This window comes from Lates calcarifer, linkage group LG9, assembly GCF_001640805.2.
Source record: "Lates calcarifer isolate ASB-BC8 linkage group LG9, TLL_Latcal_v3, whole genome shotgun sequence".
NCBI lineage: Eukaryota > Metazoa > Chordata > Actinopteri > Centropomidae > Lates > Lates calcarifer.
In genome coordinates this window covers 20,120,580-20,264,758 of record NC_066841.1, presented here as the reverse complement: position 1 = coordinate 20,264,758, position 144,179 = coordinate 20,120,580, and the positions used below count along the sequence as shown (strand labels likewise).

Sequence of the window (144,179 nt, the reverse complement as noted above, 5' to 3'; positions counted from 1 at the left end):
TCTGATTAGTCTAAACAGGCTAAATTCTACCTTCAAAGCATGTGGGTTTGTTTTACCAGTGGAGGCATGTGTCCTCGGTGCATCTGTCCACTCGTGATGTGCTGCTTGGCCTGAGGCATGGAGCCCATCTGGAAGCTCTCTGGCCCTCCAGCGCCCGAGCGCATGATGGCTGGCAGAGCCACTGAGCCAGTCTCCACCTTGCCCACCTTGTTGAATTGCTGCTGCAGCACTGTGGACCTGGAGTGATGTTATAAAAGTAAAGGAAAAAGAACAGGGAAGTTACTTGGACAGCAGATAAGAAACTGGGTAGTGGACGCAGTCAGTGCCAATCCAGGTCCCTCAAGTACCCACTGCTGCTGACTGCAGTGAGGTCATTACAGTCATCAAACAATAGCCCGTCAGTGTATCAGCATTTTTACCAACTCTTCACATCTCTCTAGATTATATCAGATAAACAGTAGAGACACACTGTGATGAATATGTGTATAACTACTACTAGTTACTGGCTGACAAACGTAACAATATCTGTTAATGATACTATCATATCAATTAACTATCGCAGCACACTGTATCAGTAACACAGAAACACATGCGCACTTACTTTTTAGGTGACACAGAGTCTTCCAGCATGGTTGACTCTTCATCTCCTTCAAGGCCAAAGTGGTCTTTGCTCTTTTTCTGTAAAAAGGCAGTAAGGACATCAGTGTGAACACACTGTACTACACTGGACTATACTGAATGTAATTTTAAAGGATTCCTGATTTAAGAAGGGCTGGCCAACAAGGAGGCTAAAACACCTGTTTGGCACACTACAAACACTGCATAGGTTTTATCTCTTAAAACACAATGCATACTTTTAAGGGCAGTGGTCAGTAAACACTAAACACTAACAAGAAACTCTAAAAGGGCACTGAGGAAGAGTAAACTGAAAATAGCCATCCATGGATTAAAACATCAAGTTAGTAACCTGATACATTTTACCACAGTAGTGTATAATGTTGGTTCCATATCAGTGTTGACCGTTACCTTCTTGAGGATGATGTCGATGTAACCGGCAATAAGCTGAGCTATTTGCTCTCCCTCAGTGGTCTGTACAGAGTAGTAACCATCCTGGTAGTCTCCAAAGTCCTGAGGGCAAAACAAAGAACAACCTTACACATATAATGTGACGTAGCTACTGTCCTGATCATAAGAAGGATGCACAGTGATAACCTGTTGGAACAGTGGTGTGGTGATGAAAAAGGTGAATGTGAACTCACCAGTTTTAGAGCATTTACATGTTCATTAAAATGTGTATTTTGTATTTATACTGTGAACCGTGCCAAGTCTGTAAAGGAATATGCTGACACCAACACTTCATTTTACTGCTAAAAGACACATTAAAGCTGAACACAGCAAAGATTTTCAAATGGTATTTGCTCACTAGGCTCCTGCAAGACTACACACGTTGAGCCACTCAGTTTAAGACATGACAGGCATAACATGCAATCACAGCAAATCATGCCTCAACACCGCTGGGGTACAGAGTGTTGTGCTTAGATGATGGGCAAAAGGATGAGTCCAGACATGCTGGAAAGGAAGCGAGTTTCAGCTGTGTAAAGCCATCAAGTCATTTTTTCACACTACACAAACTTTGTTACTGTAAGTGAGGACTGGAAAGCAAAACTGAGAGGTAAACTGAGAGCCCTGATAAAGTCAACCTTCCCTGAGGGCAGCAGCTCAGGGTCAATGACATGTTCTTGAACTCACAAGGGTGAAGCTCTTGGGTGATGCAGCCCAGCGTTTGATGTTGGTCAGGTTCCACTCCTGGATCACCTCCTTGGTCTTCTCGTCCACCCTCATCACACTTTCTTTTGTGATACCCAGCAGACGAGGCACCAGTTTGTTCTTGCCCTTCATTTTCTCCTGCAGGAGGTTTAAGGAAACAGTCAAAATTATTGGAAATAAAGTAGCAATCTTCATACATCTTACTGAATGTCTACAATACACACCCACACCCTGCAAACTTCAAATGTGATTATCCACAAACTGAAACAATTCACTGTTACTTTTGTATTTGTAGATGTCAAGACTACTGAATGTAAAAGACTGTTGGATTCTTTCTTTCATCCTCTGCATCAACACATGGTGGTAATTCAATTTACAGGATGATTCTATTGCAGAATTCAATAGCTCCCAGCTGTAGTAACACATGCAGGAAGTGTCTCAGCATAGCAAACATAGCAGTGAACACACAAAATTGAGGAGACCAGGGTCTTGCACATAAGAATCCCATTGTATAGTCACAGTCCTATAACCAACATTATATAAAAAGGTGCTTCATCACCATTACGATTCTCTGCTAAGTAATAAGAGGAAGAATACAACTGCATGTTAATGACACTTCACAGACCATGTTGATGCTGTATGTAGGAAAGTCTGACAGAAACTGTCTCTTGTTAGGGAAGTTTTGAAGTCAGTCAGAAAGTTGTGGGATCTCTGTCTGGCATGGTGACCTAACTGTTTCTCACCCAGCTAGCTAGCTAGAGCTGTCAGAGCAGTCTGGGAAGCAGTAGGCTGGTAACAAAAATCATTAGATCCTCTGTATACTAATATGGTACAGAGGAAAGCATTACATGGACGGTGCTGTTAACATGCATTCTTATTCACAAGGCTTTACGTTTCCTTTGAACCTTTAGATGAAATAGCATCACTTTGTACGCATTCCTCTGAGGTGGCCGAAAACCAAGGGGAGTTGAGTCTCAAAGCAAATGAAAACTTCCCCATTTTATCGAGTCACGGTTCTGTAATCCACCCAACAGAAATGATGAGAGGTAACTTTCTCCTCACCTTGACCAGGAAGAATGACACTCCGTAGGTCTTCAGAGACCTGGCCAGCTTCACGTAGCTGACTTTGGCTTCAATCTCGGTCATGTTCTGACAGTTTTTGTGAGCCTGCGGTGAGAGAAGAGAAGCAATCAGAGGAGCAGATCAACTCAGTGACTCACTGAGTAAGCAAACCAAAATACCAATACCATATCTCTTAGACTTGCTGCATCGACATGTTTTATTAGCATTTGCCATCATACTTTTCTGTGGTATCCTGCAACAGTATATCCTGTTTTCAATAAGGCAGTGACATTTTTGCTGAAGTTTTACTAGAGCACCATCAATCTCAAAGCTCCCTTTCTGTTTTGAAAATCAGAGAGTGTTGTCAAATAAATAAACTAATTGGACATCATATGTACTCTTGTTCATCCAGCCAGGATTGATTAAGAATCAGGTTAACAAAAACCTGACAGGCTGCTGTGCCTCCACAGAGTCTTATTCTTACCTGGAAGATCTTTTTCTCTCCTTTGTTCTTGATGTACTCTTTGGGAAGAAACTCTTTTAAACTGCAGAGGAAAGAGTTCAAATAAAATCAGACAAGCCTGAGGACCATGTCAAGAAGTCAACTCACAACAGAAATGTCAAATAATAACAGATAGAACTAAAAGAGAACAGTGAGCATGAATGTGAAGGCAGCACTCACTCTAAGAATCCAGACTTGTGTTTGGACTCGTTGTGGTCACCAAACTGAATCTGACACTGATAGCCTGCAAACTCACAGGCCTTGTCAAAGGAGACAGGATGTGATCCGTTCAGAATGTCATCACGGGCCTGCACAGACACACATACACACAAAATCAATCAGGAGAACAACTGAAAGCTACTTTAATGATAACAGCATAATCAGCAACCTGAGTACAACCAAATGGCTGCTGCTGTCAGCTGTTACTTGGCTATGGCTTCAATTATTGGTAGTAGTAGTAAGGTAACATTCATTCCAAGGTTAACAGAAATAGTACCAGCATAAAAGTTCCATTGAAATCATACTGACCCTATGTAGGAATAAAAAAGCACTCAAGCAACATCCTGTACATGTGACTGTGCTTCCATACAGTATGTTTAGTAAACACTGTCACTATATGTAGAGTTTTTATATATATATATATATATATATATATATATATATATATATATATATATATCACTGTTTTCTAGATTTTGTTATGTTAGTCCTGTTTAGTTTGCAGTGGCTCTACCAGCCTGGTTATTCAACCTTGAACAGGCTCTAAATCTGTAAACCCACTCATATAGTCATGTTACAGGTGCATCCTGAGGTTACCTCTGACACAGATATTACATTTTAGTCTTATCTATTAACATCAGATTTTATTTGATGAAAAACTTCAGGAGGAAAAGAACTGCATGTCTATGTTCTACCACCAAATTAGACATTTCTAAAATGGTAGATTTGATAAAGTATTACCTGTGAATAAAGAATTGAACCTGGCAATAAGAAAACATCAAACACAAAATGAGGAAAACAGATGATTTTTTTTCTAATCTTTTGATGACTGGCCAAATTACAGGGCCTGTCCAGGAGAAAAAGGAAAAGAGGAAACTGAAACATGCCAGTAAACACAGTCAGGAAAACCAGAGAGAGTTGTTAGGTCTATGTGAATACCTGCACATAGAGCAAGTTGAGCTGGACGGGGTCTCTGGAGTCTACGTTCTGGTCTGAGTAAAAGAACTTTCTCCTCAGCAGCAACATCTCCGTCTCCTCCACACCCTGTTCCCTCAACGTCCTGCCATGGTCCAACCAGTTCACTGAGGAGAAACACCAACCAGATAAACAGAGTTAGACTAACTGGTCCCTGGACTCTCTGTAAAATGTGGAAAGTGACAGGAGTCTGGCTTTGGTCAATCAGGAATGTGTGTCTCCTGGCAATATGCCACATACAATATACATTAGACTGATGGTGTCAGCCACCAATCAATACATCTTTTATTTTAGATTTCTACTCATGTATTTTTTAAATGACCTCTCACCTGCCTAACAGCTCTTTCCTGTGTGCGTAACTTTTCCATGACAGAGACGACGACACACTTTTGGTTAAATGTAGCGCTAAGTATGCGAGTCACATTTGGTATCAGTATAATATTACCAACTCACAATGTCCAGATGCAAAGTGAAGGGGGAGAGATGTGTTAGCCAACTGTCTGTCACAGGTGATGACTAAGTTGTTGTATTCATAATACGGTACTCATCACCCTTAGTGAAACCATGACACACATCACTGATTGAGCTAAAGACAGTGAGGTGTGAAGGACTGTGTTGGTCATACACTCATCATCTGTGTGGAGCTTCTGCTTCAACTTCTCCATCTTCTTGTCATCTCTCAGCAGGGTCTTGTCTCTTTTCAGGGTGCCTGTGGTCTCCTCCTTCTTCTCTTCACCGATGTCTCGCACCAGCGAGTACTCGTCATAGTTTGTAATACCTGACACATGGACAGACTGAGGTTACTACATTTATATTCCACACTGTAGTACAAGTACAAGCTGAGGAGTACTTGGATCACACTGAAAACATTAGTTAGCATCATTAACAGTGTCCTGTTGTAGAAGTGATGCACAGACAGACAGACAAGCAGAGTGCGACAGAGCTGACCTATTCTCGCACAGATGGTCATCAGCATGTCACTGACAATCTTGGAGTCGTCCACCATGACGGTCTTCACTGTGCCATCCAGCATGCGGATCTTCAGAGGCCTCTGCTTCTTCTTGTACTCCAAAGTGTCCTGACAGACAGAGGAGGCATGTCTGTGTTAGGAGATGTAAAAACACCTGACGCATCTTTCAGGCCTGATTATCCATCATACTCTGAAAACCCCTGAACAAACCAGAACTCATTCTGATATTTCCAAAAGTGAATTTTGTCATAACGCCTCCAAAAGAGACATTGTATAAAGTTAAAGGGCAGTATGTTCATGGTAGCACAGCTCTGACTAATGTTTCCTTTGATACATCAGATTCCTGTCTATTTACTGAGTAAGCCCTGTAACTGTTTGACCACAGTTTTCCTCTATAGGACAGTGGTTTACACAAGACTCCTTTTATCACTTCAAGAGCTGGACACTGGCTTTAAACCACGCAGGACACGTTTTCCCATCCTCCCAGTCTGCCATCCTTCCATTTATTCGTTGTATCGAATGCTGTTCTGTGCTAAAAGTTAGGTATTTGTAGCATCTAGTGGTGTTTGTCTCTGAGAGAGTGACTCACCCCATTTCTCAACATGTAGTAATCTAGGGCTTTTCCTGCCTCCAGCCAGATGCCTTTCTTTGGGTCTTCATCAGACAGAAACAGCCCATAGTCATTGGCTGTGGACAGAAACAGGAATACTGAGTGAGTTACTGAGTGTTTCGTGGCACATATGTACATGTGGACAGTCATTCACTATGGAGCTGTTGTCTTAAGTAATTCCCCGACTGTTCCCTGTTCATGTTACCAGATCAGTGGTGGATCAGTGCCTGTTTAAACTTATATATCTACTCTGAACATATCAGGTTACACATTTTAAACTGTGAGCAGCTGTCTCAGGAAAACTGAACCATTTAATAAGTTGGAGAGTAGAAACAATCAGAGATATTGGTTTCAACCCTTTGTCTTTGTAAATGTAAGATGACTTACAAGTTGGAACAAGTAATGCACAGAGCTGCTGTGGAAACAGCTTACGTAATAAGACATAACTCTGCATGCATGCCAGCTGATGGATCTGTGGAGCAGAGCAGAGCCTGTAATCAACTAGACAAAGGTAGCAAGGCTACAATTCATCTCCTGCATTCTGGTCCCCAGTGTTGCTTTGTACTAATTCTTTAGGAAATTGAGTTTTGGTATCACACTCTTTGGACTGTAGACAATTTAAGAAGTTATATGCTGCTTAGCATGCTCCTGTATGACTACTGTATATGTGCTTGTTTACTTTAACCTCTGAGCCAAGTAAAACTAGTAAAACCCTTTAAAGCACATACTGTGCTAGATCAGGGCTCATTATTATCAGCAAGCAGCTGGAGCCTGGAACTGTGTTTTACGAGCTGAAGGTAAGTACCCAGCCTCCATGTCAGAGAATATCACAGTTGGATCCAAAACAACTAATGCATGTCTAAAAAATGATAATGATCAGACATGTCAAGACTATAAAAGTCTTGAATAGTGATATGTGTCTCATATGGTTTTTCCAATATTTTTCATTTCAGAAAGTTTAACCAACTGGATACAAAATGTCTCCTACATTACTGGAAGAGCATGCTTTAGGTTTCCACATCACACTTGCAACTTTGATCAGATAATTTTAAAAACAGCTTTCATTTGCCAGACATCATTCTATACAGTGAAGGTCAAACATGTGAGAGAAGTAATTATTTATTATTATATTTATTTTGAGTGGAGAAGGACTTTAATGATCTAAATCTAAGACATCGATGCTAAATAACGATAATTATTATATGTTAATTAACTTCTGACTTGTGCATCCAGTAAAGGCTGCCATCAGTTTTTATTAGCTCAACAGAATAAACACAATGGCCACAGCAATGGTGGGGAATGACAGGGACAAAAAAAGAAAAGAGAAGAAACAATCTCTAAAAAGAACACCAGAACTATTACTATAGGAAAGGAACCACTGATTTAAGGGGTTATAAAAACAGTACAGTATCCTACATTCAGGCAATAGCTAATGGCATCAGTGCTGCATTTATTCTTAATGTTAACATCACTATCATAAACAGTTTTCAGGCCCAGAGCGTGTGGAACCATCATTGTGAGAACATTTTATCCAGTCTTCACAACTTCAAAGGGCTGTCTGAGGGTTAAGACTTTATGATAGAAGGTTGGACAGCTATGTTTTCAACTGCAGCTCTTGTTTGGGGCAGCACGGTTTTAGAGTTTGCATGTTCTCCCTGTGCCTCCGTGGGTTCTTTCCGGGTATTCTGGCTTCCTCCCACAGTCCAAAGACATGTATGTTAGGTTAACTAGTGACTCTAAATTGCCTGTAGCTGTGAATGTGAGTGTGAATGGTTGTTTGTCTCTATGTGTTGGCCCTGTGATGGACTGGCGAACTGTACAGGGTGTACCCCGTCTCTCACCCAATGTCAGCTGGGACAGGCTTCAGCCCCCCGTGACCCTTAATGGATAGGCGGTATAGATAATGGATGGATGGGTTGCAGTTAGGGAAAGGGGTTTGGGAATGCAAAAGTGTGAATAAGTGTGTGTGGAGGGAGACAGAGGACTCACGCTGGCCGAGCTGTGCCTCAGGAACTCTCTCTCTGATGATGCGGCAGGCGTCGTACACCATGGTGGAGGGCTCAAACTGCATGGTCTTCACCACATTCCCCACGCCGATCTTTAATGACAGGGCCACCATGACTGCTGCTCTGCACCTCCACCCAACTCACACCTGTATAATACCCAGTCAAGTAGTTAGCCAAGTCACTTGTATGTGTCAACAACCTAAACAGTCCTGACAAAACCCAAACTCTTAAAAGACACTGTTAATCAACTCTGTGGACCAAACATTCAGTTGTGAGGTAATTACATTTTATTATCTCTGAACAGCTTAGCTATTTGCCCCATCTCCAGTGTTTGTGCTCAGCTATGCTGAACAGCTGCTTTCAAGAGCTTCATTTTACTATACAAACACAGGAGTGACATCGATCTGCTGTCATCTAACTAAATATAAGCTGACACACTATTCCTTCAACTTTAAAACTAACATGTACGATAAAGTCTAATATACTTGCAAGACAACAGATCTATCTCCTATGACCACTGAGCACATTCAAACTCAGCTGGTGAGGACTGTGCAATATGGTTGACAGCTCTGGCAAAAACTCTTAAAAGGACCTTTAAGTGGGACAGTGGTATTAATATTCATATGAATATTTTGGTTAAATAAACTCTTATAAACTTAATTTAACTCTGTTAAATAAAGTTCAGTAAAGGGAAGTGCATAACAGAAGATCCATCTTTCTGCAAACTCATCTTTACTGAGGGGATCTCTAAATTCTTTTTTTTAATTTCTCAGCACAGAGTGTGAAGGGGAGGTTTAAAATAAAAAGGAACACCAGTTATATTTACATGCACACAAGAAACCAGACAACTGTGAGAAACCCAGTTCAGACAGGAAACTGAGTTATAGAACATGCTAATGATTACAGTCAGTCAGTAAACAGATTCCCCCTCTAACCTCTATTCTCTGTTGCATTACTGTGATCGTGTAAGAGTACACTAATTAATACTGGGTGATATGGGAAAAAAATCATATCACTTTACAGTTCTACCACTGCCTCTAATGCCAAATATTACAAAGAGACACAATATACTACTTTTAATTGGCCTGTTTCTATATAACTAATTTGTCACTGCATGCAAAAGTCACTACGGCAGGGGGTTTCCTGCATTCGCTCTATTCTGAAATCTTGTTTTTTGGCCAATATATGGTGAAACCTGCTCAACAAAAGTATAATTGGGAAGGACAATAAGGTCTTTACTACATAGTGATAGACTGAGACTAATCAGTCTTGATGCAGCTGAACTGAAAGTGCAGGTCCTGTCTTACAGAATTGCTATATTATTCCTGGAGTTCCAACGGCTGAATTCACAAATATTATGCACAGGTATCCAAAACAACACATGGAACAACACATGCCTGTTAACCATGAAACATAACAGTCTGATCAATCACGTTTCACACAATATTGATAGGAAGTTAAAGTGAACTGCACTGAACTGCACATCTATAATGACCACTGACAGGACATTAGATGTGAACTGAAGTATGAATGCTGATAGCTTAATGGATTGCTGAAGCAATGCTGAAAAAATGGCAGAAAGAATTTTGAAATGCAGAAGAAAGTTGAAAGCTAGAATTAATATCTGAAGCAATGCTTAAAATTGAATAGCAATATAAATAAATAAATTATAAAACTGCCCATGAATAGTAGAAAAAAGTTGAATACAAGCATGCATGTCCTTCAAAAGCTGAATGTTTTGATACCTGAATTGTTTCTGTAGCACAAACTAGTTAGCAACCAAAAAAAGAAAAAAGTGGCCAAAGGTTTACGGATGTAGAAGAACATTCAGCATTCACACTATTAAATTAATGGAAATCAATTTCACCCCAGTGACAGAGCAAACAAACCACTACATCTGTGACACAGTCCTAAAAGAATTTGTCTTTATTAATGTAAATGTAAGTGACAATGAAAAGATGGGCGACCATATCAAGTCTTTCAAAGAGGAATTTAATTTCCTCTGTTCTGTTGGAAGATCAATTGTGGCTATATGATTCCTTTTCATTAGTCAGCTGCACCAAGATTTTACTGGTATTTATTATAATATTACACAAAAAATGCTTAAACTTTTATTACTAGATTTTAGAAAAGCAGGTGGACTCTGTCAGATCCTGGGGGGACTGATGAGTGAGGTAGTGTATTATGACTAGAGAGAGTAATCAGCTTGGAGATGACATGTTAGCTGCAGAGTGACAGCATGGAGAGAGAAAACAGCGTGGTATGTGTTGGCACAGCTCAGATGGATTGAATGTCACAACACAGACGCCCCGACACCGGCAGTCTCACATCCTGCTGACACTGTATCACTACCAGTTCCTCCTTCTTTTTCTAGCTCTCTCCTTGATGACAGGCGAATGTGACTGAGGCATGTAGCAGGGAGGGAATTAGATCTCAGGATACAACAGGATACATCAAGATCTCAGGATACATCAAAATGCATGGTGGGTAGTGTAGTAACAGATAAAGAGACTTATCTATAAAATAAGCAGGAAAGCTGCCTTCTCCTTGCAAATTCTGGATAAATCCAACCTTTAAAAACGGATGAAGACTGACACAAGATCCAAGATGATAACAGTCAACTCGCTCTGGGTCAAAATAAGCACAGCCACAATGACGAGTGAGATTTGTTGTTTTTTTTGTCAAACTGTTGAAAGTTCTGTTGGACAAAATGCATTTGCACTCCTGGCTTCCTGTTTGCTGCTCAACTTCGATTCACTAATATACAGCTTAGTGTAAGTAAACTAGAGAAGGTGAGTGCAGCAAATACCTGATGTAAACCAATGTCTGAGCGACAGCCCTCCTGCCGAGACAGATGATCAACTCTGGGTTTCTTCTCCCTGGCTGAAGAAAAAGAAAGACAAAGACAATACCAGGTTACAATCTTTTCTTCTTTAATCATCTCTTATATAGTTGTGACAGAACAACACAATACTCAAACCCTTCCACAATTTGTGATCTTGCAATTTCAAGACTTCAAGCTAATTTAACCAATCCCCATATAATTTGTGAGATTTATTATTTATTATCTATTCAAGAATTCAGTCAAGTTAAGAGAGAAGATCACTCATCCACAGTAAAATGAAGGAATTCTCTCCAACTTGTCCAATCACCATTCTTTTGTGTAGGACCTCTGTTGTAAGCCCAGATATTATTAAGTCACTTCTCACAAATATTTTACAGGCTGACTCTAGTCCTATACTCAGGCTGCAGCAACATGTCTGGAATGACTTTATAGCCTCTGGCTGTAACACTGCTTCTAGCTCTTCTCTGTTGGTTATTTTGTTTAGAGGGTTTCATCAGTCTGTCATAGATGAAATAACATCTTCATTCAGTTTGCTATTTTAGTTTGGAGAGGGGCAATGGAGAGATAGGGGGACAGGGGTGTGGTGAGTGGTTTCATCTCCAGACAAACTTGGATCTCCCTCTACTCTGGAATGACAGGGTTCTTGTGAGATCCCACTCAGATGTCCTGATGTCATTTCCTGTTTAAAAATGCACTTGGAAGCCATAAAAGGACATTTCAGACATTTATATCCTCCCAGCTGTGATTCAGCTAGGAGCACTGGATCCTGTCTGCAGCGAATGGAGGGTGTGCTTAAGGAGAGATACAAAGTGACTCATGTAAAGCTCATTCAGCTCTGTATGTTGCAGGTAATGTAAAATGGTCTTCTGCCTTCAGTGGCAGTCTATTATATATATATATATATATATAATATATATATATATATATATATAAGGTCCAAAGATCAAACAACCAAGGCTACTTCAACCTTCCACTCTGATTAGTATCAGGTCAGGGACTGACAGATAATCCTGTTTCAAAACAGACTCTGGAGACAGAAAATATACTATAAATGCTTCCCACTCCACCCTGACTGAAAGAGGAAGTGCCGAGTCACAACAGTAATTACTGCAGTTACTGAGAAATGAGGAAGAGAGCAAAAAAGTCCACAGCAGCCAATCACAATCAGTTTGGCAGGAACACACCACAGAACAACAGAAAAAAATGAGTTCATGTATTTTCCTGAATAATATCAAAATGTTTTTAAAAAAATGTAACTCATATTCTCTGGCATAAACGAGGACAATTAGAAGAGGTTAAGAAATGATTAGCACTTGAACTAAGAAGTTCAGTTGTGACATCAAATCAAGCAAGTCTCATTTCCAAAAACATCACTTGAGTTCTTCAGATGTGAAACCATGTTAAAACGTATGCAATGCATGTGTGCAACTCAATCTGTGGCTCATCAGGTCATTTTCTTAACTTCTACATTTTTACAGTGTAGTATATAACAATATTTCTGAGGTGAATATGAGTTCAAGTCATCTTGCGTAATATAAAATGGAATTTAGGAGGCCAGTACTGATATTGATATTTGAAACTGTCTCTAAATGCCCTCAAACAGATCTTTAACACCCTTTATACTGATATTTTGTGCTATTCAACATAACTAGAAACAAAAAAAAATTTTTTAAAAAATCCAAAATTTAAGAAAACTAAATATTTAATTTATGTTATTTACCTAATTTATGTGCACTCTTTTCATTTCAGCTTGGTGAGTCTATTGCATTTGTGTCACTTACAGTCACATTTCCCAACACTTCCCTATACGTCTCTGTAAAATGAGCATCCAAACAATACAAATCATTTCCACAAACCAAAAAGCCGCACTTCATCACTTCATGGATACTTCACCTCAATGTGACCTAACAAGTGACTATTCCTATTCAAATACAATATGAATGAACAACCACAAAACACAGACGGGTATCATTTATTGCATGAACAATGGCATTTCATTTGTGTTGCAGTGCCCTAGTACTGTACATAACATGTCACAGATATGACTCACTGCAACTACACTGCAACTTGGGTCTTGCAGTTGAGAGTCGAACCTGTCTGACCGCTCCTGTTTTCTTGACCCATGCCCAGAGCCCAGTGACTGTATGATGAAAAGACAAAAAGAAGACATAAATTGTAATAAACTCAAACTGTCTTGAAATGGAACTGAGCCATAATTAATGTTACTAAGTGCAACAAAGGTCTGCACACACATGAAGCATCAAATGTGGCTTCTAGCAGCGCCATCACATCATTAGTGCTTTAAGACCTCTTAACTGACTTCACTTATGTCAGTCCAGTCCATAAAGTGACAGCAGTTAATTGTCATCCTGAAGCCACATCCCCCCTGTCTGCAGCCATCAGATACTGTACATTTCAGTTCCTTCAGGCCACCACACTGGAACTGGAACTGTCCACCCAAGGAATATTAATAGCTTATCTCATCATTCCAGAACAACACATTTTACTTTCACAACTGCATTCCAGGGCTGATAAGTCCATTGTGTGAGACTGTAGCTCCTCTGCCTACAGTCTCTACTGTAAACATAAGCAAATTCTCCAAAGCTGTTACAAGTATATATTAAAAACACCATTGCAAAAAATGAATATATCAAGGAACTAAGATCTATTGATAAACAGGAATACTGAAGTTTTAAGTGGTAGAGGAGCCGATATGCTCATGTCAGGTACAGTGCACACATGAGTAAAGATATGAATCAACTGAAGCATAACGCAACATTTTTAACTGTGCCTGGTCCAAGTTGGTCTGACTGAGATATACAGCAAAGGCGCACTCAGGCACAATCAAAATATCCTGTATTATCAACACTGTCAAGCACTTCTTGTAACTGTGAATGTGACCGACTTATCAGTATTCCACAGACTAGATATATGTGGGACTAAAGCATTAATAATGACAGTCACATCCAGCTGGCAATCACATCGGCTCTGCCCTAGGCTCTGGGCAGGATGTACATACTAACCTAATGATGGTGAAACTTCTGAAAAACAAAAAGTAAAGTCTATATCAGAACTGCAACTATTAGTTCATTAAATGATCAGTCAATTGGCAGAATAAATACAACTATTTTGAAAACTGATTAATCATTTGAGTATTTTGTTCAAACAAAAACTGTTGATTTTAGGGTTTCATGTGATAATAAACTTTATATCCTCAGGTTGTGGACCATCAACATATTAATAAAATAATTAACAGTTGCAGGCCTTGCTTGAATTCTACCTGATACTTAATACTGTAGACGCCACTCCACAAGTCTGACTGATCAGGATGCCAGTGTCGATATGAGCCTGCGTGTTTCACTGCAGACAATGGGAGTGAAATATGTCATACTTGAGACGTAAACCATAGAATTACCTGCTGAACAATGTAGTAGTTCAGCGCAGTATTTATCATGTGTCTGTGACATGAATTATCCACAGCGATCTGAATCAGTGAGTTATACAGTGCAAGTGCATGCTTCACAGAAACTAAGGTATCTAAAAGTAGTCCCCAGTACAGGAGGAAGTGAATTACCAGAAGTGGAAGAAGTACTCTGGTCCTTAATACCCCAACAGCATAACATTCACATGCAAAAATCCTCCATTCAGCATTTTTCTTTTGTCTTCTACAATATGGAAAAATAAATGATATCAGGCAGATATTACATTCCATTAGCTGGATAAGATAAATGAATTCAGGCTTTGTATCTTCAGTATCTATTGGTTTGCAGTGACAAAAAGGCAAAAGAACACCTGTCCTCTCTTTTCACTTTAAGCATACAAGTGTTGACAGCAAAGCAGTGTAACACAAGTGAAAGAAGCTGTGGTAGAGAACAGTTCACAATAAGTTCACATTAGTGCAGGGTACATGCAGCTCTTTGCAACCAATGAGTTCCACTGTCTCTGTTCCCAGCCACACTCAAACTTCCTGTGTGATTGTGACCTTAACCAGTCTGCTGCAGCCCTGCTGCCTGCAGCCCTGCAAGCAGGCTCAGCTTTACTAATGCATTTTTTTAGCTCTCATATTTTACTGTCCAGTTAATACACTGACATCACAAGCAAGGAAAAGGAAGCGGACACTGGATGAATATATCAGGGTAAACATTAGTACTGTTGCTGCGGTGCTGATAACTGTACACACAGTTTTAATAGATGTAGCTGTAACACTACTAATATTTGAAAATAATATTTGGTTTGACATCACTCTGCTGCTGAAGCAAGTCTTTTCACAGATGTGTCAAAGCAGAGCAGACACAGCTGCAGCTCCAAGTAAATAAAGGCTACATTTCATGAAGATGAGACAAAGAGAAAGCACAGACAATTGTCCTTATTACAGTGCTCAGTACTTGGCACACCTGAATCAAACTGAGCCATCTGTCCATGCTGTTAAGTCCAGCTGTTACACTGTCAAAACAACCTGGTTTAAAACATGTGCAACATAACACCTCCACTTTGAACTGCATGTCATTATTTGTACAAGAAAAAGAATTTTAAAAAATAAAAAAGTAATCACAAGAGGCCTGGTCTGTTTATTAATGTCAGCTATATTTACTCTTGGTCTTTAAAAAGATACTTTATTCGTATACAGGTATCGGATTAACCATCAGAATCAGTTACAACTACATGCAGCCAACAGAACCAGTCAGATTTTGTAGCAGCTGTGATAAAACATATCACAACTTCATGTTTGAAAACTGTTCATCTATAACGTTTGTGTTCATCCCATCTCATTAACTTCTCTCACTCATCAACTGTGAACTATCAGCTTAATGGATTTTTTTTTTAAGGAAATGCAAGAGTATTTGCTCACTTTTTAATCTTCTATCGCAGTAAACTGGTTCTCTTTTGATTGCAGTATGTCAAATTGGCCTTTCCCCACTATTTTCTGACATTTTACAGGCTATATAATAAAATCTTTGGTAATCTACATGATAATGACAATAACTGTTAAGTCTCCACTCGTCTTGCAACAAGAGGCATATATTAATACTTTTTCTGTTGTATACCACTAAAAACAGGAACATGACCTACTGTATAGAAGCAGCATCAACTGAGGTTTAGGGTAGTTAAGTTACACCATGTTACAAAAAACACAAAGAAAAAATAAACTTCATCCAACTGTGGTAAATTAGCCTCTAATACACTAAACATGCCCAGAAGTGTGAATTACAAAAGTTATTATAGCTGCTTCAGTTTCAGGCTCCTCGTACTGTTTATATTTATATTTACACTGTCATGACTTACTGGAATAGTTGAATAGAACAGAACAGGGTTGCTGTTAATTTATTAGTAACACTTCTGTTTTTCCTGCTGTGACAAGTCAAAATGTCGACTGTAAAAAAGGACGATGGGGCACAACAGGACATAAACCAATGTTAACTGCAGCGTGTTATAGTGGAGATGCACTGCCTCCCTGCACCATTCTATTACTGAATGGAGCCTCCCTTTGCTCTCAAAACCCGCCTCAGTTCTTCGTGGCATGGATTCCACAAGATGTTGAAAACATTCCTGGTCCCTGTTGACATGGTTGCGTCACATCATTTCTGCACATTTGTCAGCTGCACAGTCACGCTGCCAGTCTCCCACTCTACCACATCCCAAACATGTTCTATTGGGTTCAGATCTGGTGACTGAGGAGGCTATGGACACATACTGAGCTCACTGTCATGATCAAACCAATTTGAGACGATTTTTGCTTTTTGACATTACCTCCAGCATTGGTCATGCTGGAAGTAGCTGTTAGAAGTTCATGCTGTTGACATAAAATGTCTGTTCTTGGCTGACAGGAGTCGAACTGGACATGGTCTTCTGTTGTTGTAACCACAAGGTCGGACATTTTGTTTATTCTGAGTTGCTTTTTGGCTCACCACAATAGTAAAGAGTTGTTATCTGAGTTACCATAGCCTTTCTATCAGCTCCAATCAATCTGATCATTTCTTTTGACCTCTCTCATTAACAAGGTATTTCTGTCTGCAGAGCATCCAGAACTGAAGGGTTTTTTTTGCACCATTCTGAGTAGTAAGACTATTGTGTGTAAAATCCCAGAAGATAAGCAGTTTTGGTGATACTCAAACCAGCCAGCCTGACTCCAACATTCATACCATATTGAAAGTCACTGAGATCCTGGAGGGCTGAGCATTCCACACCTAGGCCTTCACTGGTGTCCTAGCTGCATTAAGCCACCTCTTAATACCATCATTATGATGTTACGGCTATAGAAACCATCAACAATATACAGAAACACAGTATAACAGAACTTTGCACAGACAGGCATGTCATGTAGCCAGAATAAATGTCATTACTGAAACAATGCTATAAAAACCCAGTTAACACAATTCATTAGGTCTCCAAACACTGCAGCCACAGCTGAGCCACACACATCATCTCCAGCAGAAGCATCTGGAGATATTTTTTAAAATGAACTCATAAAATCCCAAAGATGTAAACAATAAAATATAGGTAAAATGCATTTTATTCACTGAAACTGCTGATTATTTGTTAAGTGGACATTCTCAGCCCTAAAGTGAATTAAAAAACGTGAATTAAAACGACTGAGCAAACTCGACTTTCAGCATTAGCCCCATAGCGATAGAAAAAGACACAAACTGGAGCTGTCTTTGTCCATATCACATAGCCTTGTTCATTAAGTTGCGTCCATTAAAGGGTCAAATTTAAATCTCAATTCTCACAATTAAACCCTGCTCATATAGAAGACACTGTAACCGTTCTTCCACTTTAACATAGCCAAAAAAAAAAAAAAAACAATAAGAGAAGAAGAAGAAGAAGATGATGATGATGATGATAATAATTATGTTTAAAATGCAGAAATCCATCACAGATATCATTTGCCACAACTGACAGTTGGGTATATTCTAAAAAAAGCAGGTGTGCACAGGAAACCAGAAAATGACCAAAAGCTGGTAGACCAATGAGCTCAAGTCTTGTGGATGACTGGAAAATCATTTTTATGCTAAGATAAAACACTGTTATGACAGCAAGTCAAGAATGCTCTCCAGGAAGTAGGCGGGCATGTTTCCTTGTCACTGATCAAGAGACTTCATGACCAAAACCTCGGAGGATTCACCACAATATGCAAACCACTGGTAAAAACAGAAAGGTCAGGCTGCAGTACCCATACAAAAGGAAACCAATGGAGTTCTGGAACAAAGTTTTCTGGACTGATTAAAAATTAACTACCATTAAAATGATAGGAAGAGGAAAGTGTGGAGGAAAATAAAAGGAACCGCTCATAATCCAAAGCCACTGCCTCATTCATCAAACATGGCCGTGCTTCTGATGCAGGATGATGCATGAAAACTCACTGAATGACATTTCATCAATCAGCAGTTCATTTAACAGTCCTGAACATATGGCCGAAGCAAACAAAGACCTTCTCAGGGTGAGGATCTGGAATATCATAAACTATCTGCGTCAATCACCTGTTCTCAATCCAACTGAACATGAAGACCAGGAAGATTTACTTACGAACCCTTAAACTTCATATACTATGTTTTTAGAGGGATATATCTCCTACACTGTTCTATTTCACAGAGCATATACCTACTTAAATTGAAGATGAGACTTTTTATTACATACTACATTTTAATGTAGCATCCATTATTTTTATTTCAAATTTAATGTCTGAATCACAGGGCCCAAAAAATGAAAAACGTCCAAATACTATGGTCTGTATCACCATTAGCCTCATATGTGTGGAAGCTACAGATGGGGAGTAATATTTAATGAAGACCTGAAATACAGTTAAAGGATTTTTAATTGTAACTGTTTTTTGCATTTTGCACAACTTTTTCTCATCACATATCAGCGTACGTACAGCTTTACAAATTAAAAAAAAAAAAAGAATGTGTGTGCATGTACAAATGCGTATTTCTGTCTTTGTGCGTACATCGTTTTATTCGGAAATCTACTTATTTTTATGCATCTGGCCCCTGGACCTCATGCATCCTTTAAATGAGGTACTAGTACGTATTTAGCAGGGCAACATGAGCCCCAGACTGTAGAGCTGCTCTGCTGCCTCCAGCCCTGCAGAGGAATTCAACTGTGCATTCCTCTGGAATACCAGCATCAGAACATGGAGACAGAGGGAGAGAAGAAAAAAAAGAAAAGGCTTTATTCAGCCTCATGTCACTGGCAGCCAGCACAAGAACTAAATGCAGCCAATCCCAGTGGAATACAGGAATGTGAAGACGGAGAGATTCTGTGGCAAAGGGAAGATAACATCTCATCTCCAATTTGAAACTGTTTTCAGCTTCAAGGAAGTCAACCAAGGCTGGCTGGAGTATAACATATATATGCCATTTCCTGTATTCATTTACATTTATTTAAATGTAACAATTCAAACACTGAAATTAAATGAGTTATTGCACTTTATATAACATTTATTAGTCAAACAAACTACCATTATAATGGAAAGTGGAAATTTCTTTATTATTAGAGCACTAACTAGTGACAAGGTCACAGAACTCATTTAGTTTGATGCACAGATGTTTGACACTTTGAGTGATAATGTTGTATTTTTGCATCTCAATATTTTATTGCAGTGTCTTTTCGAGATAATATAGTTATCACCTTCTTTAGCCCTGGGATGAGTAAACATAGTAGTGAAGTGTTTAAAAAAAAAAAAAAAAGTATATATATATATATATATATATATATGATATTGTGAATGTATATTAGAATTTTAAAATCAGACATTATACAGGATGCAAATCTCCAGAGCAGTGAGAAGATTTAGCTGAGGATATCAAGTTCATATTAAAAGGTACAGTGTTTCAACCCTAGCACAGAATGCAGGACTCGACGTCTAGCATTGTACCCCACCTCTTGCTCCCAAAAGAGTAGAGTATAAACAACAGTTCAGCTCAGGAAACACCATCCCCTCTGTAGGCCTTCTGAAGCACAGTCTGTACTGTACTTGTCTTGCATTGGCTCAAAGTGACTGCTCAGCAGTTCTGTGTCACTATAAAGTGGTCTGTAATGTTTTGTGTCCCACAAGACACAGTAAATAAGTCATTGCTGCAACACTAACACCTTGCTTGTGAACAGACAAGAAAACACTGTTTAAGTATCAGGTTTAAGACAATTTACAAGTCTCTATGCAAAGGGAAATGAAGTAGTTTCTTACAGCTACTCCCTACACCACAACCAGTCTCTGTGTGCATAAATAAACCAGAACACTCATGTCAGCAGTGCTGACAGGCCAAAATGGAAAAGGATCCATGTGGATCTCACAACAACAGTAAAACAGTCATATCAAGCATCAAGCTTCTTATAAATGTATCTAATTTCTCAAAAAAAAAAAAAACCTTACAGTCTCATATGATGTTTAAATACCTCTGGAGAGTCCTCATTGGTCTGACTGAACTCCCCAGGCATCTGACACAGGCTCAGGAATTGGCTCAAATCTAAAACAAATGATTTCTTGTACCGGAGGAGTGGCAGCACATGTTGTCTTGACCAAATATGGCTGAAGGAAAATACCACAGTCTGATCTCTGCAGCACACTGGAATGAAAAGCAGGTTTCCTTAACTGGTGTGAGAGTGGGCCATGACACAACTCACTGACACTTATCCAAGACAGCTTTTACTCTACAGGCTGGCTATGTGTGGCAGGTGGATTAGCAGTCAGGTTACTAAAACTACTCAGCCTCCAAGTCCAACTGAATGACATACTGTACTCATTGCAGGCTCCATTGGAATTTACATCCCATGTAGATTCATTTAAAAGCCAACCAAATACTGTAGCTGTTCAGGTATATAGGTTGAAACCTACATGTGAATACACTGACACAGCCTGACGGACTGTCTGATGATATCACGCAAGTCGTAATAGACACCCAATTTATGATTTGGTCAGGTGCCAACATGTAGTCTGTTATATCTCTCAGCCAAATCAGGGCAAGATTTTATGACACAAAAATTTACAAAATTAACACAATGACTGTCACAAAAATATTTTGCTGCCTGAACATGGGATAACATACACCACTATAACATTATGACCACTGGTGGATGAAGTGAATAACATTGATCATCTTGTTATTGTTATTAACATAATGTTCTGCTGAGGAACCTTTGGTCCTGACACTCATCTGGACGTGACTTTGTACGTACGACCCACCTAAATATTGTCACAAACCAAGCACACACCCCTCCAATGGCAACAACACTCCCCAATGTCAGGGGCCTTTCCCAGCAGGATAATGTTCCCACCACATAACAAAAACTGCTCAGAAATGTCTTGAGGAACACGACAAAGAGACCAAGGTGTTGACCTGGGCTCCAAACTCCCCCGATCCCAATCTGATTCAGTATGCAATACGTGCTGCAGGGGGCGGTGAAAGAAAAACCACTGAGGTCATTCAAATTTTAAAAAACTTCTTGTTGTATATCGTCACATTGCCATCCATCAAGTTGCTGTGTTAGCCAATCTCATACATGCATGTGTGCATGCAAGCCCATTTCACCAACTTCCAAGATCAAATTTCACTGTTTCACCCATATATGAGACAACAGTAAAAAATGTCTGGCTGGATGCAGCCTTAGTTTGTTAGTAACAGCAGGAAAAAGATCACTCCATCAGCAGTATTACAATAAGATGTCATTCTTTGGTGGACCATGGAAATCTGAACCTGGCAGTGTTAAGGATACCTTCATCCTGTCCTTTCCTAGCATTCAACACATGAAGTGCCAGACAGAGCAGAGACACAAAGCCAACCTACTCAAAAATAATAATACCTGATCGACATGGGGGGGGGGGCAGATATTAGATCACTATAAACATGAATTTAAATGTTTTTAAACTTCAGAGACTGTTCCTGTTGTGAATGAACAGAGGATGAACAGTAACATGCCAGTATTAACTTTCTTGTCAGTATTTGGTGTTATGTCATGTGATCAACATCAGGACCTGTGTTACATGTGTTTTTGTGACCACTTGCCCATCTGCACCCGCGCATCTCTGTCAAAAGGCCTGGGATTTTACACTTACAGAATGGGACTTCCAAACATGGCAGGAGGACTGGGAGCAGTGTATCACTGCACAAGGTGACTATTTTGACAGGGATAGCAACCAGATTTATCAGGTATGTTTTCTGCTTGTTACAGGCACAGTCTTGTGACTTTTTGATCACACCTGCTATGTTCATAAATCTCACCCTCTATCCTCCTCCCTTTGAACTGATCCACCCTATATCTTATATTTCCTTCCTGTTTGTCCTGAGAGTTTTTCCTGTTGTTTCTATGAGGGTCTTCATTTGATGATCTGGGTCTCACTTGACTTGTGCATGACTTTATTTCATGTTGAAATTCCTCTGTTGAACCTTTAATTTGGCTGCAGTGATGCAAAAGTATTCTCAGCATGTGTTCAGTACGCTCTTGGTGCGTTTGAATAATCAACTGACATGCCCTTCGGTACGACACGTTGGGTTTCACTCAAACAGAACTAATTTGTATACAGTGCTGTCCAATGTCAGAAATCACAAGGGTTTACAGAGCAACACAATGGAAGGTGGGGTGAAAGCCAGTCATCATGGAGAGAAGGGAGACACGTTTAAGTATGGAGAGAACCTCTCACATTTTCAGAAAGACACTCTCTCCTTGAAGACATACATATTGTTCACTTCTGCTGTTCACGTGAGAGGTTAATACCTTTCTCTCCTCTGCATGCCTGACCAATCACTGAGTGAAATGGGTGTGAATGTCAAACTATCTGTTTCACAGGATATAGCGATTATGGAACATATATACAAAACTAAGTTGTGCACTGCCTGCCTCAGATGCTGCGGTCAATCTGAAAGGAGTTCACTTGAAGTTTCAGAGTCACTGATGATGGTAGCTGAGATTCCCTCAAATGCTGATTATTTCTTTACACTCTTCAGCAGGTGCCCCTGCAAAGGAGGAGATGCAGATCTGGCTGCACTCTGCTGACACCAACAGTGGATCACAATGCAGGGAAAATTACTATGTCAACACTGGGAGAAAAAAACTCAACGACCAAACTACAGCCGTTTTCGTATATATATGCCATCACACATGCAACAAAGAACAACATTCCTCACCTACATTAAATATTTTGTTGGGTTTAGGTGAGGCAGTGGCACCTGCGTACAACGTGCAGAAGACTCTGCAGTAAGACAGCACTGCACGAGAGAGGATAGAAATGTCATCAACACACTGGAGTTGGGCCAATGTAAACGTTTTCATACCTGTCTGATAATAAGCCTAACATCAGACTTTTGGCACTAGCTGTCTTACTCAATTCAGCAGACGCTCCTGAGTGGAACATCATAGTATGTCTAGTCCTCCTGATGGCAGTAATGCACCTCTAAGCTGGTTTGCTGTAAACGAAGAAGCAGAGAATGAAGCAGCACCAGTCAGCAGGATGATTCTTACAACAACCATTTAACTTAACTTTTTGATAGCTGTGTTGAAATAGAAGGCCAAGAAGACTGTCCCCCTTTCACTATGGGTGCATCTGTGCAGCAATGGAGGCATGCAAATTAGGTCTATGTATTAGATGTCTTTTACCATGACTGCTTTTCCTGCAGGGTATAAATTATGCCTTGTCTATGTTTTTTAGATCACCTCTTTTGTCAGCTTCAGATCTGAAATGTTGCCTTGTTGGTGCAGTTTTAGTTTTATTTGAGGCCAAGTCTGCCATGTCTCCTGTGGTGATCACCCAAAAACACATGAACTTACTTGTAAACAGACACAACATGCACCATGTGCAACTTGCTGATGACGGCTACTATTTAATTTGCCAGAACTTATCATGATGACAAATGTTTGTGCAGCCAGTTTGTAAAATCAAACCAGTTCAGCTCCTACACTGGACCTGACCAACAAAACTGGAAATCAACCCAACTCTACTACACACCCACTTGCTCTCTGTGAATTCTCCAGACAATGAATGGCTCTATTCACACACTGGCTCAATTGGACATTACATGGATTTTATTTAAGGAAGCTGCCAGGGTAAAGTTCGTTTAATGTCCAGTTGAACTGACTGCATTTCTGCATTTGCGTTCGCAGAAAGACTACTTTCTTGTGCAACTGCAGCTTCAGATGGAACAATGAAGAAAGAAAATTACATTGTATGTCTACTTATGTTAGTGGTGAAACAACTAATCCATTCATCAACAGGAAAAACAGATCAACAACCATTTTGATCATCTCTTTTATCATTTAACTAATTTATTACACAAAAGAACCAAGTGTTCTATGGTTACAGCTACTCCAGTGTGAGGAATCTGATGTTTTTTTTTCTCCATTTGATCTCATTGTAAGGCTCTGGACAAATAATTAATCATTATCATTATTATTATTTCAATTATCACTCTATGCTTAAGAAATGTGTCACTATTTTCTTATATCTTATAGACCAAACAGTTAATCAAAATGTAAACATCATGAACTCTATCAATACCTTATGGCTGCAACTAACAGTTAATCTGTTGTTTATGTTCATGATAAATGATTTAAAGGTTTTGTTCACAAAATGTCAAAAAATAGTGAAAATGGCCCTCACATGCTCCTAGTGCCAGAGGTGATGGTGTTAAATTTGTCAGATCCAAAATATTAAAATATTCAATTTCTAATTATATAAAAACAGAGACAAGCAGGAAATCTTCAATTGTATTTGTCTTTTTGGATTATTGATTATCATAATTAATGATTGACAATTACTTTTTGATCGATCAACTAATCATTTCAGCACTAAAACGCTTACGTTATCTGCGCTTGTTTTTATAGCTATTTTTTAGTTCAGTTAGTTAATCTTTAAAAACATTTTCATTCAGACTTCCCACAGTGTATTTATCCAACTCTGAAGCAGCTTTTCTCTCCTGAGTACTAAAAACCCACAGCAGCATCATACACCAGCTTTAAACTGAACAGCTGAACATTTAAATGTCACAGAAAGTCACAAGGGAATTTAATGAGTTTCCATCAGTTGGACTGAAGTGACTACATGATGGTGAAAAACAAGTGCACCTGAAGATACTCTCATAGTTATACAACATTCATGAACATGTTAGATATTAACATGCATGATGGCCTCAAGTAATAATATTAGCTACACATTTGCAGCTGAGCAAACACAGTGAACAGAGAGCGAAGAGATGTAGTGCAGCATGTAGTAATATGCAATAAGAATCTGTAAGTGATGTGCCATGCTTCCTGCAAATGTTGTCACTTAGTCTAAATATGGTTTACTGGGTCACACCCGTGAAAAATAAAAAAAACCCTCAAACAGTTGAATAATGAATAACATAATGAAAATGTTATGTCTCGGCAGGAGGGCTGGGAGGGGTGTATCGCTGCACAAGGTGACTATAATGGAGATGGCAACCAAATGTATCAGTTACGTTGTATGTTGTGTTGTATGCATACCTGGTAAACAGGTGTACAGGAAAATTCAAAGAGTGCTGGATTCCTGTAAACTATCAGCACAAAGTTTAGACTATTAGAAATATAATGAAATAGAAATGACTGGATAACAAAATGTTGCAACAAAATAGACCTGGTTGTCATGTCATTAATAACCACTGCTCAAATCCACATCACAAGATACATGCAAGTCCAGGACTTGACTTTGACCTTATCTAAAGAACTTGAGACACTGCTCAGACAGACCTGAGACTTGACTCAGCCCCAAACATTTAGAAGAGATAAGGCCTCCTGATCATCCCAATCCACTATACACTGTAAAAACACTGTTATACTGTTTGATTTTTGGGGTGTATGTGAGAGTGTCCATACATTTGGAGGCACCCACATTATATGGACGACATGTAGTATGCCCTGCAGCACGGAGTACACTCTGTTATTAGGCCTCAGAGTCCTTCCATACCAGGCTCACTGCGCTTTCTGGCAGGTTTTCAAATACTACTCTTCCTGCCGCTAAAAGTAAACGTGTCTCCATGTAAATTCCCCATCACAGTGGTGAAAGAATTTACACCCGGAGGCTAGATTTTCTTGCTTGCTTGTCTGGTTGCTGGATAACACGCCCAAAACTCCGCTTTGTTACCGGAGGTGCTGAGCACAGTTAGGCTACTTCTTTAAAATACGGAACTCTGCCAGAGGAGCAAGATTTCACAATGCTTAAGAACATAGCTTGCTCGCGCGCACACACACATACACACACACCCGTCACCTCATCAAAATGCCAGACGCCCTAACTTATTGTACGGAAACTTGAGCAGGTCTCTTGATGGAGCAGTGATACAGCCCACAGTATTCTGCCCGGTATCTGACAGTAAAGGCACATTTCCTCTGTTACTGAACAACATGTCGTTTCTTATTCGTGTTGACAAGCCGGAGAGTTTTCACACACACGGCCGTCTATGCTGCTACACATTAGCAGGCCTGTGTCTGCGTACTTTTACCAAGTTTTTCTTACTTCCACATCGAGTCTGTGCTGACGTCAAGGACTTCTCGCTACAACGGTGGAAACTTTTCAAACTTAGAAACATTAAGTCTGACCTGAGTGCGTCAATCCACTCTCGCCGGCGGCCCCTCGAGCTCTGAAAACCAGAAATGTTAGCGATCTTTTAAAGTATTCCCCGATATAATGCTAATTTTTAGCAAGGGGAAAGGCCAGATAGCGACTTTTTCTCAGTTCCCCTCCCTATCCGCTCTCTGCTTAAACTCCACCCTGGTGGGGTGCGTCGCCTTGCTGCGGGGCGGTGTCCCACTGCTGTGAAGCCTTCACTGGGCTGTAGCTTTGTGGCAGGCAGTCTTTTCTTCTCCCTCTCTCTTATTTTTAATTGTACACAATTTAAATACAAACTTTTAAGGTATAGCTCCGGTATACATCTTCAGTGTACATTGATGTTGAACAGTATTTAAGAGGAGAGGCAAGACAATAAAACAACAGCTTTTCTGTCCTTCATTCAAGGAGGCTAGATTTAGTTCCATCTGTTTATTTGGGAATTTAAATCTATGAATAAAATGTTTAGCCAACAAGGTCACTTATTAAAATCCCATATTTTCTCCTTTAGTCCTCCAGGGTAGCCTAGTAGCCTATCTGCAGATCTTGAAGCCAACTCTGAAAATCCTGCACAGATTACTGGAGGCAAATCTTTTCAAAGGTTCATATCCTTCTGACAGAATCCAAAGAAGTTGTTATCTCTCTTTTAAAAAATTGTGAGAAATTATTGGATGGGTAGATGCCATTCAGGAATTTTATTTATTTATTTATTTATTTTACTTCTTTTTAAATGTTTCATTTTTTACTTACTACAATGTGTAGGATTTCAGATATCTTTACTTTGGCGCCATCTGGTGGTAGTAATAGGGATGTGGCTCTGTTATAGTGGCTGAGCCCCACCATTGGGGAACTACAAATAAGAACAATCTGGACTGTGAATGCCTTGTATGCAGGGGTGGCAAGGCCAGACAATGACCCTTGGAAGAACACAGTGGTTGAGAAGCAGCATAAGCCTGTATGACTGAGTTCAAGTAGATGGATACTGACCCAGACGTCCCCTTAGACAAGCATTAATTACTTGAATTTGATTTGGGTGGCTATGGGTAGTGGATGTCAGTGAGCAGCAGTGACATGTGCCCTAAGCTGATCAAAGACCAGATGATCAAAGACCAGATGTCTTCTGGACCATCTGTAAGGGTTTCATCGTGCAAGAAGAAAGATTTGCCAGAGGGGCATTACAGTAGTTGAGGTGAGAGATAACCATGGCCTGTACCAAGTGTTGGGTGATGAGGCCTGATTTTTTTATGCTGTATAGTGGCACAACTTGGAGATGGATACAGTATGGTCAGGGAAGGATAACTAGTCATCAAACATGACACCCAGGTTTCACACAACCTTGGTTGGGGTGAGGGATAAAGGGAGAGTTTTGATGTTGATATTGTGATAGAGAGGTGGATTGGCTGGGATGTTCAAGAGTTCAGTCAGAAGAGGTTTAGTTGAAAGGTGGTGTTCCTTCATCCACGATAAGCCAAGATCCATGCCAAGACCATGGTATCATCTGGTGGGAAGTGTTTGAATGCACCAGTTTGAATGTGTTGGAAATGTTCCTGAAGCCAGTGAAGCATTAATCACGTGTGATTACTTGCATAATAGTGCAAGATGTGATTTGGAGGTTAGTATGGATGAGGTCCACCACACATGTAGTTCTCACTGAATGAACCCCTCCAAACTGTTATTTACAAACTCACAGGTCATTGAGTGATTTTCATACCAGGATAGCACTGAGTTCTATTGAATACACATCACCGATGTTGTTCTCCAACTTCAAAATTCAGGAAAAACAGGTAGACAAAGATTGCTGAGCATGTCATCTACCTTGCTCTTGACCACATAGTCTGGGCCCAGATGCATAGAACTCTGTGTAGATCTTGACTGAAACATGTAGACCTGTTCTTTGTGTTTGCCCAGTTGCTGCTTTATAAATCTCAGTCACTGTGGAACTGGTCGCTGAACTTCCGCAGTTCACCATAAATAGATGCAGAGATGCCCTTAAGCATCTGAGTAATATTGATAATTTAATTATTAAATGTTGAAAAGGTGATCAATGAATTATCTCCAGAGGTCATTTACAAACAAACTTTACAGACAGGGGAATAATGGCTTGAATGTAAAGAGAGTCTGACAGACCTCTCTTGTTGCACAGAAAATAAAAAGAATGATAAAGTTCACCTCTCATAAACAGCTTATAAATGAGCCTTTGATCAGATTACTTAATAAATTCAAAATTAAACACACAATCAATTTGTGTACTTCTGGCTCAGACCTGTGGTTTTAATAATCAACAATGTTTGAAACTTACTCACATCACTTTATTATTTGGGTAATGAAGGGTCCACACAAGCTGACCTATTGTACTTATTAATAATTCTATAACCTACAATAAGTTTTATTGTAAGTAGATAACAGATAGTATGTGAGGTACTGATTTAGCAGTGTAAGTGATCAGCAAACAGTGAACAGTGCTCTGTTTGTTTACACACCAAGCAATGTATTGTTTATCATTTTAAGTTTGATTTTGCATAGTATACAGTCTCCTTGTTTGAATCACAGCTGTGGCCAGTGTGCTAATGTCCACTAACTTTTAATGGTGGTATGAATTTTTTAGTGTGCTGTTTGATTCTGATTTGTGTTATTTTTCTCTAATGTGCAATACAGTGGGTAACAGTGAAAGTTGGTTGGTTGGCCACAGCCGATCTTATCACTCTCCGTTTCCCTCTTCTTAGAGTTTTAGTATATTATATGTTCTTAATGGTTGTGGCCTCTTCCACATATTTACCACTCCTGAATAATGAGCATGGCCATAGAAAACAGGAAGCCCAAGAGGTCACTTGGTCATCATGGATTGGTTGAAACACCCAGTGTCATTTTTAAGAATTCTTATACCCCACTTGTTAGCAAAGGTTTTGTCACCTTACTACATTTATTCTAAACCTTCATGCAAAATCCGACTAATAAAATCTCAATCTCTAATTAGCAAATAAGTGAAGTTTTTTTTACTGTTTAGCCAGCTTCCTCCTTGAAAACAAAGCAATGTATCTCAAGGGGTTTGTCCTACAGTCAGCTCTTAGACCAGAGGAGAGCTTTCCCATCATGCCCTGAGAGCAGCTGTACCTGGCCTCAAAAATACAGCTGGCTAGATCATGTGAGGTTGCCTATGCTTGCATGACATCAGAGCAAGACAGCATCAAGTAAGACACAAATCTAAGAGGCTGAATGATTCTGTGCATTGTCAATCTTGAAAGAGCGTATTAACTCAGACCATATCACCAGTAGATGCTGTTCTTCCACAGACAAACACAGAATCCTCCAAATCAAAAGAGTAGAAAATGTTATGACCCATTCCACCCTGCTCAATCATCACCGACACTACAGCTCTCTGTCCACCTAAATTGATTAATCCTGAGACTGCCAATTTAGGATACTAAATAAAGAGTATTTTAATCCAGTGGAGCCATTAAGATTAATGTGTGACACTCATGAACATTTATTTCTTAAAAAACAACTGCAGCAATGAAAGGGCCTGACTTGGAGAAAAAGAGTCAATAAGTTAACACTATTATATTTTATTCAGTGCAGTCCACACATTTTCATTTCCTCAGTGGATGATAAAGTGCAGGTATTCTACTGTTTGTTAGATTAGAATTTTGAATATTTTTTCAGCTGTAACCTGATTGGTGATTTGCAGCTGAAGAAGTTGATATTTTCTGATGTCTATTTTATATAAAAAATCTCGCTCAACAACATTTAATGACTATTAATTAACATAAGTGCATTTAAATACAGTAACTGAAATGCTATAAAATGAATTCAGACTCCAAATATACAGCCCTCAAGTTCAACTCACTTGGAGATCATGCAGCCACTAATAAGTTTAACTGGAGTCATTCTGCCAATAGTTTGGCATGACTTGTTTATATATCCTTTATTGTATCTATATATTGTGCATCTTGATTTATTGTGTGTATCTGACCTCCTAACGGTTTCCCACCATAACATTTTGGTGCTTTTTGATATAGCTGCCTCTGAGTGAGACAGAATTGTGCTTAAGTTTAGAAGAGAACATTTTTATATATTTTGTTACCCCTGAATTTACTTTGTTTTCTATAAACAGGATCCTGATGATGAGAACCTGAGAGATTCTTTCTTAACTTTGGAGCTGATATTTTGTTTGAGGATGCTCTGAAATGTCACTGTGGCAGGAATGGGACAGAAAGAATGGGATTAGCTGTGTGGTACTGTATGGCTCTGTAACATGGTTTTACTGCACCTTCAGTGTGTATTTTCATTGTTATGATGATTGGTAAAAAAAAAAAAAAATGATCACACACCCTACACATGTTGAAAGTCCATTTATTCTGAATCTACATGATTACACCAAGTGTCTAGATAAAATTAATCTGCTGAGACAACCATTCATTCATATTTATACAGCATAAATAATTTTACAGTTTGTAATGTACATTACCATCAACATAGGTAAAGATAATGTGACCTCTGAGACAGACCCTACAAACATGAAATGTTAGTCATACCAAGAGCACACACAGCGACACTGTGTGTGTGTTTGCTATGCTGGTGTGAGTAGGGCCTGACTCCAGAAGATCCAAGTCTGACTGTACAATTAAAAAGAATATCTGTACATTATTAGAAGAAAAGCGTTGTCTGTTTACAATTCATACATGCTTGTTGTAAGGCTTTTCAAGAATGTAGTCACCGTAACATCAACTGTCCCGACTCCTCTGATCCCTGTGTGCCTGTACACAAGCTGGTCCAGCCATCAACAGGAACAGGAACACACCAACACTGTTAGATTAAGGCTGATGTTTTCTGCCTGAGCTCTTTTCTTTTTGTTTTTTTTTTTGCCTGCTGACTGCAGCCACTGTCCAATCATATCAGTCAGTGTTAAACAGGAAAAACAACCACATTGAGATAAAAGCCACTGAAAACAAAATAATTTGCTGTAATCATAAGAAATGAAACATTTCTGCTGTGTATGTTGCACTTCAGTTTCCTGACCTAGAAATAGATTAAACAAAGCCCTTCAGCGGCTTTAATATTAATTCCTATGTTACAATTTAGCCATCTGGCTGAAAACCAACAACACTGTAACACAGTGCAATTCACATTCACAGTAGCAGGTTGATGTGAATGTATGACAGTTTGGTGTAATGCAGAGAGTCAAGTCAAACTCTAACAATCACCGCCTGGAAATGTGGTGTCACAACATAAACAATTCTTAGAGAAATGTCCACAGCCAACTGTCTGATATAGTCTATATATCCTTGAAGATGCAACTCTACTTTTTACTGACTCTGTGCACAAACTGAACACACTGTATTGTAGAACTGCTGCTGCGTCAAAGCTTTGAATGAGGCAGATCCAGTGCAGATCAGTGTATTTGCACAGGACCCATCCCTCAACCTTCTACCATTGCCTGTGCACATGGAAAACCAGAATAAAACCTGGTGTTGCATTAGATGCCTTGCCCTACATCAGTCAGTTTATACAGGAGTGAAATACACAGATGAAATGTTTAACATGGCAGAAGTCACATTTCCAGTTTTTTGGTCCATCTGTCTAAAACTAATGCAGTCTAATTCAGCACCTCTGCAATGAACCATCCCTTCATCAAAACTCTAGGGTCGTTAGAGAGGCGACAATTCAATATCATCATCATTTTGCATTACTCAGGGAAGTGTTTAATATTCAGTCCACCCTCATGTATATATCAGGGGTGCGCAAAAAATTAGAAACACCCCCAGTATAATGATAGAGTTCAACAGCATCACACAACACCAAACAGATGAGAAGCTCGAGGAAGGGAAGATTCATTGCAGCTGGGATTGTATTAGCCTGCATTAGATTTGGTTTGGTGGACTCTGAGTAGATGTTCTGCTGCTGCACTTGAGCAGACGTGGATATCTGCAGTGGAAACTTAAGTTGGGTAGACTTCTTAAGCATTGCAATAACATGCAGCCCCACATCCTCTCAGTGAAGGACTTCATGTTTCCCAAAGGGTGGTGACTTTAACATGTGTGAGTCAAGTCAAAATATAATCACAAAAAAGGAAAAAAAAATCTGACAACTCTATACTGTTCCTACAGTTACTACTAAACACATTTAGCTGACTGCACCTTTAAAGGATGACACTGATGTACTGATTTCCTTTTAGTTGATATTGGTTTAGACTAGTCTAAGCCTACTGATGTTGGCCACTCTCTACTGTGTGTTCTACAGCTCAGATAATGCTCAGAGCTGAGCTGTACAGTAAGAGGATCTCAGACATGCTGCAGCACTATGACTGCAGTAGATCATTTACAGCTAGCTTATTTACTCATTATATATGTTACTACACATGTGGTGGCAGTGAAAAGGCAAAATTACTTGTGGTATATTTGGGCTGCAACTGCTAATTATTCCCAATACAATAATGTAACCCATCTGATCATCTAGTCTGCACAAACAAAGAAACAAAAGAAAACAAAAAATCTCCAGCTGAGGCCCAAGCTTCAAATATCTTGTTTTGTCTGATCAGAGACACAAACACATTAAATTTCCTGTTATTCTACATAAACAGAATTGTTTGTGTATTGAGAAGCTGAAACCAGTTTGGCATTTTTGCTTGGTCAAATGATGAATTCAATATCAAATATTTTTTGACAATCAACTCATCAATTAAGCGACTACTTATTTCATCTTTAGACAAAATCTGTTACAAAGTATGATATAACACCAAGTTCGCAGTGCATCTGCTCAGGCTGTCGTATTACAGATGTCTAAAACAGGAGGCAAATAGAAAAACTAGGCTGACATCGGTGTTATCCACAAAAGCCTCAGTTTAACCTGTATCTACAGAGCAGAACTGGTCTTCTGTTTGAGTATACATTAGCTCAGCTACAGCAGTCAACAGGAGTTTAAAGACTCCAAGCAGTATGTGCAGTAGCCCCCTGTGTGCAGCATCACTAGGTCCTGGACTTGTGTTTTGTCACAGAAACTGCAGGGTCCTGTAGAAAACTGACCACACATCTTCAGAAAAAACTGAGGTATTGAACACAAACAGCAGAGTGGGGGTATGAGCTCCATCTCATGCTGGGTTGCTGTGGCAGCAGCAGCAGCACTATTTCGATACATAAACACAGTTGAGGCCCACTTCCCTTTGTTCTTTTAATCAGCAGGAGGCCTGAAGCCACATTAATTATGTTCATTTCCTCTTCCTGTCACTGGCTGCCAGCTGCCAGGAGGAATTCTGCGTCTTGAACTCAAACATTTGCCTGTGCTCCTCCCAAATAAACAACTGTCCATTTTGCATAAATGCAAAAGGAAAATATGTAAAAATGTAAACTTTGAAATAAAGGTTTTCTTAAAAAAATAAAATAAAAATTATTGTGACGACAATGGACAGTATATATGGAGTTGACAGTGTTACATGTGGAAGAGTACAGGCAGGACACAGAACATATCTGTCCACACACCCCCACTGGACATTTAAATGACAAACTTATTCTGACCTAATTAAGTTCAATGTACAATGATTTGGGAGGCGACACTTCTGACCTCTAGTGTTGTCTAGTCACTGGAGTTTGATACCTCTCAGAGGTAAGCTGAGTGCTCTCAGTTGCTGACAGCAGCCTCAGGGCATGCAGTGGCTGCAGGGATGCGAGGCATCTTCTTGGCTGGACTGGGGATGTGCTAGAGGAGGAAAAGAGACCATAAACATCATAGACACAACATCATCATAAACACTGTTGGTCAATAAAGCACTGAGTGTTTTATTTCTGATGAACTGTCCAAACCTCTCAGATGATCTGGGGCAGGTCTGCTTTGTGTCCCTAAAAGTCCAAACTAAACACGGAGAAGCAGTGTTCAGTTTCTATATCAGTTTCAAATATCTGAGCAAACTCTCAGAAAGATCTACTCCAACTCTCAGTTCATTTAAATCAGGGCTGAACTTTTCTATTTTTCTTTGGTTAAATTGAATCTGGGATGCTTTATACAAATCTTGTACTGAACAGGATATGGTTTGACATTCTTCAGTGCTTGTGCACAAAACAATAGCCTGTATTTGTATCTACTGCAGATAAAAGCAGACCTTCATTTGAAATGGGCTTATACTATAGACAGGGTTTTACCTCTAGTTCCCCCTGTTTTATGAAGATATTTATTTACTTTAGTACTTAGTCAGAAGCCTGGAACTGATGAGTGCAGTACGTGCTGAGAGAACTGTGTTATGGAAAAAATGGTACATTATAATGAATTTAAGAATTGACCTATTAGAGTGTGGGTTAGGTTTAGAGTTTCATCCTTAATGTTTTCCTTCCTGTATATTATAAACAGTTAAAAAATAGAATATTAATATTAAATATTCAATAGAAAAAGTAAAAAAAATCTAATGCATTAGTGTATAATGTTAATTGATAATTCTGGATTAACTTGGTGAGTACAATGGACAAAACTATAAATATAAGATCAAAGTTGATATAAACCACAAATACAACTTAAACAGCAACGCAAGGTCAGACCCATTTCTCCACAGGGATTCCCATCATCAGTTTCTACCATTTGCTGATCATCCACTGCATTTACAGATCTACAAGGTGAATTCCTTTGATTTATAAGAGATGTAATGATATGAAGTAGGAAACTGTCCTCATGTTTATTTCTCCTGTACCTCAGTGGCAGTGCTGGAGCGTACAAGTTGCGGCTCTGCTGGCAGGTCATGGTCTTGAGGTCTGCGGGCATATTCCCTGCGGTGTTTATCATCCACTCGCGTCAGGTACCATGTCCCTGGGAACAGATCCTCCACTGAGCCTCGAGGGACGTAGCTGGCTGAATGGACAGACGGAAGAAAATTATCACAGTGATAGCAAGCTGTGACAAATTCAGGACTCTCAACATCAGGACAAGTCCTGTTTGTGAGATGAACTCATTGTTCACAACACTGCAGAAACTTAACATCAATATGTTTCTAATGATTCCAGTTGCACTGGTGTTGGACCCTATTGATCAGCTATGGATTGGACACTGCCACTAACCCTGATGTATTTAAACCTCTTTTTTTTCCTTACACAAATGTGTTGAATTTGTTTGTGTGTTTTTATGTTTGAAAACCAGTTTGCCTAAAGTTGCATCCTGAGGGCTGAGTACAGTATTCTCACATTTCGCAAGATGTTTTACTTTTACTATAAATAATTCATGATTAATTAAATATCATTTTGGGAAAAACAAAAGTGATAATGAAAGAGAGAATGACAAAAACATCACTGTCAGCCATGCTTCATATTGCAGTGAACTACAAAGATGCCCTTCCTGTATTATCACACAACATGAAATGAAAAAATAGCACCCATCAAGCTCCTTCTTCCCTGGTATATTGGATCAACAGTCTCATAGTTACATAGTTGTGACAACTCCCCCAAAAACTTAACAGGAGTTTAGAAAAAATAAGCATTCATTGTTTTAAGGAGTTTGTGTTAGCTTTCCCTCCTGACAGACTGTGGCTGAGCTTGTGACTTGTCACTATAAATCACCACAGAGAATGGCTCCTTCAGAATCAGACATGAGCAGCAGTGGCAGCACTGTCATACCTAAGTGGTGAGTCTCCTCTCTCAGCTTCATATTCTCCGAGAATACAGCAGGTGAAACCTTCTTCCTCGAGTCCAATCTGACCTTCAGGTCACTCAGGCTGGATACGAGTTTGTCCAGACCAGATCCTGACACAAACATTCAACAAATCACATGGAAGAACACACTAGCATCTATATATTCTAATTTCATCCACATCACACAGTTTAACTGTGGTTAACTTACCAGGTGTATGGTCCTGTGTGACTCGGAGAGAATACAGAGTAGCAGCAAATCCTGAACCGTAGGAGAAAACTCCAATCCTCTGTCCTGCTATCTGTGAAGGTGTGTGTCTGCAACACAGAGGCAACAAAAAACTTTCCTTACACACAATAACACTCAAGTGTTATTTCGCAGCCCAAGAGTAGTTTCTGTGTAAATTCCTGGCTAGCTTTGTGCTGTGACTGTTGCCCTGAATGAGGCCTGTCAGACTAAAACCTGAGAGGAGTCACTGTGCTGCACCGCCTGAGGAAAAAAAAGAGTCCCTTGTATTAAAGAGACAGCAAGGAAGGTTGGTTTGTTGCGGCCGGGCATCCACCAGATACAGCTGCACTGAGTTCTGGCTGTTAAATCTCTGTCACAGTTCAGTTTCCACTGGAAGCATTTCAGAAGCAGTGCGTCTACAGCTGTTCTTCAAATGACCCATTTTGTGCCATTGGCCATTTGTTCTTTTCTCTGCTGAGTTATTGTTTTGAGTTGTTTTGATGACATTTTCTCAGGTAAGTTGGTTTTCACAAATTCCTGTAGGGAATGGCTTTGACTTCCTGGCTCTTTGGCACTGGTTTAATCACTTACAGATTAAATACAGTAGGGAAATGAATGAGAATCAGAGAAAACTTAGATACTGAGACATACTGTGCAATGAGTGATGCCAGGCAGCCGTAGACAGAGGGTGTGTACATGTTTCCATTCTGGTTGGAGATCAGTAGGGAGGCCTTGGTCTTCCTTTCAAACAGATCTGCACTGGCCTTCATGAAGGCCTTCTCCACATCCCGATCAAAGTAGGTCTCTTCTGGCTGTACATCTCTGCCATCAAAACACACACACACGACAGCAAGAGATTTGTGACAAGGGTTTTGTTTGTGTTGCCACAGAAGACCACGGTTGTGCTCTGGCAGATTTCAAGGAATTATGTCCAGAGTTTTACATCTCCATGCAGATAGTTTTGTTGTATTTTGTTCAGATTCTGAGATATCTGTCTCTGAGGTCTCTGCTCCACCTCAATACAATGGATGTAAATGGAATGGAGTTAGTGATCCTTACATTACTGAAAAATTAGATTTGAAAACTCATCAGTGGTGCATCAAACAATGTTCCAGTTACTTTAATCCACACACTATTTACTACTGTTTTCACTGACATAAAGTAATTCATATGGTTACATGGGCACACTGTTAACTGTGGCATATTCATTCTCATCACTTGAACAGGTAAACCTAAGAGCATATACAATATACCAAACCATCACATCTTTATGCACCCTCTGTACCTTTAAGAGTATGCTTTATCAAAGGACCAAAACCCGATCTGCTGGTTACCTGAAGGCATCAAGGCCTGTGTAGGGTCCCGTCTCAGTGTTGGGGTTGGGGTGGCTCAGGAAATCGTTCAGCATCAGTCTGGCCAGCGACTTCTGCACCAGCTTGCAGTATGGGGAATGAAAGACTAGAAAGCCAAAGTCCTCCAAGCTGAAGCGCCTCTCTGAACCCTCTGCCAAGAAGAAGAATGACAATAAAAGACTAGAAAACACTATTTACTGTTTTAAATGAATGTACCTGGCTTTGTTTGGTTTTGATTAGTGCAGTGTGCATGGCACAGAGTTGGGAGAGTTGTATGCAGACAAAGCAAGGAAAAGCCAAGCAGGGGACAACATCAAGTTATAGCTGGCTTTTCAAGATCACAGGCCCCACCATAGTAACCACTGACCCAGAAACATTACTTTTAATTCAGTAAATAACAAAAAAAATTGTACACGCTTAATTAAGAAAAAAAAAGTGTAGTTAACGCACTCATGCTGGCGTTTGCAACAGATTGTGGCCCAAGTGGGCCAGTGGAACATGCAATCAACTGGCCCAGAGCCTGGGCCAGCAGGCTGGTTATAATGTCGAACCCTGGCCAAGTGTTCACTGCACTATGCAACTGTGCCAATGACATAGGACAGTGTGTTGGGTATTCTTAAGAGTAAGTACAAAAATATGTGATAAAGCCAATTTCAAGGTCAGGAATACACCAACATGTCAGAGAGCTAATGTGCTTTGTCTTTGTGCTGTCATGGAAACTCCATTATACCAAACACCATTCTATCAATCCAAGAGCACAGAGCTGGACATGTAGTGCTACTTATGAATGGTTTACCAGTCTCAGATAATACAGTACATATTGCCACATCAGATAAAAGGCTCATCTTGTTAAACTAGTTCATGATCACTGAACTTATGTAAACTTCTTAGCACAGCCAACAGGAAAGATCTTAAACCCTCTTAACTAATTAGGCTAATTACCTGTCCAGTTCCTCCACTACACTCCCCTCCACATGTATGACAGTAACAGCACCTTTCCAACAGGACAGTACTTTGACCATCAAATATAAACAGGTAAAAAAAAGGCATCACTTGGTTACTACATAATACTATATAATAACTAGTCATACTATGTAGCAATATGTTGCATTTTTTTCTGCTGGAACCTTAGATCTGTGACTGTAAGTGTTTTACAAAAGGGTCTCCTGATATCTGATCTTTAATAACATTTATCTGATAAGGATTCTACTTGGGCTCATAAGGTTGGACTTATTCTAACCATAACCCACCTCTTTGCCACTGTGCATGGATCTTGTTGCGATACACAGAGTAGCAGCGGTCCAAGGCACTCAAGTAGCACTCTATCGACAACTTGCCATCCACCACCGGGTACTCTGACACCAGGTCTGGCTTGTAGAAGTCATATGCGTGCTGCATGTGAGTTCCTCGCAGACCTGCACCATGGCCACAGCAGATGTCAGAAATACACAGATACCACATTAAAACACACACACACACTCAGTTCATGACTGCACTGCCCCTAAGCTGGCAAACCACATCTTTTCACATGATAAATTTTGTTTTATGCTCACCTCTAGGTATTGTTGTAATAAACTTTTCTAGAGTGACTGGGGTAGTTTCTGGTATTAAGAAGTACAGTTCAACACCTCAGAAACATATACAGTTACTGATATAACCAGTGCAAAGTGTAATCATCACTCAATTGTCACACACAAAAAAACAACATAGAGAGCCTAGCTCTTATAAACAGATTGCTTCCAAGTGTCTTGCAGTGATCATTTCAGTACTGAACAGCTGAGCAGATTAAATCCAAACTTCAGTGACTTGGTACAAAGATTGTGAAATCAGTAAACATTCAGATAATGGGATCAACTAAACAACAGTGGTCTTTTATCAATAAATCAGACATTGAAGAGTGCTGCCTGACAAACTGAAAACAAGAGACAAACAGTTATCAGTTAACTAACCTCGTTCAAAGGCTAGAGGAGCATTAGGCCCAACCAGCATAGCCACTGCACCAGCACCCCCAGTAGGCCGGGCACTTCCTGTGGCGTAGACAGCAATGTCACCTGCTACCACCAAAGCGTAGCGCCCTGGAGAGAGGATACAGAAGAAACAGAAGAGGATCAGGGACACAGCATGACACATTTTTTTAAAAATATAAACAAATCTCTTCTCTAAAATGGAACAATAGTGGCATTAATTTCAAACAACACTGTCACATCAACACATGGTATACTGTACGAGTGTAAAAATCATCAGCTAAAACATATAATCTGATCAGTCAGGTATAAGCTGTAATCAGTATAAAACACAATGATAAAACTGACTTGATACCCTCTCCCTAATCTGTCAAGAAGACAAGCAAAAACTGGTTCTGCCACTACTGCTACTACTACTGCTGAGAGGGAGAACTGTTCAGACTGATGTTGTAAAACATTTTTTAGTGAGCAAGGAAGATTCCATCCAGTAAACTAATATTTTTGGGTTTCAAACTGTTCAGATTGACGTTTTAAGACATCACATCAGACTGTTGTTAGGCAGGCTTAGGATTTTAGGTCTTAAGGTTTTTTTTAAGGACAAGACAGTTAATTGAGAAAATAACCAGCAGATTAATCTATTATTAAAATAACTGTTAGGTGCAGCTCTAGAAAAGACATCCTACACAGTTTGTTGACTCACCATCCCATGAGCTAGATTCCACCCAGTTGACAGCATTGAAGAGTGCAGCTGTCCCACCATAGCAGGCATTAGTGGTGTCAATGCCCTCCACATCTGTATTGCCTGAGTCTTCAAACAGCTGCATGATGACTGTCTTGACGGATTTGGACTTGTCAATGATGGTCTCAGTGCCAACCTCCAGTCGACCCACGCTGTCGTAGGACAGGCTGTTCCTCTCCATCAGCCTCTGGACCACCGTTAGGCACAGAGAGTTGATGTCTTCACAGTCTGAGCAGAAGCCCATGCGAGCTTGGCCCAGTCCCACAGTGTATTTACCAGATGGCACACCATCAAACTGCTCCAGCTCGGCCTGGTCCACATACTGGGCTGGGAAGTACAGTTCCATGGCAATGATACCCACATCTTTGGGCCACGGTCCCAAGCAACTAATTGCGGCTGATCCAGGCATCCTGAATGGGCTGAGGAGAAAGGTTTGTGTATGTTGTTAGTGTTCAAGTACTACCATTTTGAAATGTCCATAGTATTTAATCAAGTGCCTGCAATGCCTCCAAAATACTAATGTGGGACTAGGTGCAATCATATACAGTCAACAGTTCCCAAAACTGAACAACTATAATAACATTAAGTCAGTTAAAATGCATTATTACCAGCCACTATTTGCATCCCAGAACACCCTCAGGCAAACTAGCTTTTTCTTCCATTGTACAGCTTTTAAAAGACTACAGTCTGATAACTTCTAGGTAAACTAGAATCAAACTAAAACACAACAGTTTCAAAGAAATATGAAACGTTAGATTAAGTCAGACATCAAGTTTGTGTTGGCTCAGAAATCTTTCAGCTAACGTTATTTGGCTAGCTAACATAAGATTATGGCTATCTAACAAGGTTACTGAGAACACTGACCAGCTAGCATGTTAGCTAAGATCGTTGCGCTAGCAGTATGACACTTTGTGGTGGTCGATATACTACTACTTGTCTGTTGATTTTTGTGCGACCTGACCTTCACATACAAACCAAACACATGTCGTTAGCTAGCAAAAAAGACAACAAACACATACAAAGCTGCTCGCATTAGCCAATTAAGAAGACACAAGCAGGGTATTTTCAGAACTAACGCTAGCTAGGTTAATATGGAGTTTTATAGTTAACAGCTTGCCATAACGGTTATTACACGTACCTAAGCAGCTACATAAAGCGGGTGTTCAGGAGACAGACACCAGATAATGACAGGAGAGAGTAAAACTGGGTGAAAGGGCAACGGGATTTCCTGGAACTTAAGTCGTTTAGGACCGGTCCCGAAATATGTAACCCGTTACACTGTCACACTGAAGGGTTGATTATGTAAGAAAAGACCGGTGTATTACCTAAAAGAACAAGAGCATCGAATATGGAGAGCGAAATTGATCGGTCACCGAATTCGACATGTCATAATACGGAGTATTAGCATGTTTTCAGCCACAGTGAGATGGCTACCCGGAGCAAATAGCTGACGGACCCACTTCCCATCCAACTCATGGAATTGAACTTCACCTCAAGCTGCTGGGTTTAACGTTTACTGACTTGTGTCTTATGATAATTGTATAACAGCTGAGCCAGAAATGTGCTAGATAACTTAGCGAAACCCCTGATTTGAACAGCGACAACTGACTTCTCTGTTAGATATGTTAGAAACAAGACATTACTATGCATTTACTTTCTTATTCGAAATTAAAGATATGGCGCTGTAGAACGCACATAAAGCTTCTCACCTGTGTATGAAGTCAACTGGAGTTTACAGTTACTTCTCCGATGTTACTGGTGTGTAGCCCAGCACAAGTGTATTTATATTTGACGATGACCGAGCAGCGTACACCCTGTACTACAGCACCTGGCCTCTTGTCCAATGACAGCTCGCACACAACATGTGACACTACCAAGTCCCGCAGGATTCTGACCAATCGGATTTTAGGAACCACAACCACGCGCCAGAGCCGTATCGGTGGTCCAATGGTGTGAGATGTACGATGTCTGGTGAGAGAGAGGAACCAATCAGACTGTGAAAATAATTCCTGGCGTGTCAGTGGTACAGAGCAGCGTGTCCATGACAACATGCATCCATTCATAGAGTCAGTGGCTTCGCTGTCAGGTGTACACGGTGGTGGAAAAGAGTTATTAGAACTTTTACTCAAATAAAAGCACCAATACAACGACGTAAAAACATTTGTAATAGGAGTTAAATTAAAGTTACTAAGTCAAACTGCTATTTAAGTAAAAATAGCAAGTAGTAATAATTATCAGCTAAATGTACATAAAGTATCAAAGTAAAAAAGTACTTGTTTTTACAAAGAGATGCAAAACAACCTCAGAGACAAAAAATGAACTAAAAGAGATGAAAAATTATCACAGAGTGATGAAAAGTGATCACAAAGAGACATAAAATGATTACAGAGACACAAAACAACTATGAAGAGCTGCTACATGATTCCAAAGAGTGGGGAAAAAATGACTTCAAAGAGACTATACATAGACATACATACATACATACATATATATATATATATATATATATATATATATATATATGGAGGCGGAAGGCCCCATGACTCAGTTTTCTCATAATCTGTTTATACTGTGATCAGATTGTTAATCACCAGATAAATCTGAGGGTTTTGTAAAAGAGATCACAAGCCAAAAAATTGGAAAATGCTGGTTTAATGTTTTTGCCATGTTTTTTTTTTATGCAAAATCTTAACCTGAAAAGAAGCAAGCTGTCAGATGCCTTCTGAAATGTAGTAGAGTGGAAATATAGGTTATGTAAAAGAGAAGTACTTGAGTAAAGTACAAGCAACTCAGAATTGCAGTTCACTACAATGTAGATAAATGTTCTTATTTAAGTTTCACCGATGGGTACTAATACTGCAATCACCCTATTGCAAAGAGATGTAATTAATTGAATTACTCACTGTTGTATACATTACAAAGTCACTTCACTGCACCTGTCTGTCTGTCTGTCTGTCTGTCTTGATTTGGGTCCATCCTGTCCTTCATTCACACGTGATAGGCCTAGCTCAGTTATGTTAGTGCCATATAAACACATAAATACACTCAAACTATTTAGACATTGAAGACAGACATCAACACCATTTGTAATAGTTTAAAAGTTATTTTAGTTCTGTTTATCTGTAAATGCAATGATAATAACAAGATGTACAGTACCTTTTTCCATTCCCTGTTGGAGAAATTCATTTTGACACAGCAGCATAAGGGAATGAAGTTATCCATGTGCATTGGTAAAATTTTATACAAAGTTTTTGCATCTTCATCAGTGGTGGAAGAAGTGCATCATGGTTGGTGAGAGAGCCTGGTATTATCTTTAGAAAATATGATTAAATTATCAAAAGCAAAAGCCCACTGCAGAGTGTTATAGTCTATGGTTTTATGTGTCAGGACATAAAAAAAATCTGGTCCTAGGTTTTAAAATTATTTAAATCTAACCTCAGGTATAAAACAATACACAAGAGATTACACTGTGTTATTATTTATTTACCAAAAATGAAGCCAAAATGAAGAAGCCATGTGTGAAAAACTAAGTACACCCCATGATTCAGAGCTTGTAGAACCACCTTTAGCAGTGATAACTCAAAGTAATGGTTTTCTATATGACTTAATCAGTCTCTCACATTGTTGTGGAGGAATTTTCATTCATTCTTCTTCACAACGTAGCTTCTGTTCATTGAGGTTTGCATTCATTTATGCACAGCTCTCTTAGTGTCCCATTACAGCATTTCATTTGGGTTGAGGTCTGGGCTATGATTGGGCCATTGCAACACCTTGATTCTTTTCTTTTTCAGACATTCTGTTGTAGATTTGCTGGTGTGCTTGGGATCATTGTCCTGTTGCATGACCCAATTCCAGCCAAGCTTTAGCTGTCAGTTAGATGGCCTCACGTTGGACTCCAGAATACAGTGGTATACAGAGGAGTTCATGGTCGACTCAATGACTGCAAGGTGCCCAGGTCAAACATCTCTCCTTTGGTCTCGTCTGTCCAAAGGACATTGTTCCAGAAGTCTTCAGATGCAGCTTTGCAAACCTAGGCCATCAAGAGGCTTTCTCCTGGTAACCCCTCCAAACAAGCCACATTTTCCCACATTTTTTTTATTATACTGTCATGAACTTTAACATTTAACATGGTAACTGACTGGTAACCTGCAGAGTCTGAAATGTTTGGTTTTTTTGCAGTTTCTCTGAGCATTGCATGGTCAGACCTGGGGATGAATTTGCTTGGTTGTCCTGGGAAGATTGGTTACTGTCTCGAATGTTTTCCATTTGTGAATAATCTTTCTCACTGTAAAATGATGGACTACTAATGTTTGGAAATGGCTTTATAACCTTTCCCAGGTTGATGGGCAGCAACAGTTGCTTCTCTAAATCACTGCTGCCTTGCCTTTTGCTGGACTAGTTTTTGTCAAATAAATACACATCTAATATATCACATGTTGTTCATCTGAGGTTGCTTTTACCTAATTTGAAGACTTGCTTAGGACCAGATTATTTTTTAAATGATGTCTCATACATAACTGTTGACTGTTAACTCCTGTAGTAAATAAATTGTGCTAATTTCTTTCTTTCTTTTTTTTTTTTTTTTTTGAGTTACCATCGCTGGGGGTGTTGCTGCTAATAGAGGGACATCTTGTAAGGCCTGAACTGAAGATTCACCTGCTGCATGTGAGAAATAGCCCACAGCTCCTGATTCCATATTAGCTTCTGCTGATGTCATTAGTTGTTCACATACTCTTTCTCACCTGCACTGTTAATGTTAGAATGGTCTATTCAACATGGACAAGAACAATACAATGATTGTCTTATTAGTTCAGGGTGACACAGTGATGCAGTGGTTAGCACTGGCGCTTCAAGGTTCAGGGTTCGAACCCTGATTCGCCCGTGGGTTTTCCTGTGTGTGAGTTTTCAGCGTATTCCAGCTTCCTCCCACAGTCCAAAGACATGCAGGTTAATTGGTCACTGTAAATTACATGTAGGTGTGAATGTGTGGTGTACCCTGTCTCTCACCCAATGTCAGCTGGGATTGGCGGACACTGGGCAACCCCTAAGGATAAGCTGTTTAGATAATGGATGGATGTTCAGATTGATTGTGTGTGCAACTTAGATGAGGACCTGGCAATATTTTATACATAAATTCAGATGATCCCTATTTCTTGCCACTGTACTCAGAATCAGTTTAATTTATAGAAACCTGACTGACCTGAATTAATAATCATGTATTTGACCATATTTGTCCATCTTCACTGACTTATTGTTGATGAATGTTCTGCAGGGGGAATAATAATACTGTCCCCTTGTTAATCAAAATACTGATTATTGACTTCCCCGAAAAGGTTTAAAGGCAGTACAACGTTTTTATTCAGCCATTAGTAATTTTCTTCTAGCACAGTCTGAGAGGCAAAGCCCAGGGCAAACAAGTCCACAAAATGTTTGCTTATTACTCTAAGTGCATGGTAATGAGCATTTCCATCAGTTTTGGTCATCCTTCACGTGGGCTTTGGCAGCTGGACAGTCAGAGGACACTATTGGAGAGCACTGAAGACACACTGTTTTAAGATGAAATCACAATTTTATTTTTGTCATAACATTAATACAATCACGATGGTGCCTTAACTCAAAGCTCACTTTTCACCTATATGAGGAGTCACATAGCTACAAAAATGAACACAATTTGATTTTAAGGTTCAAATGACTAACAACATATGTGAAATTATTTTCTGTCTTCACTCAGGAAACAGTTGCAAAAAATGGATAAAGGTGTTGAAAGAAGTCCCATAGATAGTCCCTGCTAATGCCCAATAGAGCCTGAGGCATGAAGCTTTAACATACACAACAAGTATAAGAAACACAGTGTTGGTGGACATACAGAGGAGCATTGTTTATAGCTGTATAATAATGTATATGTCAGTCTGTCAAACATTAACATAAAAACTAACTGTGCATCATCAACAACCATCTGAACACAATAAAGCGTCTGTATTTATCAAATCAACACTGGTAATACAAACACGTCTCTCCTGTTCTAAATCATGTCAGATTTGTTTTAATCCTGTTGAGAACGTCCACAGAGCCATAAACATTTTTCTGGATAACATAGTGCTTAAGAACACGAGTGCCATTCTGAACACAAGGAATACAAAATGAATATGAACTTCCTCCTTTGAACAGACTTACATAAGGTGAGAGTAAACAGGAGAAGATGAGACTTGAACTTTTGCATTCAGATGAACCGGTCTGATTGTCCTGCCATCACTGGTAGTGCAGTGTAGTGTGTTGGACTGTTAAACAGACTAAAGAGAAATAAAGCACGTACATGTCAAACGGTCTATCCCATGATTGACCATCAATATATAATATATGCCTGGAGTTTGAACCAGAATTAGTGGAGTGACAACAAAAATTGGTGAGTGTGTGCAGACATGTCCTGATGATAGCTCTTACTGAACCTGATTCCCAGAGTTTCTCCCCCACAGTAAAAGTAGCTGGCTTCCTGCCTGGGGCTCTAATTCCTACATGAGACAAAAAAAAGAGTTGGGAAAACCTTTCAAATGCAGTTATTACACTGGTCAACATGAAAGTAACTCACAAAGTGTCATCCAAGAGCAAAGAAAGTGCATCACTTACTGGCAAAGACACACCAATTAGGCCATAACATTATGACCACTGACAGGTGAAGTGAATTACATTGATCATCGTGTTACAACACAATGTTCTGCTGGGAAACCTTCATTGATCTGGATGTTACTTTGACATATACCACCCACCTAAACATTATTGTAGACCAAGCACACACCCCCATGACAATGACACTCCCCAATGGCAGGGGCCTTCCCCAGCAGGAAAATGCTCCCACCACCCCTGAGATTGTTATGTGGGGAGTTTGGAGGCCAAGTCAACTCCTTGGGCTCTTTGTCATGTTCCCCAAGACATTTCTGAGCAGTTTTTGTGGTGTGGTGGGAGGACTGTCCTGCTGGGGGAGGACCCTGCCATTGGGAGTGCTGTTGTCATGGGGGGCTGTGCTTGGTCTACAATAATGTTTAGGTGGGTGGTATGTGTCAAAGTAATTCACTTCATGTGTCAGTGGTCATGATGTTATGGCTGATCGGTGTATCACTCTCACTGAAGAAAACAAAATGCATCAACCACAACATAACCAGCTACCTGTTTTAATGTTGAGGCTGATCTGTATATATACAATGCATATATGATCGCTGACATCATTGACATGATTGCATACAATGTCACACATTTCAAGAATGAAACATGAAATGCTGAAAAACTGCAAAGGAAGGAGACTGTGATAAACAGAATTAATGAACCCCAGTAATTACAAACTGCACATTTATGTTTATTACAGAGTTTTTTAATGCTGATTGCTGCACTTTAATTTTTTTTACCCTTCTGTGCCTTTTTTTATATTATATCATATTTTTATCTTGTCTTTTTCTATTTTTGTCACTCTTGTTTCTTGCTGCTGTAACATATACATTTCCCACAAGTGGGATAAATAAAGTCCATCTTATCTTATCAGCTACCTCCTGCATAGTGAGTTATAACGGACCCATCTGATGTGTGATGAGGTGTGTGTGCTTATCTTGTGGCAGACTGGTGTCACTAACTTGTGATTTAATGAAGGTAAACACAATAAACAGTGAGTGTAACATCACTGTGCTCTGGTGCAGCACTTCCACAATCAGCTGTGAACAAGAGATACTGTAAGAATAACTCAAATTAATTTATAGATCAATGCGACTGATTTACTGACATTTGTTGTTTAATAATGTTGTTTCTGGTTCTGATTTAGTCAAGTCAAGTCAAGTCAAATTTTATTTATATAGCGCCAATTCACAACAGAAGTTATCTCGAGGCACTGTACATATAGAGCATTTAAACTCATCCAAGATGGAAAGTGATTATTCAAAATAGTTTCTATACATTTTAAGCAAGTATTCTGTTTGTTCTGGCTGATAAAATCATCAGGTGGGCAGCTGACTTACGCTGCTCCAGAAACAGATGAGTTTCTGAGAAATCTGTAACGTTTTACATTTCTCAGTATTACTGCCGTATTTGAATGAACCTTCCACCCGTTTGTACCTGTACACTGTGTGCTCAGCATTGGCCACCAAAATACCATACAGATCGGCAAAGAGAATGTCAAGGTAAAGAAAACACCAAACATTCAGAGCTCAACTCATATGTAGCAGACTCAGCTGTCTTCTCACCTGTCCGTCCCTGCTGATCTGGACCTTCTTGTTGTCGTTCCATGGATTGAGGATGTGTTGGGTCATCTGGAAGGGAAGACTCTCCTTGTGGATCCACTCCACACTGAAAACCCCTCCCAGTCCCATGAATCCCCAGTCCTGGCAGCTCTCCTGACTGATGACTGATGTCATGCGAGCATAACCCTGTGAAAGACAAAATAAATCTTTTTTTTAACATCCTTTTTTATATTGCACTGTCACAGACTCTGGCCCATTTGGTACAAGTTATGGTCATAGATTACATGTAGAATAGTGCAGTTATTAGAGAATCTGTGAGTTACCTGGAAGTGTCCAGAGCCCTGAACAGAGAAGACAAGGATGATGAGGTTATTCTCCAGGAAGGCCTTGGTGAGTTTGGTCTCATTGCTTGGTGTGGTCGACCAGATACCTTTCTGCTGAGAAATCTCTATGTTCCTGACGTTGCTGCTCTTCATAATGAAGTACCGGACTGATGAAAAGGCCAGCTGAGGGGGCACTGACTTTGAAACCTGCTGGGAACAAGGGAAGGAAAATGACATAACTAAACTGACAAATACATCCTGTTATTGAACTTCCTTTTTCTTACTTGTAGATGAGACAGTAACTAGTAAAATTGTGCACCGATCAGCCACAACATTAAAACCACTAACAGTGCAAGTGAATAACATTGACCATTTCATCACAATACAATGTTCTGCTGGGAAACCTTGGGTCCTGACATTCATCTGGATGTTACTTTGACATGTATCACCCACCTAAACATTGTTGTAGACCTCCATGGCAACAGCACTCCCCAATGGCAGGGGCCTCCGCCAGCAGGACAATTCTCCCACCACACCACAAACGCTTCTCAGAAATATCTTGAGGAACGCGACAAAGACCCCAAGGTGTTGACCTGGCCTCTGAACTCCCTAGATCCCAATCTAATCCAGCATCTGTTGGACCTGTCTAATATTGTGTAGGTCATTGTGTGGGTGGTACATGTCAAAGTAACATCCAGATGAATGTCTGGGCTCAAAGTTTCCCAGCAAAACATGGTATTGTACTGAGATGATCAGTGTTATTCACTTCACTTGTCAGTGGTTTTAATGTTGTGGCTGATTGGTGTATATGTTAATTCAAACACTGAAGGCTCCAAAGACGATCTCAAATGACCTTTACAGTAGCATACATCAGTTATTTTTTGCAGTGACTGTTTCTTTTATTTAATGAACTTAAAAACTCAAGTGTGCAGTGATAAGACATGAGAACTGTGCAGCCTCTAGATGTTTTGTGGAATCCACTCTCCTCTCTGTGCAGTGTTTTCTGTGCCATTGGCTGCCACACAACCCCACCCTCATACTTAACAGCTGGCTAAAGGGGTGTTACTAAGCACAAAGTCCACATTTTTGCACATGCCCCATTTACTGATACTATTTTTCTGTTTCTTTCTTGAGTTAATGAAATAAACTGATATCAGCATTAACATTTGAACAGAGGCTCATTCTTAATGTATTATTATGTAATTTACATTTAATCAAGCAACTTCTGTTGTCACTGGACACTTTCTATGCCAGTATGACATCACTGTAACATGTTCTCCCAACATGCAGAATGTAGGGCTAAAAACAAAACAAACTGCAATAGCATCATGTAAGAGAAAAAAAATCAACAGTGTTTGGCAGACAGTGAATACCTTTGCTGAGGAGGAGGGACAGGTGCTGTCAGAGGGACTGAACAAGGTCACAGAGCAGGAAGAATTACCAGAGGATTGAGGGTCATCAGAGAGCTGACATGTGGTTAGTGAGGCCTCATCTCTGCTGTGGGCTTTCATCTGAAGCAGGCCTGAGGCTGCTGGCATCCTACAGGACCTGAGGGGAAGTGGTAAAATGGTGCATTAATGGTGTATTAAACCACATGTTTACCTCCATGTTTACCTGCTGTCTTGATAAATTCAGTATAATGAAGAGTCACATCATATCCATGGCTCCACTGCTCCCTATTTTGATGCAGTTGCTGTTTTCATTCACTTATTAATTCTAATTGCTTCTGCATCTCTGAGACACTTCCTGCATGTTTCAAATTAAAGGAAGGAGCTATACCATCACATCTCACATCATCAAGTCTTGAAGAGGGTAGTCTTGGCCCACCTCAGATCTCATGTCAGCAAATCACTGAACACACAGCAGTTTGCCTATTCTCAGGTTGGAGTTGATGCTGTATCATCATCTTCCCGCTACAAATACTGTCACCTGGAAAAAGCAAGCAGCACTGTGTAGGTGATGGTTCTTTTATTTCTCCAGTGCCTTTAACACAATCCAGCTCCTGATGCTGAGAGAGGCTGTAGAGGTGCAGGCAGATGCTTCTACAGCCTCTTGGATTACTGACTACCTGACATACAGCTTGCAGTTTGTATGTCTGAACAGGTGGTGCAGGGGACCATCCTCTCATCTTTCCTCTTTATATCTGACTTTCAGCTTTCACATCTCCAGTCTTGGAGAGGAGGTGGAAGTGCTGGAGGGATACAGATACCTTACAGATACAGCTCAACTGAATCAAAATCCACCTGACTTGCACTAATGAACACTCCATATTACAGTATATCACTATTAATGTACAGTGTATACTCACTACATATTAGAGTTGACATTATACACCTATCAGCCATAACATTATGACCACTGGCGGATGAAGTGAATGACATCGATCATCTTGTTATAACACAATGTTCTGCTGAGGAACCTTTGGTCCTGACATTCATCTGGACATTACTTTGTCACAAACCAAGCACACACCCCTCCAATGGAAACAACACTCCCCAATGTCAGGGGCCTCCCCCAGCAGAATAATGTTCCCACCACACCACAAAAACTGCTCAGAATGTCTCCAGGAACACAACAAAAAGCCCCAGGTGTTGACCTGGCCCTCAGACTCCCCAGATCCCAATCTGACCCAGCATCTGTGGGATGATCCAGAACAAGTCAGATCCATGGAGGCCCCATCCCGCAACCCACTGGACCCAAAGGATCTGCTGCCAATGTCCCGGTGCCAGACACTACAGGAGATCTTCAGAGATCTCATGTCCAAGCCCCACCAGGTCAGAACTGTTTTGCCAGTATGAGGGGGACCTATGCAATATTAAGCAGGTCCTACAGGTACTGAATCAGATTGGGATCTGGGGAGTTTGGTCCCAGGTCAACAGCTTTGGCTCTTTGTCGTATTCCTGTAGACATTTCTGAGTAGCAGTTTTTGTGGTGTGGTGGGAACATTATCCTGCTGGGGGAGGCCCCTGACATTGGGGAGTGTTGTTGCCCTTGGATGGGTGTGTGCTTGGTTTGTCACAATATTTAGGTGGGTGGTACGTGACAAAGTAACGTCCAAATGAATGTCAGGACCAAAGGCTCCTCAGCGGAATATTGTGTTATGACGAGATAATCGATGTTGTTCACTTCATCCACCAGTGGTCATGTTATGGCTGATCAGTGTAGGTCTATCTTGGCCCATCTGGTCTCTAATCTAGGTTCTATTTGATAATTGTTTTAGTCTATTTTACCTATTGTAAATAATTTGACCTGTTAATTGTATATGTTTCTCACCTACCAAGAAATAGTAAGTAAATCCATTAGAGTTATCATGAATTTGCATTCATGTGTAAATTTGTCTAAAATAGAAGTTACATTAATGAATAAGTAAGATTCAAATCGTTGTGTTGTTCTTGTCCAGGAGTCAGCAAACCTGCAGTTAACCCAATTAAACCAGACTGGAGGTGTGGGTAAGAGCTACATTGATTCATAAAAAACACTCAAACATTTTTAGTTTTTTATTCACATTCATATTCTGAAGAAAGATCTTTGAAGACTTAAGACAAAGAATTGTTCATTGCATAAGCTGGAAAGGGTTACAAAGTGTAACTCAACGAGTTAAAATATTCATCAGTGCCCAGTCAGACAAACTGGAAGTAGAGACTATCCTATGGCTACTCACACTCGCACATCATGTTTGTCCCTACTGGTGACTCAAAGATCAGATCACATTTTGTGATCAATTAATGCAGAAAGGCATGTCATGCCACTTTTTCTGGCCACTGTACCTGATTTATGTGAAATGGTGCTGTAACACTACTTTTTCCCTTGGGATTATAAAGGTAATTTAAGAAGAATGTAAGAATACAACCAGAGGCTTAAGGAGGAGGATGTGGATATTTGCTCTTTTTTTGTCCTTTGATAAGAATCTTTTATGTACTGCCAAACAGGCAGATAAAAGAGTCAATATCTGACACCACAATACATTACACAATGTAATGTATGAGTATGCAATGTTAATGTTTTGAGACTACTTTATACTTGTCAGGGGTGGTGCTGGTGGGTAGCTGGGGGCTGCTCTTGGAGGTCTTCACAGAAGCCTGGGAACCCTCTTCTGATGGCATGGGCCGGGGCCGCTGGCCAATCCCTGAGGGCTGCTGCAGGCCTACTCCCTGCTCCTCTGCTGTTACCACCTGAGGGACATAAGTTTGATCTCCAGTCATTAACCTGCATTCTGATGCTCATAATGTAAATTTAGGTGTGAACAACAGAACCTGAGACATCGTATCCACTTCTACACACAGTAAAGAAACACAAGGAGATCCAATGACCCACTGCAACTCCAGGGTGCTCACAAATTGAAGGAGCACACATTAACCAAAGGTCAATGTAGCATTGTGCATTAAATATTATACAAAGTTAGGCAAATGGATGAAATGAATGACTCAGCTGGTAACATATTTGTCCAAACATGATTACTCCATTTTCACTAGATGGATGGTGAACAAGATACAATGGTTTGACATGAAAGAACATGAAAGAAAATTGAGTTACTCCTTCTTTAGAAAGAAAACAAAGATCAGAGTTTTAATCGTGGTGCAACAGTTAAGTCATGGTATATAACCATAATTTGGTTCTTACCTTGAGTTTTAGATAATGGTTCAGATGTATTCTCAGTCAGAAATAAATAAGAGTCAGAAATACACTGTGACTGCACCATTCTGTGTACTGCAGATTCAGAATATTAACCAATAGCTGTTTGCCACTAAAATTCTCTTCAGTGATCCTTCAGTGTTGTATTACATACATTTTACATGTGGACTGCTTTACAGATGTACAAACGGAAAATTTATATAGAAGATTTTATATCACATCTTGGAGCTGTTAGTGTTAATTAGAATATAGTTTGATAGACTTGTTACTTGACTACAAGTCGCAGCGAGACAGACTTTTGTCAAGTAGAAGCTGGTAGAATCAAAAAAGCCAATTACATTTTGTTACAAGGAAGAGAATGACAATTTGTCTGGAGCTGCTCACCCTATATTTGACATCTTCAATTTATGCAGTTGTGTTGTTGTTGTTGTTGTTGTTGTTACCTGTTGTGAAGGTGAAACTTAGAGGAAGAAAAGAGAATATGACATACAGAAACCAGAGTCCGGATGATGGCCTCGTCCTGTTGAGACCAGGGCTTTGAGGGACAACGGATCCTCTTGATGAACAAATTTTGCCACTTCTGCCTCAGTTCAAACACCTGTCCTGCAACCTGATGACAAGATACATGAAAGATAGATAAAACTGTATTTAAGTTAAAAAAAGATTTTGATAAAGTATCCAAAAGGCAAGATGGAGACAGGTAAGAGCAACAGGGCAGAATTAACAAAGAGAAATAATAATTTCAGTTAAGAAAAGGAACGCAAATGCAAGTGAGTTAATTTCAATTGATTTGGATAATCTTAAGTTGAGATGTAAACTTTTCTAAAGTGAATGGGGTAAGAGACAACAAATTTACAATCTCCATTAATTTTAAGCTGGGCCCCTAGAACATCCAGGAGACACTGGTTAGCTGAACTGGGAGACTTCAGCAAGGGTAATAACTCAAATATGACACAGAATTCTAAACTCTATCTTATCATGATTACAAAATCCAGAATCAAATGTTAAACCTAAATTGTTGGGGGAAAAAAGGTTCCAGCAGTATGCAACTAAATTAGGCGCTTCTCCGCTCAGGGCAGCAAACTCCACAGGGAAAAATGAGACTGGAGCACAATGATTGATTTTCAGCCTGGTCTGGTTTATGTTGGACAAATTATAAGAGATTTAAAGATTCACATACCTGAACACTAAACTGCATTACACACACACAACATGGATTCTGTTATTGCTTGACATTATGTACAGGTTAAGCATGGTTCTGCAGCCTCATTACAGTTGTGGGGAATGGAAAAAATCTCACCCTCTCCAGTATTTCTGCCAATTTAGGCTCTGATCAATCAGTGTGCTTAGTCCCTTGAAACCTAAATTCTAGGTTTATAGTTTCATCACAGTTTCTAGAGACTCCTACAGAGTCTTTTAAGCAGTGTCACACTGATGATCAAGTTTCTAATTTATCCTTGTTTAACGTGACAACATTTTGGCTAATCCAGCCTCTCATCTCCACACAGGTGTTTGGGTTAGTGTATTTGCTGAGGTCAAGGTCAGGTACAGCTAAATGTCATCCATATAAAATACACTAAAAAGTCTGATTTAAAGGTTGTCCTGTCTATGAGAAACCCGGGACAAGCTGTGTAAAAGCTAGACTCAGATCCAGGAAACTCAGAACTGAGATTCACAGCAGTTCTGTCAGAGACATATTTATGTCTACACTGCTGGGTTTTAGTAGACACTGATGTGATTTGTTAGGGGTCATGAGCCTGAACAGTTGGGAACCACTAGTATAGTACACGATACAGATGTTATCATAGGGAAAATCCCATTAGAATTCAAAAGGTTGAAAGGACAGTGTTGACCACAGTGTTCCCTCACCTCTCTGTCCAACTGGAAGACGAGCCAGTCATCTATTCTCATCTCAGCTAGTTCCTCTGTCTCACTGTCACTGATATCATCCAGTGGACTGTCTGAAAGAAAGAACACAAAGACAGAGAGTGAAGCCCAAAAGGCCTTTAAATCAACTCTCATCAGGAAAGTGTGCTGTTTAAAACACCATTCAATTCAAAGGATTCGGTGTCTACGAATGTTCATTTCCTTGAAGAAATTCAAAGAAATGAAACAAATGAAATACATTGTCACAAGTGAGTTTAACAATGGCCAAGACTGGAGGAATTTGGGAAGGCCATGTCTCCCTGTGACTGGCCTCAGAGGGGTTCTAGCAAACCAACCCTGGCAAGTGCTCATAGATACACATCATTGGACAGAAATATAAGCTTGTTCTCTGTGGGTGTTCAGTCAGGGTTGTGCCTTGCACCAGTTGACTTGTGGACAGAATCTCTATTCAGAACTTTGGGGTGGAGAGCTTTCAGCAAATTATGCACAGTGTGCACTGTCTAGCAGTGTTAGGCTAAAGGTTTGAGGGTCAAGGGGTCAGGATCATCAGGAGTCATGCTAAATTCATGGAAGTCTGGCCAATAGTCAAAATATCTTGATGTGGACAGTCGTTCTAGGCTGACAGACAGATAGATGGAGCAGCTGTGGCTCAGGAGGTAGAGTGGTCACCCATCAATCAGAAGGTCGGTGGTTCAATTCCCAGCTCCTCCAGTCCGCATGCTGAAGTGTCCTTGGGCAAGATACTGAACCCTGATTTGCCCCTGATGTGTGTGAATATGGATGAATGTGTTACTTTGTATGTTTAGAACAACCGCTGTATGAAGGTGTGTGTAGCTTGAAGCACTTTGAGTGGTCGATATGACTAGAAAAGCACAACAAGTGCAGTCCATTTACCTTGGACAGACCGACCATATTTAGCTGATGTTCCTAGCATGGTGTGAGATGTACACATACTTTTCAGTGTACAAAAATATCACTGATGACTAGTGTGGCGTACATTCATTCATTCAATTAATTTTTTTTAACTTCTTCACCAGTTTCTTTCTGTAGAATAGGTTCCTGCAGGGCAGAGGTGGACAGCCTGGCACAACCTCCAAATATGGCCACAGTGATGGGAGTAACCATGGAGCAGCAGCGGACACTGGCCATTCTGTGGCCTCGGCTCATCTCATCGTAGATCAACCAGTCTGTGGGAAGGGACTGGGCTGATTTGGCTGGGTTGTTCTAAAACAGCAAAAACACAGTCACACAATTAAAACGCTTTCATTTGCACAGTGTTTCTCTTTTACCTGATAAATAACCTCTGATAGAATAGAATAGAATAGTACTTTATTGATCCTTGACAGGAAATTGCTTTATTACAGCAGCTAGCTTCCACTAACATGTTAAATTTGCGACAGGAGGAGAAAAACAGACCGGACCTTGTTCACATCCAAGTTGTTGCTGCTAATGTAAGAGTGCTCATTCTTAGACTATGTGGTGTGTTTAGAGGTTAATTTTTATCTTAAGGTTTTTGTTTGGTCTACATTTTTTTTTCATTTTTTCACCGGTTTACAGTTTTGCACTCATCCTTGATGTCTGTTCTATGTTGCACTGACATCCATGGGACATTTTGTTTCTGTGTACCTATGTCATACATATGTGTGGAAATGACAATAGACAGAAAGAAAAACAGTTTTATATCTAAGCAATTACGACTATGTCCTGATTTGCTCAGTTTTACATTCATATGATGATGTTGGCCTTTGATTCTGCTGTCAACTCAACACCTCCTCCACCTGTTCCACATGAAAAGCCTTTCAGCTGTTTAATGCGAACAATCCTTTTGCTTCCTGGAAGTATTTTATTAGACAACTGCTCTTTCCCCAGGAAGTGCTGAGCGTCATTCAAACTTTGTTATCCAGCCTGTATTTGTTACTAATACTTCTATAAGAGAACTGTCCATTATTTCAGTACCAGCTCTTGCATGGAAATTAATGGGATGTTTAAGGAAATGGTTGTTAATTAGTCTGTCAAGGCCTTGTATAGGGACTACTAAAAAATCCACTTCATGTTTGAAGGGAATGCATGCGAGCAAATGGTTCACTCCTCACTGGCTCACTAAAGGAACCGGATAAGTGACCAACCCAATGAGACAGACTAAACTGTTTAAATGAATTTTTCTGATGTCATTGCTAGACCTGGCTAGCCTGAAAGCATACTCTGTGTACAAACAATTAGACTCCTCTGGGTACTGCTAAGCAAGCAGAAGGTGAGTTAAGATCCCACATGGTAAAGACAGAATTAAATATTCTTGACATTATTTGCTTGTATACCTCCTTTAACTGAGACTGGCTCAGGACAGAAGTGGGATGAAAGTGGACCTTCTTCTCCCTGTTGCTAGAAAGCAGCGAGGTCTCCTGGTTGACATGGACCAGATTTGGATACATGCCAGCCACCAGGGCTGCCTTCACCACGGCCCAGTTCTCAGAGTTCAGATTCACATCGCGGATGTCACTGCCTCCACGGGCCCGCACAAAACCTGGGGGTCAAACCAGCCGTGTCAATTTCATTTGTGTCTTATGTCTTCATTCATTTGACAAAAACTAACAATTACAAAAGTGTTTTTCACACTACAGGACTTTGATTATTATTGTGACGAATGGTTGGACTTTGTTGCAACTTTCCTGTTAATGTTATTAAGCCATAAACATAAGCAGTTTGGTTATGCTGGGTTGTACTACACATACACTTGGTGGGATGAGAATGGTATACAAAGGAAATGAATGTGAAACTGACCAATAGCACGAAGCTGTCCCAGCAGCTGTGTCCTCATGCCCAGTATCATGTCCATGGTGGCCTGGGACAGGAAGTTCTTCTCACAAAAGGATCTTTCCCAACCATCACTGCGGGCCTTCTGCCATGCCTGACACCACACAGGAAAAATATGACAGAAAACATGCTTTTAACTGGGGAGAGGGAAACCACTGTATGTCTGTACCATGATAAAATGTCACACATCTGGAACAATGCATTTAGTGATATTATGTTTTTAAATAGAACATCACTGTTCCCTTTTGTCCTAACTAGTTACTATATGAGTAACTAGTAGTATTCTATTTAAAAGGAATGGGAAAAATCAACTCAATAAATACTATTTACAGTGGCTGAGTATATTTTGATGAACACTAAACATCATTACTGAGGTCTTTTCTACACCTTACCTACAAATATGAGAAATAAATTGTTCCTTCCACCTCAGCTCAGTTCAGCTGCAGAGCTACTGCCTCACACTAAACTCCTGTATCAGCCATTTAACATCTTATGTCTAAGACTCACATTTTAATGTCTTTATTTATCATCTGTGATGTGGAAACATCAGACTCCACACAGTCAGATAAAGTAAAGTTGATAACATTGTACACAGAAATCCTAGCATCTGAGTGTCTCCCCTGTTGCCCCCCCCCCAAAAAAAGTCATTGCTCGAGCTCAGATTTGCTTGCACTCAAATGTCTCCTCGCGCTCAAACTACTTCTGTGCACTTGCAAAACTTCTCCTCTCTGACTTTTTCCTCTCACACATGGATTTTTGTGACTTAACCTGAGATGACACTATCACAATTCATCAACCAATAGAATTCCACTTATGATGCTGACCAATGAAATCCTCACTGGCTCTCTGCCGGCGCGTTTGCTTTACTTCTTACAGCGTCCCTTATACAGTTGCAGGAAAAAGTATGTGAACTGTTTGGAATTCCATGGTTTTCTGCATTAATTTGTCATAAAATGTGATCTGATCTTCATCTAAGGCAAGGGTATTGACAAATATAATGTGCCTAAAATAATAACACAAAAAAATTTCTGATCTTTTATGTTTTTATTGAGAGCAACCATAAAAACCTCATAAGTGCAAGTGGAAAAAGTATGTGAACCCTTGAATTAAAAAAAAGCTAATTGGAGTCAGGTGTTAGCATACCTGGAGTCTTGTTAAGAAAATGAGTTTGGAGGTGTGGACTAGAACTACTTTGACTGATAAAAACCACTCAAACTTTTTGACTTTACTCATCACAAGAAGAATATGCTTATGTGAGCCATGCCTCGCCAAAAAGTTTTCAGAGGATCTACGATCAAGAATTGTTGATTTACATAAAGCTGGAGCACAAGAAGACTGATCAATGAGGTAAAGGTAAACAACCCCAAGTGACAGCCAAAGGTTTGAAGGCATCATTGGAGCTGGCTAACATCTGTGTTCATGAGTCTACAGTACGTAAAACATTGAACAAGCAGGGTGTCTATGGCAAGACACCACGAAGGAAGCCGCTGCTTACTAAAAAGAACATTGCTGCATGCCTAAAGTTTGTGAAAGAGCACATTGACACTCCACAGCGCTATTGGCAAAATGTTTAGTGGACTGATGAAACTAAGATTGAACTATTTGGAAAGAACACGCAGCACTACATCTGGCATAAAAAGGACACTGCATATCATCATGAAAACATCATCCCAACTGTAACGTATGGTGGAGGAAACATCATGATTTGGGCCTGCTTTGCTGCATCAGGGCCTGGCCAGCTTGCAGTCATTGAGGGGAAGATGAATTCCCAAGTGTATCAAAAAATTCTTCAGGATAATGTGAGAATGTCTGTATGTCAGCTGAAACTCTGTAGAAGTTGGGTGATGTAACAGGACAATGATCCAAAACACTGGAGCAATTCCACAACAGAATGGCTTCAGAACAACAAAATCCACCTTTTGGAGTGGCCAAGTCAGAGCCCAGACCTCAATCCAATAGAGATGCTATGGAATGACTTGAAGAGAGCCATACACATGAGACATCCAAAGAATATGACAGAGCTAAAGCAGCTCTGCCAGGAAGAATGGGCTAAAATTCCTCCTGAACGATGTGCAGGTACGGTCCACAGCTACAGGAAGCGCCTGGTTGAGGTTATTGCTGCCAAGGGGGGGGTCAACCAGCTATTAATTCCAAGGGTTCACTTACTTTTTCCACTACCATTTTGAATGTTGGGAAAAAAAAATTGTGTTATTATTTTAGGCACATTATATTTGTTAATACCTCGCCAGAGTCGCCAGAGTAACTCCATACATGAACAGTGAGCACTGGAGCTGAGAAGATGGGAGGTGCCAACAGAAATAAGTCACGTGCTCTGCCTCATGCTGTTTGCCGTTGTGCTGCCCTCCGTTTCCATCATCTGTCTCTACTTCCATCACAGATTGTTTTGTGGTTTGGTCATTTTGAGACAGGTCGGGGTGTAAACAGTAAAGGACAGTGAGTGGACTCACTCTTCTCAAATCATCGACTTTCGGGGACTGCCCCACAAAAAGACAATATAATACGCTACACAGATCATAAAAAGGGATGGCTATCACTGTTAGATGGCTATGAGCAGGAACAGAGCAGTAATTTAGTGCTCCCTAAAAAACACTAAACAATACTGGTATTGATGTATAACATTTTCTCTTTAAATCTGTTAGTAGTACAGTTGTATTTTTTGACATGACAGTAACATTTTCTATCATGTCGACAGACTTTCAGATTGCTTGATCTTGATGAAGTGAGGGGACGGTATTCGTGTTTCTAGAACGCCTGGATACATAACTGTGATTCGTTCCCCCTTAAGGGGGGTGGGGGTGGGGGGATTCTGTTAAGAAAACAATTTTACAATCAGTTTTACAGTGTGCAAGACCTTAATCCCTCCATTGCTGGCTACTTTCCTTGTCAGGGTTTTACCATAAGTGGTTAAAAAAACATGCCCTCAAATGGTAGGAAAGATCCAGTCTTTCATTTGTCCATATTGTTATGGTGGAAGTTAACCTGCTCATAACATAAACCCTTACTATCTTTATGCAGCTGTCAAGGTGCGAGCTCACACTTCACATACGTAAGCAATTCAACTAAACAATATTCTCCTATCAATCATTCTATTATAACAGCTTTTAGAGACCTTAAGAGGTAAAACTAGTGTGCATTTCACAGGGTGAAGCAAAGATTTGAGAAAAGTTGGACACATTATTCTCATAGATAGAAATATGTTTTCTCCTCCTCCCTAACTCTTCACTTTGTGACTCACTTCCCATAATCACCCCAAAACACTAAGTTTATCCCAGCCACACCTACCTGGAAGGCTCTCAGCAGGGCCATGTGGTCACTGAAGGTGTTGGATGTGAAACGTTTGCGGCAGTGTAGAGCAGCTCTTTTCTGAGAGCCCTGGGCGGGAAGGATAAAGGGATCACGATAGGCCAGTGTACAGGCAATGGTTAGAATGGGGTCCAGGCACTTGAGCACCACGGCACACAGCACCATCTTGCCCAGGTGGGGCTCCACAGGTAGATCAGCCAGGTGGTAGCCCAAATCAGTCAGGTCTTCATACTGATCCATAGCATCTATTGTCTGAGAGAGAGAAAGGTGGCTTAATGCTGGAATAATGTATGTGGATATGTGGGTGGGTGTATATGTAGTGGCTTGTGTCAGAGATCAGCATTAAGTGAGGTATTGCAGTATGATTTGTAAATAGTTGTTACCTTAAGCATGTGCACAGCATTCCTGATAGCATGTGCAGGAGGAGGCTGTGGAGCTTTGGACAAGAACTCAGCCACTGGACAGGAGGAGGGAGCTAGCAGTTTGGTTTGCAGACACAGTTCCTTAAACACACAGCGTAACACACTGTCACTATCATGGGCTATTACGAAGTCTGCTGTATGTTGAAATAGTACATTGAAACAGTTTTTGGTCACTGTAATCAATCTTCCTGTCCGTGTTGGCTGTGAAAAGATCTTTTCTGATGTAATTCCAGTGTAAGAGATGGGGGACAAACAAGTCAAGTGGACATCACTACAGAGTTACATCTACTTAACTACTTAATATTGCCCAATAATCAGTTTCCATTCACCAGAATAGGTGATGCAAGATGACGTCAACAAAACTGTCCAAATCAATGATGTTGTTGTTACTGCTGTTCTTGTCATTATCTACACATTTCCTCAATGATCAATCATTTATTTTTCAGTTCATGTTTATATTAAGGAACACACCACTGAAAATGATATGGAGAAAATCACCAAACATCTGTGCTCTCTTCTCAACCACTCCAGCTACATAATCCACTGATCCACTGTTGATCACTAAGATCAGTATTTCAAACAATACTGCTGTACCAAGAAGTTGCAAAAAAAGTAACACTAAGCAGTGCATGTAGCAATGTTGTGGAAAGGCTGTGAGTTAGGAAAATATCTTCAAGGGAGAGGAGACCTTCCTCTCAGCTTGAGAGGAACTAAAAATGTCTCAAAAACAATCCAAAGCAGAAATTTCCTCATGTACCAGGTTGTGTGTATAGAAAGCCACGTGTAACTCAGTGTTTGTAGACCTGTTACTTAATTTGTAAGTTACAAAACACATCTTTTCACATTTTCATTGTATTAAGTTCACATGACTTGATCACAATCACTATGATTGTGGTGTTTAAACCAGTCCCAGATCATGTCTTTGTAACTACAGTAGTGCAAAAAATATGATGATTTATCATCATCCTGTGTGAACCTGTACAGTTAATGTTTATGTTTGATGTTTGGTGAAAGTTGAAATGTATCTGAGTGTGTGTGTGTGTCTCTACCTGTAGTGGCATCCGTAGCAGCTGTGGAACCTGGAATTCCAACATGTTGCTAAACCTGAGTCGACTGAAGAGGTGGAAGCAAATCCCTGGTCTGCAGCGTCCAGCTCTGTGGACATGTTACACATGCAGTGGCTTCTTGATTCAAACTTAGAATTATATCAGTTGGTTGCTGACTAACAGCAACAGAGGCTTTTACATTTACTTGCAAGCATAAAGAAGATTAGAAAAAAATCAGGGCTGGCACATTGTTTATGTTACCTTCCCTTCCTTTGCAGAGCGCTGGCTTTTGAAATCCAAACCGTCTTTAACATGGATACATGACTGAGGGTATCAAAGGACTTCTACAACAGGAAAAAACATTCAATAAATTAATACCACTATTATTACCACATTTGTTACATTTGCATTGTAAAACTGACTCTTCAGCAGTGACTGTACCTCTTTGACCTTTCCTGAATCAATGACAAAGACCACATCATTGATGGTGATGCTCGTCTCAGCAATGTTAGTAGAAAGAATCTGAAAGGAAAAATGCCCAGTTATAATCTAGTTTGACAGTGACCACATTTCTTTCAAATTTCCTGTAAAATCCTATTCAAAGGGAAAACCACATTATTGATGAATGGTAAAGTGTAGCAGATCACACACATAGACAAAATACACAGATGAACAGAGAGACTATGATTTGTCACTACACATATAAGATCTATCACACAGACAGAAGTGGCAGTCTGGGTACAGAGGCTGGAATCTGCTGCTCAGCAGAGTTAATGTGATTAAATGCTTAAAAGTTGATACACTGATGTTGGGAGAAGGACAGTTAACCAGTTGGGATGTGTTGTGATGTGTGCTGCTGGTGTTCTTCATTAACTTGGCAAACCCCGTATCATCTACGGCCCAGGTAAAGCTTTGCTGAAAGTCATGATTAATAACGGTGTCATCAGAGACTCACAATCTTCCTGATACCAAGTGGAGAGGTCTTCATGGCTTTCTTCTGATCCAGAGTCTGCATGTCTGAATGTAGAGTGAACACCTGGAACCTGAGGGACAGCACACATCTGTCAGAGACACTACACAACATCCTGCTCTGCCACACTATGCTCAACCCAACTGATTGACATGCTGACACCAACTGCTAATGATTAAAATTATACACATCTACATCTGAAGATATTTAATATATGTATATGTCGATCCATTATCTATACTGCTTATTTTTAAGGGCTGTGGGTTGCTGGAGCCAATCCCTGCTCACAGTGGGTAAGAGGAGGAGTATAACCTGGACAGATCATTAGTCTATTTCAAGGCTGACATATGCCATTAAAAAGCAGTATATGTAAGTTACAGATGTTGATAAACTTCCAAGATTTTAAATGAACATAACCTACTCTTGCTTGAATGCTCGATGTACTAAAAACATACAGTATTATAGATATTGCATGAGGATCAAAAGTCATCCATTCTTCTTACATATAGTTTACATTTTACCTGTCAGATTGGGTGGAGAATCTCTTATCGTCGTACAGGATGCGGTCCCTGAGTGACACTATCTCATCGTACCCAGGAAGAAAAATCAGGACAGCACCTGAGGACCAACAGATAAAAGCTGACATTCTAATAATCCTGACATATCATCCATATGCTGTGAAATCTGCCTGTGACTAAAAGAAATGTCCACTAAGCAATGGGGTGACTTGGTAGTGTGAATCTTCTGTTGTAGCAATGAAAAACACTGCTCAAAAAGCTGCTACATTGTCAGGTTGAGTGCTGAGGCTCACCGTCACAGGTGGTGGAGCAGATGTTGTGCAGCAGATCCATGATGAGGTTCAGGTCCACAAACTCATCATCAAAGCTGTGGTGGTACAGTGCGAGCAGCTCCTGCTCTTCAGTGCTCAGCTCTGCATTGCTGGACTTCACCAGAGCGAATTCATCCAGGCTGCTCACCTCTCTCAAAGGACTGCACAGGAACAGGAATGGACATGAATGGAATTCTACCTCCATATTTACATCTCAATGAGTCTTTACCTTATGTGTAGTTAATTGATGCAACCCCAATCTAAATTTTCTTAATAATAACAATTTCTATGTAACAACCACTGTGCATGAAGGAAAAACAAACTCAAAATTTAAGAGAGAAGGATGCTCTTCACTGAAAATTCCAGACACAGGAGCTACCAAATAAATATGTAATAACACAGCCTAAGAACAGATAGATATCATCCTTTCTGAGGTCAACATTACACTCACATGGAGGATTTGAGTAGATCCATGGCTTCTGTCTGCTGGAAATGTTTGGCAAAGTCTAAGGCTGTCCTGGAATGAGATGAGAAAAATTTTGCTTAAAGCATTCAGGTGTCCTGCAGCTTGAAGGAAAATCAAAAATCAAAAAAAAAAAATAATAAACAAGAAGAAGAATGCTGTAGTAAGTACAGGTTTCGAGGTGGAAAAATAGTTTGTACAACTGCATCAATGCATTGTAAAGATGTTGGGAGGGAAATCCAAACTCAATCCAAACTAACTGAACATTAGGTTCAAGTTTCACAAAGCCTTTATATGCCCTCAACATTTCTATAGACATTGAAAGGAAAACTAACTGAAACAGTAATGAATCATAGTAACTTCATTCAGTCATAAAAGATCACAATGTGACTTAAAAATAAAATAAAACGATGGATGTCCTACCATCCATTAGAAGCCTTCATGTTGATGTCGGCCCCCATATTAAGCAGCTGCTCCATCTGTGTGAGAAATCCTCGACCTGCTGCCACCATCAGAGCCGTGGCCCCTGTCTCACTGTGCATGTAGTCCACTACATACAAAAATACAAATATACAAATATGAGGAAACAGTTAGAGGCTTCATATTCTTCCATTCCATTCATTTTCTACACCTGATTTTATGTTTAGAATCACACAAGGCCATCACTAAAATACCAGTTGTTAAAGGGACCTGTTTGGAAAGAATTCTGAACAGTAGATATGAAGCTGGAGCCCGGAGAAGATTAGCTTAACTACCCCGGCTCTGTACAAAGTTAAAAATATATCTTCCAATACGTCTAAGGCTCATTAATAAACAAGATGTATCTCATTTGTTTAGTCTGTGCAAAAGACAACTGTGAAAAACAAGTTATGGTTTTATGAGGAGTTCCACAGTACCTGTAGTTAGCAGTGGGCAACGTGGATAAAATCATCTACTGTGATATATATAATTTTATATTGTATCTACACTGATCAGCCATAGCATTAAAACCACTGACAGCTGAAGTGAATAATATTTATCATCTTGTTAAAAGTGTTGTTTCCATTGGTGGGGTGTGTGCTTGGTCTGTGACAATATTTAGGTGGGTGGTACGTGACAAAGTAACATCCAGATGAATGTCAGGACCAAAGGTTCCTCAGGAGAACATTGTGTTATAACAAAGATGATCAATGTTATTCACTTCATCCACCAGGGGTCATAATGTTATGGTGTATATGGTGTATCTATATAGTAAAGTCATAATACAGTAATGTTACAGTTACAAATGGGAATGTCTAATCTACAGAATAATACATCTGACAAATAAAGGCACATCATCACATTGGTCACAGAAATCATAGATATCCAGTATCGCATGTATGTACATCAATGGAATTTTTAACACCTTAGTACCATGAACAAAATTATTTCCATTCTAATAATGTCTAGATCTACTAAATTGTATATAAGAAAACATGGAATGATTCCACAAAGGTGAGAGAAAACACAAATCAGTCCTGAGAGTCATACCATTAACATTTTCATAGAGGATGAGGTTGAAGAGCTGAATAAAAGCATCCTGGTCTTCACTGAGGAAAACGTTGGTAATGCAGGAGTCCATCTCCTTCAGCAGCCATGGCTCCAGCTGTTCGGAGCCATTCTCATTCTGTGACACAAAATCACACACTGTCAGTGTGCTCATGTTTCAGGAGTGAGGGATAGCCCAAAGAGCAAAAAAAAGTGTTTTTCCAAAATGTGGCTGTAAAACAGAACAGATACTGTGACTACTCCTTTTTTATTAATTGAAAATCTGTGTGTGAAGTAATAGTGAGCTGTCTGTTTCACACACTGAAGTGGAAGACGGGGAAGTGTCTGAAATCTCACCATCATTCACTCATTCACTTCTCCCTGTATTACAGACCCTCTATTATAGGGTCTCTAATATAGGATGTCTTAGCTTACTGTCAACAGTAAACTAAGGTTTTGGTTACTTACTGATCATCATAATGTAGTGTGTGCAGTGTTGCATGTCTGTAATTTCTCTGTTTCATTGCACCATGGAATTACATAGAGCATACATTTCACACTCACACTCAAATAAAGTGACACACAGTTAATACAGTGCCCTGTGTGTGGCATATATGGTGACTTAAAGAGTGACTTGAACACAACCAGGGTTTCCTGCTGCACTTTATATTATCATACATGCACTGTAACATGTAAATACTAAAAAAACTTAAAAGAACAGGCAGTGGTGATATACCAGACACCAAAGCGGTGAGTCGTGAAAGTGTCATCTTATAACTACAACCGTAGCAGTGCTTAGAGTGTATGTGTGTGTGTGGGTGTGTGTGTTGGTTTACTGGCTTGATGAAAGCGCTGTCTCCTCTGTCCAGGGAGCTGCTGTCCTGGAGGAGGCCTTGGACAGAAACAGTGTTTCTCTGTGTCTCCTCAACACAACTGTTCTCCACTGCCTTACACCACTCTGTCAAACGTTTCTGCTTCTTCTCCTCTGACAAAAACAACATGTCATACACAAAAATGAGATGAAAACATTTCTTCACTGTCAAAGGACTAATGGACTCATGTCAGTGGACTGATGAATAAAAGCCTCATACTTCTCTGTGTCTCTTCCTTGTATTTCTTCATGTCCTTATTGTTAAAGCCCGTCAGCCGTAGAATGTCCTCCAGAAAGAGTTCCTGCACTTCAAACTGTCTTCCTTTGACTAAAGACAAAAAAACCTCTTAATTTATTAATAGTAAATTATTAACACCCCATTTCACATGCATAGATCTCCCTCACACCTGGGGACAAAGTGAGCTTGCACTGTTTCAGTTAATAACACCTAATTTTCTAATTTGGCTTTAACTGTTCCTGAAGTGATGTGTTCTAGATGTAACACTCTCACTTTATCATCCATTATCTATACAGCTTATCCTTATCCTGAGAGTCCCAGGGGTTGGAGCCAATCCCAGCTAGCACTGGGCAAGAGGCAGGATACACCCTGTTCAGATACTCTCACTCTAGTATTTATCAACATATTTGTGTTCATTTATGGTAAACGGTATGTATGCAATATTTGCAATTTCTGGATAGTGTCACGTCACTTCATTTACCTGTGTTGTTTAAACCCTTGGCTGTTTTTACTCTGTGTTCAGTCCTGATATTTCAGGATGAGTTGGGCTGACTCAGAAATTCCATCAGTATGCGTATGCATGAGTGGAACTAAACATGATTGAAGAAAATGCAATTAAAAATACTTGGCTTTTTCGCCTCTATGTCCACAGCCAAAAGACCATAAGAAAAACAATCACTGGTCACTGATATAGTTTTTCTTATGCAGCAGGCCCCATCATACTCTGGATGAAGCAAACAGGAAGTATAAAAAGGCTGAGTAAGAAGCTTGAAATGAACTAGGTATTGTGAGGTGCCATCAGACCACATCTAAAGGCGAAGACGCTTCTTCTAGTTCACAAGGGCCACACTTAAAGGCAGAGTGAAAGGCCTGCCGTCATAGCCTCCTTCTGGCTGTATCCCACTGCGTGTGTGATTCCAGCAGTGTTTGTATGACTGATTTGGCTGAGTTATGGGGGCATTGTGGGGGAAATTGTGGTTATGGTATACATTGTATTTTCTGTCACCGCTCTATTGTCCATGTGTTAAATGTAGATGTAGATATTCTTAAAAAACAAACAAACAAAAAAAGTTTGAACTAGTCCAACCAGTTATTTGCACCAAGCAAACTACAGCACACAAGAAAATAAGCATAGAGTTTGGTCTAATCATCATCTAATTTTCCTCCTACCCTTTGTCATCTCAATAAAAGGCATTTCTGTTAAGTTTAGAGGTATTTTCTGCATCCTATTCCAACTGTCACAGAAAAGCCAGAAGGCTGACAAATATGCAGAGAAATGTAGGGCGGTGCAGGAGCAAACTTCCAAAGCAGTAACAGCATTCATTCATCTAATGAAGAAAGAGTTAGTGGGACTTACGGTGGATAACAGGGCAGGAGCCAAAGTATTGAAGGAACAGGTCTATATCCAGAGCTGCACTGGACAGGATCAGTTTCAGTGTGGGGATCTTCTGAAGCACATCTCGCATCTTAGTGAGCAGGAAGTCTGTCAAGCCATCTCGCTCATGCACCTCATCCTGTTAAATCACGTTAAAACACAACAACACAATGTGTTTGCTCAGTGAGTTCAAAACATCAAACTGGGAGCTGATAAGGGCTTTAACAAGGAACTTAACCCCTCCTGACAATCTTGTTTTTGCTGACCTCCAGTGTTTTAACTTCTCACCTTTCCACAAGTGTACTCCAGGACCTAGTGACATCACTGCTGGGTGTGATCAGAAACTTTCATCCAGAGAGGGAAGCAAAACAATGTTTTGAATATCCTGTATATTTGTAGCCTTCATACTCACCACAATGACATGTGTGACAGTTGTCAGGCTGGCATCTCCAGCCATCAATGTTCTGAGGAACACTCCACTGGTGCAAAATGTCAGCAGTGTCTTGGGAGAGACCCTGAGGTTTCAAAGTCAACAGTTACAAGAGTCACTTCCATATTCAATTCTAATTTTGCAAAATGAAATTAAATAGTTATCTTAAGTTTGGATGCAGGGCCAGGAATGTCAGTTATCTGTCATCTGTGTTTTAATGTAACTTGAAGATGAACTCATTGTTGCACTGCAGCCATAAGTCACAGAATACAATAATTTAACCTACCTGCTCTCCAGTCTGATGTGATAGCCAACAGTCTGGCCCACACTTTCTCCTCTCTCTGCTGCCACTCTCTCAGCCACAGCAATGGCAGCCAGGCGTCTGGGCTGAGTGCAGAAGATCCTGCAGGGCTCTCCATTCCTGCTGCACTCATCCAGCAGGAACTGTGGGATCTGGACAATACACAGTGACCAAAGTGACTCTGATTTATTCTCTCAGGATCATGAATGTCTGAACCAATTTTCATCTGCCCAGTAGTTGTTGGATTGACCATTTGTCAGAAAGACCCACCTGTGTAGTTTTTCCGGAGCCAGTTTCTCCCACCACCAGCACCACCCTGTTTTCTCTGATGAGCTGGATGATCTCCTCTTGGCGTTCATGAACAGGCAGGGAGCGTCGAAAGTTGTCCAGTTCTGATGGATTCCTTCTCCGAGGCACCATGGGAATGCCATTGTTTAAGCGCCCGCTTGCCCTGTTCCTGTCACAACTACTGTCTGAAGGAAGAGGAGGAGAATATTACATGACCTGAAGCAACACATGTTGACTTGACACTGGTGTTTTTTTTCATCTCTAAATGCAGATTTGTGGGTGTGTGGTATGATGAAGTGGACTGGTTGGTGTCCTGACATTACTGTACACACTGAAATATGTACATTTCACCAGTACGGAACCAACATAGAGAGGAGTGAACAGTTAGGTTGCTTATTTCACCTCTGAATGACAGCATCCATATTTATGTCTCTCTGTGTGTATGTATGTATGTGTGTGCGTGCGTGAACCGAGCTTTTCTCAACTCAAACCAAATAATTTCTGTTAAATTTGAGAAATACTGTAATTTATATTTTCCCAATATTTTTTTCTGGTCTATAAAAATCCACTGCTACATGCTATAGCTAGTCAGGTGACACAGTGATGAAATCTCTGTAAAACCCTTTGATACAGAGTTACATATCTCCCAAACTAAACATTTTAGCGGACGCACAGTACAATATTGAGAGATCAAAGTTTTGTGAATATTTAAACCATGAACAGAGTCTGTGGCTGCACATACAAGGTATGGCTGTTAAATAACGAGACTAATGCTGTAATACAATTTTATTGAACATAAACATCATTCAGTGTCTTTCTCCTTCAACATACTCCCCTTCTGCATCAACACACCGCTGCCTTCAGGTCCTCCACTGATCAAAGCAGTGCAGTAGGTCTTCTTGGGACAGTTGTCTCAGAACCTCTGTCATTCTTTTCTTAACTTCTGACACAGAATCAGAACGTGTTCCTTTGAGCACAGATTTGATCTTAGGAAAAAGGAGAAAGTCACATGGTGCTAGATCAGGTGAATATGGACGGTGATCAAGAATTGGGATTTGTTTTTGGGCCAGAAACTGCTTTTCCTTTTGATCAGGAGTCAGAAGTTTTGGGACAACTTTGGCACACACTTTTGTCATGTTGAAATTTTCATGCAAAATTTGCCAAACTGTCTCTTTATCAGTGGAGACCAGTTCTGCTCTCATTCTTATACTGAGTTGTTTCCAACGATTTCGTTCAATTTGTTGAATGTTTTCAGAAGTTTTTGATGTGCATGGGCACCCAGAACGTTCATCATCTTGGACATCCTCTCTGCCTTCACAAAATCTTTTGTGCCATTCAAACACATGTGCATGTGACATGCAGTGTTCCCCATACAATATACCAAAAGATTCAGCTGCTGTTTGTTCAATTTCACCAAAAATTTCAAGTTAATCGTTCAACTTTTAAGCTAAAGATTTTCCTACGTCTTAGCAAAAACACATGCACTTCAATCAGTAGCTAGCAGTGAACTAAAGACATGTCACTTCACTGGAAACTTACAGCAGCTGTGTGTGAATACCCAACCTTTAATATATAGCACTCGATGTGACTGAGAACCACATGGTTTTATCCTCATAAACACAGTCTCATTATTTAATAGCCATTCCTCGTATGTGAGAGCATTAAGCTTTTAAAGTTGAGTATGTTTGAAGAAAGTTGAGTCTGTGCTCCGATAGAATGTAATTAATTTTAAACATCATAAAAAATCGACCACTACAGATAAATTGTTAGCTCACATGTCCTTCAAAAGCAGAATATTTTGACATTTGAATGTTTTCTATCGCTGAAAGCATGCAGGACTAGTTGGCGACCGAAAAATGTCTGGAAGAAGAAAAACTGGAGAACAATAGTGTGATGATGACTCAGCAATTACACTAGACACCTGGCAAACATATACACGTGGAACAGAAATCTGTGCTTTCTAGGAATATTCTACCAGGTTTCTATATCAGAAGAAGAAATCAGCTTACTGCAGAAAGCTTACTGTAAACTGGTTACCTCAGCGCACATAAATGTACTTAAATGGTCACGGACACTCACCATGCTCTGCAGGCACAGACATGCTACTTTTGTTGGGCTGCATGTCTGAGCGTTCCTTATTGCTGATGGGAAACCTCTGAAGCAGGCTGCGGATGAAATATAAGGAATTGTGGGAGAGTGTGAGGGGCATGGTAGGCCGAGGTTTGTCTGAACCATCCTTCTTCCTGATGGTGAGGAAGCGACTTGGTCCTTTCCTGAAAGAGAGAGAGAGAGGGAGAGAGAGAGAGAAAAATGTTTTCCATTAACATACTGGTTCAAACTGACTTAGCCATGTATCGATCAGGAGACAAAAACTGTTGCTATAAATGGTCCAAACATTTCAGAGTGATTTTATTTTTACATTACTTATGGCTCTATTGAAAAAAGACCCACTGAGGCTTAGTGAGGACAATGTGATTACTTTTTGTATTTCGGAACAATTTATGTCTTTCTTAGACAGTCAACATTGCAGAGCTGACAATAAATGGGGGGGGGGGGGGGGGGGGAGATGGAGAATGACGTGCGACAAAGGCTTGCCTCAAACTGGCATGTTACTGACAGGAATGATGGTCAAAATCATGAAGACCCAAGTGGACATACACTGAAATTGTGCTTTGATTGGCAACAAAGAGATGCAGCTGTAACACTTTGATCACTGTGGCAATGTTTATGTCATAATAAAGAGAAAACACAATGTGCTTATGCTACCAACACATTAACAATTTGAATCTTTTGTGTTCTTATTGACATAGCAATTAAACATTCACTGGTGGAGAGAGTAAGTCAGCCCTGGTATTTAATAACTGACCAAACCTCCTTTGGCTGCAATAACCTCAAACAAGCTGTTCCTGTAGCTGTGGATCAGACCTGTACAATGTTCAGGAGAAGTTTTGGACCACTCCTCCTACAGAACTGCCTTATCTTAGACATGTCACTGTAACTTAGATGAAGATTTGACCATATCTTAAGACAAATTTATACATAAATGCAGTGAAGGTTTACAGTGGGGAAGTTTTTCTGAAAAAGGGGAGGACCATTGTCTTTCTTCAGTTTCCCCAGCGTTGTCTTTGCTATCCATCTCCACCAGCAGAAGCTTTTGGAGAAACACAATCAGCCATCGCTGACCAGTCACAGTTCTAGCAACTACCATGCAGTTTTTCTGTAGCCACTGTAGCCCTAATGTGTAATTCCACACAGTCCATATCAGCTCCAGCACCTACAGCAGCTACACCATAGCTGCACCATACATTGTAAATTAAGTGTAACTTTGTAAAATAATCATGTCATTTTCAGACCTAGTTATATTTTTAGGGACAATTCTCCGGAATGATGCTCGCTTATTTGATGAACACGTGCTGGTGGAGGAACTTACCCTTTGCTCTTAGAGATGTAGCCCAGGGACTGTGCCATCCGATGAATGAAAGCCCTCTCAGTACTGGACAAGGAGGAGGGAAATTCCATCTCTGTTCGGAGAGGGTAAGTATTAGGACATTATGTAAAACTCCACCATCATACCTTTCTGTTCACACTGGGATGAGTAGTGAGCACTACAGTGGCATACTTCTGTCATGTGACATAACGTTTTACTGAGGTTGACCCAAAAGAAATGTTTGACTTTTATTGTCTGATATAAAACAACAGAAACAGTTGATACCTCTCTGGTCACTGTAGCGAAACCTCTCCAGAGAAAGGCTCACAGCTATCTTAACTTCTTCATCAATGTGAATTTCTTTGAGGCCGTTGGAGACGGAACCACGAGGAGGTGTGCCCCTGCTCTTGGCTTGTTTTTGTGAGGCGGTACCTGCATTTGACATTTTGCACTGCAACACAAAAACACTTAATCTTACAATAGTTCACCAAGTGTGGGGAAAACATACATACAGTTCTGTTTCATCAAACAATCTGCAGAATGTTGTGTGCAATTCCACATCTCCTGGACGTATTCAGAGTACAAGTCAACTAATGAGAGCAGAGAGGACACTTGGAAAACACACAGGTTAGTTGTACCTCAAGTGACAGGTCCACAGTTTGTTGGAGCAGACAGATAAAGGTATGTTTGGAAATGAATGCCATGTTAGTGTCAACAGAAAGATGACATCGAAGGCATCAGGCTGGAATCAGCGCCTTAACCCCCTGGGCTCCCAGACCACCTTTCAGTTCTACTGTTAATACATACTCACTGCTCTTGTAGGTACAGGGGAGTGATACAATGTCAGTGACTGTAAAATATAACTCATCAGTACAGATGTTCACTCCTGAGGTAACAGAGACAACTACAAGTACCAATATAATGCTACATAACAGCAAGAGCTCCTGGTATTTCATCATTGTACTGGACAAAATAACAATAACACTTCACAATACAATGCTAGAGCTGGGTATCTATCATCAGTGCTTCATTGGCAAGAGGCAAAACGTCCCTAATGTTAAGTACAAATCTAAAACTGCAGTCATTTGTCGTCAGTATTCAATAGTTCGTCAGGTCTTGTTTACGTACATCAGTGTCATTTCAAGCCGCTATGTGTTTAAATCAGTGACGAGCCGAAGAAGTGTGGTGAGAGGTTAGCTAAGTTTGCCTCAAGCGGTCTCTCCGCAGATGCTTGTTTCATTTCACCGGTACTGAAACACACAACTAACTTAGTCTTAGCTTAGTTAGCTGACGGGCTGAGAATAAGAAACTTGTTTCTGGCTTTACGTCCAAGATTGTCATCAAAAACTAACGAACGCAGATACTTTGCCTTGGTTATTGAAGAGCTCCGGGCTCCAGTAGCGCTCACAAACCAACGGGGACCCAGTCACATCAGTGGGACATACTTCAATGAAATGATCCGTGTGTTTTTTTTCCTGTGTGGTTCCGGAGACAATGGCGCCGCTAACAAGCAAAGTACATCCGGTCTGACCTCTTCAAAATCAAAGACTTATTAAGCACAACCTCACAAAATAACGCACGTTACGCACATTATTTGTAGGCATTTAACACATTTTCACTGTCATTGCAAATACATTTGTGAGTCTAGTGTCTGACAGATAGACACTAAGATAGAATCCAAATAATAACTTTGAGAACACTGATCATGATGAGGCTGCTTTTAGTAATCAAGAAACGTGAACTTCCGGCTAGGTATTATGAAAATAAAAGCACAAAAGCACACCAATCTGGCAGAACTTGAGAGGATCTGTCAGGAAGAACTGACTGCCCAAATCCAGGTATTACTAAGTAATGAATTACGGATTCAATGCTAGCGATAGAATAAAGGGGTTATCGCCGCTATAATCTGGGTATCTTTAATATCAGACACCAGACACCAGAGATATTTTGCCTCAATGAGTTGGACAGACAGAGCAACTTTACAATCCTTTGGCCCAACTGTTAGTGCAGCAAATTCTTATTTTAAGAGTTTAAGTGCTTATGTAGCATCATCTTGTGGAATGCTGGGAATACATTAAATTCATGATAGAAAACAAATCTGCAAAACAAACTGAAGATACAGTCAATGTAGTTATCCCCAAAATATGAGCCTGAAGAGACTGAGGAATGTGCATATTCCTAACTTGTTAATAGTATAACAAGTCAACTGCCAAGAGTGAAAAAACAGACTTTATTAATATTCACAGTAAAGTCAAAAAACCACCAAAGCCAAAGGACACCTTGAGATCACCGTTAGTACAATCAATAACAAAGAAGCCCCGCTGACAAATTTTGCTCGCATCCAGACAGCAATCTCACATGTGTAGTTTTGACAGTCCCTTAAGAAAATAGAAATTGTTAGACTGTGGGATGAATTTAAATACCTCTGAAACAGTTGGTGATACTATGAAAATTGCCATTGTTTATAGTCTCAGCTGTATTGGGCAAGAAATCCTTTAATGCGGCCCTTTGCAATGTTTTTGAGAAAAACAAACAAACAAACAAACAAACAAAAAAAAGTATGTTCACAGTAGCCTAACGTTGTGGTCCTCCATCATGGTCCATAGCGCAAGAGTCTGAATGTTTTCATGCCAACTACACACTCTAGCAGCTAACTAGTGAGGCATTAAGAACATGATTGAGAACTTGTTGTCTATAAAATCGTAACAGGAATTTAAACCTGTAAACCTGACATTCTGCAGGACAGAGTAGCCTTGAACTGCAAGACTGCTAAAACCGGACAGACAAACACAGTGGGATGTGGGTCACTTCAAGGAAAATAATAAATGGAAGCTGTGGCTGAAAATATTATAATAATATTATTCTAATATTTACTCAAATTCAAATGTCATTTTCCTTTTGTGTGTGCCTGATGTATGACATAATAAAAACCCCATTCATCAGTCATTCAGTGTGGTCCTGAGCACTATACTGCCACAATATTTAAACGATAGGTGAAATTGATTCTCCTATTTGCATTTAAAATGGAATTTATCTCATTGCTGATGAAAATGAAAAAGGGGCCTTTTTTCATTTTTTAGAATAATGGTCAATCTCAGAACGGTTGTCTTTGACAGTGTTCACAAAAGAGGCCTGGAAGAATTCTGCCATTATAAAAATGTTCATGTGAGACAAGTTAATGTTGAAGTTTAATTTAAATTCAAATAGAGGGCCAGTTTGCAATGTCATTTAGGTTGCACACTGTCTGCCAATTGGATTCCATCTATTAGCATTATGTGGTGATACTGTGGAGTACACTGAAACTTATTTGTAAATGAAATTTTCCTGGCCTTGATTACAGATTTCAAACATTAATATTATATATCATATACAATACTGGCAGCCACAGACTTCCATACATGAATTTTAACGACATTCAACTTGAATGAAGACAAAGCTGTGGTGACTTCTTGTTCTTCCTTTCCTAAGACAATATTCAACATTCCTGAATAAAATCTGAAATAATTTTGGTAATAAAGCCAATAACACTGTTAATACCCGCCTTCCTCTCAGCATCCAAAACACTTTTGGTACTCAGTTGGAAGGATGAGAGAAATGATCAACACCTAAATTATTCTTGACTTAAAATCAACATGACATGATAAATCTAACATTGATTCACTGGCCAAATTCACTATGATATCACAGCTGAATTTTAGACTTTTCACTGTCACCTAATGTGTTTAAAATCTATGATGTTCTGAAAACTTTTCATCCATCCATCCAGTGACTAATGGTTAACCTGAGCAGTCCTCTCTTTATAGTCTATGTGTTCTCTCCTGCAGACTGAATCACGAATTTAGGTCTTTAAAAAACGTTATGTTTTGATCTTGGACAGATTGAAGACAGTACTTTTAGGTTAACCATCTGTCTAAAAAGGCCTGGAAAGACGAACAACTCCAGTTGTGAAGTTTACAAGATGTGTTTGATGACAAATGGGCAACTCTCCACTGTAAATGTGTGTTCATGACAAGCAAAACAAAAAGGAAAAGGGCATGTTCAACGACATCCTTGCCTAGACTGTAAGGTAAACTTCTCTAAGGCCATAATTCATCATGTCAGTAGTCAAAACATTTCATGATGGCATCTCTGTCGAATCTGAAGTTGAGGAAAGCCTTAGAAGAGAGCAGGTGCTCACAGTCTCTGCTGTGGACTGTCTGGTGACCATTGGAGCTGCATGGAGCTCCATCTGTAAAAAGAAAAGCTTGTTTACATGTTCCATTTGTGGAAGACGTTCACTTTGCCTAAAATCTAAGGAAGTGCTCATTGAAATTTCTGAAAAATATTGTTTTGTATTTGTTTTACTGTTGCCACAGCATTCAATGAAATGTGTTCTGTCTGGTGCACAACCAATGTTCCTCATTTAGTCCCTGCCACACATGCAATTCCTTCCAGAGTTTGCTGAGGGTCAATGCTGGATTAACAACAAGGAAAAGCAGGCAAATACCCCACGTGCCCCAGACACTCAACGGCCCAGAGTGCCTCAGGCTGTTTGTATGGCTATCACTTCATGTTAATTTAATCAATTACAAATTTCTTTGGTAATATGCCACACTGGGACACAATAAAAAAAGAGCATCTTTGGTGGCACCTGCATTTTTACCTGGTCTGAGGCATGGGCACAACATACAGGAGACCCAGGGCAGTGTAGTACTCCAGTGTAGAAAAACTTGGGTTCTAGAGCCCTGGGCAGAAAGGGGTTGGGAAAATATTTTCCTGTGGGGGGGTGGGGCTCCTAACAAGTCTATTTATCTGTGTTCACAGAGGCAATTCTGAACAGAAGGCTACACTTTTTTATTTTATGACTGCCTACTACACTGCTCCAGGCTCCAGGAAACATACTGGAAATAGAGATGTGAAGTCGAACCTAAGGACTGATATGTGAGCTGATATGTTAAATGCATCACTATTGGCTTAAAAATTGGCTTTCGTTACTGTACTCTATTGTAATCTACTGCATAACTTTACTGCTCTCCATAGTGTCTCTCTTCCTCTGTGTTTGTTTACTGTTCTCTAAACATCTCGCCTGCATGTGTTGCAGTGCTGCCCTCATTTTACCACAGCTGGCCTCTAATGGTAGATTGTATCATCTGAATAACATAGGCTTATAAACGTAATCATTTTGAATCAGCACTTTAAGTAGTTGGCTTATGTGGCTAATAGCAAACAAGGTGTGTAAGATCGCATATCGACAGCTGTTATTTCAATGTGTCAGATACCTATATAATCAACATCTAAGTAAATTCAAGTATCATACTGGATATGATATTGGTAGATACATTAAATTAAACAATTTCCATATTAACCATATTAAACTCCGTGTTCTGGTAACAGTCACATGCCCTGAACAATTCGAGTGTGAGCTGAAGGCTGTCACATTAGTAGATACCATGCAGCAGTAAAAGCATTTTCTTAAGTTAATTTAGCTTAGATGCAAACTAAGACAAAGTAACGGTACAAACCATACCTCTCTCAAAACTGTCTTGCAATCTTCTGGGTTGAAGTTTTTTATCTTCTTTCTGTAGAAACAGTATAAGTACTTGTATTAAACAATCACTTATGGATTAGCATGATGCCAAAGGCAATCATTTTCTATTTCTACACAGTGGTTTTACAACTGGTCCAAAATCCACTAACAAAACTCTGTGCAATGATTTGGAATGTTCGTTTCACTTATATTGAGGTTAGAACCTCTCTCTATACTTACTAAAATAGCAATCTACAACCTAGACGATTTTGCACTTCACCTGTTGGTTGTTGGCTCCATTGTCATTGGCTCCTTTCTTCACATAGGGTGAGTCCTGACTTTTTTTCCCATTTCCCTTCAAGGTTGCGTTCTACAGAGTAAAGAACAGACATTATGAGGTAACTGTAGTTAGCAGCAGCTCCGTCTCAAGCCAATGACAGATTCTATGTCCTATTTCAGGGGCTGTATCAAAAGCAGCAGCACTGAATGTCTTTATAACACTGAGAATAGGAGGGAGAGAGGACCACATACTGAGGGTAGAGAGTAGAGGGTAGTAATGTTTACCAAAGTCAGTTAGCTAAAACTGTTGATTATTGTTATGAGGACAGATGACTGGGCATGTCTACTGTATCAATGAAGGTCATAATGCCTAGGATGGTAGCTGAGGACATAGAGTACTGTGCAAAAGTTTTAGGCACTTTACATCTTTTTACTCTTATCCTTCATCAGTAGCATCAGGGAGGTGTCTGATCAGTCCCAGATTAATTCTGCAGCAGGACCAAATACACAGTCAGCATCATAAACAACTGTCCTCAGAGACAAGAAGAACAAGGAGTCCTGCAGTAGATGGACTGACCCCCACAGAGCCCTGATATCAACATCACAGTGTCAGTCTGGGATCACATGAAGAGACAGAGGACACTGAGACAGCCTGAATCCCAGAGGAACTCAGGCAACATCCCCAAGATGCTGAACAAGAGAACAAGAACCTAAAGATCATCTGGACTGACAAACCAAGGAACAAGAAGGATATATTTAAATCTTTGCTATGTATTCAGTTTTGCAATGTGGACTCATGAGCAGTACATTTTAGCTATTCTCTTCACTACAAAATCAGTCTTTTCTCTAAATGATGTGTTTGTATTGTTAGTCAAATCTCTCTCCACCACTTATGTGTAAAAAACATTATAAGACTATAGTATATACATTAGTAGCATTGGTTAGTTCTCCCTTACCAGTCTACAGGGGGAACTAGCAACATAAACTATTCAGCTGTTGTATCTTTCAACAAAAGACTTCAGTAGAGAAAATCAGAAGATGGTTTTAAGATAGATGCTAATTCATTAGAGTAAACAGAATTATAAATTGTATGGTTTTTGATGGTACAGGTCCAGCAGTCCTGACCCTACAGATGATGTCAGCTTTGGGTGAACATTCATGTGGCTCTCCCCAGGTTCAAACACAGTATTTATCATGTAATGACAGACTTTACTGTGAAGTAGTGGCATTATTAGTAGAATTCACCGTTTTCCTTAATCTAGCAAATGTGTAACTATTAACAGCTGCCTAGCCTAAATGGAAAATGCTGCTGTTATATAATGGTTAACTGTAGCACAGTAATCCTGTCTTTTCCAACCTGTTCATACTGGCTCAGCTGGCCCATAGCCTTCTGCTGCATGTGTTTTGTCCAGCCGTTTCCAGGAAATGCATCAGTACCTGTGACGCGGCGGGATTTTGACCTAAAAGGTGGAAGACAACAGAACACACAACAAACTGGATATTTTGTATAGGATGAATGCTCAACTGTTGCCCAGAGCTGCCCAGAACCCCCTAAATCAACACTATTGCACTCAGGAAATATTACTAATATCCAGGTCCTCACACCACTAGTTGTATGTTATTCTTATGAAGGACACTTACGATGTTTAGATTCTTACCCTGATGCAAAAGAATCAGGGGAGTGTTTGATATGTAGCAAAATGAGAATAATGTGTTATCTAGCTGTCTTTGCGCTTAACTCAGGTTTTCTGGGATCAAACAGCTGAAGCCATAGCAGAGGACTTAAAACATGGCTATTTCTAATGTGGAAGCTTAACACACACATATTCAACCCAGTAGCACAGAAGATCTTTACAATCACCAGTTTCAGAGTGGGCACCCAAGATTAGGACCAGTTTAGTATCTGACAAAATGTGAAATATAGTCAAAATATCTCCTTCCATCCCTGAGTTATGGTGTTCAATAACTGATTCTCATGTGTTTTGTGAGGTCACAACGACACTGACCTTTAACCATCAAATTCGAATCAATTCGTCCTTGAGTCTAAGTGGACATTTGTGCGAGATGCAATGAAATTACATCTAGGCATTCCTGGCTGTTATTTGAGAAACAAGAGTAACATCTACTGATTATGGATGAAGTGTTTTTTACCGAGCATTGTCTGAAGGTTTGCATGGAGTGTTGCTGTTGTTTGCAAAGTCCTCATCGCTGTCTGTTGACTCGCCTTTCAGCCTGCTGATCCATTCTCGCAGTGGTCTGTACAGGTGGAGCAGGAAGTGTGTCATAAATATCAATCAGTAATTAGAATGAAACTAAATTGTGCAGAGCCAGGCTAGCCATTTCTCCCTGTTTTATGCTAAGCTAGGCTAATCATTTCCTGATTCCAGCTCTGTACTGACCATACAGACATGAGACTGATATTCATCTGCTCATTTCACCCTCAGAAAGATTATTCTCTTTAAATGGATAATTTAATACTGAAAGTAATGAATGGCATGCTTCTACATACAAACCTTATGAATGGAATGGCCATGAAAAATCTGTTGGGAGCAAGTCCAAGTTTAGACTTTGGGGTCATGTCATTCCTGTGACATGGCAGCTTCTCAATAGGAAACCATTCAATATTCTATAAGAAGGGGAAAGGATCATGAAACAGTTTTGTCAGCTACAAAAACTTGGAAATTCCATGCGTAAAAAAGGAGTACCTACCCTGATCTCTTTCCTTGTTTTAGGGTTGAACTTGGTATCCTTTGACACTCCTGGTATAATGTAGAGCCGAACCAGCTGGTCAGTGATTTTCTGCTCTATGTACATGTCTTTGCAGATGCGATTCTTGATGTCAAAGCCTGTCTCCTCCAACACCTGGAAAACACAGAAAACATACACATTAAATATACATGGCTCTGTAAGCTTTCATTTGGTCAAAACTGAACAGTAAAGATCATGTGTCTCACCTCACGCACTGCACAGTCATGAGGGGCTTCATCCTCATTAACTTTCCCCTTTGGAAAGCCCCAACCTGACTTTGCAAGGTAGCCCTGAACAAGCAGTACCTGAAAAGATGCAGCAGTAAAGGATAGGTGATGATTAAGTTCATCGCTTTTCACCTTTAATGACACGCTTAGTGTCATAGAGGCAAAAGCCTCACAACGTCTCGGAGCGAGGACCGTGCACACTCACCTACATGTCAACCTGACCTTTGACTGTTTGGATATAAATTGATAAATTAAATTGATAAATTCATCATTTTATTCTATTAGACACCAAATTTGGTCATAATTAGCAAATGAATTTTTGATGTGAGGTGACACTGACTTTGACCTTTGACCACCAAATTCTAATCAATTCATCCTTGACAATACAATGACAATAAAGCCTATTTTATTCTATTCTATTCTTGAGTCTAAGTGAAGGTTTCTGACAAATTAGAAGAAATTCTCCCCAGGTGCTCCTGAGATATCACGTTGACAAGAATGGGATAGGCTTTAGAACACAGTGACAGTGACCTTAACCTTGGCCTTTGACCTCTGACCAGCAACAGTCTACTATCCAAATCACTTGTTGAGATTTTGGGAACCATATCCCAGAAGTTCTAAAGCATGATTAACTTTCTTGACCCATCTGACCTCTGTTTTCCAGACTTCAGCTTTTAACTTGTTGATATTACTGATAGAAATGATACAACTGCAGATAAAAGTCAAGATGTAACATGGCAGAAATATCCTCTGAATGACTTAATAAAAGTGATGTCAGATGTTGCTGCAGCGTTTGAGTATGCAAATACAACTCACGTTTTCTAATGATTCATCTAGAATGATTGCTCCATAAGTAGGTACGCCCATCTTGTACTCCTTCCACTGTTCGAGGACTTTCTGCACATCCTCTCCATGAGGCAAAAGAAACGGACAGTGATGGAAGAGTTTGCAGCTGTCAAGGAAAATAAATAACCATCATGGGCACCACACCTGACTTATTGCTCTGATGATGACAACCACACTGTTCATATTAGTTTGTATGGAAAATGTATTTGAGTGGTTGTTGTTACAACAAAAAAATTTAAATGGTATGCTGCAGAATGTGTGGAGAAGAACACAGTGGATATGAATTTCAGTGCACAATAATAAATGTACAACATGAATTTTGAAAAAGATATCAGCTTTGGCGAAGTCTCTTATCCCACAGTGAGGAGCTCCTGGGGTGTTCTGCATGCAGAAGTCCAGGTAGAACCAGTGGGCCAGCTCAATCTGGAAGCACACCCGGATGGCATTGTCCCTCTCCTCACTGGGGATGTGCAGGATGAACCGGCTGGAGAAACACCGGAGAAAGGGCATCAGGATCACATTAACATGCTATCGGTGGCGCTGAGCCAAATGAGCTGTGGGCCCTTACTGAGCCCCCATGTGTGTGTCACTCTAGCTTCACACACACAGACTCAAACAGTGAACATGCAACAGAACAGGGCTGCACCATTCTGTTTAAATAAAAATCATGATTGTCGTGCTTAGAATTGAGATCATGATTCTGTTTTCGATATAAATGTTTATTACATTCATTTGACTGATACAGAAGGATAGGCAACAAGATGCCAACATGGTGGTTTAGGTTCAGTCCCATTTTAATCAGCTTTTAATCAGATTGTTTTTGTTGCACCACCACTGCCCCCCTCACTGCACGTGACAACACTGTGTCAGCTGTGGAAACCAGGTTTCTGGGGTGCATAATCTCCCAGGACATGGGTAACCAATGTCTACTCAGTCATTAAAAAGGCTCAGCAAAGGATACACTTCCAAATTCCAACTCCTGCCTGCTGGTAGCTGCTACAGAACACTGTACAATACGCACAGCAACAGTTTCTCCCCATATGCCATCACTCTGATGAACAGTTAATCAGTCATGTAACAACAATTCCTGTGCAATAACTCTGTCACAATAAAACACTCGCTCTCTTACAAAATATAGTTCTATTAGTTTTATACTCACTTTGTGCAATAACATGCATATATCATCCATCACTTGTTATGTACAAACACAAGCAGACTGTATGCAGTGTACAAAGATGTGTATACTCGCACATACTACACATAACTACCTATTGTATGTGTATAACGTAATTCATTACACTACCCACTTAATATTTATTTCAACACTCCTGGCACTCACCCACACACTGTGCCACTCACTCCCTTGTTTATAACTTCAGAAACTGGTTGTGTTGAACCAATATATTGTATGTTGTTTTTTCCCTGCTGGACTGTCTATAATAGTATTTTTTTTTTTATGTTTGTTTTAACTTTGCTCAGCTTTACATTATTACTGGTACTGTGTACTGAGTACACTGAGCCGCAGGAAACCAGAGTTAAATTCCTAGTATGCACAAACATACTTAGCCAATAAAGCTGATTCTGTTTCTGATTCAGATTCTTTAATTTTCTCTAGAACTGCTTATTGTAAGTCTCTCTTTACCTGCCAGAGAAGCAGAGCCTGCCCACGACTTGAAATGATACAGAATACAGCTGCCAGACAAAAGAGATCACACAACCCTTTCACACTCTTCATTGTTCTGAAGATTTATGAATTCATTTTAAGGTTTTACTCATTACATTTAAAGCACTTCATGTGGAGTTCCAGCAGGCATTTAGAAACTTTTCTGCATTGACTACACTAATGATTTTTTGCTATATTAATATCATTGTTTTTGTTGTTTGTTTATTTGATTTGCTTTGTTTTTGTGGAGCTGTTGTGTGGTTGAACTGTGCTGCATTATACAGAGAGGTGGTTCAGTTATTAGACTATCCTCACTGTTATAAATGGGGCAGACAAAATAAGAGCACCTGTCCCTACATTTCAATACAGTTCAACAGCACCACAGCCTCCAAAATGGTCATGAAGTTGAATCAAAACGTCTCTAAAATTGTTTCTACAAATGTTGATCATTATAATCTTCATGAAGTAGGATTTAGGACCGTTGTACTACACTAGTTTAGTTTGCGCTAGTTGTTCCCAATAACTAGTAACAGAGCCTAGTCATATGACATAAGTTGGATATCTATGGTTTTGGAATGTTGGTCACACAAAACAAGCAAGTCGAAGACATGAATGTGAGCTTAGATAAAACTGAAAATTGGCAATTTTTTTCAATATTTGAGTTAGCTTTTTAGGCAAAAAATTATTCGCTTCATCGAGAAAATAATAAGCAGATGAATAAATAATGGCAATAACAGCTTATTGCAGCCTTCAAAACAATAGACAGGGTAAACACAACAGCAGACACGGTTCAACCGCAGCTGAGCTAACAACTACAGACACATCCTGTAGCGTAGAGAGCGCCACTGAAGTTTCTCGCTTTTAGCTTCGCACAGTTAAATCATAGTTTTTATGAGTGCACTTCAGAGCATAGTGACGAGCAAATAGTGTCCGTTACGTTAAATATATTTAAAGCGTCCCGTTTAAGTCGTTACCTGCAGAGGTCATCCAGTACGCCGGAGGGTATCTCCACTCTTTTTGTTTCCATGTTGGTTGACAACATCCCGACTCTGTCTCTTTCAGAGAATGTGGGGACGAAAGCCACATTCAGCAGCAAGCTACAACCGCATTTCTCAGCTCATAGTCTCATCTCCAGCTTTACATAATGTACCAAAAAGGCCTCATATCGGTTCATAACTACTCTTTCGTTTCTTCTTCGCCGAGAACTCACTGTGTCTGCTTTGTGCTACGTTCAGGTCACGTGGGACGGACGACGGGCATGAAAGAGCTCTGGTATTAACAACACCAGCTCGATAGTATAATTAGAGAAGAGGTTGTGTAAGGTAACACAAGTCAACTGTGTGAGAAGGGAAATACTGAGCATTTATACTATAACAGAATACCAATTAAATTAGGATTTACTTAAAATGAACGGGCTGAATTTGGCAAATGTGAGGCGATTTCAGTGTAATATGAAGTGGATGGCGTCAGACATATTCAAGATTTCAGGAAAACTCCAGTTTTTGTTTAAGTAATGACCTGAATTTTAACTTGACCGCTGTTTACGAGTGTGAAGTTCGTAATTACCGCAACTGCAATATAACATGAACGCCACATTGGTTTACACCCGGAAGCTAATCATCCAATCACAGGCTTAGTATGAGAATGCGGGTTGACTACATGAAACACTATTGGTTTATCTTTCCGTCCATCAATAGAACCGTCATCAGCAAGTTAGATTGAGCTGTAAGGCTCATCGCGATGAGCCAGGCCCGCGTACAACCGTTCACCGGCAGTCGCTGCGCCTAGTAGATCTCTCGGTGTTGGTTTCGACTTCCAACTGACTTGATGGTCAACGTGAACTGCCAGAGATTTCAGATGTTGAGTATAGACTGTCGTCACGTCGGGCACATTCTAGGCTTAGCTTGTTAGCAGAAGTGAAGTGCTCAGCGATTCTGGCCTGCATACCCAAAACTAGAACTAAAGTAAGTACAGAGTAAATTAATTAAACACACACTGAGTGAAGCCTACTCAGCGGAAAACTGAACTTTACTGACACCTGCTTCCCAACATGTCGATGCGCATCACATGTCAATCCCAGCATATCTCATCGGGCCCGTAGTCCCTTCATTAACTCCTAAAGATCAAGACTGCCTGTGTGACAATGCAAAATAAAGAACTACTGCTGAGAGCACACTTTTCATATCTGTCAACACCCCCACCTGCACTCACATTGTCATCTTCTTTAGCATCAAAAACACATGATAAGATGCATGATAACACATGCATCATGACCATCTATAGGTGGTGCACACTGGTGTCCATCAATTTCTTCCAATAGCTGCACTAGGTACAAACACTCGTGAGGTTGCTAATGCCATGTACTGTCTCACAAGTGGATAATGCAACAATTGGTTGCCTTTCATTTTCTCTCCATTTTTTTTCTGTGACATTTTTACACAAATATCACTCTGGTCAAAATCAATACCAAGATAATGTTTCAGTTTGTTTTTCATACTCAAATTTTGCTCCTTCACAACAATCAGTGCATTTTCATCACTGGCAGCAATGATCAAGTTAAGCACTCATATTATCATTAGCACTGTCTCCCTTGTGTAAACTCAACAATGAGCAGGATTCACTCGTGTAATATCTTATTCCAATTCCTGCCTGATTGTTTGAGTGACTTTTCTCATTTATACACCAGCTTTTCAATTGTGCTAGATTTCAACTCATAACCCCTCTGGTTGTTCCATGTATCAGTCTATTGGTGCATGTAGGTAGGCAGTTTTAACATCCAACTGATGTTTTTTTCTGTGCTGTTTTTTGCATCAACACTCTGACACTGGTCAGGTTAGCAGTGGGAGAAAATGTCTCCACATAGTCTTCACCCAGTAAAGTAACTATTGCTCAGCATTTATTAGCTGACTACATGAAAGTACATGAAGAAACTCAGCACAGCAGCACAGAAACCCAACCTGAATGAAATCAACCTGCTGCGCTTTGGTGGTGTAATTGCAGAGTGACACAGACACAAGTATACATGTACACAACAGTGTAGGCCACTTATGCAGGTTGTGTTGGTCCTACGCAGAAATATAAACCAAGCTTAATATGGTAGCCTTAATGTCGGTCACCATCTGTTCTGCTGTGCCTGCTCCCCTGTTAATACAGATGTAGATTCGGCTCTGCAACTACCTCCAGTGCTGGCTTAAAGGTGGGGTGATAAGCCCCACCCATTCCACCTCTATACCTAACAGTGAAATAATCGGGCCTTGAAAAGAAGTAGCTCTTAACTACATTTTGTTCTGCATTTTTCATGCAGGATTTTAGGTGTAATGGACTAATATTGTCTTGGTGCTTTTACATACGTAAAGGATCTGAATACGTCTTTCACCACTGGATCAAACTGCCTTCTTCCATGTGACTTTTTCTGTTGAACTGAAACATCACTGATAAAAAGTCACATAAAAAGATGTAATGAGATAAAATCTTTGCTTGTGTCAAGATCAAATAAGACATCAGCTAAAAATTCTTGCGGTTTATTAACAAAATACATTTTGGGGAACATTTACACATCAACAATATATAAACGTCAATATAACAAAGCAGTGATCACACTAACACAACAGAACTATTCTGGATAGTTAAATTATTCTACAAATACATAAACGTGTGTTTTTACATGTTATCCACCCCACGGATCCTCCTTGCCAATTGAATGTCGCGGGGGAACACGGTTACCCGCTTGGCATGGATGGCACACAGGTTGGCGTCTGAGAATAACATGACAAGAAAGGCCTCAGCAGCCTGGGAGGATGAGGAAGAGAAAGAAAAATGACAAGTTAATTCAAAGGAGAGAGACACTTGTTTAAAAAAAAAAAAACAAATCCAGTGCACTGTTTTCTAAAATTCACTGTAATGATAATTGTCTTCTTTTTCCCCAACAGAGATGGTTGCTTACCTCCTGCAGGGCAAGAAGAGCATAGACCTGCCACCTGAGAGCCTCTCTGGAAAAACCTTGGCACACCTCACGAACCTGGATCAAAAAGAGGAAGATGCTTTTTCAGACTTTGCGTGCATCCTCAAACTCTGCAGCTAGAGATTATGGAATTGATTTAATTTACAAAACCTCAAATAAACATTTTAGGAGCATCAGCACTAAATTTAGGAGCAACATGCACACAATATTTTTTCCATCTTAACTGTATTACTGGTAAATGCTTTGGTTATATATACAATTTAAGAAAATAACACTGCTGCTTTATCTTAGGGAAAATATTAGGAAATTATTACTATTTACATGAATGATTTAAGTTGCACATTAATATGGGGCTAGAAGCAATCTTACACATCTTTGTGAGTGAAAAAAAAGAAGAATAAAACGTTTGTTTTAGCTTCTTCATAACAATTTCCATTAGCTTAATGTCATGTCAATTGTGTGCCAAATCTCAATAAAAGTTATCTCAAGGCACTTTTCATATAGAGCAGGTCTAGACCATTCCCTTTACCCAACAATTCCCACCATGAGCAGCACTAGGCGACACTGGGAAAGAAAAACTTCCTTTTAATAGGCAGAAACCTTGAGCGGTTGGGTTGGGAAAGAGAGACATATGTCTGTCCAAGTTGTCAACCTGTCTCCTCTCTGCTTTCCTTTGATGGGGGTCATGTCAAAAAAATAGCAAAAAACCTCACTATAGTAGGGGAAACACTGCAGCACAATACCCTAAGGCTATGGAGATACCGCTGGCAGAGAGGACTTTGACTTTGGCTTTATTCACTATGGCTTTCCAAAGGAAAAGTGCTAAGAATTTCATCAGTTCTCAAAGGGACACACTTGTCTTCAATGCAGTCTTGCTCCCGAGAACAGAAAATTTCTTCCAGATTTCTGGCTAAAGCTGCACGTGTGAAAGAGGGTAAATACGTACAGGTTTCAGATTCTCCTCATGGTTTGCTGCTGTTTGACTCACCAGACGAGAGAAGGGTCCTTTCCTTAACAGAAGATCGGTGCTCTTCTGGTACTTGCGGATTTCCATTAAGGCCTTGGTTCCTGGTCGAAACCTTCTTTTCTTGGGAGACACAGGAGGCACGCCTGGACAACAGATACAGTTTGTTATTTTGGCAGGACAGGAATGAGAATACTACTTGACAGCAGAGGGTCACCAGATTTTCAAAATCATTGAGGCATCTGTGCTCCTGGGATCACTCTTTAGGAATGGTTTGATACCTTTGTCCTGATTTGTGCATCACCACAATTTCATTGCAGGTCTACAGAGAGTTCCTTGAATTTCATGGCTTGGTTTTTGTGCTGACATGCAGTAGGACCTTACATACTCAGATGTGTGCCTTTCTAAACTATGTTCAATCACTTCAGTTAAGGTGTCAAGTTCCAGACACATTTCAAGGATAATTAAAGCAAACAGGATGCACCTGACTGTATGGAATGGAGTATTTTTGTAAATGAGAAATTTAGCTTTTTGCTTTTTCATAAATTTGAAGGAAAAAAATCTGTGTTTTCACTTATAATTGAATCTACACAAACTTTTCAAATTGTAAAGGAGTCTGAATACCATATGAATCCAATGTGCACATCTTAATAGCAAAGAATGCATTCTTTTATATTAGTATTGTATTTTGTAAGGTACTCTGTAAAGTCTTGTTTGGATAAGTGCTAGCTAAATTATAATATTTAATATCTGTATTGTTGTTGTTGTTGATGTCATCACAAGATGATTAAATCTCACTTCTTGTTTTTACTTAAATTTAAGTTGACGGTGACTTATTTCTGTATCTGGAAAATAATCATGAGTTTAAATATCAATCACACTACCTCAGTCAATCTCACCTGAAACTCTGCTTCGTCTTGGGGTCCTGGGTGTGGAACCAGAGGGCCCTGGGTCGGGTACCGGGGGGCGACGTTGAGGGGTTTTGCCCTTCCGTCGACTTGCAGATGAATCATGACGCATTGTCTCCAAGTCACAGGTCAGGACCAGTGAAATGCTGCAGTAACGGTCTGACTGTGAAAGTAATGATGTTCAATTCTGTATCAAAAAACAGGAGATGGATACTTTTCCTCCATTCACACTTCTCATTTACTGATTACACCTAAAACAATTATGATTTAAAATAGATTCATCATCTAGATGTTGTTGTGCTCTACCCACCCCACTCTAGAAAGACGAGGGAGCTGCTACAGGTGTGCGGGAGAGTCCTGGAACATCCAGAGGCGTCTGAGCTGGACGCCTGTTACATTAACTTATCAGTGCTGTGTACTGTCCTAAATATACTATAATCGTATGCTTTTGAGAGTTTAAAAAATGACGTTTGAATTTGCCCCCTCTGAGAGCGAGTAACGGACAATTTTATGGAAAACCGAGGTTATGTTTGAAGCTATCAATAGTGGATGTCAAGCATAACGTTATCGTAACGTTTTATTTTACAAGATGCTGCTAACACATTAGACTAAACAGCTAGCGTTTGCTCCCTCGGTGCTTAAGGTTAACCTTTTCGTGGTGTATACATTTAGAACAACAAATTACCGCGCTCTTTTTTCCAAGTTTCCTGACCCTATAAAGTAACTGTTAACGTACCTGTGGAGTTGAACAATATAACTGGACGAATTTTTAAATAAAATACTGGAAACCGAAGTGACTGTAAACAGCTCCAAGTAGCCACCAAACACAACAGCATCCAACTAAAATTCAAACAACGCCTCATCTACGGCTCAACCAATCAACTTGGGATGAGTGGGCGGGGCAAACGTTTAGGGAGCGCTTGGTGAGGATCACCACAACTCGTTGAATGGGGCGGGAACGTTAGCGTCAGGATACACATCACACTGGTTCGGTGACGGCGTTGAATAGACCGGTTATCCTCGTTTCACGATGAAACGCATGAAACTGGATGGGAAACTGAAGTTAAATGATTGGAAGCTAGTTGAAAGCCAACCAGGCAGATTTCTAGCATAGTAGAATAAAAAATATTGCATAATCATTATAAAAGACGAGAACTACCATACACTGTATTTAGTATTATAGTAGTATTATAGTAGTATTTAGTGTAGTGTAGGTTCATGGGAAGACACGTTTTAGTAAGAAAAAATAAAAATACAAGCTGCAGTAAAGGTACATTCTTCCAGTCTTTCAGGTGCAGTCACCAAATAGCAAGCAGGCTCTGATAATTTAACAAACAAAAGCTTTTATTACAAAATAGCTCTACAGTCAGCATTGTTTTAATCACACTAACTGACTTTTTCTACATTTAACCACAGAGGTCTTTCTTTATCAGTACACTGATATATTATTACTATTATCATCACATACTGACTGCAGTTTATTCCAGCAGGAGCATTTCATTGTATTTTATTCAGTGTCCATGACCTGAACAGATTGGTCGATCACATCCAGGGAAAGCGGGGTCACAGTTTTGGTCAGGACGGCTGTGGTGCCGGGTTTATATCTGTACTGTCCCTCTCTGGAAAACAAACAGACAGACAGACAAAAAAACATGTATATATGTAATCTGTAAGGAACCATGTACAATAAAACATTAAACATTAATTCAAACATTTAACATTAAATATAATATCTTGTTCCTCAGACTTGTGTCTCACAGACAACCCTGACTGTACATGATGAATATGCTATAATGGAGAAGAAGCCAAGGCATTTAAAATTTTATATACCAGGCACATATACAGTACTGCATGTACTCTGGCTTCCTCCCACAGTCCAAAGACATGCAGCTTATGGTTAACTGATAACTCTAAATTGCCCCAGGTGTGAATGTGAGTGTGATTGGTTGTTTGTATGTGTTGGTCCTGTGATGGACTGGTGATCCGTACAGAGTGTACCCTGCCTTTCGCCCAATGACAGCTGGGATAGGCTCCAGCCCCCCGCGACCCTTAACGGATAAGCGGTATAGATAATGAATGGATGGATGGATATACAATACTGTGCAAAAGTTTTAGGCACTTTAGATGTTTTTGCTCCTATCCTTCATCAGTATCATCGGGGGGGTGTCTGATCAGTCCCAGATTAAATCTGCAGCGGGACAATGAGTCCAAACACACAGTCAGCATCATAAACAACTGTCCTCAGAGACAAGAAGAACAAGGAGTCCTGCAGTAGATGGTCTGACCCCCACAGAGCCCTGATCTCAACATCATGGAGTCAGTTTGAGTTTACACAAAGAGACAGCAGACACTGAGACAGCCTGAATCCACAGAGGAAACTGAGGCAACGTCTCCAAGCATGCTAGAACACACTACCTAAGTACAGGTGTACTGAGGAGAACTGGAGCTGTTTTAAAGGCAAAGTGGAGGGAGTTAGGAGGAGGGGTCATAGGAAATACTGATCTGATTTAGGTTTTTTCCTGTTTGCATGCTGTGCATAAGGTTAACTGATGAATTAAAAATTCATCATGGGACAGCATCCTCACTTTACCTTTAGTGTCTAAAACTTTTGCACAGTACTGTATATTTAATTCAAATTTCTCAAAGCTCAGAAAATTATGATTCTTCAGTATCCTACAGTAATGATGCTGCATTGTCTTTTTTATCCAGAACTTGTTTGTTTAAGAACTGTACAGCTTGACACCGACATGTAACGGCAAGACAGACACGACTGGTTCTCTTCTGATGAAAGGTACATATAGAAAGGCTCACCTTTTGCCCTTCATCGTGGGTTTGTCGTAGCCTCGCAGGTACTCCACTCCTGCCTCAGTGATAACACACAAGTCCACATTGCTCCCTGAACCCAGGTCACAGAAAATCCCTGCAGCAATAGCGTCTCGTACAAGTTGCTTCGCCTCCTCCAGCTGAAAGGGAGGGTGGAACGCACAGGTGATTCTCTGGTACAGATTCATTTTCAGTTGCCAACAAAAGTTATTTGCTTCAATTGGTCACATCTTCTGAACATGACCAAGTCAAGTATACACTGCCAAGGATTGTGATAGAGGTATTACAATCTTAATACAGCATAACAGTGTTGCAACAACATTTTTTCTCGTGTCCACACTGAGCTGAGCTTTTTGAGAGTGGAGGCCTGAGCTTTGTGAGAACAGTAAAAAAAAAAGAGTAAAAAAGAGTTGGTCAACTCTTTTCTTTATTAAAACAGCCATTTTTATTGCATTACACCTGTCATGGAAAAAGGCAGACAGTTGGTCTCACCTCCATATTTGGTTTGAATCTGTCCTCAAACACAGAGACAGCAGCTGCAGCCCCAGAACCTGAAACCAGAATCAAACATTAGAATTTTTTTTTAGTTTCAGATACTGTGTGACCTGCTCATCATAAAAATAAGTATACAGCACAGTAAACAGATGAACACGTACCCATGGTGAGGAAGGGCAGTTTGTCATAGGAGCCATGTGGGTAAACACTGTACAGGTGAGCTCCAGTCACATCAACTCCTCCAACAATCAGAGATGAACCCACGTGACCCTGGTATCTTTATAAACAGACAGACATCACTACAAAATGCTGCTTTCTGAGAATAAAGAAAGTCAGTCTGACTTGTGTTGTTTTTTTTTTGTTTTTTTAACAAATGCTAACACCTATTTCTCAGTGCTAAGTTCACTTCTTTATAAGTCTTCACACAGTCAGAACACCAGCAGTTAATGTGGGCTAAACTGGGGATCAACTTATGTGCTCTGTGGATCAGAGGGTAGACTACCACTGTTGTATTAAAAAAAGAGAACTGTGTGGAGAGTTTTGAAAATGTAAACTCAGTGTAAAGACGTGTGTTACCAAGTGAACAAACTGTAACAAACACAGAAACCCAAGAAAACAAACCTGAACAGCATCTGTTTCAGCTGTCGGGTTACCATGGCGACAAGTGGGGGTCGCCCAGTGTTGAGCACGTGCAGTTCAACGTTGGATGCCATGATCTGTGTAGTGATCTCTGCGTCTGCAGCCACGCCAGCCCCACAGCAGCTACAGGACATTCAAGACACAGGTCAGGTTCATAAACATGGCCGCTTGGTCTTTGTATAAAGTTCATTTTTTGTAACATTTAGAAACAACAACAACTCTGTGTGGAATTAGTTTTTACAATACCAGGAAGGGACAATAATGGCTAAAAAGTCATTTTGCTCTAGAATCAGTAAAATTAGATCACAGTTATCAGAACTTTTTAATCTGTGGCAAGGGCCTCATAAATAAAAATGAATAAAACCTCTCATTATATAGATAGAAATGCTTGCATGGTTAGAGTACATTCTGGTGTTTTTTGTGTTTTTTGAGATGTGGGGGGCTTTTGTGTATTACTCTCTAAAAGTTAAAAAAAAAAAAAAGGGAGAGCAGCAAATGGCAAAAAATTACTTTACATAATGCACACAGCCTACTCATGCTTAAGGACATTTAAACAGGGGGAGCTGGGGGCCAAACAACCAGTGCCCAACCTATGTTGCCTATCACCTGAGCTGCAGCTGCCTCACCCTGCCCTGCAAATTGTGCAGTTAAAGTGGGGTTAAACTGAGACAAAAAGATCAGACACATTTAGTTTTCATCCCTTATCTTCACAGAGCCAACAGTCTCACATTTAAAGACCTGGGGCTCCTCGAGATAAGATGACACAGCTCTCTACAGAGATAACTGATATCATATAAAGCCTTGTTTGTTCTTGCCTGAACTCATAATTTGATACATTTTTTGCCTGTAACACATAATTTTTGTGGGTTACCTGCAGTGACAAAAAGTAACTCTATGAAATATTGTAAAGACAGAATGACACTGAGGACTGCTCCTGCTGTGTAACTGATTAATAAACCTCTGTTTTTACTCACTAAATCTTTGGAGCAATGTAGTGAATCTTCATGCAGTTTTTGTCAGCCACCACCATGTCGTCTGTCGCCCTGGTGTCTGCTCCCAGGATCACTCCATCCTGAGAGTCAATGACAGGAAACACTCACCACACCTGGCTGATGTCTTCAGTTTACATCCTAAAACTAAAACAGCAGTGTTCCTCTCAACACCTGTCTGTGTCTCTCAGTGAGGACACTGAAGGCAGAGCCTCACCTTGTAAACTATCCCAGCGATGGTGGTCCCTGTTTTTCTGGCAGTGGGAGCTTTGTAGCCGAGCTCTGACAAGTTGGACTCCAACACAGTGTTCCTGGAAATGATGAATGAGCATGAGACATATGCACAGAAAGGTGGTGTGGTTTCACTGCGACCCTGCTACGTCCTCTGATCCTGCCATTAATGTCCTAAAACTACTCTGTATACTGTGCAGTAGTGGATGTATAGAGATGTTAGATGTATCAGTGACACAATACAACAAAAAATACACTTGGGTTGTATGTGCACAAAGGAAAATGAGTAATTGAGTGATGTACTTTGAGATTCAAGAGCTATCATTAGACAACAATATCTTCCTCTGAAGTCAAGTGGGGTAAAATTAGAAAGTTGCACAAAACTTAAAACTGTTTGGTGTTGATTAGCATCCTAATGGGGAACTTAAATCTAACTACTTCACTTGGTCTCTATTTATTGACTAATTGTAGTAAACCTTATCCTCGATATTTACATTTTACCAACTTTATGGCCTAGCGAATTAAAAAACCATCAAGGATTGTTAATCCAACAGACACAGGCAGTGAGCAGAGAGCTTTTCAACCAAATCTGGATCCTCTCATTTTGGAAATATCAATCACAGACACTGACATTCAAAGTATTCTTGTCTGGGACATGGATATGAGCTCTATGTGAACTTGACTGTGTTGTTCTCTCTTCCACAGATTATTTCAACTCCCTCCATCAACATCACAAGAATGCCACAATGAAACAGTGATTACGGCAGGAAACAAAGGACAATCTCTAAACTGAGTACTCAGTATAAACAGTACAGCACAGTGTGGTAAAGACACACTATAGTATACCGCCACATATGACCGTGTTTCCTTCTGAGCATTTTAGCCTCATTAGCAATAGATGCAGTGTTTCCTTACCTGCGGCTGTTTTCAAAGCAGAATCCCCCAGTCTGCTGCTCACAGGGCTTCAAACTGTGGAGCATCTTCAGTCTGAAGACAGAGGAGATGAAGATGAAGCTAAGCGCTGATTCTGAGGATAAAAACCTTCAGCAAAGGTCCCCAAAGTCCGGGCTGTGTGTCAGCGCTTTTAAGGGGTTTTTACTTTTACTTTCACTTCAGCAAAAGCCAAGCCTTCCTGCTCACCACTGTAAAAAATATCCACATTAACCAGGCATTAGTTCTCGTATTGAGTTTTAAGGGTTGTTGTTGTTTTTTTTTTTTTTCATCAAAAAGGTGCAAGTGTTGTTTTAGGAGCACTTGCAACTCCACCTTTTTCCTAATTTAATGCCTTTTAAAAGTTTTATTTTTTTCCTGAAGCAAAACCCTCAGATTTGGATTAAAGAAGGCCTAGTTGAAAAACTATGCTATATCATTTATGGAATAAACACATTTCTGCGAGAGAAAACAGACAATTTCTTTCTGTCGTGCCATGTCCATCATGTCAGTTATTTTGAGAAAACCCATAACCCATTAACATGAACTACTGAATTATATTTACTGATGTTTCTTGCAGTGTATTAAAATTCAACAAACTGTCAAGATGGAACCTGGTTCCTTGAGGCCTAAAATGTCGGCTCAGGTGACTCTTCAAAATAAACAACCTTTAGTTTAAACAGCTTGTTTCACTTTTTCTCCTTGCTTTTTAAAAGTAACTTTAAGGGTTAACCCTGAGGTCAACTAAGGCCAAGTTTATAGTAAACTTTTTTTTACAATTATATTACATGCACTGTCAAATTTATGTTATTAATTACAAAAAACCTTCACTTAAAGGTCTTATATTGGTATTTCTTGGTGTTGTTGGAACCGGGATTAGGCATTAAATAAAATTGATGTTGAGGCATTGTTGCTCCATGTATGGCTTCATATTTCTTGTGCATCCATGTTTTGTCTGCTTTTTTTGTGCCATTTTTCAGCATTTCTTCGGCAATTCTTTCAGCTTTCAGCATTCACACTGCATCTTTCTGCATTAAATGCATTTTCTAGTGTTTTTATTGCAACAGTATGTAATAGGCCCATATTCATCAAAAACAGACAAACAAACAAATAAAAAAAAGACCCAAAAACTTAACACAGTCACAAGCTGCTTCAGTGTTCATCACCCTACAGCATAAGTGTATTGGTGTTGTTTTAGCAAACATGATTTTGCTTGTTTATCGTCTTAGCGGTGGAGCCAGTTAAGGAAAGGGTGTGGGGTAATTAAAGAACCAGTGTGTAGGATTCAGTGGCATCTAGTGATGAGGTTGCAGATAGCAACCAACTGAATACCCCACCCTCTACAAGTGTATGGGAGAAACTATAAGGTAACTAACAGGTAATGTAAAAATGCAAAAAGCCCTTTCTAGAGCCAGTGTTTATTTTGTCATTCTGAGCTACTGTAGAAACATGATGGTGCAATAGAGCCCCTTAAATTCTACACACTGGTCCTTTAAAAGAGGAAAAAGTTTATCCTTTGGGAAGCAGGGATACACTGAGTAACACTTTCAAGTAACACTTTAGTTCCCCATATTTATCATTTATAATGCAGTGTATAAACATGTAATAAATAGTTTATAACAGATTATAGTGGAGATATGCAGATGTAAGTGTTTATTGATACATTATTTGTAACAACTGTATCTGCTCCTGTGGGCATTCATGCCATATACTGCAGGATAAACAGATATGTTGAAAGCAGGACTAGTAACAACTTTAATTTATTTACTTTTTTAATTTATCTATGAAATCAATAAGCCTACATAACACATGTCAATATTCAAGTATTTACTTACAGGGGGCAGGTTAATAATTTGTCATGACATATTTCATATTTTTGTTTAAAAATGTGGTGATTAGACATTATAACTATGATAAATTAAAATAAAGCACTCTGAAGGTACACTAGCTGTTTCAAGAAATAGCACCATATTATCTTCCCTGTGCTATCAAAATCCTTGTATTTCTATATAGGCTATATTATGGGCTACTCACAATTTGTATTTATTGGTTGTTTTGTGTGTGTGTGTGTGTGTGTGTGTGTGTGTGTGTGTGTACAAACATGCAGGAGAATATAACAAAGTAAAAAATGTCAATAATAAAGTGTGAAAAAAGTGCACAGTGTGTGATAAAATCACACACCGCCCCTTTTATTTAATCAAGATCTTTGGAGGTGAGTCAACTTTAATTATATAAGCTCCGTCCTAGACTTGGTTAACTTAGCTACTTAGCTTTATTTGCTTTGTTTTCTAGCATTAGGGTCTTGCCAAACTCTTATCAGTTGGAAAAATACATTTTGTCACAAATATTTTTACTGCTTTATATTTTTTCACAACATAAAGTTACATTACAGTGATGTTAATATGATGTTGAGTATTTTTTTTTTTTTTGGCTAGCTTCGATGCAGGTGCTGAGACGTGGAAACGTGCTAATGGCATATAATACTGAAGGGCAGGTGGAGAAGGCAAAGAAGCTCTCTAGTGTGGAAAAGCTAAAGTGTCCGTAGTTGTGAAAGTTGGAGAGAAGAGGGTTAGTAGTTTCAAGGGGGTGATTGTAAGTGTTTCCCTTAGTGTTAACTTGAAGGAGCTGGTGGAAAATCTGAAGGTGAGAAACAATACAGTGAAGAGTGTGAAGAGAATGACAAAGGGAATAGATCACGCCTTGTTTCCAGGGTTCCAGAGACGAGCCCAGTAATTCCAAATCCCAGCTGTCCAGCGCTCCCAAGCCTCAGCTGTCCTCCTCCAGGTTCCCGTCAGCGGTCCGGCCAACTACAGATCCACGTCTCCTGTTGGCGGACCTGCTGAACCCTGCTTATCGCCTCTATTCGACCGTCTAGCCTATCCCAGACCCTGGACCGACCTCCTGAGACTCCTGTTCTCTGCTCCCCAGCACCTAAGGTGTGAGCCAGAAAACTTGAAGCTTCCAGGTCATATACTATACACTGAGCACGGACTTTTCAGTTAGGTAGACATCTTGTGTCCAGCAGTTAAACTTATGAAATGAACAATATTTTAATGTTTATAGGTTATGGATTTTTCAGTGATGTAGATAATACTTTATGATTTTTTTTCCCACAAGATAATTGTTTTTGTTGTTGTTTTATTAGAAACAGCACACACATTTTTCCAAACATTATATTTTTTTGTCTTAAAACCATAGACTGCCTGTAAATTTTTTTTATATACAGCCTATACTTAAAACATGTTTGGGGGGGAGCATTAGAGCAGCATTTGATTACCTTACAGCATTTACAGTTTGTTGAATTCACCAATAAAACCAGTAGACTATGTATTAGTAAAACCTCTTTTGAGTACATGATAAAGTCCAGTGAGCTACAGTACTCACTCACTGCAGCACTATTCTGATGTAAATTGTTATTGTTGGTGATTCTGTATTTCTTCGGTGAACGTATATTCGAGTGAAATATGAAATTCCCGATCTTCTGTGTATGTCTATGAATGCAGCATCAGTGCACGAACCAATCACAACTCGAAACGAGCGTGCCGTAAAGTGTGGCATAGATGTTTAGAATGAGGATATGCTTGCCTAACATTGAGCTGTTATCTCTCGGTTTTACTATTGGATAAGTCTGTTGTTCACTAAGAGAGCAGCGGTATGTATCTCGTTTCCTTGGTAGTTTGAGATATATGTCTTTCCTTGAAGAAAAAACAAATACATTAAAATCTGACAACATTTTCTAGCCAACTCACTAGCTTGCAAGCAGTTAGCAATATCAAACATAGAGGGTCCGTCCCTCACATCACAGCCCTGTAGATGTAGGAGTTACGACAGCGAGGGTTAACGAACAGCAGTCACGTGTGGCTTCAACTAGTTCCAAGTGGGGCGATTCAGGTCGATTGATTTCCATAGTGAATTAGAGAATTTACCAGCAAGCAATACTTTTAATGTCAGACTTCTCTGTACTGCAAGTCAATGACTGATGTTTGTAAATTATATCTTTTAATTTATTTAATTAAATATTTTTCATTACCATCAGATGTTGATCCGTCCATTCAATGAGGTAGTTGTAATTAATGACAAAGGAAAAAACAACAAAGTGTCTCTGTAAGGTGTTGGGCCACCACATGCCACCAGAACAGCTTCAGTGCAGTTTGGCATTGATTCTCAGAGTCTCTGGAACTCTACTGGAGGGATGGAGCACCATTCTTTCCAAAGATATTCCCTGTATCTATGAGTTAATATGACACTTACCAGATAAGTTAGAAATATGTTAGAACTTTCCACCCTCACAAATACCAGAATAGACTTCCATATCTATTTTATATGTACAGATGGGTGACAAAAAACCTGGAATGTGGATGAAATGAATGGAGAAACATAGCAAATGCAGATGTGTCCACACAGGTGCACAGTGTGGTACAGTTAAACAATTAAACAACCAGTCATGCTGAGGAGGCCCAGTTGATTCTGATTTTGTATCAAGATGGCAAGAGGAAAAGATTGTTATGTCTTTGAAAGACAGTCAATTGTTGGGGCACAGATGGCAGGAGCTTCAGTCATAAAAACCACCCAACTGACTAGTGTTTCAATAGGAACAGTGATCAATGTGACATTTACATTTAGATCTGTCGGTAAGACATCAGCAAATATGATCAGAAATTGTGGTCATCAGCGCACATCTGATGACTGTGATGCTCATACATAAGGAAAAACAGAAGGTCCTCTGGTGACTGAAAATGTCACTGACATAGAGAGGGATATTGTTTTAGGGTTGCAGTGCATAAACGTCTTATTGCAAAGGTGAGTGAGAGTTCAGTGGTGCTAAAACCATAGGCAAAGTTCTACAGAGATGTGGAAATGGTGATATGTTCAGATAAGTTATCCTTAACCGTGTTTTAGAAAAGTGCATGTGTGACATACACCAAGAGAATGGCACAGGCCTGAATGCTTGACCCCTACAGTGAGGGGATCCACTGATATTCTGTGGAGAGTATTTTTCTTGCATGTCCCCTTAAGCTAGCTACTGTACTTTCCACATCCACGAGTATGCAAGGCTCTAGGGTCTATGTGTTGTACATTTTTTAATCAGAGAGTGTGCATGAGGCTCAGTGTGGACATCCGTGCACTCTACAACTTGTCCATGCTGATCTGCACAGCCACTATGCTACAAGGGCTTGAATTGTGCACAAGCTCCTTAGACTAGAGAGAAGTATATTAGCAACAACTACGTGTTGTCACATTTAATCTATGATGAAAAATTTGTATCCTGATTGGAGTGATGTCAGAGTGCCCCATCCATAGGGCACGAGGTGTCACTGAGTGGTTTGATGAGTATGAAAACGATGTGAATCATATGCTAGCTATGGCATTTCCAGTCACCAGATCTCAACCCAGTTGAACACCTATTGGAGATTTTGTGTGAGTGATGTGTTGTGCTCTCTACCATCTTCATCAAAATGGTACTGCAGTAACATCTTGATCAAATTTGGCACAATTGTCACTTGGATTCAAAAAAGAACTTTGGTAGTCAAATGTCAGGGTCACTGTGACTGCATAAAGCATGTTTTTAGCCATAATTCAATAACTTTAATAACAGTTAATTAAATCTAATTAACTGCATCTGGTCTGGTTGGCAGAGGCATACAACCTGAGGTGGTAATTCTAGTTTCATCTAGATTAACTCCTTTCAACTATTATTTTTTTTATTCCAAATCCATTAACAGAGCATTTAGTTATTTTGTTTTTTTTCCCAGTCATAATGTCAAAGCCCATTCTTTTAATCCTGTACGGGAGCCAGACCGGGACTGCACAGGACACAGCCCAGAGGATTGCACGGCAGGCAAAGAGAAGGTGGCTGCAAGTTCAAGTGTTGCCTTTGGATAACTACAATGTGGTGAGTGTGGTATTATGGTGTTATTAAGAAATGCAAGGAGAGGGGATTGTTATGGCCATGCTCATTTATTGTTACAGCACCAGATCTAGGGATTCTGCTCAGTTCCCTGCAGTAGTGGGTGACAGCCTTTACCTCTCTGACCAGACATTGTTTAAAGCTGACGTGAATCACATGAATACACTGTTCCTTCATGTGTGTTTCTTCTCATCAAACAGGCCAACTTGATCTCAGAGTCTCTGGTTGTTTTTGTATGTGCCACCACTGGCCAAGGAGATCCTCCAGACAATATGAAGGTAATAAAATAAAAACACAAGTGCAACATAAAAAAGATCACAGTAAGAGGTTAGTAAGAGGTTAGATTTAGCTAATCTAAATTTTGAAAGCTTTTGGGTGACCTGTCCCTGTAATTGTTTCTGTAATCGATATGGAAGTCTTGACACACATTTGTGTGCTTTTTTCTTAAGTAATTGATATGTTGTTATATCCATCATTATTGAAAATACATAATTTTAAATGCTGGTAGTTATTGTCTCTGTTGTTTCTTCTTAAACTAAAGGGAAGAGAGTTTTCTTCTCTAGTTCTACAGTTTTAGTTGCCTGAACAAAAGCTAGGTCATATTAGAAAATGGCACAGCAAAACGTATCTGTGCTTCTTTGCGGCTCTAGAAGCTTGATAACAGTGATGACTCGCAAAACTACTTGGTAAAGTACTGGAGCTGTTGAGTTAACGGCTAACACACAAGCCAGCTGGGAACATTCTGAGGTTGTTGTTGCTAATAATAAATCGTGCAACACAGCTAATAAGCTGGGCTAATGGGCTTTCGTATGTTTTAAATTTGAAATATAACAATAGTTGTTCTGATTTAGTTTTATACCAGGCCTATTAGATTTGTCAAAATACAGACCAATACAGTGTAATAAGAAAACCCATAAATGTTTTTCTGTTCATGTCTCACTTTCTTCAAAGAACTTCTGGAGGTTTCTCTTCAAGAAATCTTTACCTACTGGATCTCTGAGTCGACTGGACTGTGCAATACTGGGACTTGGGGATTCCTCCTATCCAAAGTCAGTCCTTCTCATTTGCATTCTCTCAGGACACATTCAGAATGTCTATTGGTCTTCAAAAACATAAACTGTTTTTTTTTTTTCCATAGGTTCAATTTTGTGGCCAAGAAACTTCATAAGCGCCTTCTGCAGCTGGGTGCCAGTATACTGCTGCCTGTTGGCCTGGCAGATGACCAACATGACCTAGGGTAAGAATCTAATTATTACATAAAAACACACACACACAAGTATTACCAGTTTCATAAGTTCCAGTAATACTTTGCTCCCTACCCTTACCTGAGTGGATTTATTATTCAAGAAATCTTAAATCCAGTTAAATATTTTCCCTCTAATACCCGCATCATACAAGTATGCCTTTACAATCTTACTACTGCCTCCCTACAAATCATGGTACTCTTTTCAGATGTAATTGTATCCCAGTTAGCCAAAGTAGGGAACAGCCTATGAGGCACCAAGGGCTTGCCCACAGATGCTCGTCCCAAAACACTTCAGCACTGCAAGGTGGCGCATTAAGCTGAGCTTGATTTGGCGTAATAGATATGCAGCAAAGGCTTTCATCTGGATTCAAATAGGGCACATTGTTGTGATGCACGTGTTCACCTCAAAATCTGTTCTAAACAGGGCAGATGCTGTGATTGACCCATGGCTCACATCATTTTGGGAGAAACTGTTTGCCCTGTACCCATCTGTGGCTGATGTGATACCACTTCGGGAAGATGAATTGTGAGTATCCACCTGGGAAAAAAAACAGCATTTCATTCTGTGGTTATTTTGATTGAGACTTTGTTTTGTGTCCTTCAGAAACCCATTATTAAGTCCCGTTTGTTTTGTAAAATCTTCTTCTTTATATTTGCTTGTTATGTGTGACAGACTCCCTCCAACATACACTTTCCACTTCCTGGACGATGTGAAAGAGGAGACAGCTGACAGGCTGAGAATTTCCACGGATCAAACTGTCCACTCCCAATCTCAACCTTTTCCTGCCAGACTTATTTCCAACAAGAGAGTAACAGACCTGTCACACTTCCAGGATGTGAGGCACATAGAGTTTGACATCACTGGATCCAGTTTGGAGTAAGTAACTGTAGTGTGAAATATTTATTTCCCATTTTTTTAAAAAGGCATTTAGTCAAAAAAATCGAAATATTAGCAGGAAAAAAGTTTCATTATTTGTGAGTATTCAACTGCCTACTACTGTGTTTCTGTTAACACAGTGCCTAAGTGCATGTTAAGATTGCAAATGTGAAGGTTTACCAGAGCTGACTGGGACAACCTTCTCTGCCATTAGCAGCAGAACTGCGTGTCTGCGTGGGTTAAAAAAAACAAAACAGATATTTTGCCTGACTTTGAGACGCTTGTAAGTGCTTTTCAGAGTGTTTACAGAGCTGAGAATTTAGATTCTGGTACTTTAGTCATATTCATTTTATGTAGTCTTGATTTGGGACTTTACAGTGGTCATTTACTTTAGTTTAATTATTTTATCAGTTTAGACATAGTCATTTAGTGAAAAAAACTAATACAAATATACAGAATGATCAACAGTGTTGAGCAAAACAGTTAATGTCAAGCCCTGAACTTAACCCATCATTCGTTGTGATATTTTTGTGTAGGTTTGATGCCGGTGATGTGGTGATGATGCGTCCTTGTAACGCACCGGAAGACATACAACAATTCTGTCAACTGCTGAGATTAGATCCAGAGGTCAGATTCACGCTCAAGGCCACAGACAACTCTGCAGGTATGTATGCGTGTGTGTGTCTTACCAATGACCAAAAAGGTTCATAGTAAAGAAATCTATTAGTAAGCATGTAAGCATACAAATAGCCAATTTGCTAATGCCAAAAGTGATTAAATAGTGAAAACATTTTATTAACACCAGCGTTACCTGCCTTTGACAGATTATGACAGTAACCAATAACTTGTGTTCATTCATATTTCATTATAGAAATGTATTTTCAAAATGCCCCTCAGTATTGATGACAGGTTTTCATTGTCACATGCTGTCCAGCAAGCTTACTTACTGCCAGATAGCTAGCAGCCTCTTTTCACAAAGCGACTAAGCATCTAAAAAGACAAGCATCGATTTGGAGTTGTTTGTGTTTTAGTCTCTATCCAAGTCCTGAGATGAAAAACATCTAGCTCTTTAAGTGCTAAGTGCTGGAAACAACAGTCTGCTGAAGTTGATAAGAGAGGTGAGAGTGGATCGAAGTATACTGCTCAAAAAAATTAAGGGAACACTTAAATCACACATCGGATCGTGATGAAAGAATTATTTGTTGTTGTAAGTCGAAAATCTCTACTGAAGTACATGGTATAATGGTCATTTGAAGCCAAAATCGTCAACCCACTGAGGGCAGGATTCAAAATCACACCGAAAATCAAAGTAAAAAACTGAAACCACAGGACTGATCCAACTCCCATGCTTGTATGCTCTCCCAGCAATGTCAGGGCATGCTCCTGATGAGTCAGCAGATGGTGTCCTGGGAAACCTGGATCAAGGCATCGGTGAGCTTCTGGACAGTCTGTGGTGGTACTTGGCATCATCAGATGCACTGATACATAATGTCCCATAGGCACTCAATTGGATTCATTCAGACGAATGTGAGGGCTAGTCAGGGCCATCAGTGCCTTCATCACCCAGGAACTGCCTTCACACTTTGGCCACATGAGGCCAGCCATAGTCCTGCACCAGGAAAAACCCAGGGCCCACTGCACCAGCATAAGGTCTGACAGTCACTCTGAGGATTTCATCCCAGTTCCTAACAGTAGTCAGGGTATTGTTGGCTATGACATGGATGTCTGCACGAGCCTCCATGGATCAGTCATACTGGATGATGTTACAGGCAGCATTTTCACTGCGGCATCTCCAGACTCTTTCACGTCTGTCACATGCACTCAGTGTGAACCTGCTGTCATCTGTAAAGAGAACAGGGCGCCAGTGGCAGACCTGCCAATTTTGGTGTCGTTCATTGGTGAATGCCAAGTGAGCTGCACAGTGCTGGATGTTAGCAGACACTAGCAGAACACAAAACAAGAAAAGAATCAATCAGGAAGGATAATGAGAGAGCAACTGTCTGTGGCCACCACATTCATTCCTTTTTTGGAGCCTGTCTTGCTTTTGCCTCTCCATTGCACCTGTTTTCACTTTCATTTGCACCAAAGCAGGAGGAATTGATTCACAATCACTTGTGCTTCCTAAATGGACAGACCGATATCCCTGAAGTTTAACTGACTTGGTGTTATACTGTGATGATTAAGTGCCCCATTATTTTTTTGGAGTGGTGCAGTAAAGTTGTAGGCCATAAGGCAAAAGCAATGAGCTTAAGAGGAACTACAGTTTGGTGATTATTCTCTGTAATACAAATATTGATTAGTGCAGCTTTAAAGCTGTCACTTAAAAACACATTGGCCTAGCCTTAATAGACTCTTGTTGGTGGCCAATTACCAGTTACTCAGCCTTCAACCAGCTGCCTTGAAGTGACTCTTTCTTTGTGCATTTGTCATTTAGTTCCAGCCAGGCTTCCTCAGCCCTGCACCGTGCGACACCTGGTGGAGAGATACTTGGACATCGCAGCTGTACCTCGCCGTTCCTTTTTTGAGCTGCTGTCCACCTTTGCCACCAATGAGCTAGAGCGGGAAAAGCTGGTTGAGTTCAGCTCGGTGGCAGGCCAGGCTGAGCTGCACAGCTACTGCAACCTGCCCCGCCGCACCACACTGGAGGTAACAGCTGAGTTAGTCAGTGCTGGGCTGCAGTTTAAGTTTCAAAATAGCATACCCTGCTTTACTTCTAATGTGTGGGATTTTCATGTGATTATAGAACCTTTCAAATTATTTTCATATTATACATTTTTGTATTACCACCAGTAGGAGTCAGGTTTTAAATATACGATCTGCTTATTGAGTGTGTGATGCTCCTCTTGCTGCAGGTCTTGGCAGATTTCCCCCACACTACAGCAGAACTTAAAGTAGACTACCTTCTGGATCTTTTCCCTGAGATCCAGCCTCGCTCATTCTCCATTGCTTCCTCTCTTCAGGTAACTTAACCTTCTCAGCTGATTTAACTGCTATGAAAAAATATACTGTGTTTCAAATTCATGTATAGTAGTGAAGACAGATACAGGAGAGATCACAGTGAATTCTTGCAGATGTATTCTGGAGACGTGTTCTCTCCACACAGGCTCATCCACACAGGCTCCAAATCCTGGTAGCTGTTGTCCGATACAAAACCAAGCTGTATAAACCGCGGAGAGGACTTTGCTCCACCTGGTTAGCCTCCCTGGACCCTGCACAAGGTCTTTGACTAAATGTTATATCACTCAAATGACATGTGCTTACACACTGTGCTTCAACACTGACTCTGTGTTTTACTACTAACGGTGTTGCAGGGGACGTGTATGTGCCTCTGTGGGTGAAGAAGGGAAGTCTGAAGTTCCCTAAAGAGAAGGACACACCTGTGATAATGGTTGGACCTGGAACAGGAGTGGCACCTTTCAGGTCTGCTTTACAGGAGAGGGTTGCAGAGGGAAAAACTGGTGAGATCTCTTTTTTGTTCCATACATGAATTTTGTCAGTCCGCATCATTTCACAACTCTGACATAAGGCACCTCTTCTTTGTCCTCCTCTACAGCCAATGTCCTGTTCTTTGGCTGTCGCTCAGAGTCCAAAGACTTCTACTTCAGGTCAGAGTGGGAGGAGATGATGAATGCTGGGCATCTGACCCTCTTCACTGCCTTCTCACGAGACCAGGTCAGAAACATTCACTCTATAGGCATGGTAACAATCATAGGAAGGGACAGCAACTCAACAATTCATAAGCACACACAGACAAATGCTAACACTGTACTGCCCTGCAACAGATGCATAATATTTACTTTAAAGCAATACAAGAAATAAAAACAGGACTCAGAAACTTCAGCCATGCTCATGGCCCAGTGAGGCTGTAACAGATATTGCCAGGGCTGCCCCCTAAAACTCCACTGTTCAATGCATCAGTCGAGAAGTCCCTGATGTGACTCAAAAATGTCACTCACAAGTTGATAACATTTTTATCTGACCCACAGTTCACACACACAGAGCACTGCAGAAGCATCTGTGCGACAGGCTGTAAACTTTACAATCAAATCTTGTCTGAAGAGCTGAACCACAAAACTAACTGTGATGGAAGTACTAGAAGTAGAAGTTTTCCTGAACACTCAAATTAGAGTCAACTGACGAAAAGACTTAGTTGTGGCTAGCCCTATACATTGTAAAGAAAACCATAACTTTGCATAGATAAAGTAAAGTAAAGTAGACATTTCGTCCTGATGACTGCACTAAATGAAAAGTCAGATTCACAAAGACTGAATGTTCACACCAAATCTCATAGTTAACCATTGACTAGTAAATATTGGATAACTATTTCTAGCTGTTGCTTTCAGCCCATTCATGCCCCTAAGCTGTGTTTTTGATACTACCCCTGAGAGACACCAAAGTTAGATGCAGAAGCTGAAAGCTCTAACTATAACTATACCTATCTAACTAAATCCTAAAATCAGTTTATTGTTTATGTCTTAGTTTGAAAAACAAGTTCTCTTCCTCACAGTTTGAGTAGCCAGTTAGCATTTTAAAACTCATTTGACTAAAAAAAAAGAAGTTTGCACAAAGCTAACATACCCAGGCTAGCTTATTCGTTCTCTCCATGCTGCCTGTGTGTGCTGGATTTATGTGCGAAACACCCAGAGGGCACCAGCCCAGTTGGCCGCTTTACTATCTGCGCACTGGTCCACACAAAAAATGTGGCACAAACTCTCAGGTCCTTGGCCTGCCTGTAGCTGATGGCTTTTAATGAACCGTTTCATTACTAATGTTAAGAAGATAAGAGGAGGATTTGCATGTTTTTGCTCAGAGTGAAGCCAGAACCCTTTCAATCTTAACTACAATACCCAGGACTCATTGTTAACTTTGCCCCCATGCATTGACTTCACTCACTTAGCTACCTGCCCCAAACAGCACATTAACCATAGCTCTGTGTAGCTAATGTCCTCTGTGGATCACAATGAAACTGACTGAGTGTTTGTTCAGGAGGACAAGGTGTACGTGCAGCACCGTGTGAAGGAGAGCTCTGGGCTCCTGTGGGACCTGATTGCCAATAAAAGTGCCTGCTTTTACATCGCTGGGTAAGTCCAAAGCACCAAAACTCAACATGTCCTGTGTTCAAATCAGGATATTTATTCTTATTGTTGCAGTGAACAAAAAACAGCGTTGTAGTTCCATTAACTTGTACAACATATCATCTCATTAATGTGTAGATGTCTTGTGTTCTCTGTATATGTGTGTGTGTGTGTGTGTATTTGTCTGTGTGTGTGTGTGTGCGTGTCGCTCTGCATATCAATCACCAAAATATTATTGATTGATTATTGATTTTTAAGTTACACACAGTATTTACTTCAAACTAGCATCATCAAAATCAGTTTATTTTCAGTGATAGAAATTCTTCTGTGACTGTCTTAGTCCATCTTAAAGGTACATTTCAACATTTGGAGAAATGTTCTTCTCTCTCTGAGAATGAGTTGAGACGATTGATGTCATTGTCATGTCTGTGTGTTAAGTACAGAGCTGGAGTCAGGATGTGGTTAGCCTAGCTTAGCACAAAGACTGGTGGCAGGGGGAATCAGGGGAACAGCTATCCTGGCTGTTGGGGCTAATCTGTATCAGTGGGCACAGGTTTTGGTTTTGGTCTCATGATGTGATAAGAGGAAGCTACACACAGTCACTGCACCTAGCATAGTTCTAGCACAAAACTCCCTCTGAAACTACAAAGTGCCACTTTTTGAATATAGCCATTACATAAAGACCAAGGACATGTACCACAGAGCATGATCAGTGGATAAACAACAATTAGTAGAATAATAGTTTTGACAGAAATGAAAAAATTCTGATAATTTAATAATCATATTTATGAAATGAAAAGCGTCTCCAGCTTCTCACATGTGATGATTTTTTGCTCCCATATATGTTATATAATTGTAAATTGAATATCTTTGAAATGTTAATCAAACAAAAGAAGGTAAATCTAAAAAATGAGCAATAGATAGATCAATAATCAAACTTTGGTTGCAGCCCCAATTTCATAAATATAAAATATAATATAAATTAAAAGAGACTATATTATTTAGTATTGTTTGTAAAGACTCTTATTAATATCCTGTTTATTCTGTATGTTACCCGTGCTGAGTCGGAACATTAAGCAGCTGTTAATCTACAGTTCTGACTTTGTTTTGTTTCTCCACAGCAATGCTAAACAGATGCCAGCCAGTGTGAGTGATGCTTTGAAAGAAGTGTTCCAGCAGGAGGGAGGCATGTCAGCAGAGGAAGCTGAACAAATGTTTGCAGTTCTGGAGAGGACAGGCAGACTCCAGATGGAGACCTGGTCCTGATCACATGCTCTCAGCCCACTGCTTCTCAGAGGTTACATTCAGCTACCTCTGCTGTGTTGACTGCATGATACAGACCCAGCAGTGGAAAGTTTAGTCACCTTGAATTCATTCATGAGAATATTTGAAAATGAAGAATTTGTTCTTGACCTTTGGGAGCAATATTGTGTCAGATCTGTCTAAGCTTAATGGTCCACTACCAGTTTCTTTTTAGCTTTCATCACCATCTCATTGATAACAGGTGTTTGTACTGAGGTGCAGTTAACATCACAGCCTCCAACAGCCTCGCTACTGGCAGGCAGAATATATGCATGCTCCTGCACAAACTGCACAAACAAAACAACACAAACCCAGAGTTGAAGGAACAGGTTGATGTTGGGGAAATCCATTTATTCACTTTGATGAGAAAACTGATACCACTCTAATGTTCTGTCTTGTTGTCAGATTGCCAGGCAACCAGCAAAGAATCCAGGAAGTTACCAGGTAGTCTTCTTTTTTTAATTGTTCATCGCCTCAGCTGCGTACCGTATGAAAAAAGTTCACCAGGTCACTAAAATTAAATCCATCTGTAGCTAAAGTCAGGTTACGTGTGCTGCTATTTTTCAGCACAGTGTCACATCCACATATTTTCATGTTGACTGATATGAAATAGCAATTAATTGGTTTTAGTGGACATTTGAGCTTAGATAATTTTGTTACATATATTTGTTACATATATCAGCAGTTTTGTTGATGCACAGGTATGTGAACAACTTTAACTTTTGCCTTGTGTAACTGGTATCCTTATAGATCCAGCAGTGTGACTCACTGATAAGTAACATTATCATAATTCATCATAATACAGCTCAAATATCATTTGCTAACAAAGCTCGGCCTACGTTTCTCCAAATTATATGGTGCAGAATGTTTGTACATTTACATGCACCATTAAGATGCAGTTGTTAAAGACTGTGTAGCCTTTGCTGAGCAGCAGCCACTATGGAGACAAATTGAAATGTTCTGTGACTGTAACACTCTGTAACAGAGTTCTTAAGTCAGTAAACTGTCTCACCATTGTGGGCTAACACCCTACCCTGTCTCTGATTGGCTTACCCTAATATTCTTACACTGACCCTAACCAATCATTATTCTTCACACCTAAACCTAACCAACCCAACCAATGAGGGCAACAAGCACTAGCCTGTCAGAGACAGGGTAGGAGCGGGTCTTTGTCCACCCTCACTGGGGAGAACAAAAAGTTGCACAGCAAAGTTTGCTAACATTAGCTGGCATTAGCCACCAGAAGCTACTGGTCATACTAGACCAAGTAGGCTGTAGCTGCTAAACCCTGGAGTGTACTAAATTGAGCACTGGTGCATTATATTGCTCATAAAATCAACTTTTCATTTTTAAAAAGAAGATTGTTATCTCTTCTCCCAAAAGCTACATAGTTGCACTTTAAAGTAAAATAAAAAAAAAAAAAATCATTCTTCTTCAGAGGGTCTTCTTCCAGTGGGATTTAGTGGGGCAGTTTGATAATGCCATTTGAGCCACAATTAAAGGAACTGCACTCTACTGTTAGTCCTCTGATTGGACCTATAATCCATTAGTGTCAAGTAAGATCCATTAATGTGTCCAAAGGGGCGTCTCTAAAAGCCAGTCGAGGCAGCAGTTGAGAACATTTCCATTTAAAGTGTACGTTATGATTGACGAAGCAGAGCAGCACATGCAAAAGTGCAAGTGGTGTGAAAATGTTCAGCAGCAGCAGTAGAACTTGCAATCTACTTTTTCCCTCAGTAAGAAGTGCATTTTTTAATTGTATTTAATTGTAATTATATTTTAATAGTGCTTGTTGAAGCTGCAAGTATGGGAAAGTTTTGACATTAAAAACCCATATAAATAACCCACTTGCAGTGAAGTGTACAGTATGTAATAACATGGTTAACCTGACAAGAAACTTCAGGCATTTGAATGCCTTTATACATAGGACATTTTTTCCAGATGCTTTTAAATTGTCTTGACAAACAGTCTGACATTTAAATCATTGATTTAAATGTCAGACTGCCAAATAGAAAATGACAATGCAAACTATAATGCATAACAAAGAGAAACACATTACCTAAAAGTAAAGTGTCCTAACTTGAGGAAGCTGTAAACTTGACTAGTTGATACATACAGTATATTGGATCACTGGTGCAGCAGTATACAATGTATGAGATATAATTGTGACTAGTTGTACAAAATGTCATAATTAACTACATTAATCTGTAAACTACAGCAGGTTGCTTTGAGAATTCACTTGTTTGGCTTTTTGTGTTCCAACATAATAATCCATTAGGATGTTAAATGAGTGTCAGACTGGGTCTAAAATTTTCTGTACAGCCCTCCAAATTTATCTGATGATGCTTATAAAAATCTGTAGCTGCTAGTATAAAAATGAACTATAATTATATTTAAATCAATTTGTGTGCACATAATGTATGACAAAAATAAACATTTTAAAAGTATGTCTCAGCCCATTTTGGAGGAGTACAGTTTGCAGACTGGACTTTTGCATTTGAATTTGAAGATTGTTTCTAATGAAAATTAACATTTTCTTTTTGGCCACTCCATGAAAGATCCAATTTCCCTTTCACACTGAATTGAAATGAGTTTAAATGTAGGATACAGTTCAAACTGCAGAAGTCCAGCTTGTTTCCAGATTTCGGCTGCAGACTGCCTATTTGAAAATGAAAAAGGTTTTTTTTTTTTTTACATATTTTCATTCTCATGTCACAGTTATGCTTACTTTTGCTAAATTTTGCTTCTTTGTTCTGAGTTATTACTCTGTATCTAACACAAGTAAATGCTAAAACTTAAGACAAATAACTGTCATACAAGAAGAAAAACTTTGTTTTAAATGGATCAAAGACAAAAAGTCCCAGAGCGTTTTAAGAGGAAACTTTTCAGATAGGAACTACGGCTTAAACAGGCATGTTTGACCCAGGATTTCTGCAGTGAACACTTTCATGTCACAAGATCACCTCCTCTAAGGGAACCTTTTATTGGGTATGGCATCTTCTGACATCATACACAACAGGGAGCAAATGTGTATAAAATGATGAAAAAAAATCTAGAATATTTCCATTTGACAAACTGTGCAGCTATAAAATGAATGGCTTCCTGGGTTTATCAGAATAAAAAGATCTAAAATATGAACATGACACTTTGATACAGTGTGTAGTTTGTTCTCTAAATGAAAACAAACTTAAAATATCTGACCCTGTGCGCAATTTTGAACAGAGAACTGGAGAAAAGGACAACACACTACATCACCTCAATTTTTGTTGTTTGTTTTCTTTATCATTGAGCTTTCCTGAGGTAAAAGTCTTCAGAACAGCACTTACTCCCCCATCCACTGTTACAGTCACACTAACTCCCAGTGTCCACTGGATGAGACTGTGTTGTTGTTCCTGATGATGATCCACCAACAGTCTAGCTTGAGTGCCAATGTCCACTGGATGCTCACTGGAGCATCTTGCTTGCAATTCAATACTTAATATATAATAGAATTTAAAGTTCAGTGATGCCCTCTGTGTTATTGACTTTTGTTATCTATGTCAATCCTTCTGACTGGACTGCTGCAACTGTTTTCATTATCAATTATGATTTTTCCATAAAATGTTGAAAATAGCCCATCAAGATATTTTTTTAAAATGATAGAAAAACATCAAATCCTCACATTGGAGAAGCTGTAAGAAGCAAATGTCTGTCACTGTTGCTCAAACAATTAACAGATTATCAAAATAGTTATTGATTCATTTTCTGTTAATGTACTCAATTCACTCCGTCAGCACTACAATGGTTTCCATCTGTTAATAAACACTTTTCAGAAAATACAGACAGAAAATAAAGATGACACAGCTTGCTGTATTACCGTAATTAAAGCCAGTATTTGTTACTACACTGAACATAAACAAGCTGCAAGTATGTTTTCATTATTTGCTTAAAGATGCTCCCTTTTCTGAAATGTTAACAGTGAACATGGAACACAAATCCAGCACAATACAGAATTCACATCCAGTGGACAATGGGGTCAGGGTACTGTCACATTAGTCTTCTGTTCAGTGAAAGTGCCCTGCACTCAGCTCCAAGGATGTGAAGCACGGGTCCACTGTGGGTAATAAATAAATGCTGAATAAACTGTAAGCAGGCTGTAAGAGTGATGCTGAGGTTTGTCATATAGTGATGTAACAGCACTAGAATAAAGACTTCTCATCACTGCATCACAGCTTGTATTTGCCAACTGCCAAAGTTGAACAAATGTGACCTCTGACCTGTGAGCCTGCTGGAGATCACAAAACAAGAAGAAACATGTGCTTGCTGCTTCAATTTGTCCATCCTGTATGGGAGGAGTAGTGACAATTCACAAGACAGAGGTGTAATGTGACCGTACCCTGAGGCCAGAAAAGATGACACAGCAATCAGCACATTTTTGAACTGTTGAACTGATGCTTGCAGTTGGCAACACACATGCTCCACAAACAGATAACACAGCAGATCACTCCCAAAAACATTATAAATAGATTGCTGACTCAAGAAACGCCATTTCCACATTAGAAATACTTCCCCCTTCTCTCCTCCTTTCTGTCACATGGAGGAGGGAACAGTCCTCTATCTGAGAGCCAGTGTGTGCACTTGGTAGATCTCCTTTGGGAAGTTCATTTGTTGCTCCTCATGGACGATGCGAAGGCCTGCTCTGCTCGCCAGACTGTGAACTATTTCCAGGTCACGGCAAACACTGCTGTCTACCTCATCGGGGACGACACCCTCATATGACACATTGTCCTTGATGATGATGAGGCCATTGGGCCGCAGGGCTTTCTGGCAGCGTCGCAGGAACTCCACCAGGTGGTCATCTGTCAGGTGGCCTTGGGAGAAAAGGAAACATTAGGGCACTGATCAACTTACCAGGACAATCTGCAAGGACTCTACAGCTGCACTCTGATCAAAGACTCCTGGTCATCTGTCAGACCTCAGACCTCATGGCAGACTCACCAATGACCCACTGGATCCAGATGACATCATAGCGTCCACTCTCTGGTACAAAGTCCTGCAGGCCGCTGCAGAAATAGTTCCCCACTCTCTTGCCCTCCTCTCCTAGGTAAGTTTTGGCTTTGTCCAAGAACTCCTGTGTCACATCAACCAGGTCCACAGTGCTGAACAGAGGCAGCAGCAAACGCTTAGTGATCCTCCCGATGCCTGCCCCACAGTCCAAAGCACAGCTTGCGCCCGTCTTTCCCTCCCCTTCCTTTCAATGGCAGAAACACACAGTGGACACACATTAGAATGCTGTTGTATTCAAAATGTGTTACTTTAAATCAGAGCTCTGCAATATGGCTGAAAAAGAAACTGCATATTGTAAGCATATTTTTTATTTTTGCAATATTGATGATATATCACATGGGGTGGCAGTGGTTAGCACTGTCGCCTCACAGCAACAAGGGTGCAGGTTTGAACCTGGGTTTGCCCGGGGTGCAGTTTGAATGTTTTCCCTGTGTTTGTGTGAGTTCTCTCTGGGTACTCTGGTCTCCTCCCACAGTCTAAAGACATGCATGCTAGGTTAACTGGTGAATTGGTAATAGGCTTGAGCCTACCCCAGCACACACTGGCACACACTGGGCAAGAAACAGCTGCAAATTTGGCAAATGGATATAGAACAACACTGAAATTCTCATAAGCTCCAGTCCCTTAATGGATAAGCGGTATAGATGATGGATGGATGGATGGATGAAATTCTTATTCTACATTGTAATTGGATCCAAGACATTTGCACACTTACTGGATATAGATATCATTTGAAGATATTTCAAATAATTTAAGAGTAAAGGCAATGCTATTTCAGGGGCAGAGAACTAGACTACAGATTTGATTAAATGTTTATTAATATTCAATGCATCTTGGTTAGAACAGGGTAAAACTAAGAAGAGCTAAACACAGAGCAGAAAGCTCAACACATGGCTCAATGGGCAGGCTGCGTTTTGGAGTAGTAGTAGTAGGAGTTTCCTGTGCTCTCCAGACTTTATCTGAGAATCCAGGTAGAGGCCACTTACAGTTTTAGGCTGGCTAATATGCACTTAAACATAAAGTAGAAATGGTCATTAGTGAGTTGTACAGTAAAATAAAAAAAAAACATTGGGACATAGACACATGCACATTTGATCAGATATACTCATCATTCAACCTGGATATCATTTTAAAAGAATATCTTACACCAAGGAACTTGTGCAAGAATGCCTTGGATCCATTGATATCAATACTGGAGATGCTGCCGTAGCCTCCCAGCATGCCGTCCACTGTGGGGGGAACCTCCCTCCAGTAGTCCTCAGCATTGGAGTAGAAGCTCGCCTCATCTTGTGCTATGTCACCCATCCTGTTATAGTCCACAGATAACATGGTTCAGTAAGCACAAAACAAACAAACAATCCAGAAGTCAAATTCTATTTATATAGCCCAATAACATGTCATAAATTTGCCTCAGGGTGTTTGACAATCTACAAAACCCTCAAATTACTGGACAAGGAAAAACTCCCCAAAAACCCTATGAAGTGGAAAAGAGAAAAAAAAAAAACTACCAATATCACAACTATTACAAAACTCTCAAATCATAGTTTTTCAATAGTTTTTATATTAAAGAAATGTGTGGACCATGAGATGTTGTACAATCAGTGCCCAGAACAACAGAAGCCTTGTTCAGTTTGGATCACCTGTGTACCTGTGTAGCTGTCATAAAGTATATCATGACAGTGACTCATCGAGACCCTGTGTCAATTAAAGCTGGCCTGCTAATAGCTGATAGGACAATCCTTTTTATGGATCCTGCGCCCAAGTTCTTCCCAAAGGTGTTCAGTAGGACTGATCTCAGGCTATTGTGGTAGCTAATTAATTGATGTAATTTCACCAAAATGTTTTCAACCATTCAAGGATGAGTCTTGTGCTCTGACTAGTACTCTTGCCTCTCATTATGTCCATGAATAGATAAACCAGGGTCCTGTTTCCTGTCTTCAGGCTAAGATGATAGTAAAGAATCCTTTTTATGTGCCATCTGAAATTTAAGATGTGTTTCCCAAAAGCAGAAATAAAGATGCAGAAGTAAACAGATTAAGAAGTATTATTTTCATTTTATTAAAAGGCTCTGGAATGTGCAGGAAGAAACAAAATGTACATGTTTGAGTTACATTTTTATTGGTATTAAATATATATTATCATAATGACCACAAAAACTCTAAAAGGTGTTCTGTGGAATTTCCATGTAAACCAGGGGTATCAAACTCAATTTCATCCCAGGCCACTAGGGGTGTTACGATTCAATCAACTCACTAAGCTTATTAGTGGACACTAGGAGAGCGAGCTGTCTATGGACGACCAACTGAACAGAACCTGAAGCAGCCAGACGCTGTTACACTGTCAGAGGCTGTGGGAAGATGATGAAAGATGATCCAAACCTATTCACATTAATTCTTCTTTTACCAGTCTTATTTTGTATAGCACACAGTAATCACTCACAGAAGGGTAAAGGATTACTTCAGGACACAGCACTCAGTTCATCAGTCACATCACGATACAGTTTTCAGCATCACAACACGTATCGTCACGTTTTCTGAATCGCAATGCATTGTGTCATGGTGCATTGTTACACCCCTACAGGCCACATAAGCATTATGGCTGATCTCAAAGGGCCAGTTCTAACTGCAAGACTATATAAATGTATCTACTCTCTCATATTACATAATTGACTCCATTCAGTTCTTATTAGTTTTAATAATACAAATAATTACTTCTGAGAGGTAAGTTATCAGGAGTGTGTGGCAGTTGCCTTTTTGCATTTTCTCTTTCACCAGTCCAAGTCAGTTCTCTCACCACGTGGCAGGCACGGCATCAGTAATAAGCCTCACTAACTTCTCCCAGGGTAATTTCATTTTACCTACAGACTACTCCACCTCACTGAAGATGTCCCTTTCCTTTGTCATCCTGTGCATGGCGGCTACATCCAAGAGCTCCTCACTGACAGACATGTCTGCATTCATGCCTCTTAAAATGGCTGTATCAGTATTGTCGGTGCTTTCATCAACTAATGAAAAAGCCAGATAACTGGGCGCCTCTTCAGCCAGATTTTCCACTAGTTCCCTGACTCTGTCTGCTATAGAGTTTCTTGACAATGAAGAAACTCTATAGCATACTCTATAGCAATGAAATGCACCCTCTGAAAAACACTTCGAAGCTAAGTTTAGCATACTTAGCAAACTTAGCATGGCTTAGCATACTTAGCTCTGTGTTTTATGTCTAAGTGCCGATTTAAATTGTATTCCTTGGGCACTGCCATTACCTCGTAGCAAAGAGGACATACCAGCTTGTGTCCATAAAGCACAAACATGTATTTGCTTTACTTTTTTCCCCCAACCCCATCACTGATTAAAAAACACACAATGATGTAGGAAATGGCTGATATTGAGACACTCAGTGGCAACATGCTTTCATTGCACAGGTAACCAAATCGAGATGCATTCACTGTACTTCTGTAAAACAGGGTTGTATTTTATGATAATCACATTCTTTGAAAGCTCTCGTGGGCCACATAAAATTAAGTGGCTGGCCAAATTTGGTCCACAGGCCTTGAATTTGACAACCCTATATAGTTATGTTTTCTCATCAAAACTTATGCTATGTATCCTCAAGGTCTAACAAACATGCTAAATACATTTCCTTCCTCATAAAACACTGGAAAGTTAATTTAAAAAATATATTAACTCTGCATCCATGTTTACTAGCTACCAGTCTTCTTCTTCCCCTAGCTTCATTGGTCACTCTGCATCAATTAGTGCAATAGCTTATCTTAGCTTATAGCTCAACAGAATAGCACACAGCAACAGTACCTCCATGGTGTTCCTCTAAGTCTTAAATATTTATATCTGTTACAATGTTAAGATATACAGTGCACTGTGACATCATGGTGGTGCAGTTGGAACCTGGATTTATTAGACTAGACAACTTTTTTCCCAGTGCAACACATCTGTGTTCATAAAATAGCCCAGGAACTGTATGTGATGGTAACTGTTGTGGAGGAAAAAAGGTTATAGTATGAGGCATGCTACATCAAAACTGAAGTAACCCAGCAAAATGCTGCAGACATAATGTGGGTAATAATTTAAATGTTTTTTGTCAGCTCCAAGTGCTTCACATATTTGGGTAAAACTGGAGAATTGTTTTAAACATGTCATAACACATTGTTATCTTCAAACTGCATACTAATTTGTCTGAGACATATCTCAATGTTTTGCTACTGAAAGTTATTTAAGTGGAAGTCAAATTGCAAACGATTTCAGTGTTGTCTGTGTGTAGAAGGGCAGACATCAATATACATTAAGCCCTGAAAAGGAAATGATCAAATGCTACGCCTCCGCAATGTTTTTAGTGGATGGGAGGTCTATCACCTGCTCAGAATGTGAGAGCGTGCGCACACATACACACGCACACACACACACACACACACACACACACACACACACACACACACACACACAGTCCAGTGACAGCCAAATCTGGCTACACTTGGCAGTTGTTCAGCTGTCAGCACCCATCTTGTGACCGGGGCAGACATCTGATATGACGCTCTGACCATCATCACAGGCACAGGAAGAATGAATGAATGAGACCAAGGACACAAACACACTTCAAAAAGTAGGCCATACTAGCTGTCTTTATAGTTACTATGGTTTTAATCAACTTGATTTCAAAATTGTTGTTCAATATCACTCAGCTGAAGGACTTTTTACCACCACATTCCAGCCCGTTTTAACTTATGAAGCCTGGGAGTAACAAAAATTAAGTGATAAAAATTGAGACGATGTAAAAGGCACATGAACTGAAGAATGAAGTGATAAATTCTGAAGTGATTTGATTAATTTAAAGCCACCCACACTGTGGGTGATATTTTTTCCCTAAGATGGTGAAGGCATGGCTCACTGTAGACAGAAAAAGTTGAGTCCAGCAGATCAATGAAGGGACAAGGACAGTAACAGTACAACTGACAGTTGATTATCTGGACAGCAGTTTCAAATAAAATGTTGATCAGGTTAATCAAATCAATTAACAATTTTAATTTTTTTATTTCTTACTTTTCATCACTTTCTCATTAACTTTTGTTGATCCAGCCCTTGAAGCCAGTTCCCTAAATTGTAAATGGCAGTTTTATATTGTGAATGATAATGAATGTCAGACAGGGAATGTGATGAAACATGGCTGTTTTAATCAAATCACTTGATAACTTATCACTCCATTTTTCATTTCACAAGCAGCTCCCATCACCTCCTTGTCCATCCCTTATTTTAACAAGTGTAACTATGAAATTGTACAGGTGTCCTAAACTTTCACCGTAGAATTAATACGACCTTTCCAGGACCACAGAAGTTGTTAAATGTGTTTTCAGACGCCGTTAACAAAAATAAAAAATAAAACCATAGTAATAAGTTAGCCATAGCTGTGTAACGACCACTTCGTGTCACTGCCGTTTAGGTGAACAGTTGAAAATTCAGCTGAACCTTCGAAACATGAGACATTTGGCTAACTTGTATACCAGTTAATAATAACAACACATATTAGTATCAGCATGATACCTTACACATTATTGTTGTTTCCCACCACACTTTGAGTTTTAACAACATAGTTTAAAAATTACTATATATGAAACTCATTACAATGTAAGTGTTGCTAATAAGGCCCTACACGTGCTGCGTTAGATAGTAGAATTTTAGCTAACCAGCTACTTAGCCACCGAGAGCCCCCCTTCCCGTGTAAAATAGAACTCTGATATTTCTAAACTTAATAAAAGTGATTATTTAAAGCAACACTAACCTCGTCTTGTGCCAGCACTAGCTCCACCACCCATCTACCTCTCATAGACCCGGTCCCGGTGTCAGTACTTCAGTTTTCTATTTGAGACCATCTCCTCACGGAGGACGTCATTTCCTTATTTGGTTCCTGGGAGTAGCAGTGACAATAGCACCCCTACCGGTTTGACTCTACTCATCTCTTCATACACACTGCTGCAAGATGATACACAGTACTCAAACAAAGCAGGGCATTATGTACTTCATAAATGCTCATAGTGAAATTCACTGAACCATCTGAATATCAGCCATTATATATATATATTTTTTAATTCATTTCTATATTGCACATATTAACCTCTTTGATTGTAACTTCTGTAAATAAGTTCAAAATTCAGTTTCAGACCCCCCTCTACAAAGCCAGGAATCATACTGGTGGGGAAAGAAATGCTCAAGTATTATTTTGCTGAAAAGTAGTTGCCCAACAAATGAATGAATCAGCCAGTTACACTTACTGTTTTAAAGTTTTAAATTAAACCCAAAACACTTTAACTGATTTTAATGACAGCCACAAGCTGAAACACTTTTGACCCTTTAGAAAAGCTTCCCCATCTGTGTGCAGCTTGCAAGTTCAGTAGTCATAGAATGAAAACTCCCGTCAGACCAGTAAAAAGAAAAGTCACAACATCCTAAGCTAACAGCTCGACCTAGTGACACCTTAAGACTTTGCTGAAAGTAGTACTTTACAAAAATAAACTTATATGGTATCCATATTTTCTGACACCAAACTGCCTGTATCAGTATGCTCACTTAAACAATAGCCAATTATTTCCAAACTGTCAGCCTCATCAGTCATTCAGTCATTTAATCTTGAAACCAAACAATTTAAATATGTAATCATCAACATCTTCTTTTGAAGACAGTTTGCATACTCATACTCAGTGCATTATCTCTCACTGGCAGTTTGTGGTTGTACCAAGCAGCTGTCAGGTGTGAATGACTATTTGAATGAACAAATGAATGAATGAATGAATGAGTGAATTTTTTTTTACATTTTGGTTATGTGCATCTTGAAAACAAAAAAAAAAACAAAAACAGTTGATTTCTCAGAAATATTATCATAATACATAACTGAAAAAGGAATAGGCTGAAGCTATTGGCTTGTTTTAGCCTACCCTATATACTGTATTTGTGAAAGGAATGTTAAAATGCTCTGCTATATTGACCAAAAGCTTGTTTGCACTGTTGCTGATTTTAGTGTTGTTTAAAAAAAGGTGCATGATGGAGATTCTTACACTGGAGCTGCACTGCTGGAAAATAACCACAGGAGGGCAGTGCAGTATAGTGTTCAACCGCCAACCTGTCTGGGGCTAGCATTGTCGTCACATAGTTGCCATCAAGACATACACCAGATTGTGCTTTATTCTTATTGATTATTCATGTCTTATTAGTCTTTACTAATGGCACTTTATCCTGAGAGTAAGTCTTCTACCATTAAACAAAAAGTAATTTTATCTACTACTATAAGCTTCAATTGTTGGTGTCAAAAATCAAGGGGTTTTTACATAATGGATGCTTTCCAGTGTAGATATTCAGGTTTGTTGAGTCCTTATAAAACACAGTAAATACATAAATAATTCAAAGTGTGTTCCATTTTAAGAAAGGGAGTGTGATGAGCCAAAACATTATGACCACCACTAATATGCTGTGTGGGTAATCAGATGCTGTTGGGCAATCCAACAAGCACTTTGTCTGAATCACATCTAGGGTGCTGCTTCTGACAGTCTTCCATTCAGTCTTGAGTTCTGACTCGGTTCAGTCAGTATTTCTGGCTTCATTAATCCAGTAAGCGGGCCTACATGTAAGCCCTCTTTCAAACGTTAAGACCATAGCAACCTATCTACACCAGTACTGCATCATGATTATGTCTGTAATTTTTGCAATATTTCAGTAAGCTCCAAACCAGCAAGTGACATACTAGCCATCATGGCTAAACAGTGGTGACTGAAGGCACTGACATTCTGACACTGTTCAGAATGTCAGTGCCTTCAGTCACCAGTGAGGGGAGCTTTAGTGCAAAAAAAACCTATTAAACCCCCCCCTCTTTTTTTTCTGCTAGGGACACTGGTTATTCAGCACACTCAGTTCATTTTGAGCATTTGTTAATTCCTGCCCAGAACACATGGTGTTACTTATCAGAAAGGATGCAATCAAACAAACAGGTAAAACCTTGCAGTGGCTAATATTATGCATGTTTACACGTGCAGTATATAAATGAATATGCATTGTGAGGTCTTTGTGGGCTCATGAAAGAAAAACACTCAGTACATAAAAATAACACAGGAAGTAAAGAAGGTAAAAGATACATTGTGCATAAAAACAGTAGGAGGTAGAGGAGATTGTCATTCAGGTTGAAGAGGAGTGTGATACAGAGAGACACAGGTTAATATAGTTGTGTCCCACTAATATTCTACATACTTATTACAGTATATATTTGACAGTTGTTACTACAGTGTAATGTTTTGCAGGTAGTGCAGAAGAAATCAACTCACTTTCCTATATTGTGCTGGTAATATAACCAGTAATGATACATTACATGCATCAACAGACAGAGACTGTCCCCCTGTAAAAAATTACCCCATAGGTCAGTTGTACAAGCAGCTTATTACGATCCACAGTTATGGTTTGTTGTTAGGCAACCTCTAGCAGCTGTAGTAATTATGATGGGAGCCAAGAAGGTAGTCAGGTAACATAGTAAACAGAACAACAAAGGCCAGATTAGGAGGAGGTTGGGATGGATCAGCAAAATATAGGACATTCACATGGAAGACATTTCATTTCACATGAGAAACCTTTAGTCTTTAGTCATTTCCTAAACCCAATAAAGTAGTTTTTGTGTTTAAATCTTATTCAGTTCAATTCAATTTTATTTGTATAACAGCAAATCAGAACAGAAATTATCTCAAGGCACTCTTCATATGGAGCAGGTCTCACCTGTACTCTTTTATATTTTCTACAGAGAGAGACCCAACAGATCCCACCATGAGCAGCACTAGGTGACAGTGGAGAGGAGAATCTTCCTTTTACCTCGAGCAGAACCAGACTCAGGGTGGGTAGCCATCTGCCTCGACCGGTTGGGTTGAGAAAACCATGACCATTCTGTAAGCTCAACCATATGTTTATTATTATAACCATGATGACTGATGCTGGTACGCTTCTATGGGTTGTATCTGAGGGTGGGTACAAACAACATATTATTTAGGTTGGAGGATTTGTTGAATGGATGTCACTGGAAGTGTGACTTTGGAATATCACTGCCAATTTCACCTCACAAAGAGAGATTGTTTTCTGAAGATTGAATACTCACTGAATACTCATTTGTTTTCTGAGATTCTCATGGAGCTGTTTCACCATCTTCCACACATAAAGATTTTTTTTGCAGCAATCTCCTCTAGGCTTTTTGTGAATTGTAATTCTATTGTGTGAAATCAACAACATACAATAAAAATAAGAGAAGGCTATGAAATAACATTTAGGCCAACATGCAGAAAATTAATTAGTTACATGTTGTGCTTTATTAAATACTTGATTGAGTCAGTTTGGTCAGAGGCTAGAAAAAACTTTCTTGGATATTAAAAGTCAAAATTCCTGCTTACAACCCTACATGTCTACACAGCACCTCACTAGAGAGATTTTAAATTGGAACAGTTGGCATCAAAGAGTCATGACAAGTGAATTCTTTGTTTTGTATGATTTATTTTTACCTATAGAAACAGGCAGCTATAATGGTCTTCTTGAAGACATATCAACATATTTCCAGGTTGTTTGTTTACAATGAAATATGCAAGTTCATTTCTGACAAGTCTGTTTGGTCTTAATGCTTGTATGTGCTTGACATAATAAACAACTACTATAAATACACATATTATGCAGTTGCTAATCAAACATATTCCTATCAAAACTCCCACATAATGAAGGGTCTGAGAATGAGACTAGGTGTGACTGATGACAATAACAATGCATTGGGAGATCTCCTTTTTTTTAAAATAAAGTGATCTCATCACTGTTATTCTAAGTTGTGTGAACAAACATAATGTACAAATCCATGGAGCGAGAATGCTGAGTGGCGACAATTTTGGAAAAAAAAAAAAAAAAAATGAAATAACAGATTGTGAAAGAGTTGAGAAACTCAAGAGAATGAACAGAAGAGATAAGGAAAGACAGACAGGGGAAGAGAAGTAGAGCCCCATAGTTGTGACTGGTGCACAGTTGCAATTGGTGCATTTTCTCATAAATATTTCAGGGAGGTAAACTCCCCCTCAACACCTCCATCCTGCACTCACTGCTGTGGTTTGAACTGCAGAGAGACAAAGAAAATAAATCGACCTTACCATTATCTCAGCTCTGACATGATTTACGAAAGACAACAGCTACTGTGGAAGAGTGGAACATCACTCACTTTTTCATTTTTCCACGTTTCATAGCATACTGAACTACTAAGGGGTTTGGTGGAAACAACAATTTAAAGGATAAGGCTGCTGTGTTCTAAATTTCTAATTACTGTTGACAACTCACATGAGAGGACCAACACTTTTTGACTTCTTTGTTAAAAGACTAATGTAAATCTGCCTCTGGCCGGAAAATGTTCTAGAGCAACATATCTTTGGGGAAGTAAACTGTGTGTATAGTTTTACAAAACAGACATATTGAGGGGAGCGTTAATTTTTAACCCTTTCATGCATAGTGGTCACTACAGTGGACAGCTATTAAAAAGCAGTTTCTTGTATGTACATGGGTTTTGATGATAGAATTGCACATCAGCCAGCACATTGGACACTAGAGTGATGCTCCATACACTGCCACTGCCTAGCTTGCCAATCCTTCTGTAGAGGGAGACCCCTGCAGGTAAAAATAATTGGTGACATCAAGTAACATTTAAGGAGTTCAAATATTTTTTTCATGCCTAAAACACAACAGTTTTTTGTGCAGTCCTTCTACAATGAATTGAACATATTTGATGAGTTGAGTGAACAACTGCTAAAAGGCAAAATGCAGTGATTGTTTGTTTGTTGTGAGGTTAATCACACTGCAGGAAGTACCTAGAATGTGTCTGATTTGACGACAGTCTTTTTATACTCCACCCCAGTTGTCACTGAAAGTTCACGTTGACCATCAAGTCAGACGACATCAGACGAAGTCAGAAGAAGTCAGACAAAGTCAATCTCGAATGTGCTCAATTATAGAGAAGGCTGCATCACAAACTGGCTGTGTGGAGTTTGAAAGAAGCAGATATTTACTGGGAAGGAAGAGTCAAATGAGAACATTATTATATTCTCATTTTCCATATGCCATATTCCTGGGGTTTAGTAGCTTGACCCATACTATTGACTAAAAGTTATCATACATTGGCCTCCGCTGCAATTCTGACCATACTTTTTTTCTTTCTTTCTTTTTTTTCTTTTTTAAATGTCATCATTTGTTTCCATGGTGCAATTCATTTAGCTTAATCCCACCCAGTTGACACACAGTAAGATCTGGGCAATGTTTTTGGAGCCAAAGACCAGCTATACCCCACTCAGACCAACATAGTGATGCCGGTTAAATCCATTTTGGGGGCCTATCTGTGTGGGTCAATCTATGTCAGCTGACCCTCCTTCATACCCTTCTGTCAAAGTGAGGTGGACATGGGTCAGAGGCTGCCCAGCCTTGGTGAACTGGCATTGCTACTAGGCCATTAATCCACACACTAAAACAAAGAGAAAAAGGGAGAGAGAAAGAAGTAGTAGAAACCCAAGAGAAAGGGAGCGTACAGATGGACAGAGAGGGAAGACATTTTACTGGCAAATTATTCAGTTAGTTATTCAATCAGTGAAGTGAAGTGTTTGAAACATGACTGCAGACTGGAATCTCTCCTGACAGTGAGAAGCAGGCTGACAGCTGACTCATGAATAGGTCCAATGTGGGTCAAACGCAGGTCTGCTGTTTGAAAGTGGTGTTAATGATCCTGTCCTTTTTAATTACAGGTTTTACACCTCTACTGGTAATGTGATCATATTTACTGTCATTACATTGGTCATAAATACAGGAGGTACCACTAATTCTTTAGGAATGACTTCACACCTTGGCTTAGCAGTGACCCTAATAGCTGGTATAAGTCAATCCAAGCCTCCACATTGTTAGCAGTGGACACAGAGACTGATGGAGGTGTGGTCCACCCATGACACTGCAGAGAAGGAGACAGGCAGGAGGAGAAAGAAAGCTGAAAAGAAAGAGAGAGAAAGAGAGATGCACAGAGAGACAGACAGAGATACATAGCTATTCAAACTTTGGTGTTCTATCCCAGCCTTATTGGGAAACCGTCCACAGTGAGCTCAGCACTGAAATTAGATATTGATCCTTCCATCTCCTACCCAGCCTCCCCCCTCTCTTCATCACTCCCTCCCTAGCTATGGGACTGCACATATTCCCTGCTGGTGATCCCTTCTCTTTCATTTAGTTCTCCTCTCTTCCTCTTTCTTACTGTCACTTATAGGATTCTTCTCAACTGGGATTATTGTCATTTATGCATCCTTGCTTTTCATCTTCCAAGGAGAGATATAGAAAAACGTGGTAAGATAATGGGGAATCCATACAACATATCTGTTTTGAATGGGACATTTTGAGATGTCAATTATGATTTCTTCTCTAGAAAGATGTCCTTTTATCAATTTCCTGCTACAGAACATGACAGGTGCAAACAGAAAATATTATTTATACTTATAGTGAAAGATTATTCCTGATCTTGACAATTATTTTGACAAAAAACAAACAAACAAAAAACTAAATCCAGTATCACTTTTAATTTATGCTACAATATGCAATTTCAGGAAATCAAGCTAGAGCTAGCATACGACTCAAAAGCAAGCCACTCCATTCCCCCCACCTCTCCCTCTCCCTGCTCCATTACACTCTACCCAGCCCTTCACCTACATCCTCACAGTGTTCACTGTCTCAGCTAATGACATAAACATACAACTCCCATACTGTTCAAATGAGAGTAAGCATCCTCTCCAATTAAAGGGGAAAAAAAGCATATCACATTAGCTGCCTGCATAGGCACAGGTACAATATGAAGTTAGCTAGCTTTCCAAATACTGATGGATTAGCCAAAGAAAACACAGGTAAGCATACTTACAAAGTGAGAATAGTTGAAGAAGGCTTAATCTGCTGTAACAACAGCAATATATATATAAAGTCAAAACTTTCACTGTCTCTGACTTCTGCACAGGCAAAAGGAAGGAGGGAAATGCACAGCACTGTGCACAGTTTTCTGCATCTTGAGAGCAACTGCCTCTTCAGGGAAGCTTTGGGGTTGGCACTCTCTTAGCAGTGGGTACTCTGCGACTTGATAACCAGTGGATTGGTCATTGGCAAGGTCTATTTCTGTCCGTGGACGTGCTTGTCAAGTCACTTCAACCAGCTCCTTCAATGTACTGAATGTGGTGGCACTGCAGATGGTAAAGCCTGTGTCCAGAGCCATTAAACAGCAGAAGGTAACAACCTTCAATTTGGATGAGCTCACTGAAGGTGTGGGGTCAGGTCTCCTAGGCCAATGATCAGGCTCAACCAGAGCTAAGGGTGGTTTGTCCTGTATTTTGTCATTGTCAGGGTGAATCATGTGTATCCACATGATGCCAAGCTTGTCCAGGAGGCAAGCTTTTTAATGTTGTCCTGAATATTATGATATAAAGAGTACGGTCTAGACCTGTTCTACATGAAAAGCTTTCTTAAAGCTAGCTTGTGTCCTTTTAATTTACTTGTTGCACGTACTAGAGACGCACACCAATATGGATACATTATTTGGGAAAGCACAAATTATGTGATGGAAATATTTCTTCTATCCAAAGTTTATTGTTATTATTTGGAGAAAAAAAAAGTCAGCTCCATGATTGACATGTCTGCTGTGTGTCACTAATTATATTTGCTTAAACTGAACAAACTGAAAATGGAAACTTGAGTTTACAGGTAGAAACCTAAATGTTCAGACTGCAAACACAAATCTGAATAGGCAAGTTTACTAAACACTATTTTCAAGCACACTAATAATATTCTAATAATACCTCCCCTAAAACATAACCAGGAAGGCCGCATGATCTCATATGAAAGCTACACCAAGCACAAAGCAGTGGTTGCTTAAGTGACTGAGAGTCATCCACACCTCTGCCCTCTTTTACGTTACTCCCTGTGCTTTCAGTCTTTATGCTAAGCTAAACTAATTGCCTCCTGATTATGAGGCTGATTTTCTCACAAACACAGTAAGCATATTTCCCAAAATACTGGATTGTTCCCTTAATCCTCATGATCATGGAACCATCATGAAATACCCTTTATGTGTCTCGATCAATCATGTTACACAGATTACTTACAGTAGATAAAGTCAGGGGCACTGATCACAACAAGGCAATGCACACACTTCCAGCATTCACTGTGTTTGAGAGAAACATCTGATCATAGAGTTTCCACCTCCATGAATGAAGAATTAATCAGTGGTGCTGAGAAATGGTGAGTAAGGTGGAAAGAAAAGTGACATCATGCTGGATGTGAACAATGAACATTGTTCCATACAGTTACAAAATGTTCTGGATAAAGCCTCACCTGCACCCTTTCCTCACCTGGCACAAGTCTTTCATAGAGGTCATCAAGGAATGAAAGTAGGCAATCAGTGTTAGTCAAGTGCTGAAATTGAATCCCGAATTAAGCACATAAGCCACAATATGTGGTGTATTTTCCTATAAGCCATCTAGGTTTTTCAACATCCAGATCAGATTTTCAATTGGGAATAAGGGTGATATTGGTAATTCTTGTAAAGATGAAAGAAAGTCAGATATCTGAAATATATATACGATTTAAAAGGACAAACAACATAGATAACATTAGATGTTTTGAAACTTACAGGAGTCCTAAAAATTCTGGAATTGAAAGGCAAACTAAAGACAACCATTGGCTCCAGCCCCCAAGACCCTCAAAAGATAAGCAGTATAGATAATGGATAGAAGAATAGATGGAACACTTTATTTCATACATCACAGAGGAAACTTAATTATTATAGTTGCTTAAATGTGACATGAAATTTACATTCTGACATAGTTTATCATCTCACATTGCACATCATGTCTCCTTATTTTCTTTAAAAGGAATGTTACAAAACAGAGATGTTACAATCTGAAAAAGCCTCCTGAGAAGAAAAAACAACCGGCCCTTTACTCCCCTCCCATCTCTTCCCTTTCTTTTTCCTCTTCTCCTATCTCCCTCAGGCTCACCTTCACTCATCACCCCAACTATTTTCCCCCTACTGTTGCCAGGCAACAGACAGGAACAGCATCACTTGGAGACGTTAAAACCACAGGAAGAGCTTGGAGGGAGACACATCTTGTAGATGTTCCATGAAAGGACCAGGGTCTATCTGTATAGTTAAAAACAACAACAACAACAAAAGAACCCATAATTTTTCTTTTTCACTACTGTTCCTTGATGAAAAGTGTCATGGAAAAATGTCAAGGTGAATCCCGGAGAAGATGGAAAAGCTTCAACAAATGTAACCAAAATGAGAAAAAAAACGTGTTTTTGTCATCTAGAAACAAGATCATATGCAGTCCAGACCATTTGAGCAGTTACACATATTTTGTTCTTCAGTCTCTGAGCTTCAGTACATTCAATTTAAAATAAAATTTGAGTCAAATTTCAAATGTTTCAGACATTAGCTTTAATTTGCGTAGATTTAGATCAACATAGAACTGTATGCGAAATATAATGCTTTCCACACCTGATGGCCAAAGCTTAAAGATTCAAAAGTATTTGGATCTTTAAGCTTTGGACATATATGTGATGTCTAACAAAATCATTCTGTTTAATATTTTGTGGTAAGTCCTTAGAAATTTTTAGAAGAGGCTTTGTATCTTCCTTGGTCGTGCTGATCCAGACCTTCACCTAAGATCTCTTTGCATCTGCATTCTGGACTTCACCAACTGCAATGCAGCTCAATCAGACTGATATCAGATGACTTACTCTGCCAGTGGAGGATATTCCATACCTTCACCATGAGGAACTCTCCTGGCTGTGTGCTTAAAATTGTTGTCCAGTGAGTTTTTGGCTGCTGGGCACACAGAGTGCTACTGTATACATCCACAGTCACCCTCTTTGTGAAATCATCAACAAATGCCAGTGTGCCAGTTCGATTAACAGCCATACATGCCCAAGCCATAATAAAGAACCACTACCATGTTTGATGGTGGCTTTTTTTCCATTGTCGTTTGATTCCCCTGTGACTTTTATTTTCCCTATAGTGTTCCCCTGTGTCTTCCCCTGTGTCCCCTACCCTCATCTGTGTGTTGTGTGTATATGTTGTAAGCATAGTGCTGCTCCCTGATCACCTATTTGCCTGTTTCCATTACTCATCACTTGCAGTGCAAGAACCCTGGCTCTCCATCCACTCATCGCCAGATTATTCTGTCGTACTCATTAACTATAGTACTATTCTCTAGTGTTTCTCTTGTGCTTATTCTAACCTAAAACTAACCCGCAGTCTCTGACAATCCCCTGCCACTGCCCTCATCCACAAACCTGCAGTCAATATCTACCATTACCCCTTAAACCACCAGCCTGCCTGCCTCTCTGGCTTCACCATCCCTCCTCTTCCCCATCCTCACATTCTCCATTCAAACCTATAACCTTTTTCCACTACTCCTGCCTCTGTGTCTGCATCTTAGGGTTTGCATCTTGTGAATCCTCTGAGGTTATGGTCATGTCTTCTCTTGATTGTTGACAAGGAAACATATCTGTCTAGAGCATTCTTGACTGCAAACAGCATTTGCAGCAAAAAAAATCACAAAAATTTTCTTCATTTCCATTTTACATGTGTGGAACCTTACAGGACAGACTTCTGTGATGATGATTTTTAAATATGTACAGGCTGATCTTTTAACACTGCATCAATTACAGGTAATTGCACCATGAAGACACCTGTGGGCTACACAGCTGCTGACAGAGGTGCGTAAGTGTACTGATAGTAGGTATGTAGAGGAGTGAGCAATCCAGTGCATTGTTTTGTCTGCTGGGGTTTGGACTAGATAAATTTAGGGCCAGCTACTAGGACTTTGATAGAGTCCTAGTAGCCCATATTGCAGCACCATCTTGTAGCTGCAATCTACTCTCCATCCAGTATGCAAACAAATTTTAAATTTTTAATCTAGTGGTCACCACCACACAATATCCACACAGTGTAGGCCGACTTGATTACTGAAAATTACTGAGAAAAAGGAACAAAGTAATTATTATTGATGATGATGATTAATATACTACTCTTATTACTGCGTCCTACACTGGCAGCATACTACATTTATGTATTTAATTTATTTTTGCCAGATTGGCTCATGTTGCTGAGTTGTGGAATTCAATTGCCGGACTGTAGCCACCCAGGGTCTTCAGCAGGCATGGCCAGACACCGCAGAATATGATTGATGGCCTCCAGGAGTTCTCCAGGAATGTATCCATAATCCAGAATCAGCCAAGCTTTCCTGCAAGTTCTGCTCTTGACCCGGTAACTTGGTGGCTCCTACTGCATCACCTGTCATGGAGCCATGGTTTCCCTCTCCTGAATGGTATGATGTAATTTTTGGATTGCATTCTTGATGTAGTGTGACCTTGTGTTTTGACAGCAGCCCTGGTCTTATTCCATGGATGAAGCCAAAATGGCTTTTGTCAAAGGTTTCATCCAGAGACAACAATGGTGAAGGAGCAGTAGACTCATCTTACTCAGCCTTTACCTTGGAAACGTGTAAGGTTTTTTATCATCCAGTGCAGGGTAAGGATGCTTCCAAGAGACTAAGTATGGACCATGGTTGCCAATGCCTCCTGAGAGCCACTAGGGCAAGAACTCTCACCTGTACCCAGGCTGATGCAACTAGGCTGGTCTGCTTTGGTCTGGAGGAGTGTTGATGCTGAATCATCAGAAACAGCTGTTTGAATTGTGTCCAACCAGATTACTTCCTTGCCTCATGTTCACATTATTTGTTAAACGAGCATACATGTTGGGAGAGGGGAGGATCCTAATGATCCGCACCGTTTGTCCATTGGCTTCTTGTCATCTGACCCAGCTACTCACTATATATGCAACCAAACTTTTAGCTCTAATCAGTTCTGAGGCTTTCTCAATGCTGTTGTGGTTGCACAGCTGGGTCTTTCCAATAAAAATATGGATCAGCCAGTAGATGCCTAGGTCCTGGATGGACAGCTCCTGTTCGTCCAGGGCATAGGCAGGCTTAAAGAGTGCACCAGTACACCTTGTGGTGTCAGATAACCATCAAGATGAGTTAGGTTTCTTTGTAATTAATTCACCCTGTGTTCCTATTGTTCTTGGTCATCCTTGGCTAGTTAAGTATAACCCAAAGAGACACCGGGTCTTTACCAAAATTGTTAGTTTGAGGCCTTTTTGTCATTTGTCTGCCTTGCCTCATTTGTTGCCCTATTTGTTGCCTCTCATGAACTCTACTTTTGACTCTGTCTTGGGTGCCACAGTATTCAATAAGAAATACTCTGTGTTTATCTACTTGGATGAAATCTTGATCTATTCCAGAAAACTCTCATGCATGCTCAGCATGTCTGCCAAGTCATTCAACAGTTCCTGGACAACCACTTGTTAGTGAAGGTGGAGAAATGTGACGGTCATGCTTAGTTTTGCTTGTTTGTGCAAATTTCTGTAGATTTATTCACAACTACTGCTGTATTGCAGCCCCACCAACTGCTCTAACCTCCACCCCCAAGTAGTTTCAGTGGATTCCTCTGGCAGAAACAGCTTTTCAGGATATTAAGAACTGTTTCACCTCTGCACCTATCTTTATTCTAGGGGACTGATAAAGCAGTTTACAGTTAAAGTAGGTGTCTTGGACATGGCAGTATTAGTGGATCTCTTGCAACATTCCTCGGAGGATTGTAAGCTTGAGGGAAGTCAGAGAACTGATTCCAGGGCAGGACAGTGAGGGCTGGGGATTGAGCCAGAGCCAGGGATCCCAGGTCCAGGAGACTTGGGCTTGAAAAGTCACAGGCAGAACAGCAACCAGAGGAGATCAGAATTAACTTGAGGGTACAGCAAGTAAAAAAACAAGCTAGAAACTCAGGACTGGTGACAATAGGCTTGATCAGAGAGACATGAAAAGATGGATGGATCTTGTGAGAATCAGGCAACTTTAGGTGCACCAGAGAAGGGTGGTGCTAGTGATGGGTCAAACAATACCAAAGCATCAGTGCGTGTATCAAGTACAAAGAGCGAAACCCCATATTGGTGCGTGTATTGCTTTAAGAAAAATCATGTGACTGATACAACTGCTGTGTCATATGGTGGTGAGGCACAAAATTGTGTCAGGAAGTGCAACTTTTGACTCATTTGTATTTGTGCTGAAAGGAGGAAAGGAGATTTTATGGCTTGTCATCACCCACTGATATTATGGAACCATCATGAAAAAGGACATTTTCTCCAGTCCGGGATCATTTTGATCTTATAATGCCAAATATGGTAAATGTTTTTCCTTTCCTGCTTCCACTTTTCTTCAGTTTTCATCTGAGTTAATTATGATACAATTCCTTTCTGAAGGACTCTTAATTTAATTTTTTTTTTTCATGAATTAACATTAATTTTTTTTTGCAGGTAAAATGTGGGAGCTCTTCATCAGTTTACTTTATTATTAATTAGTACACATTATTAAAAGCATTCCTTTCCATATTAGTAAACATACATTTCCTTTGGATTGGTAGATCAGGCCGTGGTGAAAATGATTGTTAAAGACTGTCAACCGCTTAGCATTGTAGAAGATGAGGTGTTCAGAGAGCTGCTTCACCTCCTTGAGCCCTCATATGTTCTGCCAACCAGAAAGGTATGTAAAAGGAATATAAAGTGTACATAACCACTTTGCTAACATATATAACACTCTACTTGTGTTTAGGCTCTCAAGAACATGGTGAGCCAGAAATATGAGGAAAAGGAGAGGGCCAAGAAAGAAATGCAGAGCGCAGTTGCAGTCAGTCTAACAGCCGATATGTGGACATCTGTAAATATGGAGGCATACCTGGCTATAACTTGCCACTACATTGATTGATTGTCTTGGCTTTCTAAGTTCATCTAAAGCCAATGACGCAGTAAAACATCTAAAAGCAGAATTTGCTGCTGAAATGGGGAGCCCTGAGCCTACCCCATCAGCTGCTACTGGAACAGCATCACATCCTGGACCTTTTACCATCAGCACCCAGTTCAAGAATGTAATTGTGAATTCTGTATATTTGTATTGTCATTTTCTTGTAAGTCATGTCATGTGATTTGTAATTAATGACTAACAAAGAAGTATTGTTTTGTTTTCTTAGATAACAACCTGTGGCAGCAGCTGGATATGGAAGTTTTAGAAGTCCTTGAAGTCCAGCGATATCTGTCAGAGAGCAACATATAATATTACACAAGGTCCTTTAGAATACTGGCAGAATCAAAAACACACTTATCCGCACCTGCTACAAACTTACACATAACCATAAATGGAGACATACCAGTGGCTGAGCTGGAGATGGAATTATGTGCGTATTCAGTCCATGGGTAGGTAGGTGAGGGTGAAGGTAAAGCCTTCAAGAAACAGGGCCAACCTGGCCTGAGGAGGATTGAATTTTTTGGCTTACTGAAGGTAGACGACATTCTTAGATCAGTCCAGATGATGAATGGGACCTCTTTCCCCTCCAGCTAGTGCCTCCACTCCTCCAGAGCCAGCACCCATATCACAATTCTGTTCAGAGTAAGAAAGGCAGTGAGAGGCACAAGGGTGTACCCTCTGGTCCTTATCAGAATACTGGGGGAGCACAGCACCCACCCCACAGTCAGAGGCACCTACCTCTACAATTAACTGTTTTCAGGGGTTTGGGTGAATGAACACAAACACTGTAGTGAAAAAAGTCTATGTGTGGATTGTGAAGTCAGAACCAGGGGAGACTAAGAACCATGGGAGTGTGAGGAGAGGAAATGAGCAGAAACTAAATGAGTTCACAATGGTTACCAGAGATGAGTAGTGTGGGGGGAATTGTTTGGTTGGTGACCTGAGCTAGCAGCTTACCATCCAGGACATTAACAGTTTAAGGTTCTGTGAGCTTGATTAGGGAAATGGCGTTTCGGTCCATAAAATGTGAGCAAGCCATGCCCAACCCAGTTGCATGGGTTCTTGCTGAGACAACGAAGACGAGGGAGGTTTATCAAGGGGAGTCTTGGCGAGGGGGCTGATGGAACAGTTGGGAAATGCTGAGGTGGTGGCTGCCAAGTGGGAGTTGCATTCCTGTCTCCTCTCTCAGCCGGTTGTCTAGTTTGGTGGCAAAGGAGATCAGGTCCATCAGGGATTCTGTCTTGCTGCGGACAGCAAGTTCATCTTTAAGAGACTCATTTAGGCTTCGGTGGAACACTCCCTGCAGAGCTGTCCAGTCCCAGTCACTCTCCACTGCCAGAGTGAGGAACTCAATGGAAAGGTCTGCTACAGATCTTGATCCTTGGCGGAGAGAAAGTAAATGGCTGGTTGCCTCCCTGCTGCGAACAGGGTGGTCAAAGATTCTTTTTATCTCATTGGAAACAACTGAATAAAATCTACCTTAGTCTTGTCAGTCTGGTAGGTAGTGGATTGTAAATTAAACAAAAGAGAGCACTGTAGTAGGAAACTGCCACATGATCCCAACTGACCAGCGTATCTTTCTGGGCTAGGTATGTGGGGCTCCAGGGGGCTCCAGCAGGGGCAAGTGCAATGAGGAGGGAGTGGAATGACCTGGAAAAGCTGAGGTAGAGGCAGGAGGGGCACTGGCGATGTGGGTTGAGACCTGATCCATTTGTTGAATGAGGGACACCAGACTTAGTCCTCTTAAAGTGGACCACAAAGTGGACCAACAGAAAAGGGGCTCAGTTATCTTTCTGGTCCATTTCAGCTTTGTAGTGGCCTCAGTTCTCTTTCTGTTTGCACTATAGTTCCTCTGGTGCTCTCAGACCTTCACTGCTTTGGATTATGGGTGGCTTTTACATTGAACAAGATGGCTGGAAAGGGAAGGGTGAAAACACCCTTAGAGCCTGGTTGAAAATACTGGAGTTTTTCTCCAACAAGCACTCCAGCCTTAACAACTATATAGGCCTTTTGTCCTGACCCTCGAATACGACCCATAAGAGTGTACCAGTGGCAGACATATTTGAACCTTGTCGTCATTGTACCAATAATACACACACAGTTAAGGTTGCGGAATTGAAATGAAAAAAGAAAAAATGTTGACCAAAGGTTACATATATCGTTCTATGTCACCTGACTTCCTTCTTTGATCCTGTTGTAATTACTATAGCTGGTAGAAGTTGGTTAAGAATAAAACTTAACCACTGGTTGTAATATGCTGGTTACGCAGATGACCTATAGGGTAATTTTTTTTATTTTTTTATTTTTCTTTAACACTAGCACCCTAAGCACTTTGAGATGGCATTTGTTGTAGAGAACAACAACAACAACAACAAAAATAATAATTCAAGTGTCTATGTTTGCATGTGTATTTATTACATACACGTGGCATGTAGAATACGATTTGGTTGCCACTGTGTGTGTGTGTGTGTGTGTGTGTGTGTGTGTGTGTGTGTGTGTTTGTATGCCCATGTGTGAACCCAGCTCACTGCTCATCAGTAGTTGTGTGGTGTTTGTTGCTGCTAAGAAAATGCCCATATATGATTTATCTTCAGTCAGTAATGTGGTTCCTTTTCTTGCAAGTAAAATTCATCCTTATCTCTGTGCAGCTCTCTTTCTCTCTGCCCTGCTCTGCTTTTGATTCTTTTTTTCTTCCTTGTGGCAAGCACAGCAGCAGCATTTCCTTCTCCTCTGTGTCACCTCCACTCCCTCCCACCCTCACTGCCTCCCCCCATCTCCTACTGCTTCCATCCTCCCTTTTTTGCTGTGTGTTTGCAGATGAAACGGGCAGCCTGCCAGTTTTTCATATTTCTTGGCAGTAAAGTGGCTAACCAACTTCCTGGGGATAGGGTGCGGGGGTGGGGTAGAAGGGTGGGAGGGAGCTGGGGGTTGGGGCTTGCAAAAGGTTACATTTGCACATTGTGTCTTTGAAAAAAATCAGCAAAGAAGAAGAAAGGAAGGAGAGAAGGAGTGAAAAAAGAAAAAAGGAGGAGAGAAAGAAAGAAAGAGCTAGCCTGGATCAGCTAAATGACTCCACTGTTGTGGGGTAATGGAAAAAGCCCTCTGGGGGAATATTCAGTATGCAAGAGTATCATTACAACGATGTCTGTCTCTTTCTGTTTCTCTTTTTGTCTACCATCTCTGGAATGTTCCCTCCCTCTACCACACACACACACTTCACCTTCCCTCCCCTTCTGTCTGCCTATAGTCACTGAGATCCCGCTACATTACTGTTTAGAAGACCCCTCATTGTGCTGCCTTTGCTTGTTTACACTGAACCAAACAAGGGCAGCATAATGCCGTCCCTGTGTCACATGATGAGTAACACAACAGTGTCTGTGTCTGTCCATGTCAGATCTCCCTTTTGCACAGACATCGATCATTCTCTGTGACTACCTACACTGCATTTGAAGGTGGTACAACAATTACTGCTGCTGATTATCCCCCAACAAATATCCACCACAGAACAACTGTATTCTCTGTCATGCTGTGGTGAGTGTGAATAGACAGTGTGAGACAGAGGGAAGTTAAACAGTGAAAAAGAGAGACTGAGGGGAAATCAGTTGTTTACCTCTACATTTCACTTCTTTATTCACATCTGTCTCAGAGGAGAAAGACACTACAACAAAACATACAGGAGTACTGAAAATACCCTTAACGATGCTACTGAAATGTCTTTAGCTTGACAAGGTAAAACTGAGCATTGACATGCATGCGACCCTTATCCATTTAAGCTATATGGCCAGTAATTTAGATTAATTAAGACATGGGTCTTATTATTGCAGTTTTGACCATCTTACCTTACCTATCAGTGATAATAACATTGTGGAATTACTAAATTCTAAGATCTGAGGAGACCGTGATATCACTGAAAAGAAAATGGGGCAACAAACACAAGCAGTCAGAGGATTAGAGGGGTCTTAAACAAACTCTCAGGTCAGCTAAACTTGTTTATAAGGGGAAACCAAAGGCAAATGGTTTCTGTAACAAAGGTTTCTGTTGAAAACATAAATCAGGGTTTACAGACCCACTCCCTGCTTCAGCTTTGACCCTTCATACCTATTGTAGCTATGCAATAAGGGATTGTTACCAGTGGTAGATGGTTATAGTTCATCTCATTGTCTCCTTCTGGAGATGTCTCTATGTCAGTTTCATGATTATTGCTTTTATCATGGCAGTTCTTAGCCATGACAGGTCTGTAAACCACAGCTGAGTGTCCTTGAGCCATTCAGGCAACAAACTTCTTAACCACAGCAACCCTCTCTGCCAGTTCATCCTCATAGTCCTCAGAAACTGAAACTGAAAAACTGAGGCCTATGCAAACAAAATTTTGTTCCATATACACTTGCTGCATACTGAATGACGATAGAGTCTGTCTAAGTCTAAGTCTAAAAAGGCTGCACTGAACTTTTCCTGAAATTCTGACCAGGAATGTGTGTTTAAACGGACCACATCCCACCAGTCTATCGCTGTTCTGTGCAGGATGTTCCTCAATGTTGCCAGGAAATCATTACATTTCCAGATATAACAGGGGGTCTGTTTCATCCTCCATCTTCCCAAATTAGCGAAACTGCAGCTTTACAGGGCATTTTCCCATCAACCGTCCCCTGCCTTCTGGCAGAACCAGTGAGTCCCCTGGTGACTCCAAGATATTTGCCTTCATGTTCGACCGGAAAGTAGACTGTAGGCGCTGCCTCTGGACTATCCATGTTCTGGGGCAGCATGGACCGGAATGGTTGTGTGACAGATTGATGGTTTGTTTTATTGTCCTGACTTCTTGGGACACTGAATCCAAACTTTGAAACAGTTTCTCCACATCACTTTGCATCACTCAACTGAGTACACCACAGGGGCTCGTAAATTCTATTATGTCCTTCCATATCTCTGTATGATAATGCACTAATCTTCAGTTGAGGTTTGCTGCAACCTGATTTCTCAGAAAAACAAATTGTTTGATGTAGTTGTTGAAAGTGTGCGTACAATGTAGTGACTTCCTTTAATAAAGCTGTCATCATAGTTTGCAGCTCTTCCTTGTGTGTTTTTTGCCTCCATGAGTATGTGAAATTTCTCATCCAAAGTTGCTCCCAGTGTATCATGGGTAGTAGCTGCATCATCCTTAAGCTCTGTTGTCCATCCAAAGTGACCAGCAGCTCCATCTTGTGATGAAATGGAATGAGCAGTTGAGACTGATTTAGACACAAATCCATATCCAATAAAGAATAGGTGGCGCTTTTGTGCCAGCTGGCTGAATTTTGCCATTCCTTTGCTCCACTCCACTCCGAGTCTGGGTCCTGCTAAAAGATATCCAGTCCAGGGACAACTTCCAAATCCTCAAAAGGAAGTCCCACAGCCCCATACTTAGCTGAAGCCATTATCAAAGCTGAAATGATGCAGGAATGGCCAAGTAGCGTCAGACTGTTGCGGTGTTTAGAAGGCTGGGGAATGAGTAGGGAAAGACCCAGCGCAGAAGAGGGTGAGACATATATATTTCACTATCCTGTCTGAGAGCTGAAGAAATCCAGGGTTTATTGGATCCAGATATCTGGGGTGCCACTTTTTGTAGCCGGCTTGACTCACTTGAATCAATAGGGGTGCCAGTCAAGAGTCACGTCTGACAAATTTAGAAAAGTAAACCCATACAAAACCAATGTAAACAATAATGAATATATTGAAAATATTGAGATGATGAAAATATTCAATACTCAGTATCAGCACAGCGATTATCAATAAACCACAAAAACAAATCAGCTTGGAAAGAATGTATTAAATTAATTGACCAGATAAGCAATAATGAGGTGTGTGTGTGTTCCCACAATCAACAAGTTCAGTACAATCCAGTTCAAAGTCAGTCAGTCTCTTCCGCTTATCTGAAGTCAGGTTGCGGTGGCAACAGGCTAAGCAGGGCATTCCAGACATCCTTCCCCCTGGCAACGTTTTCCAGCTCTTCCTAGGGGATTCCAAGGTGTTCCCAGGCCACCCTGGGATGTCCCCTCCAGATGACCCCTCCAGATGTCCACGCTTCTCACCCTATCTCTAACGCTTAGCCTGGATACCCTCTGGAGGAAACTCTCGTTCTTGTGGTCACTACGCAGATCTCGTGATCATAGGTGAGGGTTAGAACGTAGGTCGACTGTTAAATAGAGAGCTTTGCCTTCCAACTCAGCTCCCTCTTCACCACAACAGTCTTGTACAGTGACCGCATCACTACTGACGCTGCACCAATCTGCCTGTCAATCTCATGCTCCGTCCTCCCCTCACTCGTGAACAAGACCCTGACAAGACCCCGAGATACGTAAACTCCTTTGCTTGAGGCAGCAACTCTCCCCTACCCAGAGGGAACAATCCACTGTTTTCTGGCTGAGAACCATGGCCTCAGACTTGGAGGTGCTGACCCTCATCCCCGCCGCTTCATACTCCGCTGCAAACTGCCCCAGCACGTGCTGAAGGTCATGGTCTGATGAAGCCAACAGAACCACGTCATCTGCAAAGAGCAGAAACGTGATTCTGAGGTCCCCAACCTGGACACACTCCTCACCTCGGCTGCGCCTTGAGATCCTGTTCGTGGTATTCACAGAGACAAGAGACAAAGTCCAACACCCACCGGGAACATGTTTAAATTTGTGCCAAGAATGCAAACACAGCTCTCACTTTGGTTGTACAAAGACCAGATGGCTTGCATCAGCCACCCTGGTACCCCATACTCCCGCAGTAAACCCCACAGGATCCCTCGGGGGACAGGGTCATAAGCCTTCTCCAAGTCTACAAAACACTGCTCCGCAGCCAGGACAAAAACCACATTGTTCCTCCTAAATCTGGGGTTCAACAATCCGTCTGAGCCTCCTTTCCAGCACCCTGGAGTAAACTTTCCCAGTAAGGCTAAGTAGTGTGATACCCCGATAATTGGAGCACATCCTCCGGTCCTCCTTTTTAAAAATGGGGACCACCACGCCGGTCTGACACTCCCCAGGTACTGTCCCTGATCTCCATGTGACACTGAAGAGGCGTGTCAACCATGACAGCCCCACAATGTCCAGAGCCTCACACCTGGTGCCTTCGCGCTGGACAGCTTCTTATCTACCTCAGTGACCTCTGCCAAAGATATGGGCAAGGCTTCCTCCAAGTCTTCAGACTCTGCCTCCTCCACAGAAGGCATATTGGCCGGGTTCAAGAGTTCCTCAAAGTGCTCTTTCCACTGCTCGACGACATCCTCAGTTCAGATCAGCAGCCCAAAAGGCCTCCTTCTTCAGCCTGATGGCTTCCCTCACTGCTGGTGTCCACCAGTGGGTTGTTAGGTTGCTGCCTTGACAGGCTCCGACAACCTTCTGACCATAGCTCCTGCCTGCCGCGTCTGCAATAGAGGCTTTGAACATGGTCCACTTGGACTCAATATCCCCAGCCTCCCTTGGGGCCTCTGCCAGATGTTCCCAGCGCACCCTCACTACTTGTGTTTACAGTGTCCGAGTGTCCTCGGGTGAAGAGATCCTCTTACATCCTCTTACATCCTCTTATAAAGACTGGAGCATTTTATTGGCATTAAAGGTACCGCACTGGTTTAAGTCCTATCTATCTGATAGGCTTCAGTTTGTACATGTTAACGACAACTCCTCCATGTACATGGAAGTTAGACATGGAGTTCCACAAGGATTGGTGCTTGGACCAATTCTGTTCACCCTGTATATGCTTCCCTTGGGCAACAGTATCAGGAATCACTCAATAAACTTCCATTGTTATGCAGATAATACACAACTTTATCTGTCAATGAAGCCTAATGAAACCAATCAGTTCAGACTTCCAACCAAACTTCAGGC

The 144,179-nt window shown here is 40.2% G+C and overlaps 8 protein-coding genes across 13 annotated transcripts in view; 1 reads left to right on the top strand and 7 right to left on the bottom strand.

Moving 5' to 3' along the window:
• tln1 (talin 1) overlaps positions 1-26,678 on the bottom strand; it is a 64,928-nt gene extending 38,250 nt beyond the window's left edge. Inside the window, 14 exon segments of the mRNA XM_018667797.2 lie at positions 57-237; positions 602-678; positions 1,027-1,128; positions 1,750-1,905; positions 2,830-2,934; positions 3,314-3,374; positions 3,512-3,639; positions 4,490-4,632; positions 5,151-5,303; positions 5,474-5,603; positions 6,085-6,182; positions 8,095-8,257; positions 10,921-10,994; positions 26,500-26,678. Of these exon segments, the coding sequence (XP_018523313.1) occupies positions 57-237; positions 602-678; positions 1,027-1,128; positions 1,750-1,905; positions 2,830-2,934; positions 3,314-3,374; positions 3,512-3,639; positions 4,490-4,632; positions 5,151-5,303; positions 5,474-5,603; positions 6,085-6,182; positions 8,095-8,224 (1,464 nt within the window). The 5' untranslated portion in view covers positions 8,225-8,257; positions 10,921-10,994; positions 26,500-26,678.
• A 4,162-nt stretch (positions 26,679-30,840) lies between these two features.
• hmgcs1 (3-hydroxy-3-methylglutaryl-CoA synthase 1 (soluble)) lies at positions 30,841-42,261 on the bottom strand. Of its 2 annotated transcripts, none has more exons than XM_018667831.2 (10): positions 42,096-42,261; positions 40,348-40,805; positions 39,633-39,758; positions 38,934-39,098; positions 37,666-37,834; positions 36,983-37,153; positions 36,314-36,420; positions 36,091-36,216; positions 35,175-35,332; positions 30,841-34,195 (listed from the first exon to the last, which is right to left on the bottom strand). In XM_018667831.2, exons 2-10 carry the CDS (start codon positions 40,793-40,795, stop codon positions 34,118-34,120), a joined length of 1,548 nt encoding a protein of 515 aa, XP_018523347.1. In that variant the 5' UTR covers positions 40,796-40,805; positions 42,096-42,261; the 3' UTR covers positions 30,841-34,117. The 2 variants fall into 2 exon arrangements, with proteins under 2 accessions (XP_018523347.1, XP_018523348.1); XM_018667832.2 differs by lacking the exon at positions 42,096-42,261 and adding an exon at positions 41,525-41,546.
• Positions 42,262-46,423: 4,162 nt separating this feature from the next.
• On the bottom strand, positions 46,424-75,263 carry LOC108877698 (3'-5' RNA helicase YTHDC2). 3 transcript variants are annotated; one of them, XM_018667807.2, is made up of 32 exons: positions 75,118-75,263; positions 74,034-74,199; positions 73,752-73,842; positions 72,401-72,594; positions 70,304-70,506; positions 70,019-70,185; positions 69,715-69,817; positions 69,285-69,441; positions 67,910-68,017; positions 67,655-67,803; positions 66,822-66,957; positions 65,736-65,862; positions 65,301-65,366; positions 64,832-65,010; positions 64,542-64,638; positions 64,006-64,093; positions 63,492-63,572; positions 63,312-63,394; positions 63,054-63,159; positions 61,966-62,085; positions 61,562-61,834; positions 58,226-58,352; positions 57,763-57,968; positions 56,482-56,671; positions 55,430-55,521; positions 54,051-54,170; positions 52,949-53,100; positions 50,302-50,476; positions 48,929-49,138; positions 48,609-48,791; positions 46,828-46,895; positions 46,424-46,676 (listed from the first exon to the last, which is right to left on the bottom strand). In XM_018667807.2, the coding sequence occupies exons 2-32, from the start codon at positions 74,191-74,193 to the stop codon at positions 46,607-46,609; spliced, it is 4,281 nt and encodes a 1,426-aa protein (XP_018523323.1). In that variant the 5' UTR covers positions 74,194-74,199; positions 75,118-75,263; the 3' UTR covers positions 46,424-46,606. The 3 variants fall into 3 exon arrangements, with proteins under 3 accessions (XP_018523323.1, XP_018523325.1, XP_018523324.1); XM_018667809.2 differs by having other exon boundaries at positions 46,833-46,895; XM_018667808.2 differs by having other exon boundaries at positions 48,929-49,135.
• Positions 75,264-75,964: 701 nt separating this feature from the next.
• dcp2 (decapping mRNA 2) lies at positions 75,965-86,271 on the bottom strand. Its single transcript, XM_018667811.2, has 11 exons — positions 85,992-86,271; positions 83,687-83,838; positions 83,325-83,452; positions 82,488-82,586; positions 82,243-82,395; positions 82,047-82,159; positions 81,685-81,789; positions 80,891-80,993; positions 79,535-79,624; positions 79,255-79,306; positions 75,965-77,976 (listed from the first exon to the last, which is right to left on the bottom strand). Exons 1-11 carry the CDS (start codon positions 86,057-86,059, stop codon positions 77,846-77,848), a joined length of 1,194 nt encoding a protein of 397 aa, XP_018523327.1. The 5' UTR covers positions 86,060-86,271; the 3' UTR covers positions 75,965-77,845.
• A 2,251-nt stretch (positions 86,272-88,522) lies between these two features.
• On the bottom strand, positions 88,523-91,845 carry LOC108877697 (uncharacterized). 3 transcript variants are annotated; one of them, XM_018667805.2, is made up of 6 exons: positions 91,587-91,845; positions 91,161-91,239; positions 90,842-91,013; positions 89,967-90,088; positions 88,961-89,035; positions 88,523-88,806 (listed from the first exon to the last, which is right to left on the bottom strand). In XM_018667805.2, the coding sequence occupies exons 3-6, from the start codon at positions 90,960-90,962 to the stop codon at positions 88,678-88,680; spliced, it is 447 nt and encodes a 148-aa protein (XP_018523321.1). In that variant the 5' UTR covers positions 90,963-91,013; positions 91,161-91,239; positions 91,587-91,845; the 3' UTR covers positions 88,523-88,677. The 3 variants fall into 3 exon arrangements, with proteins under 3 accessions (XP_018523321.1, XP_018523320.1, XP_018523319.1); XM_018667804.2 differs by lacking the exon at positions 91,161-91,239 and having other exon boundaries at positions 90,842-91,037; XM_018667803.2 differs by lacking the exon at positions 91,161-91,239 and having other exon boundaries at positions 91,587-91,841.
• A 328-nt stretch (positions 91,846-92,173) lies between these two features.
• psmb10 (proteasome 20S subunit beta 10) lies at positions 92,174-97,138 on the bottom strand. Its single transcript, XM_018667802.2, has 8 exons — positions 96,943-97,138; positions 96,014-96,107; positions 95,782-95,879; positions 94,790-94,930; positions 94,330-94,445; positions 94,166-94,224; positions 93,662-93,813; positions 92,174-92,469 (listed from the first exon to the last, which is right to left on the bottom strand). Exons 1-8 carry the CDS (start codon positions 97,005-97,007, stop codon positions 92,358-92,360), a joined length of 837 nt encoding a protein of 278 aa, XP_018523318.1. The 5' UTR covers positions 97,008-97,138; the 3' UTR covers positions 92,174-92,357.
• Positions 97,139-100,483: 3,345 nt separating this feature from the next.
• ndor1 (NADPH dependent diflavin oxidoreductase 1) lies at positions 100,484-113,812 on the top strand. Its single transcript, XM_018667829.2, has 15 exons — positions 100,484-100,609; positions 102,711-102,850; positions 103,066-103,143; positions 103,817-103,914; positions 104,004-104,102; positions 104,536-104,637; positions 104,785-104,988; positions 105,525-105,652; positions 107,423-107,634; positions 107,841-107,948; positions 108,092-108,206; positions 108,300-108,446; positions 108,542-108,660; positions 109,975-110,069; positions 111,185-113,812. The coding sequence occupies exons 2-15, from the start codon at positions 102,716-102,718 to the stop codon at positions 111,327-111,329; spliced, it is 1,785 nt and encodes a 594-aa protein (XP_018523345.1). The 5' UTR covers positions 100,484-100,609; positions 102,711-102,715; the 3' UTR covers positions 111,330-113,812.
• A 520-nt stretch (positions 113,813-114,332) lies between these two features.
• On the bottom strand, positions 114,333-122,318 carry ntmt1 (N-terminal Xaa-Pro-Lys N-methyltransferase 1). The gene is made up of 4 exons (XM_018667830.2): positions 122,196-122,318; positions 117,558-117,717; positions 116,343-116,595; positions 114,333-116,215 (listed from the first exon to the last, which is right to left on the bottom strand). The coding sequence occupies exons 2-4, from the start codon at positions 117,714-117,716 to the stop codon at positions 115,959-115,961; spliced, it is 669 nt and encodes a 222-aa protein (XP_018523346.1). The 5' UTR covers position 117,717; positions 122,196-122,318; the 3' UTR covers positions 114,333-115,958.
• Between the last annotated feature and the right edge of the window lie 21,861 nt (positions 122,319-144,179).

Excerpts from the sequence above, each read along its gene's own strand:
- dcp2 (XM_018667811.2), bottom strand. The coding sequence starts at position 86,059 with ATGTTGTCAACCAACATGGAAACAAAAAGAGTGGAGATACCCTCCGGC. Across the intron at positions 82,396-82,487 it reads ATGACTGTGCAGTGCGTGAG|GTGTTGGAGGAGACAGGCTT; the intron begins GTGAGACACATG and ends TGTGTTTTCCAG. Across the intron at positions 77,977-79,254 it reads GCAAGACAGTTTTGAGAGAG|ATGGAGCTCCATGCAGCTCC; the intron begins GTATGGTTTGTA and ends TTCTTTTTACAG.
- ntmt1 (XM_018667830.2), bottom strand. The coding sequence starts at position 117,716 with ATGGGTGACATAGCACAAGATGAGGCGAGCTTCTACTCCAATGCTGAG. Across the intron at positions 116,596-117,557 it reads TCTTGCACAAGTTCCTTGGT|GAAGGGGAGGGAAAGACGGG; the intron begins GTAAGATATTCT and ends TGCCATTGAAAG. Across the intron at positions 116,216-116,342 it reads CTGGATCCAGTGGGTCATTG|GCCACCTGACAGATGACCAC; the intron begins GTGAGTCTGCCA and ends TTTTCTCCCAAG.
- LOC108877698 (XM_018667807.2), bottom strand. The coding sequence starts at position 74,193 with ATGTCAAATGCAGGTACCGCCTCACAAAAACAAGCCAAGAGCAGGGGC. Across the intron at positions 62,086-63,053 it reads TGCTACGGATGCCACTACAG|GAACTGTGTCTGCAAACCAA; the intron begins GTAGAGACACAC and ends TGTGTGTTTAAG. Across the intron at positions 57,969-58,225 it reads GGGACAGCTTCGTGCTATTG|GTTTTGTGCGGGCCCGTGGA; the intron begins GTCAGTTTCACA and ends TTTGACCCCCAG.
- ndor1 (XM_018667829.2), top strand. The coding sequence starts at position 102,716 with ATGTCAAAGCCCATTCTTTTAATCCTGTACGGGAGCCAGACCGGGACT. Across the intron at positions 104,103-104,535 it reads GATGACCAACATGACCTAGG|GGCAGATGCTGTGATTGACC; the intron begins GTAAGAATCTAA and ends TGTTCTAAACAG. Across the intron at positions 108,207-108,299 it reads CTCCCTGGACCCTGCACAAG|GGGACGTGTATGTGCCTCTG; the intron begins GTCTTTGACTAA and ends ACGGTGTTGCAG.
- hmgcs1 (XM_018667831.2), bottom strand. The coding sequence starts at position 40,795 with ATGCCTGGATCAGCCGCAATTAGTTGCTTGGGACCGTGGCCCAAAGAT. Across the intron at positions 37,835-38,933 it reads CCATGCACAGTGGCAAAGAG|AGGGTTCAGAGAGGCGCTTC; the intron begins GTGGGTTATGGT and ends TCTTCTTGGCAG. Across the intron at positions 35,333-36,090 it reads AGAGGAGACTCACCACTTAG|CCAGCTACGTCCCTCGAGGC; the intron begins GTATGACAGTGC and ends CTGTCCATTCAG.
- psmb10 (XM_018667802.2), bottom strand. The coding sequence starts at position 97,007 with ATGCTCCACAGTTTGAAGCCCTGTGAGCAGCAGACTGGGGGATTCTGC. Across the intron at positions 94,446-94,789 it reads CTGAAACAGATGCTGTTCAG|ATACCAGGGTCACGTGGGTT; the intron begins GTTTGTTTTCTT and ends CTGTTTATAAAG. Across the intron at positions 92,470-93,661 it reads CCCACGATGAAGGGCAAAAG|AGAGGGACAGTACAGATATA; the intron begins GTGAGCCTTTCT and ends TTTGTTTTCCAG.
- LOC108877697 (XM_018667805.2), bottom strand. The coding sequence starts at position 90,962 with ATGCGTCATGATTCATCTGCAAGTCGACGGAAGGGCAAAACCCCTCAA. Across the intron at positions 89,036-89,966 it reads AAGGACCCTTCTCTCGTCTG|GTTCGTGAGGTGTGCCAAGG; the intron begins GTGAGTCAAACA and ends TTTTTGATCCAG. Across the intron at positions 88,807-88,960 it reads CTCTTCTTGCCCTGCAGGAG|GCTGCTGAGGCCTTTCTTGT; the intron begins GTAAGCAACCAT and ends TCATCCTCCCAG.